This window comes from Cupressus sempervirens, chromosome 11 (genome assembly GCF_028749045.1).
Source record: "Cupressus sempervirens isolate cs-2001-9-10 chromosome 11, ASM2874904v1, whole genome shotgun sequence".
NCBI lineage: Eukaryota > Viridiplantae > Streptophyta > Pinopsida > Cupressales > Cupressaceae > Cupressus > Cupressus sempervirens.
In genome coordinates, this window is record NC_143128.1 from 318514576 (window position 1) to 318658754 (window position 144179).

General features: G+C 34.7%; 1 protein-coding gene across 8 annotated transcripts; it reads right to left on the bottom strand.

Moving 5' to 3' along the window:
* Positions 1-7137: 7137 nt before the first annotated feature.
* LOC149529402 (uncharacterized) lies at positions 7138-76940 on the bottom strand. Of its 8 annotated transcripts, XM_089809237.1 has the most exons (13): positions 76593-76940; positions 59040-59107; positions 58607-58696; positions 41577-41809; positions 41307-41459; positions 40779-41179; positions 40228-40617; positions 32592-32621; positions 9315-9731; positions 8827-8946; positions 8633-8711; positions 8489-8538; positions 7138-7462 (listed from the first exon to the last, which is right to left on the bottom strand). In XM_089809237.1, the coding sequence occupies exons 3-7, from the start codon at positions 58657-58659 to the stop codon at positions 40474-40476; spliced, it is 984 nt and encodes a 327-aa protein (XP_089665363.1). In that variant the 5' UTR covers positions 58660-58696; positions 59040-59107; positions 76593-76940; the 3' UTR covers positions 7138-7462; positions 8489-8538; positions 8633-8711; positions 8827-8946; positions 9315-9731; positions 32592-32621; positions 40228-40473. The 8 variants fall into 8 exon arrangements, with proteins under 8 accessions (XP_089665363.1, XP_089665360.1, XP_089665361.1 ...); XM_089809234.1 differs by lacking the exon at positions 8489-8538; XM_089809235.1 differs by having other exon boundaries at positions 7138-8532.
* Between the last annotated feature and the right edge of the window lie 67239 nt (positions 76941-144179).

The following is a 144179-nucleotide window of genomic DNA, read 5'->3' on the forward strand; positions in this document are numbered from 1 at the left end:
TCTAGCACACAAATTGGAACTAATTTATCCAATATGGATTCTTTTTTGCTAATTAAATAAACAAAAGTAGTCCTTTGTTGAACTATTTCATTTATTAGCGTAAAGTGCCACTGAAATCATATGTAAGATGATTTCCAAAAGATTACAAGCATGAAGTAGATCCCAACATTTGTAGAGCATCTTTTTTATGTTTAAAATAGTCTATTGACTATTTGAAATCATTAGCAAATTGTGATATTACTATCAAGATTTAATTGTGTCATTTTTCATTCAGACTCTTTGACCCATGTTTAATGAGTAGTGATTTGAAGAATCCATCTCTCATGAGAATAAATGGACCACTCAACACTCATTAGATCTAGGTGATGCTTATAGTAATATTACTTAATTGAAAATGCCACATATACAAATGTCGTTGAACATTAGTTTGTTGGACTAAATTTTTGTAAGCACTCAAAAAATGGTTCTTGAAGAAATCTCGCTTGAATAAATGTTGAAGAGCACACAATTATACTGAGTGGGCAAGGGGTGAATTAATATAATAACAAAATTGCCAATTTAAAACTTTTCCTAAAACAATTAACCTTAAATGTTGAAATGACCATTTATACACATGAACACAATAACACAACATTTACGTGGAAACCTAATGCAGAAAAAACCACGGCAAATAAATATTTTCTTATATAAATTGTTCTTTTATAATGATTTGTCAGCTCCAACCTACTAGAGGTTTCAAGCCCTATGTTTATGAGCACCGACTCACTAGAAGATCAAACTCCCACACTTTGTTGGCTCAAAGCACCAACCCCCACTGCTTGTTTCTGTAAGCACCAACCCATTGTGCACAAACTTCTCTTCCACCTTGATAATGTTGCCAACTCAACTAATGATGGACATTTTCTTGCACAATTGTTTTTTGCCAATTTTATATTTTATTTGGGCAGATACTTGTCTTCTATGTTTTTCTTCTAACAGATCTACAATTTTTCTTTTCTTTGTCTATGAACTTACTATCTTCAAACAACACTCTTCTCTTATATTTATATCAGATTTACTAAATCTGTATATACATTCAGTAATAGCTCCTCATATGATCCACACACTCAAATATTATTTCTTCTCTTACTCCATGTTATTACACACCACACATTTTATTTTCTAATTAGTACCCTCTACTTATATCTTTTGATTCTAACTGAACGGTCATATCTCTACGCCAAGAGAGACGTCACTAAAGTTATGTCATTTCATAATTATTATAATAATAATCTTATTTGATTTCATCGTTGATGCTTAGTGTTCAATATTGTTCACTTTATGATTATCGAGTGCCTCCCCTTTCTACAAGTATTAATCTATGGCTTTATACTTGGATCACACTTTTACAAACTTATTATTTGAAATCCACTTCATTGTCTTAGTTCTCACGGTATTAAATCTCTTTCATTTGGGTCTTCGTCTATTTTTCATCTATTTCTACATGGAACGGCTTAAAGATCACACACTAAGCTTAATTCCTAGACCAAAAGTGTTAAATAGTCTAAGTTGACTCTTTTGTCTAACTTAATTCTTCCCTCTGCATAAGCTCCTCTACTTGAAATTTTCATTGATAGTTATGTCATTTCTTGATTCTTTAACATGCATGGTTATATCTTTACATTTTGTCGCCACTGTGTCTATGAAATTTATGTTGTCGTAGGGTTTTCTAATCTCAACTTCAAGCCTGCCGTATAACTCCATTTTATGCTGACTTGTCTTCACACCACCGTATTTTGTGTCTACATCTTCATAGCTTCTAAAGACATACACCTGCCTTTGAATCGCTGATACCGTAATCTCCTTGGATTATTGATGTGTCTATATCGATTATCTATTCGATTGTGCAGCTCATAACCTGTGCACTTGTAAGGGTCGTGACTGGACTTTAATTGCCATCGCTCGTTCCTTGCCATTCATATCCATGTCTTCGTTCACATATCGTTTCATTTGTTTTTACCTAAGTTACCAGATTCTCTCTAGCAACTCTCATAGTCTGGTTCAATTCTGTCCAAAGTCTAGTCCTTGTCAAATTCTCTTAGCAAGCCACAAATTTGCCACAAATTCTGTCAGAGGAATCTGGACAGTATTTCGAGCAAATTTTGAAGAATTTGTTGTCTAGCAGCCAAACTCAAGCTGAATTTTGTCTCAAAATAAATTGTTTTTACCTTTTTAAAGTGTTTTTTTCTCTAATTTGGTTTATTCAATCCTCTCAACTCTAAAAGTGACTACTAAAAAGACCAAAAAAATATGGTTTATATGTCATTTATGCATTTGTGAGTGAACATGAAAACTTGCTTATAAAGTAACTCCAAATTGATCATTATAGATGAATTTCTGTAAGAAACTATGATATATTCTTTTTTATCCAAGACTCTAAATCTGAATCACAACTTTTGATCTAGCTTTGTTAGAAATCCTCTAACTAATATTTAAAAAAATCAGATAACTACACTTATCTTTTGATGATTCCTTTCATTATGATATTGCTAGCAGGATTTAACTGTGTGATTGTGAGTCAAACTCATTGACCCATGTTTCATTAGTAGTGATTCAACATGAATCCATCTCTCATGAGAATAAATGGAACACTTAGCACTCATTGGATCTAGGTGATGCTCACAGGGGTGAAGCATCGGGACTTCCCGAGAGGTCACCCATCCCAGTACTACTCCAGCCTGAGCCCGCTTAACTACGGAGTTTCCTCCATGGTTAAACCCAAAGCTTGCAACCCCATTTGCAAAACCTTCACCAAGTGTTGTGCCTTATGAACCATTCATTAGAAAGCCCCTTAAGCTCATCAATTGATAAGTAGGAGGACTCCTACTTATCAATTGATGAGCTTAAGGGGCTTTCTAATGAATGGTTCATAAGGCACAACACTTGGTGAAGGTTTTGCAAATGGGGTTGTCCTACTTATCAATCGATGAGCTTAAGGGGCTTTCTAATGAATGGTTCATAAGGCACAACACTTGGCGAAAGTTTTGCAAATGGGGTTGCAAGCTTTGGGTTTAACCATGGAGGAAACTCTGTAGTTAAGCGCGCTCAGGCTGGAGTAGTACTGGGATGGGTGACCTCCCGGGAAGTCCCGGTGCTTCACCCCTGTGAGCATCACCTAGATCCAATGAGTGTTAAGCGTTCCATTTATTCTCATGAGAGATGGATTCATGTTGAATCACTACTCATGAAACATGGGTCAATGAGTTTGACTCACAATCACAATTAAATCATGATGTGAGCATCACCTAGATCCAATGAGTGTTAAGCGTTCCATTTATTCTCATGAGAGATGGATTCATGTTGAATCACTACTCATGAAACATGGGTCAATGAGTTTGACTCACAATCACACAATTAAATCATGATAGCAATAATCATTCTCAAACTGTCCCTTGATATGAAAATATGTCCCATGCATGCCACCAAGCAAGTGTATGATGTTGTATGTATGGCTAAATGATGCAATTAATATCCTATTATATTGAAACATGGATATGGTGGTGTTTTTTCCTATGTTGCTTTACCCTTAGTAGAGTGGTGTATGTACTTATTTGTTGTTACACACACACATGGTGGTGTTTTTTCCTATGTTGCTTTACTATTAGCAGAGTGGTGTATATACTTATTTGTTGTTGCACACACACACAAAAAAATGTTTTAGTATGGATGAACTCTAAACAAATTTGAACCCAATCCAAAAAAACATTTGAACGAATTTTGAACCTAAATCTCGAACCCACATCCATACCAGAATCTGAACCGACAACTTAGGTTTTTACTCATATATTAGATTTTATATGATGAATTTGACACGTGCTCATAGAATCGACCATAAACTAAACTTTGTTCTCTGTCATCATATCCAACTTCTGTGCATGATATACATGATTTGACTTCCATTCATTATTTTTGGTGTTAAAAAGACTTCTGCCTTCCATCAATCTGTTTGTTCCTTATAACATGGAATAATTAATTTCCATACAAAAAGACTGCTCCTGTCGTAAAATACATGATGTCGCTAATACGTTCACGTCTTCATTAATTTCATGTTTGGATCGTTACATACTCAATTTAAAAAGATGTCTATAAATGAATCTTTACTGCTCTGTCAAACAATCACCATTCTAATGCTGTCAAGATCTTCGAATATAATGTGCTAATGATAATAGAGGCTCATTCCCACAAACGGTTCCTTGAATAACATTTTCACCATAAGTTTTTATTGATTTTGGTTGCAGCAAAATACATTGTTCATATGATTCTCTTTTGTCTTTGCTTACTAATGCTAATCTAGTTATCTCTTAATCTGGCATTTTTATCCTTGAAGTCTCTCTACTAATATGTTATTGTTTTGTTTCTTACACATGTCGCTGCATTATACTTATGCTTATCATTGTTCCCTATATTAATATTCTGTCTTTCATTGGGTTTGTACATTTAACATCTCACTACACAAAAGTTATTATTGCATATGTATTTGTATTGCTGTAAAAATGTCAGCGCTTATCATCACTTGGTGCACTGGCTACATTTGTATATATGATAAGACAATTGCTTCCTTGGTTAATTATTGTTGCTTACTGTATTGTTGTAATGAACTCAATCAATATTTACTTTAGTAAGCAGTCCCTTCATACACCAACAGTAACTGTTCAATTCTTTTCATCTTCATGTATTATATAGTTACTTATATTTGTTTCTCTTATTGTCATATCTATTAGAATTCTTTAGAATAACTGGGGGGTGGTGAATCAGTTATTCAAAGTCTAAATGTCCTAATAATACTTTTTCTCAAATTATAGTGAGCTCATAAACTTTTCATCCATCCAAACTTAAATCAATCATCTTAGCAAATTACAGTAAATCAATATGCAGAGATAAAACATGCAAGATCAACACATGACACAGTGATTTACGTGGAAACCCAATTAGGGAAAAACCACCAATAACATGCTACTTAATTCTCACTCTTCTAAAGTGATGCCCTGTTAAAAGCCTGTCCTGTTAAAGGCTTACAACACACTGTTAAATGTGACCTTGTTAGAGGATTTCACCATACTATTAGGAATGGGCCTGGTCAAAGGACTTTAGAACATTCACTTGGAATGTCACCCTGTTAAAGGATTTATAACATAGCTATTAAACCAACCAAAGTCTATAGGATTTAAACTAATTGTTACAATTGCTAGAGAGTAACAATAATGGCTTTTTGATCTGATACAACTTACAACATATTTTGCAAATTATCGGATCACACTTCAATTCAGTCCTTTTGCTTGGCTTTAATCACTTCAGCTCTGACAGCTTGTCATCTCAAACTTCGCCTCCTTGAGTCTTCTTACTCATCATACCAATGCAACCATATCTGTGGTCATCTGTTGAAGCAGAGTAACTGTGCTCTCTTACTCCTTAGCACTTCCTTCAGTACTTTATGCTTTCATGCTTGACCTCCTCTACTTTGCTTCATAGCCTTATGACTCCTTAAATAGAAATCTGGAGTCCCTTTCTGCTTGATTCTTCCTCTCCAATTTTAGGGTTTTTGGTAAATTAGGTAGGGTACAATGTATCTACCCCATATCTTGCTCTTATCTAGAATCTTCGTCTAGAGTCCAGTTGTATTCTCCAAAAACGTTCTACATGGTGTTTTGTGCCACCAGCTCATCACTCCTATCTTCTATTTGATTCACAGAATTCAAGATAACAACCTTGTCGGCTCAAATCTGGCGAATCTTCGATCTTTGAAATAATGCAGCAACTCGGCATTATTGATTTACTGATGCTCAGCACCTCTGTGTTACTCGGCACTTATATCCTACTCGGCACCTATATCTGCTCGGCACTTGTTTCTTGCTCGGTACTTGAAGATCACTTGGCACTTATTGAAGTTGAACTTGCTCAGCTTCAACTAGGAATCTGTTCGGCACTAACTAGCTTGCTCGGCTTTCTCTCTAATAAGCTTAGTTAGGCTTTACAAAATGACTTAGCTAAAACCTTACATCTTTGATGTGTTTTAGTGTGCCCATTCTCTGTGTCTTAAGAGTATGTCATCAATACACTATTCCATCAATGGCTTAGCTGATCCTTGTACTTCATTATAACATCATAACTTTAACCTTTCTCTAGGTGTTTTAGTTACATCTTATTGATTGCCTCCTCCTTGTTAATCAACCAATTGATAATATTTGGATCACTAAAGCAATTGTCATTCCTGCAAATAGCAAGTTTGACATCAATGACAAAACAATGATTGAGAACATTCTTTACCAGTTCCATTACTTTTTATGTATGATCTCTTCAATCATTTTCCAACAATCTCCCGCATGATCTTTTCAATCATTTCCAACAATATCAACCTATTCCTTCAATCATCCTTATATAGCATTGGACTCTAAACAATTCAATTATTATCTTTCATTTACTTTGACATTGATGATACTGCCATTTATAATTTTGTTCATGGTCATGAAATCCTTTGACATCAATGATAATTATTCCATCAAATGTTGCTTATATATGGATGTCCCTTAAAAAAATGAAGCTTGAAAAAATGTCACTTATATAAATGTCTCTTATACAAATGTCGTTTATAAAAATGTGGCATTTTGTAAGTCATATTTGTATAAGTAAACACATTTTCTGTTAAGTGACATTTAAGCGACATTTCATAAGTGACAATTAGATAAGTGACATGTTTATAAAGGACATTTATATAACAGTATCGATTATTAAAATGTTGCTTGATGGATGGGTGACCTCCCAAGACTTCTAGGTGATTCGCCTCTAAAATTTTAGCCGATATTAATTATGAGTTTCTATTTTTATTCTAGTAAACAAATATAAATTATTTAAACTTTTTTTCATAGTAACCCCATAGTGAAATTATATGTCCTTCCAAGATTGCGCAAAATAGCTAGGGCATATCAAAAATGCACTTAACTTGAAACTCTTGATGCAGAAGCAAGAATCTATACCTAATATATTGAAGCGAGTTGTAAGCTAATTCCCAATGCTACGACTCCACCAGCATGACATAACTAAACAATGGACATAGCTTATTTACCAATGAATTTTATATAGAAACCTGATGGGTTTGAAATATAACTCATAAATAAATAATGGACATAGCTTATTTACGAATGAATTTTATATACAAACCTGATCGGTTTAAAACATAGCTCTTTTTACTACATATTCAAGATTTTAATAATAAGGATAAATTACAAAACAAAAATATGCTCCGATACCTATTCTTCCTGTAACTCCCTGAAGCATTATATAGAGTTGGGCAGCTCTTACATCACCAAACAAGCTCCCACTGACCAATGCGTTATCAAATGCTGGTAGGAAATCGACTCGATGTGGGTAGTGCAAGACATCAGTATCTAAAATGGTCATGAACTCAAGGGAAACACAACGTCATAATCTGCAAATGAAAACCAACATATTTTCAGTGCGTGCAGCTATAATTAATTCATTATATATAGTACAGAAAAGGTTTACTATACCGGAGAATATATGCACAGAGAAAGGTTTCATTGTTGAAACCATGTTGACATTCATCTTTGAACAGTAAATGTGAGAACCAAAACTGAAAAATTGGAATGAACTGGGAATTGAAATGGCAAGTTTTTCTTACCCTGGACCAAAACTCAACCATAGAACTTCATAAGGGAAATTGCAACCCTTAACAATATATTTTAAATAGTGCAACTGATAGATTGAAATGAACAGTATATAGCCTTCTATGGATCCACTCCCAACTGATGGAAGACACCAGAACGAGTGGAAATGAAAGGAATGTATTGTGTCTGGATCTAGACAGAAGGTTGGTGTATTGAATGGATTGGCAATGAGAAATATAGTCCCATGAAGAAAATTTCTGGTGACTTGATAGTAGTAAATGCAGCTGCATGTAACATAGTACGGCGACCCCAGCAAGTATTAGCAATGGCGGTGGTGGATAGGGGAAGCACAAAACATACTTTGAAAATCTTAAACTTACGAATTGATATGAATTTCAAAAATAGTTAAAATGAAAGTGAACCCATAATTTCGAGGATACGAAATTCAGATAGTTCATCTGAACTAAAGTGAAGCAACATTCAATTTCAAATGAATTCGCAATGCTTTAACATTTTGAATTGAAACCGACAAATACATAACTTATTAAAACTTTGATCTATAACATTGAAATTTCAATCAAAACACTTTACACTAGATCTCAGAAACCAGAAAGCGAACTGATTTCTATGTTTCTAGAGAAAGTGAGTAAAAAGCATAAAGCATGCAATAATAATTAAAACACAACTCAATTATCCACAGAGTCAGAAGTTTGGAAACCGAGTAAAATACCATTTTTATGTTGAGAACTGATTTTTACGTTAGTAGGGAAAGTGAGTAAAAACCATAAAGCATACCGTAATACTAAAAACACAACTCAATTACTCACAGACGTAGAAGAGGAACCAGAGTCACTGCCTTGGATGGAAACATCTGCTACTTGATTGGATTGTACGGGATTTTTTGTGAGAATGACTTGAAATAAAAAGCATAAAGCATACAATAATAATAAAAACACAACTCAATTACTCACAGAGTCAGAAGAGGAACCAGAGTCACTGCCCTGGATGGGAACATCTTCTACTTGATTGGGTACAAAGGTTTCTTCAGAGCTGCTTGCAAGAATGACTTAAAATATAAAACATAAAGCATGCAATATAATAAGAACGCAACTCAACTTACAGTAAATATATGAGCATAATAATAAAAAGATTGGAGATGCATTACAAGGGAAACAGATGTCGGAATGCCCTCCTCACCAGTCGCTAGGACTCTTGAATCCCCAATCAACACCTCAACATCATTCCTGTCTTCAATAGTTGGTGCTTTTGGCGCTTCATATGTGGGCTTTCAACAAAAAATATTGTTAGAATGAAACAGAGAATGCGAGAAAGTAAAAAGCATAAAGCATACAATTAAAACAATACAACAGAAAGTTTAGTCTGATAAGAAAAATTTGCATAATCTAATATAATCATACCTCTTTGCATAGAACAAGAAAACATTGATTAAAAATAATTCTCTATGACAAACAGGATTCGAAGGAAATGAGGTCTTTCTATCAAACCAATTTGTTGAATAATCAAGGGATTAACAAGTTAATGTTATGACTACCCTCAAAATGAGTCACATTAGTATAGACAAATTATTTGATGAACAGTAAATTTAAATGTGCTTATAAAAGAAGAAACTGAAAACATAACAAGATTACATACCTCCTTGGGTTGTGCTTCCTCCTTGGTAAGATACTCAGCATGTCGGTCTTGAACTCTTTTCTTGAGTTCCTTGGAGACATCCACAAAAAATTTCTTGCCATCAAGCATGCGAGCTACCCCTTGCAAGCAATTATGGTACACATTATGTCGTTGAGCAACTTGGGAACTACACTTAGTTTTTCTGCAGCATTGGTTTGAGACCCTTGGATGGTGAGGCGGTTTTGGTCGAGGTCTTTGTAGAGGAGGTTCCGTTGCACCTTGCCCGTGTGGATGGTGAAGTCGGCATCCATGGAATCTATGTTTGTGTTTATTGAGTTTGTTCAAGGCTCATTGCTTCCCTTCTCTGCCATTACAGCCTTCAAAGTTGCATAAATAATACCGACATTCTCCACTCTTTATATAGTATTCATTTGAGAACTGAAAAAATAATTTTCACATTAAATAATAACATATTAGGAAAACAGTTAGAATATCAAAACTTGATAAAGCGCCTCTCTAACCCTAGTTAATTCACTTTGAATGGAATGGAAGAGAGCTAATCAGACCAGGGACACAAGCATCAAAGTTCCTGCCTCTAGTCAAATGAGGATTTGGTATGATTAAGAAATTTCAAAACTAAATAGTTGAGAATTTTAAAATATTTAATGGCAGATATGAAATTATGAAGCAATCAATGAGTGGGATCTTTTACTAGCTTGAAAAAAAGCCATTATATTTTTGTAAGGGTGATTCTATTTTCTGAAAATTTTGTGGCCAAGTTAAAATAAGAAGACCTATGTGATATTATCACAGAAAAAGAATTTGTAGTAAGAGGGATGTTGAAGATTTTGTACTTTTAGTAGTTGGTTAGGTTGGTTAGGTGGATTCGTTCACAATCTATGATTTCAACTCTAGTTTAGTTACTTCTGATTATTCAAATTATCATATTTTGATCCTTTATTTCCCATAAGAAACTCAATTTATGTTTACATAAAAGTATGTTCATGATATTCACATTCTTCACACATAGAAAAGGCAGAGAGTACGATTTTCGTAGCATCAAAATAAGCTTAAAGAATATGAAGATACAAGTAAAACTAATTGATAAAGAGGAAATGTTGCTGTAGAGAGGGTTCAACCTAAATGTCCATTCTATTATGTAATTCATATTCATTTAGAGATATTCATATTTAAATATCTAACACACTCGACCAGTGTCCTATAAGTCTGAAAATTTCATTGACAAAATGAGAAAACTAAACTTTGTCGTCAAGGAACTATTATTGACTTTGCATGCATTTCTTTTGAACATATTGGTGCAAATTAAAATAATGATTTTGTAAAATTAAATTCACTCAGACTGAGTCGAAATTGTGTCAGCGTTACAATATTTTCAATAGTAAATGTTTGTTTTTATGTTATTTGCTAGATGACTTCCAAACTTCATTAAACACAGAAAAAATTACATAACCAAGTATGGCAGACCTGAACGATGTTATAGCAAAGTAGTGATATCCTAAGTATGCTGAAGACTCTCAGCAGCACTATATCACCTCAAAGAAACTAATGCAAGGACTTAAGATTGCAGATTTCAGATTTAATATTCCAGGTGGTACAGGTAAGTGGAATGCGCAATGGAAGTCCTTCAAGTTGCAGTTGCAGACACTGTATATGTAAAGATAAGAATACGTACAACCCAGGGTTGAAATGTGCAAGCAGTACAAATATGCAGCTATAACAATATGAATTTGGTATGGCTAGTTGTTCCATATGAATGAAATAAGGAAGTTTGAATATTAATGTGAAACGATGGACTATGTAGCAACAGTTGGAGCGTTAGATAAATGTTAAAAAAGCATAAATTATTCCATATGAATGAAATAAGGAAGTTTGAATATTAATGTGAGACGATGGACTATGTAGCAGCAGTTGGAGCATTAGATAAATGTAAAAAAAGCATAAGACTTTATAAATGTCCTTTTCCAAAATACTGAAAGGAACTTTGAGCATCAGACACATTATATAGAAAAGCAGTATGTATTATAGTAAATGTCTAAAAGCATAAGACGTAACTGTATAACGTGTTCGTAGCATTCAAAAAATAGCATTGTATTGGGAAGTTTTGGAGTCTAGTTGCTAAGTAATATGTTCCAAATAACAAAGATAGAGCCTATGTAAATTGGTTCGTCAGCATTGAGTATATTGATTGTATTTGAGTAACAAAAAAGTTTATGTGAGTATTGAACAAAATGTAAACAAGTCTTTTGTTTGCTTGAAAATAACATTAAAAAATCAAATATTTTAATGATTCTTCCTGTTATTACTTCTGTGGGTGGACTCACCGTAATCTTTCTTCTTTTTCTTTTTTTCCCCTCCTCCCTCCCATAACACTGAACAAATTCATGTCACCTCCATACCCAAGAGTGCGCGAGAGATCCTTAGGCACTTTCTACTAAAAGTGTGTATGTTTTTATTCTGCTTTAGACATAAATTCATTGATAATCTATCAGAGGGAGTTGTACCTCTTAAAATTCAGAGTGAAATGGTTAAAGAAACATTTACCCAACTGTTGTGAGCTTCATTGGTTTCCCATCCTGGGTGTAGAGCAAATTATTTAACTTTAAAAAAGGGAAAACAATCTGTTCACCAACAAATTTTTGACAACTCTACTAGGAAGTCTTTGGAAAAAGGACTAAGCCCTTCGGATTGATAATGAATCATAATGGTTTGATGTTTTTCCTATTTTGCAACCATATTTAAGTTTTATTGATACACAAGAAGATATAATCTCAAACCTGAATTTTGTCACCTGAAAATACTGACAGAACAATCAACAATTCCAACAAGTCCTTAGGGTTTTAGAGAGGGAAGAACAACGTGTGGAAGCTTTAAGAGGTTTACCTGTAGTTCAAGAGGCAGCAATGGTGGATAGACTTGCCCAAGCCCCGGCAGGGCCTTAAACTGACTAAACATATTCAAGTCTGGCTAATAAAAGATACACTAGAGGGGAAAGAGACGAAGGAACTCTTGATGAAAACTTTGAACCTCTAAAAAATCTAAATTTTCTCCCTGATTTTAACAACCCTGTTAAAAGAAGAACTAAATCATGCAGCAAACCTAGCTCTCCCCCTAAGACTTCTCCTATCTCACCTCTTGTACAAGCCCTCATTCCCCCAAGAACTTTAATACCCTCTTACATTAATATCCAACCACTGAATTTCAGGTTTCCAAATATGGTCGTTAATCAACCTTGCAGACAAAATATAGAATCTCTGAATCTTGGGATGAATCTTGTTGCTTTGCCTAAGGGCGCAACTACGATGATGGCAAAGTTTCCACAGATGATCATCTGAGTGCTTTTCACACAGCATGTGGTATTAGCAGTGTACCTACTCAAGGGATAGCAGTGAGACTTTTTGTCCGGACGCTCAGTGATGCAGTGGCCGACTAGTTCAATCATTTGCCTCAAGCTTCCATAGCCAATTGGGATGATATGAAAACAACTTTTGAACCTAGGTTTAAAACTCTTAATAATGAATGCACTTTATTGCTCTAATTAAGTCAATTGAAAAAAGAAATTCATGAACCTATGAGGGAGTTTTTGGCCAAATTCAATAGGTTGTTGCAGAGAATTCCTATAGCTTCTTGGCCTAATGGTGAAAACTAAAAGATTTTTTTGTGAATGTTGTTCCGCCCGACATGAGTTTTCATTTGCTAAAGGACGAAGTAGCCAATCTAGCCACTACTTAGAGACAGGAAATTTAGTCAGAAGATGCTCTAGTTACAACAGGAAAATAGAAGAGAGAAGTGAAATCATCTAGGGGCTCCTATATGTCTACTCCTATTGATCCTTTCATTCAAAGGTTGATGAATGATATGGCCATGCTCAAAAAGCAACAAAATAAAGCCAGTACACTATACCAATCACCATACCAAGACATTAATCGAAGACAACACCATCTGACTCATGGAAAGACTCCTTTTCTGACCGCACCTCAACAAAAGCTACAAATTGAAGAAGTGTCTAAAGAAACAAATGTGTTCCTTTCAATTAACCATGAACCATGATGATCAGACATGTCCTGATTGGTTGAGATGCATTCAAATTAACACAACAAGAGATGTCATTACCAGAGAACACCTGGTGGAGAGTGAAGGAGCAAAAGCTGAAGGTTTTGGTTCTTATTTTCTTGGAGTATGAGTCTGATACATAGAGAAGGGGAGATATTTTAGTGACATTGCAAGACCCTGCGTGTGTTATTCTCACTCGGAATCAAAGAAGTTATAAATTTAACATAGGTGCTAATGCTGTCAGTGCAAGTTCTAAAGGGAAGGATCAGATGCATAATGATTCCCCTCCAAACACTAAAAGTTCAGACTTCTAGATTCTATCTAGAATAGAATCAACCACTAGTTCTTTTGCCTTGGATATTGTTGAATTTTGTAAATCTTCCACCATTTCTATTTCCTTGGCTGAATACAGCTTGAGGATGAATCCCAAAGAATTAGACAAATTGGTTTAGTATGTAAAAAGGGAGCCCCTTTCAAATGCCCGATCCATTGAATCCAATGCAGCTGAAGTTTCAATGGCCCCCAAGAAACCCACTTTTGTATTAGAAGGTGCACCACAAGAACCTAATGTTGGACCTTGTGTCCATGTCGTGGAAAGTGAAATAGAAGAAAAGAAGCCTAATCCTTTTTACATCTCCTTGTTCCTAAACGGGCAGAAGCTTAGTAACTGCCTCTGATAATATTATGCCTCCTCCTATTGCTAAAGCCCTTAGCCTCCCTCTTACAAAAACCTTTGGGTGATGTTACTTCATGGATGGAAAGCAGGTGTCACTCATGGGACAAGTTAAAGATGTGCAAGTTGTCCTTGTTGCATGTTCTGACAAGAGATTAAAATCGTCAATATTGGTGGTCGATATCCCTACCACCTATGGTATGCTGCTGAGCAGAACCTTTTGCAAAGATATGGGAGGAGAAATTAAAATGGATTGGTCTAAATCATTGATCTTAGTGGGAAAAAGGAAGATAAAATTAGAACCAAAACCGAAAAAACAAATATATGGTGGTACCTTCTGATAATCCCAAAGCTCAAATATTGTATGAGGAATGTCAATTTGGGAATTATGTGATTCTTGCCGACAGCCAACCTAAGTTAATTACTAATGATTTTGAGGCAAAGAAGCTATGGACAATGGAGTTCAATGGTAGTTGTTCCAACTCAGGATCTGGTGTTGGAGTAGTTCTATTCCTCCCTCAAGAGAGCCTATTCCTTTCTCATTCAAATTGGATTTCAAAAATACCAATAACACAGTGGAATATGAAGCCTTGTTGTTAAGACTACAAGAAGCCAAATCAAAGGGAATAAAGAATCTGATAGCGAATGGGGATGCCAAACTGATAATAAAGCAGGTAAGGAACCAATTTTTTGTCAAGAATGATAGGTTAAAATATTATAGAAATTTGGTTTGGGATGAACTAGAATCTTTTGATGCTTTGTCAATTGAGTTTTTCCCTCAATCTCAAAATTCTAGAGATCAATCTCGAACTCTTTGGCAGTTTCTGCTTCATTGCTCCTACCTCACCCTGATTTTAAAATTGATGCTTATAGAATAGAAATGATCTATAGATCACGTGTACTAGATAATGTTGATCATTGGTAAGTTTTTGACAATGATTCACAGTTGGACTTTATTGGATGTGTCCAAAACTTTGCTGACTTGTTTTTCAAAGGTTTGGAAACAGAGGGTAAAGATGTTACATCCCAATTTTTGACCCAATCTAAAATGTTCATATAGCCGTTAAGGTTTCATGTGAAGTCAGTTGACTGTTGAAATTTTTTATAATCATGTGAAATGGTAAGATGGTTAATCGTTATATTTCATATGAAGATGACACACTAGTTAAACATTATGATGATATTTTAAAGCTATTGTGGGTAGTTGGTTATTTATCATGAATTCATGGGAATTGAAAAGGCGGTTATCCATTATGATCATTTATGATTAATCACTTGTTATGGTAATATGATTTAACTATGGAGAATTTCCTTCTAGGGAGCATGTCAAAGGGGTGTAAGCATTGTCAAAAAAGAATTAGGCACAAGAGCATCGCCATCACTAGGCAAATGGGTATGAATCTTGAATCACCATGGTTGAGGACCTAGCAACTACATAACATGATACACACATTGGACACGCATGCACTAGTTGGACAATCAATAAAACATTAAACATTTTAACATAATCAAAATATGTATCTTTAATGGTTTATGTTGACATTCTCATCATTTCGGATAATACATATGTCTGTGCACATAAGTATAAAAGTATGGTGCCACCATAATATTAAATTATACAAGCTCATATCTATTAATAAAGGCATTAATTATCACAAGTAATAAAGGCATTTTATTGTAACTATAAACTTAGGTCAAAGGCGGCCAAGTATGTGATTTCACAAAGTACATTGTAAAAAAGGGGGATCAGTGGAACCTTCCTAAGGTGTGTGGATAGTGAGTAACAAGAGAAATTATTGAAACTATATCATTCTGATGTATGTGGTGGACTCTTCTCTTCTACAGTAATTGCTTTCAAGATCCTCAGGAATTATTTCAATTGACCAAGGATGTTCAAAGATGCGTACCTGTACGTCAAAATTTTGAAGTGTAAACATTTCAGTGGTCATCCTCAGCTTGCGGCATTACCTTTAAAGCCTATGGTGAAAGACAAGGGCCATTGAACCCACCATCCAATGTCGGTCATGTTTATATCCTGACACTAACTAATTACTCTACTAAATGGGTGGAGGTGATTCCTACAAAGAAAGAAAATTCTCAAGTAGTGTGCGACTTCCTGATGAATTTTATTTTTGTCAAATTTGGGATCCCTCATAAAATAGTTGCAGACAACGTCACATATTTCTCTTGTAAAGAAATTTCAATGTTCTACTATGAACATGGCATATCTCTGGCTCACTCTTCAAATTACTTTCCTCAAGCCAATGGACAGGTAGAATCCAACAACAAAAATATGGTAACGATAATGAAGAAGTTAGTGAGTGACACTGTTTGAAATTGGCACAAGAAATTGTATGAGGCGTTATGGGCTAACAAGATCACACCAAAAAGGGCTATTGGAATGGCACCTTTCAAACTGGTCTATGGACTAGGAGCACAAGTGTCCTTACCACTAAATTGTCAACTGCAAAGTTACAATTAGTGATCGAAGATCCATTTTTTCAGCACTCTTTGGAGAAAAGAGTAATGTACCTAACTAAACTTGAAGAAGAAAGAGGTAAGTTTGTAGATCAATCACTGAATATCAGATTAAAGTTAAACAAATTTTTTACATTAAGGCCAGGGCTTGAAATTTCATGAAAGGCGATGAAGTTTGTTGTGGGATAAGAGAAGAGAACTGAAGGGAGCGCATGGCAAATTTGATTCTTTAAGGAAAGGCCCTTTTGTTATCTCAGAGGTCATTGGTTCAAATGTGTTCCGCTTGAGTTATCCAGATGGCACTCATTTTCCCTTCACTTACAATGGGTAGAACCTAAAATTGCTCAAGTTGTAATTCCTTCTATGTGTCCTTCCCTCTTGTACATAACTTTTCTTTTCTTTTCTTTTTTTTGTTATGTTTGTTGTTTCTTTTTCTTTTTTTTATCCCTTTCAGTCAGTTTCTATTCCCAACAATCTAAGATCTTTGTGCACTCTACGCACGCAATCCCCAGTCAGAGCCCATGTTAGCCCTAGTTTTTGAGTCACCATAATTAATCCTCTGTTTTTCTCTTCACTTGTCGAAATCCTCCTTTTGAACTATGTGTTGTTTCCCCCCAAGATGGTGTTTTGACTTAGGTGCATAAAGTCAACCCTTGCTATGAAATGCTTGTGAATAAGTATCTTGAACCATTTTGAACCTCTTTGAACCTTGGTTCAAAGTAGTTCAAACCGGTTCAACCAAAGGTTTTTGGACTAACTTTTGCGTTGCAAGTGGGACCTACCAAATATGTTGTTGGCTTCCCTCTAAACCACTTTGAACCAACATTCAAAGTAGTTCAATGCAATTCTAACACTAAGAATCGACACCCAAGAATGTAATCGGTGTCTAACAAGAGTACTGTCCCAAAGGCATAGGAGATGATGTAAGCATCTCCTCGGAATTATAATCACTTGGTATGGGCAACAAGCTAGCAGCATAAGTGCAAAAGGCCAAATCTTTTATTTGAAGGCTAAATCGTGTTGTCAGAAGAATATTGATGATGGTTAGGACACTTTCCTCAACAAGCACTTAATGAAGAAACATCATGACTCCTTGAAACATGTGTACTGGCCCGGGATAATATCACCATTAAAACCTCATCATTTGGCGGTACTTTCCCCAATGTGCTAGCCTTTCTATAAAACCAAGTCTGAAGCTCTCTTTTTTTTCCTACTCCATGAGAAATCAAGAGCAGAACATTAGGAGAAGAAAGAGAAGTATTTTGGTTTTTCAGTGGCTTACAGGTGAGGGTTGAAAAATCTTTCCATTTTGCTTTTGTAATGACATTTTTCTTTCAAAGGAAAGATTTGGAAAGATTGTTTTTCTATTAAAAATGAGGTCTATTATGCACTTTTTTCGGAAATACCTCGTCTTGAGTGCCAGAGGCCTGTAATTTTTTACACTAATTTAATGGGAGTTGAAGTTGAGAAATTATAAGAAAGATTCTTAGAACAAGAGGAGGTTAAAGGATGTCTGGAAGTCCTAACAAGTGGTCTCCTCAGAGCAGTTATTTTCCCTTCTACATTGGTAAGCCCAAAATTACTCCAATATTGTGTAGACCATTATGACATTAAACCTAAGAGCATACTGAATAAAAATGAGGAATCCTTGTTGTCTATTACCAGGGAGACCATCTCATCTATCCTAAAACTACTAGAGTGTTCCTTTGCTAGTTTCAGCCCTACCAAGTCCTTAATTCAATTTCGAGAAGACCCTTCAAAATACCGTAACAAGATGGCTAAGAAGTGGATAGAAACCTTTTACAGGGAGGTCAAGACTGCCTAAAGTGCTCACTAAGGATTAGATGAAACCCCATATACACAACTTTATAGTTTTGTTGCACAAAGCTATAGGATCGATTGATGTTTTAGTTTTTGAAGAATGGATGTTTCATTATATAGACATTGTTTTAATTGGTAAACAATTTCTTGACTAGGCCGACTTGATAGCCATTCATTAAGGAACCAACGTAAGCAATCACAAGCCTCTAAACAAGAATTTTTTGTCTTCCTATCTAACTTACTATCTTGCATGTGTGAGTGATGTCATTGTTATCCCTCATGAACCTTGGAGTGAAGATATAACAATATATTAGTATTGTCCCTTGCTAAGGAAAGATGGAGTATTAGAGGATTTTAGGAGAGAACATGATGTTTTTCTAGGAAGTGCACGTCTTAGTGTTGCTAAAGCCCCCATGTAGAGGATGTCCCTAGAAGCTCAAAGATTAATTCAAACCTATGGAAGTTTCTACATTCAATTTCCTAGGTTCAACTAATTGAGAATAGGGGGTTTTGAGGAAGAACAAATTAAGTTACCAAGGTATGCTCTGGATTGCTTTGTCCTAGCCGAAATATGCAGACAAATGTTCTCTGTAGTTAAAGACAACCTTCCTAAAGGGAAATGGGAATTTGTATTCCCCATTAAAGTACTCAACTCCCTGGCTTATCAACAATCGGAAGTGACCTATTGAACTTCAATTTAGGGTTCTACCAAGACAGGAGGGCTTTTGATAATAAGAGATTTGCAAGACAAGTGTTTGGTATAGGAGACCAAGTTCAGCCAGTGCCTCACCTCGAAGATTTTTGGGAAGATTACAACAGCGATCAGGAGGTCACCAAATGAGACCACTCAAGGCTGTCATTTTCTCATATCACCTCACTGAAGTTGAAATTCAAACTAGAAGAGCTTATTGAAGATGGTTAAGAAGTCATTGAACTAGGTTATAAAGAAATGATTGAACAGGTTTAGCCTGAGGTTGACTAGAACAGAGATGAGAAGGATGACATAAACCTCAGGTCTATATCCATATTGGATTGCACAGATAATTGGTTATGAAGAAAAAGAACCAAGTCATCCAGTGTGATGCAAATTGAAAAACTTACAAAGGTTGTGTCTTTCTCTAAATCTTTGACTTCTAACATCCCCCTTTCATCCAATGATGCAAGTTATGTTTCTAAAGTTAAGAGGAAGAAAGGAGTCGTACCACGAAACTAACTAACAACTCCCAAAACTAGGTCCAAAACTAGGTCTATGGTGCCGATTCAGATGACAATTCAAGGGCCCAACCTTATTGAACAAGAGCAAGATAAAGTAGATGGTCTTGTACTATCAAATAATCAAGAGATGGATACATAATTGGTAGGTACTACGAATGTGATTCAATCAAGCTTCATGACTCCCCCTAGAACTAACGAAGAGGTGATAGTCGCTAGCACCATACCTCCCTAGCTATCTAATTTTGTAAACAAGAAATGTAGCTTCAAACTTGTTTCCATGCCCGTTAAAGGTATAGTCACCAAAGATGCCACTCGTACTCCCAAGAACAAGAAGGTAAAGAATGATGCCAACTTAACCAAAGATCCTATCACAGGGAAGGTAACAACAGAGGTGGCCACCTACAGGCAGAAAGAGGGTTCATGTGAAGTAGAAGCCAAAGATTTTAAGGTCGACACCATCGATTTGGTAGTCCTTACCAAGGACACTAGCAATCACATCTTTAAGTTCTCAGCTGACAACATGTTGAATCAATTAGAAAAAGATAGCAAGGAGAAGAGAGAGTTGAAACAACTGGTTGTTACTATGGCTGAATATATTGATTCCCTAATGAATGTTGGCACACTTCCCTTAATCTAGATTCCGCAATCTTTTGATCCCAACTCCTCCGAAAGTTAGCAATTGGTTAAATAGATGCAAAGAGGGAGACTATTTCTAGAGGCAATGAACGATTAGATCGGCTCTGTCATGAAGGAAGGAGGTAAATTCATCTTGGATTTTACCACTACATATACAGAGGGAGAGGTGCTAGTTGGAGAAATCCAAACTCTCATTCCTATGTGGGAAAGGGATCAAACTTGCTGTCGGGCAATTGTTTTCCAAGTGCATGAGGTAGAAAAATATGGTGTGATGAAATTCCTCTCTGACAATCCCGTGTAAACGGTGGATCCGTGCGTGATTTTCATATTGAAAAGTAATGAGTTGGAAAGACTCCCTATATAAAAGTTGCCTCAGAAGAGATGTGAGCGATTGAGAATGAGATCAAAGAAATGCTTAAAGGAATCCTAAAGGACATGCAGATAATCAACCCTACCAGTATTTTGCACTACGAGGATGGAAATGCAGATTTAGAAACCTTAATAAAGAGTTTCCAAGATGCCATGTTCAGGATCAGGGCCAGCGACACTCCCACTTCTCAGGATTTCAATATTGTGGCCAACGTGGAATCTATGTTGTATTTGAACAAGGAGCTCATGCCCAAACAGAGCAAAAGGATTAAGATGCTAAAGTGGCAAAAGGACGTGTGTAGGTCGAAACTGCTCAGCCTAAAGAATCTGCACTCTCATGCAGCCCAAGAGTTCACGAGTGGTTAAGCAGGCCACACCGAAGGACGATAAGCTTGGTGAAGAAACTTAGCTGTGTGGCAGTTGACCTTTTTGATTTCTCATTTTAAAAATGTTTTAACTAGTTATGTTTACTAATTGTTTGTAACCAAGATGGTTGGGCTTTGATGGAGGCCTATTTGATTTCAAGACGATATATGTTGGGGCATAAAACAGATTAAGGGTTAGCTTTTAGATAGAGAGAAGATAGTCTTAACAGTAGTATTACATTTTTCCTTTTGGATGGTAATCGGTGGAAAGTAAGGATGATAATGTGAATGTTGTTTTTAAGACTTTGAGCTTGGAAGTTCACATTTATATATCTATCAATATATATTGTAGTTCAAGACTTTGAGTTTGAACTTAGATGTGGTGGTTACTTTGTGAACCATTGTGTCGATTTTTGATGACATTGATTACTATTTTAAATTGTTGTTCTTGCACTCTTAGTTCTTACTTTGTTTTATGCATTTAGAATATCTCACTTTTTCCTGAAGTTTTGTTCAACGCTAAGAGAACTTTGTGTTTCTCAGTCACTTTATATATCTGAAAATTGTAAATTTCACCTCCGTACCCGAGTGCGCGAGAGATCCTTAGGCACTTTCTGGTGAAAGTGTGTGTATTTGTTTATTCTACTTTAGACATAAATTCATTGATAATCTATCAAAGGGAGTTGTACCTCTTAGAATTCAGAGGGAAACAGTTAAATAAATGTTTAACCAACTATTGTGAGCTTCATTGGTTTCCTATCCTAGTTGTAGAGCAAGTTATTTAACTTTCAAAAGGGGAAAACTATCTGTTCACCAACAGATAGATATTAAACAAATCCGCGTAATAAAGGGCATTGAAAACATTGTTTTTTTTTGAAGAGTAATATAGATGTCACCTCATGTGACAAAGTGTTTTCTGCACTGTTGTCCTGAATAGATGAGGTTTTATCATTATCCTGACCAAATGTTTTTGACTAAATGTTTAATAGAAAGCAGTGATTATGAATTTATGATATACAAAAATTATTTGATAAAAAGGAGCATCAATTAATCAAAGATTGGGTTTAAAACAAAATGGGTTAGTTGTCCCATAATTGACCATTGTAGAATCGTAAATTTTAGATTTTAGCAGAACTTTAAAGTCTTTTTCAAATGCCTTTGGTTTAAGATCAAAAGGTTATGACTATGAGGAGTAAGGTGAAAGTTGAAACCCTAGTGTGACTGTTCCTTATTTCTTACTGACTGTGACAGTAAAATAGGATTACTTTATTAATGACAGATGCAAATATGTGTTCCCAAGGATAAATGTTGGAGTAATGTTGCAACTTCCTTTCCTAATTGAATCTAGAGGCTTGTTTGTTTTCTTATCTCTGTTTAGAATGAATGATTATCAGACAGTCATTAAATGAGACAGTCACGGTCAAGTTCACTCTAAGAGTTTGGGATTATCTCTTTATCTTGCAAATACCTTAAAAATGCCTATGGTTGATTGGATTAAAAACATTGCTACTTTGTGTGAAGGATCTCCAAGGGTTTGGTAGAGCCACAAGTATCGTAAATCTCTCTTTCTATCTCTGAAATATGATAAAGTCAGTCATTACAGTGATCAAAATGTAGAGGATGTGTCTCTTGTTTTGATCAAAATGTAGAGGATGTGTCTCTTGTTTTGTTATGAAGTTTCTCATGCAAGAATATGTTGAAGTGTTGGGGAGATCTATTAGAATCCCTCTGATACAAGGTTTGGTGCAGTCAAGATGTACAAACTACATATTATGAATGTACCTTAGTGGGTTGCATGAATGTGTGTCAGTGTAACTATTAAACATGTTTGCATCCTGGAAGGATAGTGTATTGCTTCTCCATTTATTGTATCCTTTTTGGGTTTATTTGTGATGAAGCAAATAATACATTTGTTTCAACATGGGTGCCAGAAACATCATTTCTGATTATGGAGACTAATACAAACATAGTGACATCAGGGATGCTCTTGATACAGAGGCAGCAGATGAAGATGATGATGAGGGCTGAAGAGAGGGGCAGTATGAGTATGAGAAAGATGGCTTCATAGTTGATGATGTAGAAGAGGAAGCTAGAAAAAACAGTCATGAAGAAACAAAAGCAATGAAAAAGAGGGATGCCGAAAATTTTACGGACTTGATGAAGATGATTATGAGTTATTACAAGAGACCAATGTGACCAGTTTTCACCATCCAAAACCTAGTAGCAAGAAGCTTAAACGGCAAAAGAAAGTTGGAAAGAATGATCACATAGAGGAAAAGAGGGCTTCTCTGGTGAGAATTAGCTGGAAGAGAGTGGTTGGATTGGTGCCACTATAGAGGAAAAAAGAAAAGTAGTTTGTTTGTGGATGATGAAGGAGTGCCCTCAGAAGATGATGCATAAGACAAAAACCAGCTTGAAGAATGGAGGGCATGGGTGAAGAAGATTAAACGGCAGATTTTATAATTGATGAATCCCTCTGATCCAAGGATTGGTGCAGTCGTGATGATTTTTCTCTCTTATCACTGTACCATTCAGTCAGAATTCCAATTAACTAATAACTAATTGTTTTGATCCTTTGAAATTTTTAAAAAGCTAGAAATACAACGTACACCCATAACTACACTAAGAAAACTGCCACATCCAAACACCATTCCAGCATTTGCAAAGCACGACTCTTTGATATATAATACTCAATATTTTGCTAAATGATTACCAAAAGGCAGTGATCAAGAATTTATAATATGCAAAAATTATTTAATAAAATGGAGCATCAATTAAAGAAAAAGATTGGGCTTAAACAAAGCGGGCTAGTTGTCCCACGATGGCTTTCATGAATGACGATCAGACAGTCATTAATTAAGACAGTCAGAGTTAAGTTCACTCTCAGATTTGTGATTGACTCTTTGTCTAGAAAATACCTTAAAAAGCCTATTGATTATTGACAATGTTATTTTGTGTGAAGGATCTCCAAGGGTTTGGTAGAGTCGCAAGTATTGTGTCTCTCGTTCTATCTCTGAAATGTTATTTGGTCTAAGACTGTCACTACAGTGATCAAAATGTAGAGGATAGGTCTCTTGTTTTGTAATAAAATTCCTCACGCAAGAATATGTTGTGTTGGGAAGACCTATTGGAATTCCTATGGTCCAAGGATAGGTGTAGTGAAGATGATTTTGCCATTCCACTTGTCACTATACTACATAAACTAATTACATCGAGAGGCGTTCTATACAATGGCAACACAAACGTCTAGCACGGAAATATGTCAAGGAGTCACAAACTTCTAAATTAACTATTAAATTATTAAATCATAAAATAAAAAATATTCCTAAAATTATAGCGGACTGAAATAATAGGATGCCAAATGGAGGCCGAAATAATAGGCCTGAAAAAATAGGATTCGAAAAAGTAGGAGCCGAAAAAATAGAGCCCAAAAAATATGCCCCTAAAAATAGTGCCCAAAAAAATAAGAGCGAAACAATTTCAATATGATTTTTTTGTGGTTAAATATAATTTTGCATGCAAATTCATGCTTTTTTTTGTGGGGAGTGGGGGAATTTGAAATAAATCCGTGGAATGTGAAGAGACTTCTACTGGGGGAGATGAGGAGTCTCTTACAAGCTATAAAACAAAGGCTCCTCATTTCATTGTCATTTTATGTTTGTGCAGGAAGGAAGAGGTGGAGATTATTGGAAGATTAGATTGAAGTTTTTGAACAGGTGTAGATTGAAGTTTTGGAGTAATTTTCTTGTTGGTGAGATTTATATTTTTTATTTAGATTTAGATGTAGATGTAGATTCAAATTCAAAATTAGCTATAATATTCTACTTTGATTTAGATTTCAATTTCAATTAGTTCCATTTAGATTTAGAATTATATTTGAAATTGTTTACGCTTGTATTTAATAGTTTAGTCTTGCATGTTTGATTTGGATGTAAATTTGCATTCAAAATCTTTTGAGTTATATATTTTATAATACTTTTCATTTGCATATTTTAAAATTGTATATTTCAAATTAATTTTAGATTTGCATGTTTCATATTAGTTTTAGATTTGCATATTTCAAAGTAGTTTTAATTTGCATGTTTTAGATTTGAATGTTTTATAATAGTTTTACATTTGCATGTTTTAAAGTATTTATATTTTCATGTTTCAAAGTATGATTTTATCATTTATATGGATGACAATGTCACCATATCAATACAATTTATATTTTATTAAAGTTAATGATTTATTTAAAATACATGAATCATATATTTAGTATATATTTTATCATTATTAGATTATAAAATATAAAAAAAATCTCAAAATAATAGCTAGCCAAAATAATATGAAGCCAAATGGATGTTGAAATAATAGGGCCTGAAAAAAAGGGCCAAAAATAGGATCCAAAAAATAAGACCCAAAAAAATAAGGCCGAAAAAATAGAACCCAAAAAAATAGAGCTAAAAATTTTCATTAAATTTTAAAATATAAAATATTTTCTTTTTGTTAAATTTATTTTTTCGTGCACATTCATGCTTTTTTTTGTGGGGAGTGGGGGAATTTGAAACAAATTTGTAGAATGTCAAAAGACATCTATTTGGGGGAGTCTCTCATAGGTTATAAAACAAATGCTCCACATTTCATTTTCATTTTGTGTTTTTACATGGAGGAAAAGGTGGAGATTATTGGAGCAGATTAGAGGTTTTGAAGAAGAGTAGATTAAAGTTTTGGAGTAATTTTTTGCATGTGAGATTTCTATTTTAAATTTGGTTTCACATTTATATTTAGATTTAGTTATTTATTTAGATTTAAATGTAGATTTAATTTCAAAATTACTTATAATATTCTCCTTTGATTTAGATTTCAATTTCAATAAGTTTCATATAGTTTAACCTTGCATGTTTGATTTAGATTTAGAATTCAAATTGAATCAAAATTTATTTGATTTAAATATTTGATAATACATTTCATTTGCACATTTTTAATGTGCATGTTTCAATTTAGAATAATATTTGCATGTTTCATAGTAGTTTTAGATTTGCATATTTCAAAATGCTTTTGGTTTGTATGTTTTAGATATCTATGTTTCATAATAGTTTTATACTTGCATGTTTCAAAATATTCATATTTTTCATGTTCCATAATTAAATTTTATCATTAATGTGGATAGAAACGTCACCTTATCAATAAAATTTGTATTTTATTAAATTTAATGGTTAATTTAAAATAAACAAATCATATACTTAGTTTATAGTTTATCATTATTTAATTAGATGAATTATGTGTTTTATTTAAATATTTTTCATAGTATATATATTTTTTATTAATATTTATGTTTGTAATGTTTGAAAAGTGGAAGACAATGCCACCATATTTCAAGCATTACAATCTAAATATTTCATTTGAAATAGTTTTGATTTTTATTTATATTATTTTAAAAATTATTCATTTGAAAGAATTTGTGTTAATTATGAATACTTTTTTTGTTCTGATAATTTCTATATGTTGATGTTTGTTTATAAATTTGTAGGTTACCATTTGAGTTATGGATGCCTCGAATAGAGAACCAAACATTATTGGATACTAGCCTGACTACTTCAATGACCTCAAATGATTTCTTTGAGACTAAGTTTGACAAATGCCTACAAATAATTAAAGAGATGTGCACAACTACAATTAAAGTTGTGGAGAACGCAATATTTCCAATTGACTATATTGAGAAAATGGAAGTAATGCATATGAAAGATGCATAAAAATTCATGTGTGACATATCTACAAAAGTGGATGGGTTTCCCTCAATGATTAAAGAAAGTCTTTCATGATCATTGTTCAAACAAAGGTCACAAAAGAATCCTAATCATTGAAGAATGTGACATGTATTTACACCATTACAAAGATTTCTATTTTTTGTATAGGGTTCATTCTTTCTTCCAATTTCAGAATTTTACTTATAATTAGTTGTATTGACAATTTTGTTTCCCCATTGTTCTATGTAACTTTCATTTAGAAGAGAACAAAAAAAATATTATTATTATTGTACAAAATATTTCTTTAATGGATGTGGCTACTAAATATGTTAATTAAGAAAGAAAATCATAAATCTAAATAGATGTCCTCAATGATAAGTATATTTATTGATTACAATTCTTAATCATTGCAATAAAAATTGCATTAGCATTATTAAAAATTCAACAATCTATAATGTTCTCACATTATCATGGAGAGATAATTTCCATAAAATTGATTCTTATATGTTCTTTCACACTTTTTACATCATCTAAATAGTTGTGTTGGGACTTATAATTTCCCTTTCATGAATTAAAAGTTTTCCACTATTTGAGTCATTTGTATAACATATATCTCAAGTTTGACCATAGTTGTACTCCAAATACTCCAACACTACACCTAAATCTCATACTTCCCTTAACCATGTCCCTTATTTTAGTGTAACATTTAGCCACTTATTAACCCTAACCATAACATTGAGTGTCATATAAATGAAATTGTAAACCTTAGATCCTAACTCTAACTCTTACTCTGCATATGACTGTACTAAGCATTTAGTAAAGTGTATACCTTAACCTAACCGTATATGTACTAGAAACTAGAAATAATATTATATTTTTTATAAGTTGAACAAAAAAAATTTTATATATATATATATATAGAGAGAGAGAGAGAGAGAGAGAGTCATATGATGGTGTATCTAGAGAGAGAGAGAGAGAGAGATTAGGAGGTTTATCTAGAAAGCAAGGAGAGAAAGATTAGGAGGTGTATCTAAAGAGTAGAGAGAGACAGAGAGAGAGAGAGAGAGAGAGAGAGAGAGATTACGGGTGTATCTAGAGAGCATAGAGGGAGGGAGAGATTAGGTGTATCTAGAGAGCAAGATGAGAGAGATAAGGGGGTGTATCTAGAGATTAGAGGGTGTATTTAGACAGGGGGAGATATTACTAGGTGTAGTTAGAGAGTAGGGAGAGAGAGAGAGAGAGAGAGAGAGAGAGGATGGGAGGAGGAGGGATTACATTATTAAAAAGGTTAATAACTTGTATCACAATAGCACTAATCATGGGCACTGTAATAGAACTAACCCACATAAAAAATTACCCTGAAAATTACCCTAACACTAAGGTAAGCTGTAATAATAGCACTAACATTAGCTATAATATGATTAATAACCTAGAAATAACCTTAACCACAATGATAACACAAATCCTAACTTTAACTCTAATTCTAATTCTAACTCTAACTTTGACTCTAACCCTAACCCTAACCCTGACTCTAACTCTAACTCTAATTCTACCCCTAGCCCTAACCTTGACCCTTTATAACCCCAACTCTATACCTAATTCTAACCCTAACCCTAAGCCTTACTATAACCCTAATCCTAAATGTTATTCTAACTCTAACGCTAATTCTAACCCTAAACCTAATCCTAATTTTAACCCATATTCTAACTCTAACCCTAACTCTAACTCCAACTCTATCTCTAACACTAACCCTACCCCTAATTCTAACCCTCACACTAACTCTAACTCTAACCCTAACTATAACTATAACTCTAATTGTAACCCTAACCCTAACACCAACCCTAACCCCAACCCTAATCCTACCCCTCATCCTAACCCTAGCACTATATATAATGCTAATCCTAACCCTAACGCTATATGTAATTCTAACTCTAACCCTAACACTAATTCTAATCCTAATCCCAACCCTAATCCTAACCCTAAATATAACCCTAACTCTCACCTTAAATCTAACCCTAACTCCAACTCTATCTCCAATTTTCAGTGTAACTCTAACTTGATCCCTAACTCTAACTCTAATTCTAACCCTAACCCTAACTCTAACCCTAGCCTCAATTCTAGCCCTAATTCTAACACTAACACTAACCCTAACACTAACACTAACACTAATTATAATCCTAACCCTAATGCCAACCCTAACTCTAATTGTAACCCTTATGCTAACCCTAACACTAATTCTGACCCTAACTCTATCTCTAACCCTTCTTCTAACTCTAATTCTAACTCTAACTCTAACTCTAACTCTAGCTCTAGCTCAAACCCTAACTCTAAATCTAACCCTAAACCTAACCCTAATTCTAACCCTAACTTTATTTGTAACTTTAATTCTAGCCCTAACACTAATTCTTACCCTTACCCTAACGCTAACTCTAACTCAATCTCTAACCCTAATTATATTTGTAACCCTAATTCTAACCCCAACCTAATCCTAACTCTAACTCTAACTGTAGCTCTAATTCTACCCCTAACCCTAACTTATATATCCCTAACTCTAATCCTAATTCTAACCCTAATCCCAATTATAGCTCTAACCTTAACCTAATTTTAACCCTAAATATAACTCTAATCCTAAGTCTACCCATAACAATAACTCTAATTCTCACCCTAACCCTAACACTATTTCTAACCCTAACTCTAACTCTAACTCTAATGCTAATTCCATTCCTAACCCTAATTCTAACCCTAAATCTATCTCTATCTCTTACCCTAACTCTAACTCTAACTCTAACTTGATCTCTAATTCTAACCCTATCCCTAATTCTAACCCTAACTATACCTCTAACTCTAACTCTAACTCTAACCAATTGTACCCCTAACCCTAACATTAACGTTAACCCTAACTCTAACTCTAAACCTACCCCTAATCCTAACCTTAACACTATATATAACTCTACCTTGAACCCTAACTCTAACTCTAATTCTAACCCTAAACCTAACCCTAATCTTGTCCCTAATTCTAACCCTAACTCTAACTCTAACTCTAACTCTTATACTAACACTAACATTATCACTACCTCTAACTTTAACTCTAACTCTAATTGTAACCCTAACCCTAATGTTAACCCTAACGCTAACCATAACCCCAACACTAACCCTTACCCTAATTCTAACCCTAACCTTATTTCTAACCCTAAATATAACCCTGACCCTAACTCTAACTAACTCTAACTCTAACCCTAAGTATTTTTCTAACCCTAACCCTAACCCTAACTGTATTTGTAACCCTAATTCTAACCATCGCCCTAATTCTTACCCTTACCCTAACCCTAACTCTAAATCTAATCCTAACTATATTTGTAACCCTAATTCTAACCCTAACCCTAGTCCTAGCTCTAACTCTAATTCTAAACCTAACCCTAACCCTAAGTCTAGCCCTCACCCTGACTCTAGCTCTAATTGTAACCTTAACCCTAACAATAACCCTAAATCTAATCCTAACTCTAATTCAAACCCTATCCCTCACCCTAATTTTAATCCTAACTCCAACTCTAACCCTAACCCTGACCTTTACACTATCCCTAACCCTAATTCTAACCTTAACCCTAACCTTAACTCTAACCCTAACCCTAACCCTAACACTAACACTAACCCTAACCCTAACCCTAACCCTAACCTTAACCACAAACATAACTCTACCCCAACTCTAACCATAACCCTAACCCTAACTTTAATCCTATCTCAAACCTTAACCCTAACTGTAACTCTTACCTTAACCCTGACTCAAACCCTAACCCTAACCTTAACCCTATCCCCACTATAACCCTAACCATAACCATAACAATAATTCTAAGCCTAACCTTAACCATGAGCATTACTCTAACCCTAACCTTGATCATAAACATAACTCTACCCCTCACTCTAACCCTAATTCTAACTCTACCATAATTGGACTTTAACCCTAACCCTAACCCTAACTATAACTCTAACCCTAACCTTAACCATGAGTATAACTCTAACCCTAGATTTGACTCTACCATAATTGGACTCTTAACCCTAACCCTAACCTTAATTTTAATCTTGACTCGAACCCAAACCCTAACTCTCACCTTAACCTTGACTCAAATCCTAACCCTAACCCTAGCCTTATTATAACCCTAACCCTAACCCTAATCATAACCATAACCATAACTCTAACCCTAACCTTAACCATGACCATAACTCTAACCTTAACCTTACCCATGACCATAACTCTAACCCTAACCTTAACCATAACTCTAACAATAACCATAACCATAACTCTATCCCTAACCTTAACCATAGCTCAAACCCTAACCCTAAATCCAGCCCTAACCCTAATGCTAACCCTAACCCTAATTATATCTCTAAGGTTAACATTAACTGTAACAATAACTTTGTCCCTAACCATATATCTACGTATGACTAACATTTTACATTACAATATCCCAAAAATAAAATAAAAATTAATCTAAATTAAACTCCTTATATTAAATTTTTAAAAATGTTTGACTCAAACCCTAACCCTATCCCCAATATAACCCTAACCATAACCATAACGATAACTCTAACCCTAACCTTAACCATAAACATAACTCTACCCCTAACTCTAACCCTAATTCTAACTCTACATAATTGGACTCTAACCCTAACCCTAACTCTAACCCTAACTATAAGCAAAACTCTAACCCTAACCTTAACCATGAGCATAACTCTAACCCTAAATCTTACTCTACCATAATTAGACTCTAACCCTAACCCTAACCTTAATTTTAATCTTGACTTAAACCCTAACCCTAACTCTAATCTTAACCTTGACTCAAACCTTAACCCTAACCCTAGCCTTACTATAACCCTAACCCTAACCCTAATCCTAACCATAACCATAACTCTAACCCTAACCTTAACAAATGACCATAACTCCAACCCTAACCTTAACCATAAACATAACTCTAATCCGAACCTTAACCATAACTCTAACAATAACCATAACCATAACTCTATCCCTAACCCTAACCATAGCTCAAACCCTAACCCTAACTCCAACCCTAACCCTAATTCTATCCCTAAGGTTAACATTAACTATAATGGTAACTTTGTCCCTAACCATATATCTACGTATGACTATAACATTTTACATTACAATATCCCAAAAATAAAATATATTTTTTAATCTAAATTAAACTCCTTATATTAAATTTTTTTTAAATATAAGCTAGTAACTACTTGTTGCAATCCTTTGAAAGTTTTAAAATATAGAAATACAACATACACCCATATGTCAAGAAAATCATTTAATAACCCTACTAAGAAAACTACCACATCCTCACACCATTCCACCATTGGCAAAGCACAATTATTTGATATATCATACTCAATATTATTCAATAAATTATTTTATACACAAAATGTGATATAAGTGACATTTCCAAATATGACAGTAATCTTTAAATGGTTATCTCATTTACATAGTGCAAACTAAAGACAATACTAACTGTACTACATAAACTAATTACTACTTATTGCAATCCTTTGAAATTTTTTAAAATATAGAAACACAACATACATCCATATGTCAAGAAAATCAATTAATAACCCTACTAAGAAAACTACCACATCCTCACATCATTCCACCATTTGCAAAGCCCACTTATTTGATATATCATACTCAATGTTATTGAATAAATTATTATATATAGAGAATGTGATATAAGTGACATTTCCAAAGATGACGTTAATCTTTAAATGGTTATCGCATTTACATAGTGCAAACTACAGACAATACTATAAGTGCAATACTAATTTTTAGCCATAGTGCAAACTAAAGACAATACTATAAGCACAATACTAATTTTTAACCATAGTGCAAACTAAAGACAATACTATAAGGGAAAGAAAATAAATAAGTATAGAAAAGCATCACCACCTGAAGGGAGGTGCTTGTGGAAATATCTCCCTGCAGACAATTAGGACAATAGTCAAAATATCAAGTACTTGATAGATACAAAACAAATCCACATAAATAACTCGATTATGCACATAATTGAAATATAAGATTAAAGAAGAAAGTGGCCAAATATAAAGTTGAATCCAAGCACTAAAAGCATTAAAAAATCTTGAAGAGAAAAATAAACAAGTAGGAGATAAGTTGAAGTCCTAAACAGAAGAGTGTGCCAAATTGGAATTAGAAGTTGGAAAATTGAAAAAGGAATTGGAGGATAGCACTATCAAATTGAAGGATAACATTGAGTTTGGGAAAAGTCTAGAAATTTTAACTACTATTATAGACAACCAAAAGCCCTTTTCTAGCAAATCCAAAGATGGTTTTGAAAGAAATTCAAACAATAATAAGTGTTTCAAAGGATTCATCAAAGAAGGTGATGACATAGATGAAAATGAAATATCAAAAGAAGTAAACAAACTTAATGATGTGCACAAACTTATTATAAGTTCCATGGCTATTGTCATTCATGCAATCATTTTGGGCACAAAACAACAAAACATATGATTGATTGGAAGAGGTCATATCATAGACAATATTTCTCCTAAACCTTCAATGGATATTGTTACTCTTGCAACAAGTTTGATCTTAAAGCACTAAATTGTAGCAGCAAAAAAAACCACTTCAAACTTCAAGAATCAAAATTATTTTACTCCATTGGTTGATCTTGATATTCTATGTTCAAATTGTAATAACTTTGGACATGCGGCCTATCAATGTAGAGCAACTTTTCCTACAAATCCAACAAAGAAAGAAAATCATGTTAACAAGAAGGTTTGTAAAAGGAAAGAAAAAAACTCTTTGTTCAAATAGCCTTACATGCACAAAATAAGAAAAATAGATGGTATGTTGACAGTGGGTGTTCAAGACATATGACAAGGGACAAAAGAAAATTCATTTCATTTGAACCAATCAGCAATAGATCCAGAAAATTTGGTGATAACACAAAACGAAAAAACAAAAGGAAAAGGAACACTTAGTCTAGACCATGTAAAATCCAAAACAAAGGATGTCCTATATGTAAAGAGTTTAAAACAAGACTTGCTAAGTGTAAGTCAACTTTGTGATCAAGGTCATTATGTAATATTTCATTTTAAAGGTTGTGAATTAAGAAGGACAAAAAATTGATAGCTAATGTAAAAAGAACAGCAAATAATTTATACATTCTACAAGAGATGAAAAAAGAGACTTGTTTCTTGGCACAACAAGATGAAAATTGGTTTTGGCACAAAACATTGGGGCATTTAGACTTTGACAACTTTGTTATAATTAGTTGTAAAAGAGCTATACGAGACATATCAAAATTATAAAAACCTTCAAACACCATTTGCAAACAATGTCAACTAGGAAAGCAAACAAGAAGCACATTCTAGACGAGGAAGTACTCTACATCAAAGCCACTTAAATTTGGTGCATTTAGATTTATCTGGACCAACCAGGACAAAAAGTTTTCAAGGAGAAAGATATTTCATGTTATTTATTGATGCTTACTCTAGAATAACTTGGGTAGCCTTCCTAAACGAAAAATCAGAAGCACTTGACAAGTTCAAAGCCTTCAAAGAACTAGTTGAAAATGAAATGGATACAAAAATTTAATGTTTTAGAAGGGATAGAGGAGAGTTTACATCACATGAATTTGATATGTATTGTGAAAAGAATGGAATAAAAAGACAACTTTCAGCACCTAGAACTCCTCAACAAAAAAGTATTTGAAAGAAAGAACATAATGGTTCAAGAAATGTCAAGGGAAATGCTTAATGAATCTAATATGGTTGATACCTTTTGGAAAGAAGCACTACATACAGTAGTCTACATTTTGAATTGTGAAAAAATAAGAGTAAATCATGACAAGACACCTTTAAAATTATGGAAAGGAAGACCAACATCAGTCAAATATTTCATAATCTTTGGAAGTACATGCTAGATAAGAAGGGATGAAGATGACTTGGGTAAATTTGAAGCTAGAGCAGTTGAAGGAATCTTTCTTGGATATTCAACTTAAAGTAAAGCATATAGATGTTACACTAAAAGACTTCACAAAATTGTTGACTGCCTAGAACTCTGTAACAAACTGAGTCGCTGCCCAAAACTCAACTACAAGCATGGTACAAACCTTAATCAACTTGTACGACACCCTTAATGGAGTATTTCAGACTTATATGGAACTGTTGTAGCGATCCCTACCACAGACAACTCCTATGGCACTATGACCCTACAGCAGGTATGTATATAGCAAAGGAAGCCTTTAAATGTTTAAAGTCCTACTCCAACCTTGGATGGCTCTTACAAAACTCTCAACATTGCCCAGATTGGTATGGCCACCTCATAGACAATTTGTAATAGTTGTTAGCACTCAATAAACTCCCAACAGATAGACAATTATATATTACCCTGTGAGAGCAATGTTATGCATTTTTCAAGAGCCAACAAATAGACAATTATCTTTTGGGTCAGAGAAGAGATTGGTGTAGTTGAGCCACAATGAGCTTACAAAGAACTGTATCTGGCAAGTGAAGTTGTCATTGGGTAGTTGTTGATGCACACTTGTATTATTCGATGAGGATGATACTGAAGTTGTTTGGATAGTGGGTTCTTCTATCTTCCTTTCAACTCCTATCAAGGTTGGAATCTCCTAATAGAGATTCAAAGTCTCCTAATAGGGACTCATATGTACTTATTGTATTTCACTGACTCCTAACAGGGTTCATCCTTTCACAAGGAACATTTATATTAGTACATCCTCTTGTGGGCATCATTTCCTCTGATCAAGGGTTTCCTTAGTTAACAAATCTGGTGTTATTGTTTATCATTATCTTTCTATGGTCATAGCATCTATTGTTTACATGTCTCAAAATTAATAAAGATATTGAGAGTTGTTTCAATCAGATAATTGATTCACCCCCCACCTCTCTTAGTTATTTTGATGGACTTTACTTTCCAACACTTCTCTCTCTATCTTTGTTTGCCTTGTGACCTCTTTTGTATTACCTTTCTCTTCTACCTATTCTTTACTCTCTGCAGCTACCCATATGTTGTCCACTTGTCTCTTCTTTGTTCCACGTATCTCTCTTCTATTCTATCAATGCCAACTCCCTTTTCACAATGACCAAGTGTAATATACATTTCCTATATTGTGAGTGCCAAAAGCTATTTTGAAAATATTGCTCAAATGGTGGATTCAAAATTTGACTCACATATACCAATTGTTCACTAAATAATCATGACACCTATAAGCACGGTCTAGATTGGTAGGCCTATTAGTCTCCCTCTTAGTCTACATCTAGACTATGTACGTGTGTCCTTAAGTCACCTCATCTTGGATGATTGTCACATCACATTCTCTTATTGCCATTTTCATTCTATCACATTTTTGGTGACCCTTCATGCTTGTTCCTCAACATACTATGCGTTGTGTATGTTCTCTTGTCATGACTTACGATTAAGTCACTATATACAATGTAACCGGTGCACCCTTCTACCGGTGGTTGCAATCACTTGCAACATCTTTAGCTTTCTCCAACCGGTTACCAATCAATGACAATATTAAAAAGGCTTTGTGATGCAATGTGTTAGGCATCACAATTTGGCAATCATCATACCCAATGCACTTGCCAAGTCCTGCTAAGTCCAACAGTTTGTACTTTATTTACTTCTTCAATGATGTGATACTAGCTGTGAGGTGTAAACCACAAGTCTTATGTCATTTTTCCTTTTGCCCCCCTTTTAGATTTAGCTTTATTCATATACTGCCTCATATCCTTTGAGTACATTGATAGGGTGTAATCTATTTGTCATCCCACAATTAAGGTAGCCTCCCCAAAGAGGCTCATGTCATCAGCAAATTGCTAATGAGTAATGGTGCTGACATTTTTGGTGATTTGATTTGCCTTTGCACTTTGGTTCTTTGGGCTTTTCGAATGGCTATTTATATTTTTAACTGTTATTATGAAAAAAATTGTGAAATGGGGTCTCCTTATCAGTGATGTCTGGTTTTCTCAAAGTAATCAACAAGATTTCTTTAATTTGCCTCTACACTTTGGTTCTTTGTGCCACTTGAATGGCTACCTATGTTTTCAACTATTATTATAAAGGAAAAATGTGATATGGAGCCTCCTTGTCCCTAATGCCTAGTTGTCTAAAGTAATCAAAAAATAGCAATTCACAAGCCTCCAATAATCTAAGATTGAAATGCAACCAAACACCCACTTGATCTAATATTTGTTTAGACTTAAAAAATCCATTACTCTCATCTAAACATCCAATCCACCAGTCATAAGCTTTATTAACATCCAACTTCTAAATATTTACTTTCTTCTCTTGTGTATATGGAATGAAGAGTTTTATATATTACAACTATTTAACCTACAATTGCTAAAAAATCCACTTTGTTTTTCAAGGATTATATACAGTAGCTCTAATTTCAGCCTACAAACAATGATTGCATCTGATATAATAGAAAACTTGAATGTACCAGTTGGTAATGTGGGATAATGTTTGTTGGATTTTTGTAGTTTTATTATTTGATTATTTTGTAACTTCAAAGCCAAATCTTGAGTTAAACGACGCTAAACTTATGTAATTGTCATAACTTTATCTTCTAAAGTTGAACAATTATTTTATTTGTACTTCTGCACATTTTGTATCGAGTTCATTCTTTGGGAGGACCCCAATGCTTTAAAGAGACCAACTCTAGTAAGGCTTATTTAGTGAATTTATTGGAAAGTGTCAACAAAGGAGATTAAGTGGTCCATGGAGATTTTTCAAGTAATTATAATTTTTCTTTTTAGTCTTCTCTGATTGGCTACTCACATCTTTTGCCAGCCTTTTTTTTTTTGGTTTTGAAATTCAAAGGAAAATAACTATCCAAACAAAATCAAAAGAGGTAAAACCCTCAACTGTTTATTGCTATCGTGTAGATGGCAAGCATTATTACCACATCTACATTTTGACACGACATTCTGTAAACAAGTAGACAATGTATTTTGTGCTACAACAGTTTGCATGCATGTGTAAAGGGAGCAACCAGTAAACGATCTTTCTTTTGGGCCAAGCAACAATTATTCTTGATGTGTTGGTTCATGGATCCAAAGTGATAGATGTAGCAGCACTTTCCTTAGCACCTCGGGTTATCATGGGTGTTATGATTACATGCCAGCAGATCCCAAGGTAGGGATTTTGTCACAAGCTTTAATTCTAAACTGATTAACAGTTATTCTAACCCTAGTGTAGGCTCAAAAACATCTTATATTACCCACTTCAATAGTCCACCTACTCTTTCCAAATATTGGTGAGCATATTGTCTCATTAATGGTGACCCTGGCCCTACTATAGGCTCAAGGAGCTTCACTATTATCCACTTCAATATAGTACGTCTAGTCTTTCTAGGACAGTTACACAAGAGCCATAGGCCCTATAAGCTAGCTATTTCGTCAACTACTGCATTAAGACATTCTTCATGTCCTCGCACACAAATAGCATATTGCAATAAAATCATTTGCATACAAACAAGAACAATCTTTATAAAATGGGGTGACCTCCTCACTTTTCCACTATTTCAGCCACTCTCTTGAGATTTTTCAAAATAGTAGAATTGGCTTGGTCTCAACCTAGATTCAGCTTATTGATATTGCTTAACAAAAAATAAAGTTTGAATGAATGCAGGAGAAGGTTTGATGTCTTCAAAGGTATGCAAGTTAGGCTACCTTGGTGCAGTGATTAAGCCTACACTGCCAAACTTAACACTGCATTTTGTGTAATCTGTTTTGTGTTACCTCATTTTTCAACCATTTTTTCTTTTGTTCTTTAGAGGTGGGGATTTGCTTTTTTGGTTCAAATTGCATAATAGTTTAGCTCAAAGGAGCTTGTTTGTTTTCAGTTTCTTCTCCTTACTTCGATTATGATGGCACCAAACACAGATAGCATGAACGAATCTAGATCTATTCCACTTTTTGTTTTATGCTCTTCAAGTATAGCACCAGGGGAAGGTCATATGAAGATACTAATATAGAATACTGACTTATAGCATCTCTTGTCATTTACTAAAAATGCAAAAAACTAATATAGCATGATCAAGAAGAGAGGTTTTTTAGTAGTAGGAACAATTCCCAAATTAATATTTAGTGTCAGCACGTATTCCACTGTATATTTCTGTGAAGTTACAAATTTGTTACACATTCAGAAACATATCTACACATTTTTGTATTCGAATCTACATCTTAGAATGAAAATCAATTCAAATTCACTTTCCAAATACTATACAACACCTATACATAAATTATATAGAATTTTCTACCAACAGTGCATGCCAACAAACTCTACCAGTAGAAATAGTGAGTATTCAGTCATGTGCTTTTCCTATGTACCAAAGTAACGAGAATCAAAATCAGATCGAAATCGACAAGGCTGAATCGAATCGTGAATCGGCCATGAATCGCCCATGAATCAGCGATGAATCGGCAAATTTGAAAAATTCCTTTAATTTAGAGATTTTAACAATTTGAAACTTATTTCATGCACCTTTTATTTAATATAACTTAAACACACTATAACATCATGAAATAGAAGTTAAAACTTAACATACATAAACATGGAACATAAAATCCATCACATACGTAACTATGTTATGTAAAATGTAAATTGTAGGCTAGCTAAAGAAAATAGAAATCAAATTATCATAATAATTCAAATCATAGAATGTATGTAAGATGAAGATCCATAAGACACCAAATCATAAATGTATGTAAGAATCTAAGATGAAGATCCATGAAAGTTTGAAACATATGTCTATCAATGATTCAGTATCAATATCTATAAACAAAATTTAAAAAAGGCTCCAGCTCAAGCCTCATCATCATCCTCAAGCTCGATCGCAGCCTCAGCCTAAGCCTCTGAGTATCCAGGCTACCTACTAGAAAGGTGTCTAAGGTAGGTCCTAGAGGACTACCGAGCCATATCCCCTACATGTAAGATGGGCTAACGAACAACATCGCTAGCGCCTGTGTCTGTGTGAGCACGTGTGCGTCTACTAGTGCCTAAACATGCTCTAGTTGCCTCCTCTACCATGGCCATAGCCTTAGCCTCTATATCCACCTGGTCAACCCGCACATGATCTTCTTCAATGAAGACTAGATCCACAACCTCTGTGAGCCACTCTGATTCTGGATCAATCGCCTCCAGAATAATCGGAGAGGAGTCAGCACCCAAAATCTATCTGATCCTAAGACGAAGGTTGTAATGAGCAAAGACAAGATCATTCAACCTTTGCACAGTCAACCTATTTCTCCTCTTCGAGTGGATGTGCTCGAACATGGATCGACTGTGCTCACATCCGGAAGCGCTGCTTTGCTGACTCAGAATATGGATGGCAATTTTTTGAAGTTTTTAGGTTGTGGCCCCAAACATTTGCCACCATCTATCTGAAATAAGGGAAAACAAAAACAATTAGTCTCATTTACAACTCTAAACTTACATAATCAACGATTATAATTTAAAATGCACAACTTATAAGTCAGAAACTTTAAGTTTAGATTCATGAACATTGAATATATTATTTAATTTTTACCTGGTTGTATTGTTGCCTAAGCATCTATGGCCATCCTACCAGAGAAAAGTGGCCCTTCTTTATTATTGAACTTGTCGAGCTCAATGATTGTAGCTGTGCTATCCTCATCACTACTCAACCTCTAGATCACTGTATATAAGCCGGTGAAAACCTCCTCATCCGCCCTGAAGTTAGGACGGAAACAAAATGCCAGATTCAAAAAGTGGGTCACTGGAATTGACTCTACCATCTCCTATCAATGATATCCTAAATAGGGGCATACTTCTCCTGCACTCCTGCATACTGGGCTCTAATGGCCTCCTTGGCCGAATCTATGCCCTCATATATGTAGCCCATAGAGGGCTTCTCCCCATCAGCAGTTCGTAGGAGAGATACAAGGGGCTCAGTGACCTACATATAAAGTAAAACGAAAATTTTAGTCAAAACTTGAATATAAAATAATATAACTTAAAGTAAAACTAAATCATTAAACAATTAAATATTAAATATTAAATATTAAATACTAAATAGTAAACTGTAAAATACTAAATGTTAAATTGCAATAATTTTACCTTAAGGATTTCTCTAGCAAGTTTCCAAAAACCATCATCATCAAATATGCAATCCACCACATCTACCCTTGCAGTGGTCGCAGCATAGGAAGATGAAATCCACTCTCGCCCAACAAACATGCTCCTCAAATCATCCCTTGATGTCAACAAGAACTGCAATGTGATGAAATTTGTGACAAACCTCACGATGCTTGGACGAGCTAACTCCTTGCCTCCTGTGTACTTCCTCATTGTGTTGAGGACAAATGAATGATTACAAATAAACTTGCATATATTTTTTGCCCTTTCGACACATGACTTGACCCACTCAAACTTGTCAATTTCCTCCAACATGAGGTCAATGCAGTGTGCCACACAAGGGGACCAAAACATGGTGGGGTGCCTCTCCATCAAAAATTTCCCTACAACAATTTTAAGTGAATTAGAAATTCAAATTTCAAACATGTTAGAACTTAGGAAACTTAGAATTAGAAAAAGTTCAAAATTCAAATAAATTTATTTTCAAAACTTGAAAAGTTAAAAGTTTACCTGCAGCAACATAATTTGCTGCATTATCCGTCACCACCTGCACCACATGTTGTTCCCTCACCTCTACGATGACTTCCTCAATAACCTCACATAAGTATGTGGTGTTTTTTACATGAGTGGAAGCATCAATGGATTTGAAAAACATGGTATATCCTACAAAACAACAAATTATAATGGATCATCAACAAATTAGCAATCAACAAATCAAAATTTGAAATAGTTAATCACAATCCACAATTATGTATGCAGGAAAGTAGAATGATCAATCACCTCCACGGGATACAAGAAAATTGAGGAGTGTCTTATTCCTCCTATCTATCCAACCATCAGTCATGATGGTGCAACCTTTTTTGATCCACTCTTTTTGGTTATCCTCAAGCTCAATCCTCAGATCCTCTACCATATCATCTAAGAGGTATCCACTCAACTCAACATCAATTGGGACTTTAAACCTCAAACCACAAATAGCAACTGCATCTATCATGTTTTGCCAATAAGGAGCCCTGTCACAAATAGATAATGATTAGAAATTTAGATGTCAAAGACAAATCATTATGTAAGCTTGTAAAGTGAATCTATGATTAGTCAATGAATCATAAAACAAGTAGATATAATTAAAGTTTTACTTTTACTTTTAAGTTTAACCTTAAAGAAAACAAAGAAAAAAGAATTAATTACCTAGCTGCAACAAATGGAATGTTGCAAAAGTACCAAAATTTGCAAATCTCTTTTCTAGCAACATCATGAATCTTCTTGTTCAAACCCATGCCCTCAAGCATGGGTTGGGAGCCAAGAGTAGTGTAGGGCACAAAGTAACTATCCATTTTGTTTTTCTGCACTCTAGGCTGCAATAGGTTGGAGCTGGACTTGGTCTCAGTGTAAGACCGACTAGCACTACCACTTGCATGAGCACTAGCACTAGGACAAAAATAAGGCCTAGAAGAACCCTCTCCAACACAACCTACAAATGTGGAAGCTAATGCAAATGTAGATGCGACTACGGGAGCATGGGAGCCAATACCCCTTAACCCTTCAAGTTACATTTTCTTATTCAATTTGTCTTGTTCAATTTTTTCTAATGCCACTAAACAAGTGTGTTTTGCCTCAGCAATTTGTTTAGTGCAAATTGAAACATCATGTCCAAGTATAGCAACAATGTGGTATTTCAATCTATAAATAGCTCCAGAATTTATTTTTTCTTTACAAAATATACATTTTATTTGAAATTTGGTGCCTCTAGGAAGCTCTTCATTATATTTCCAACATTCATCTTTTTTACCAATTGCGGAAAATGAAAGCAAAGGGCTGCTGCAATTAAAAAATTCATGTAAAATATCAAAGTTTGAAACTAATAAACAAAAGCTACAAAACAACAAACCCTAGTTTGTAATTTAGTAAAACAATTAGAAGGCCCTTTAGGTTTAAAACAAAGAGGAAAGGCTAAAAAGAAAAGAATAAAAATATGTATTTTTTTAAAAACTCAATGCAACTTTATGGGCTGCCGTGGTCAATTCACGAGGCAGATTCAGGCAATTTTTGGCATGAACTGCCTGAATCGGTGAATCAGGCAATTTATGCCAAAAAATCGCTGATTATGATTCACGATTCAAAAAAACTCGGCTTGGTCGAATCAACTCACAAAATCGGCGATTCCAATGATTTTTGGGAAATTTTCGAAACTATGCTATTTATAGATGCTGCCAGAATTTCGTTAATAAGAAATGTCACATTGGCTTTGTTGAACTTTTACAAAGGAAAACCACAAGCTCAATTCAGTCAAGTATGCTAATATTCCCTCCTCCAATGCCTCAGGAACTTTTCCTACTCCAATGTATCAAGTGAGTTAAGGTATGCTAATAAGAAATAACTAACATCATATTTAATCATGAACTTTAGAGAATTTAAATCTTCTAAATGCTATTGTCAATTAAATCTACACACGTTTAAAAAAATCGTCCTCAATTTGGCGCATGGCAATCCATAAGGGTGTCTTTTGAAATGTACAATTTCTCAATTAATATTAAAAATAAGCTGCAAAAGAGAGTTCCTTTGAGCAAGTTATGTCAATAACCTTAAAAATTGTTTTAAAAAAACTCTAGAAGTACCTCACAAAAATATTTCAATACTCCACTAGACTCATTGTCAAATACAAACTTTATAGAGAGTATAGTGATAATACATATTTCTGAATAGTTTAAGCAATTGATCAAGTTGCTCATCTTTAATTTTTCAGCCATGATCAATAATTCCACGGTCAATATGATCTTGTATATCTTGATGAAGTAGAGGCTTCCAACTGCCTTGAAAAACCTATGACTCTTATGCTTTAAAAATATCTCTCATTGATTTTTCATGGTAACCTGGGTTACTTGCCAATGGCGAAAGCTAAAAATCGTTTATTGCTCTAGTATTCGTTTTCTAAAGAAAATGAATGCCTTTCATTTAGCATTCCAAAAGAATGGATGTTTTTGAATTTTGTTTATTTCCATCCTGAAATAAAAAAAATTAACATAATAAATTACTTAATAGATATCTATTCAAATAAGATTCTATAATAAATTTATTAAAAATTGCCTTACCTTCGAATAACAAACAAAAAGTTTATTTAGGAGGTTACATGCTTCCACAAGATGACGTATGGCCAAAATATCATACTCGCGCTTTTTTATGTTTTCTTCCCAATTAAGACCTAATTTTGCCAAAAGCATGCTCTTCCCCAGTCAAACAATAAAAAATCAATAATCTTAAACTGAAAACATTCATTTTAGTAGTTTATTGATTTTCCTTGTTTAATAGCTTCAATAATATAAACCTATAAGAGATATAATTTATATATATTCATTATATTTGAGACATAAGTTTATTGATATATATATATATATATATATATATATATATATATATATATATATATATATATATGATTAATATTAATTATTTGATTATTGAATAGACATGTCCCATGAAGGGACATGTCTATTCATGACCTTTGCTTAATATAAATATGAGAGGATGTTGTATTTGAAAAGTACATAACAAATAAATGGCAGTGCCATTACATTTGCAGCAATCCTCCAAAACCAACATGGTATCAAACCATGACGAAAACCTGGATGTATAATAGTAATTGATATGTGACAACCTACAATAGTCTTCCAATTTCTGATGTATTATATCTCAATGCTCCTCCTCTATTGTGGCGTAAGAACCCTTGACTTTTATCAGGTAAAGGATTAAGTTTGGTGAATCTGCAAATTTGTTGCTGCATAGGTAGTCTGGATATCGGGAGAGACGTGTTACCGAGCAACGACCTTGTCAGTAATGTAAGAGTTTGGACTTTCATCAAATGTTTTTTTTCTCTTAGGGAAAGCAAGCCAAACACCACAACCTGCTCAGTTGACAAATTCTTCGAAGACAAGTTGATCTTTATAGTAGGCACAAAAGAACACGATCAACTTTCTTTGTTAAGCATTATTGCTAAGGCATTTTTCATCTTAAAAGACCATTAGAAAATTCTATATGCACAAATGAAACCACCAAGTTGATGCTTAAAGTCTGGTCAACATCTATTACTCTACTCCAAGCTTGGTAATTTTTCATTTAATACATAAAAAACAACTCCAACACTCTATTGACATGTTACTCCAATATAAGACCAGATATGGGCGATAGAACCAAATTTAGTCTTATTCCAGGTTGTTACAGCCACTCTATTGTTTTGTGCGATTTCATTGCAAAAAATGGACATTTCGTCAAAAAGCATAGGTGTTATAATTGTCTTGGACACAACTAACATTTGGCAAAGTAGCCAAGAATGCTATTGAAATGGCAGCTGCAGATGTAAATAGAAATGCTAGTGTTCTAAATGGAATGCTCCTCAACATTGACATCTGAGAGTCCACAAACTATGCACTCATAAGCGCTTCTCACAGGTTTCTTCTCCACTCAACATGTAGACATAGGAGATTGAATTTTCATCCCAAGTTTTGTCATACATGTACAACACTAGGCATTGGAGATAGTAGCCTTGTGAATTGTATGCAAGGGATTACCAAGTAGTGCACAAGAGGTTGAAATTAAATCTTTGAGAATCTTAAGAAAGTGTAGTGATCATTCATATTTGGTCACTCGGTGATAAGAATACTAATGTCTTGATGTTTGGCGCGAGGCTTGGTGATTTAATTTATCGATTTAGAAACTATGCAATAATTTAATATGTTTGGAGCAAAGTAATGAGAATCTAAATTGGATCGGAGTCAACAAGGCCAAATCAAATTGTGAATCGAAATTGAAATTGAATCGGCTACGAATCGGCAAATTTTAAAAACCCTTGAAATTTAATGAGTAACTTATTTCATAAACCCTTTATCGTTGATTCGATTCACCAATTCACAAAAAATTGTTTGGCTTGAATCGAATCACGTGAATCATTGCAATTCTCGTTACTATGGTTTAGACTGAAGAATTAGTGAAAATGTTTTCTATAAACATTTCATATCATGGTTGTGCATAAACATTAAATTATTATACGCATATACCTTGGCATAAGAAACATGGAGGCTCCTTATGTTGATAAATTTGAATAAACGATTCTAGAGTTGATATGAATGGATGTATGCTTTAATAACAAAGATGCGTTCCTATTTTTTCCCGCTCAATGGCCCCCGCTCCTCCTGTTCAAAATTTTGGATCTCCTGCGCATAGTTCTCCCGCTCCTTCAAGAAATGTTGCGGTCTTTGCTCCCGCCTATCGTTTGGGTGGAGGTGCTGATAATGGTGGATGTGATGCGGGTGTGGGCAGTGTTCTGTCTGCCTCACGTTTGGCTGCATCTGCGGGTGGGGGTAGGGCTTCGTCTGCCCCTCGTTCGGCCCCTGTGTCTCCTGTGCCTCGTCCAAGGTCTCCTGGTTCTCGTTGTAGGTCTTTTGCAGACGTGGCTGCCTATGAAGCTAGTTTACATGGTGCTTCCATTTCATCTAGTCCCTCTCACATTTTGCCTGTAAGTGTTTTAAAGCCTATTAGGGTTTCATTAGATCCTCAATCAGTTGAAGACATTTTCCATACGGTAGAAGACCTTTCTTCTCTTGCTGCCATTTTTTGCTTTCACAGCTATTGGCCCTCTCTTGCTGATCTACATGGTTGGATCTCCAAGAACTAGATGCCACTTATAGATAATAAAGTCCACATCTTCCCGTGTGCTAAAGGCTTTTTTATAGTTAAGTTTCAAAGTACCAATGACAAAAAGATTATTTTGTGTCGCAATAATTTTTCTTGACTGGGCAGATTTCCTCTCATGGCCAAACCATGGCACATGGATTTCGATCCTCTCTCGGAATCCTTTAATAAGTTCCCTATTTGGGTCCGACTCCCTAATCTTCTATTACATCTTTGGCAAGATTCGGTTTTTGAAACTATTGGGAATGCTATTGGGGATTTCTTATATGTGGATTTTGACACTTTGGATATTCTCCACTCGACCTGTGCTCGCTTTCTTGTAGACTTGGATGTTTCTAAGGGCCTTCCTGAGGCAATTTGCTTGGATTCCCCAAGGGGTTCTTGGACACAATTGTTGGATTTTGAGGGTATCCCTTTTCGATGCAGGATACCACTCGACAGGTCATGTTGTTGCTCTTTGTGTTGCTGGGAATTCCAAATCTAGGCGACCACCTTCTTGGTGGTCAAAGGCCTGCGCTGAGCACTACACGGTGAAACATTCCTTGGTTGCTCCTGAGGATTCTCAGGCTGAGGCGAGCTCCGAGCCGATGGCTGACGAGGATGCTCTGGTGGAACTTTCCTTGGATGTTGCTGAGGATTCTGTGGCTGAGGTTTGCATTCTTTCCGAGCCGGTGGTGGAGGTGGATGCTCTGGTCTCTACTCCTGGTTCAGATGCCCCTCCTAGGGGTCAAACGTCATCTGATTCTCTCACGGAGGTTGTTGTGGCTTTTGCTTCCCCTGGGTTCCTCGGGTCTCTATCTTCTGAGGCTTGGGTTGTTGAGGCTGCAAAGATTGAGGATAGTTGGATTGCGGTTAAACGGAAGAAGTCTAATTCTTTTGCCCCCCCTTTAGATAGGGTCCTTCGGTCGAGTAAGGGAAAATTCATATCAAAAGGAAAATCTTTTGTTTCCCTATGATGTCTGGTTTTTTGTGATGGTGAATTGGTTGCATTACTGGTTTGTTGGAAACTGGTTTGGGAGGTTTTTCAGGTTGTTGTTTCAGTCTGTTGACTTTCCAGGTTCCAATATTGTTTTGGTTGTTTTTTCTGGTCTCATTTGTTGGTCTCAGGTTCTTTTATAACCTGGTTGTGCTTAATGGTTTATCTTTCTCTTAGATGTAAAGGGTTTCGGGGCCCCTTCAAAACCTGCTTTTACCTTAATCTAAAACAAAGATGTGATCCTCATTTCTCTTGGGTGTTCATGTTAGTAGGAGAAACCATGGGGAGTGAAAGCTGCTAGGAAGAATTGTAAAACATGCCATGTTTTCAAATGAAATGAACAATGAGGAAGAACATGGATAGTTTGCAGTTAGAAGTAGTTAAGAAGTTCCACAACTCTCTAGTCCCAACTATATGGTCTTAGTTGACATAAATGAAAACATAAAGCATTCAATCTTCAAAGCAAACCCTGGGAGGAGGATATCAACTTTGAAAACATAAAGTATAGACGCTCAGAAAAGTTTGTGACTGGTTTACAATGTTTAATGCCCTTGCGTGGGTGATATGGCTAGCTCGATGGCTCATAGGAAAGATGTGTGGGTAGTCTGATTGAATTGTGTAGCTAATCAGTGTCTGGCCAATGTGGGTTGAAGTTGGATTCACTAGTGCGATGACCACCTGGGAAAAGCACTATAAGTTCCAAAGAGGGCACATTTTGTGGCAAAGTATCTATGTGTTCCTACAATAGTTAATGTCTAAGAGCATTCATGTGGTAGTCACAAGTCTCCAAATCCAAGTCACAACATGAGTGAGGAGCATGGGCCATTTGAACAAGTAATTGCAGATACCAGATTATGAAAGCGCACGTGGAAGTATAAAATATCCCAATTGGAGCACCAACAAATAGCGTTGACATCATAATTGCAAAGAAGGGATGCAAGAGTTATAACTACTCCATCATAAAATGCCACATCGCCTCTACACTTATTACAGTAAAGGAATAAAATAGGATAGACGTTTGGTCTTGATTGCTATCTGACAAAGACTTTATGAATCAACCAAAACTATTGAAGAATGTGTGTCGACAGCCAAATACAAAAAAAATTAAGGAGACTTCGAACATTATTTGACCTACCCAATTTTATATGCAAGAAAGTATAAATTCAATATATAATATTAAAGAGCGAGGCCAACATACTATTGGCAATACTCATATGTGATTGGGCATGAAGAGGATATGAGATCGGAATATAAGAAATCAGTTAAAAAGGAAGCAGGTCCTATGAGCATAAGAAGCATCACGTCCCACACATGTATTAAAGGTGAAATGAACGAGATACACTATAAGAGGATAAAGTTAATAACACTTTCAAATGAGTCCATTACACAAGGGAAACTCTACAACCTAAAAATGGGAGCAATCAAACTAGGTGATATCCATACGGTTTGAAACTGCCTAATAAGTCTATACAAAGAAAATATTAAGTGTGACTTTACAATGGGTTTTTACTTAGAGAGATTGTCTAAGGCTTCAAGATCAAACTTGGAGATTATTCAACTAGTTTAACCAGAAATTCTCATTTCCAAAACAGTTCATGTTCACAATGGTAATTTTGAGGCATAGAGATGCTCTTTCCTACCATGTCTCGACTTGGACATAATATTTGTTGAGTTTCTACACAAATTCATTTGAGGATCAATTTCTCAACATCGCAAAAGGTTTAGGTTTGAGCAAGGAGTTCAAATATTTAATCTGATAACCTAGAGGTTGGAACATTATATATGGCATTTGGATAATTATATCCTTATTATTCATCTTGATCAATCCTCTACATATATTTGGAGGCTCATTAATTTGGAAGACCATTAATTTTTTAAATGGGAATTTTACATTGTGGAGGGAGTAATAATCAATGTCTTATTCCCATTGTTTGACAAATGCTTATATCGAGACATTTTCTTATTTGTTGCATATGGACCCTCATTAGAGCAACTCGTATCAAGGATGTGCAGATAAGTATTCATTATCTTTGAGTTTTACATTTATCTTATTTGTATTCCTATACTTACTATAAAGAGCTATTTTCCTTTATCTTTTCCTTTCTGTCTCGGGATGTTCTTGTACGAAAAGATACTTGAACATGCTACAAAATATTGTGCAGAACTAAATCTTATGACTTCAGTCAATCTTAAATATTGTGCAAAACTAAATCTTATGACTTCAGTCGATCTTACGCTTCAGGCAAACTTTTGATGAGCTAGATTGAATTGATCCAGATGGAGTCTAACACCACATTGGAGACAACCTTCTATGAGGAGGTCAAAAGATTGATATTAGTTTTGGAGGGAGTCTAACATTCTATTAGAAGCAACCTTGGATAGAAAAAGTCAACAAATTGAGAGGGAGAAGTTCGAGTGAAATCCCTTGTAATACATTCTTCTCTATGAGAGATAAGTTTGAGGTGAAAACCTTATTCTCTGATATGATCCATGGTGGATGTCATGACAACACCACATGACAGTATCCATTGTGACTTCATGTGAACTTTTAATGTCATGTGTATGGGCCTGCCCCCTATGTACATCATGAGGAAGTGACGACTTCCAAATGATTATCACTTGTATTTGGAGAAGTTATTGAAAGGTTACGACCTTACAATAACTTGTATCATGATATACATTGCGTAAATGTTGAAATAAATCATGAAAAGGCTTTATCTTATAAATCAACAAATGAGTATTAGATGTCACTCATTTGACTATCTACAAATTGTGTGTATAGATATATTTTAGGTACTTGGTGAATATCCTGCCTTGATATTCTAATAGGCCATTACCACATTGAGTACTTGGTGAATATCATTTAGTTGATGTTCTAATAGGCCAATACTCTAAGTACGAGGTGAATATCATTTGCTTGATGTTCTAATAGGCCAATACTCATGTTATCCAATATGATATCAAAAGTGTATTTGGTGAATGTCATGTGTTAACATTTTGATAGGCCAATACCCATATGATATCACATAATGGAAGTCTTTTGATCAAAGACTTCCTTGATGTGTGACTTCCTAATATCTATCTTGTGTTTATCCTCCCTAGCTAAGAGGAAGTGTTGATGTTTAGATAAACCTATATCTAATTAAATAAGAAATATGATTTATAAGTTTATTGTTATAGATAAGAGATATATATATATATATATATATATGACTAATATTATTTATCTAATGATCGAATAGACATGTCCCATGAAGGGACATGTCTATTCATGACCTTTGCTCAATATAAATATGAGAGGATGTTGTATTTGAAAAATACATACCGAATACATGGCAGTTCTATTACATTTGTAGCAATCCTCCAAAACCAACAGCTACCCATCCATATGTTGCACGACCTGTCATAAAATTATATTTTTAAATATATACCTTTCTTTTATTTATGAAACTATGTAGTGTTCAACAATTGTAACTTTATATATATATACACACACAATGACACCATGTTATTTGCTAACATCCATAAGTTGCACCTACGTGTATATATATGTATATGCATGCATGCATGGGCAATATAATGATTAAAAAAAAGAATTGTATGTGCTCTCAAGAAATACACATGCATATATATCAAGAAAAACAAAAGCATATATAATTCTTGATATATATGTGTGTGTATTTCTTGAGAGCACATATAATTTATTTTTTATCATTATATTGCTCGTGCATGCACCCATATACATATATATACATGTACATCTATAAGTGCACCTACGTGCATGCACAGGCAATATAATGAAAAAAATAAAAGAGTTACTTGTGCTCTCAAGTATACACGTGCATATATATATATACACACACGCGCGTACAACTATAGGTAGAATTCAATAGCATGATGACAATATATGTATTTGATATAAACCATGAGAAAGTATAATCTTTGTGTTTTAATTATGGCTTCATATCAATGAAAGTTTGTCACCTTCATATTGGCATCATTCCTTTAAATTATGAATAATTATGAGAAGTTTCTTGTAACCGATATTTGGTGGCCTTAATTGAGCTTCCTTTCTTGTAACCAAAGAAGCCACGAGAGGCATTATATTACTCTCCCCATGGCTAAGAATAGGTTGACGATAATTCATTTCCTTTTCACATGCAAATGCTCTGAGCTGAAGCTCTTCTTCTTTTTTCATAACTCCTTCCGAAGATGAGCAATATTTTTGGATCATATTACCATACCTCCACTGCAGTATCGGTCACACTTTTGAAAGTATATCCGCATGGAGCTATGTTATAAGATTGCATCCACAAATTCTAAGTTGCATTTCAGGTCATGAAATCATTTTCTCATGTCTTATTTCATATTTTATTTGTTATGCCTTTTGCGATGCATCCTTATTTTTATGTGAATTCCATTACGGAATGAAAGAACGATATGAAAAAGCGTAACCAAGATCTTGGTAAAGTATCATAGCCGTAACCAAGGCTCAAGAGTATTAAAAATTCTGATAAGCATCAGCACTCGTCTCCTTTATACACAATAGTTCTTTTATTCATGCATATCGAGTGCTAGTACAGACCCGTAGAGTTTGATCTGAAATGGTCCCATTATGATTGTTGAACAAATACTTGTATAATGCAAAATATTGAACGTTTTGCATAAGGATGGTTCCTTTATTTTTTCACAAAATATATACATGACTTGTACACTAGTATTAGCCATATACCAATTGAGATAAGAATCAGATTGGTTTACATAAATTCTGACTGATAAAGAGCATATAGTTACCTGCAATCTCCCAAGATGCACCCAAGACCAGCAAGGTCGAGTATAAATGGGCGAAAAGGAGAGGTATCCCTAAAAGAATAAACTCTGAATCAGTAACTAAAGTACATGAACATTAAAAAAGAACTACTTGGTCCAAATCAGCCCATGATTGTCTAAAGTATATTCAATTGTCAAGTTGAGCGGTGTTGATCAGGCTATTCATTTGCTCATTTAAATCCTCGGCCAAGGTAGATTAGAGGCATGCTTGCCACAATTGATCACTAAAGGTCAAAGTGCTAGCTGACAGAGGGGAAATTGTTTGAGGAGTTCCTCAGCCTTATCTACTACTTAGCTGACACTCTAACACCGGAATGCTCGGATGGTAAGACTATGGTGTCCCAAGCCTAAACCCGGGGTAGGGAGGGCCTTTCTCATAAGAGATTGTGTGGGGATATGTTAAGGTCCACATTTGGGAGGTTAAGCTTGTGTCAACGCTTCTCATCTTCACCAGATGTTGAAACTTGCACAACACATTGACAATCATTACGTTACATGTATGAATTCTTAATCTTTTGCTTGTACATACTTTATATGTTACTTTGAAGTGCATAATCGTAAATGTAGTTAAATTATTAGTCTCTTTCCAAATGTAATTGCAGAAGTTGGTTATGGAAGTTATATTAGTTGTCTTTCATGTGAAATGGATAGTCGCTGCTTTAATTCTGATTACTTATCTTTTTATAATGAATTCAGTTGATAGTTTTCTTTTCCATATGATGTAAAGGGATTTCAACTACCTTCATTCCATTATGATATTCAGTTATAATCTTTGAGTATGTTCTTTATTTTCAGCTTAGTAAAAATGGTATGTTACGATAACAGTTTGTGTAGAAGGATGCAGGATCTGATGGAAAAATCACAAAAGGGGAATAAAAAGTAAAGCCCACAAACCATCATTACTATTTCATTTTAAATGTAAGATTAAATGATAATATAAGATAAAATGTGACTGATAGTAGGCACTAAACTATTACTTGTAGCATGGTACTTGGGAATGAAAAGTTCTGTTTGAGCATATAAATCATATATGAAAACTTCATTATTCTAAAAAGGTAGAGTTTAGTAATACTATAAAATAAAAGTGAATATTAGAAAACTTTGAAACACTTTGTGGCATCAGTATAATCATACAGCTATTTAGATATCTAAAATGTTTATGACAGTTTGTGTAAAAGGACGCAGGAGCTGATGGAAAAATCACAAAAGAGGAATAAAAAGTAAAGCCCACAAACCATCATCACTATTTCATTTTATCTGACCCTTTACCAACCAAAAACAAATTGATGATAAAAGGCCGCACTCAACATATTTTACATATTATTGGCTAATATATATTATAATAGCCATCATGACGCAACTTGTATGGCATAAGATATTATAATATTATATTAATAATCATATTATTCTGATATCAAAATAAATGACTTGTTTTCTCTCTTGTGATATTATTTAATCCTGATTTGACAGAGCTTTTACCAAGCACATACCAATAATAAAACCAAAAGCATGAAATGAAATTTCCTTTCTACTTCCATGCAGATTTAAATTCAATCCAGGGATCTCACACTCGCCAAGAATAAACCCTTATAGGATTTTAATCCTATACAAGTGAAAAACTAAAGAGAACTACTGCGTTATCTCATAAAGATTTTGCAGTGAAATAAGCTCTGACAAAGGAGAGCCAAACCTCATGTGCCATCACCATTCATTTTCTTCCATTGTCAACAACAATGGTGTTGCATTGTTGGCACAAAGTGCAGTGCATGAGATAAGACCAGAAGGTAAAAATTCAATAAAAGTGAAAACCAGAATTGATTGTTTTACTCAAAGTAAATTTTCTTACCTTAAATATAAGATTAAAAAGACATTTTAAATGAGACTTGACAGTAGTAAATTTTCTTATCTTAAATTTAAGATTAGAAAGACATTTTAAATGAGTCTTGACACTGAAAAAGCAAAGCATCAATTAAACAAGTAGTTGAATCAAAACAAAACAGCCAAAGAAAAATGATAGAGTAGAAACAACAAAATGCATAGAGAATTATGAATTTTGCTGAGAGAGTTGTTTCAACATCTTCAATGAATAATTGAAATAGTTTGGGTGTTCTTCGTTGTGCTTCTTACCATCTGTAAGTTTCCTCTCAAGGACTGCAGGTTCTGGCTCAGGCATGGCTTTGACCTCAGCATTCCACTTACCTTTCTCTTGAAGATGATAACACTTATTCCACATCAGCCACAATTTCAGTGACATGTGTCCTCCATTGTTTTCACACCCACCACCAATTTTGGTTGCCAGCTGTTGTATAAGTTTTCATCTTAAAAAGACTTTCTTCAATTATGATCTGTCCTTACATGAAAACCATTTCCTTTGGCTAACATCTGTTGTGTTGCAAGCATATCTATCCTCTCTCCACGCAGCAATAATTTGTGGTTTATGATTTGCAAAGAAAAAATAAAGATTTAATTTTTGGTCTGTACCCTGATAGGTTATTTTTGGATGCAGGTATTTTTTGAAAAGAATCTGCAGGTGGACTCTATACCCTGCTACAATGATCTGGAAGCTGCCAGTGCATTTATTTCCTTCTTTAACAGGGTTCAGTTTAGGTTCTCATGTATAACCTGAAACTTTTGTTTAATGTAATATAGGTTCAGTGCTAAATTGTTTTAGTTCATTGTTAGTTGATAGGTTTCTCTTTAAGAAACAAAACCTATTTTGAGCACCATTGATGAAATTAGTATCGCATTGTAATAAATAATACTTTTCAATGTATCAAATATTTTCTTCATTACTACAGCAATACTCTTTAGTTGAATGTTACATGTCACAAATTCCTGTGTCTTTTTCTTAATGATATGGTTTATAAAACCTAATTTTTTGAAATTGGTTCTGCTCCATAAAATCCAACATCTACAGACTTGGATTTGATATGCTACAACTCCTATTTCATTTTATCTAACCTGACTTTGTTATTTTTCAGTTCTGCTCTTGCAGTCTGATCCAAATTACACCTCCCCTTATTTGATTTATCAGGGATCAGAAGCGTCGTGAAGAAAATTTCCAGAACTTCAAATAATCTTTGGTCAATCACCGCAGTAGACAACTGTCAGAGTGTCAATTTTGGTGTCAACATAGTTGATTTCAATAAGAAGTCATTTAATATTCTCTTCTGAAATAGAAGTTTACCCATAGCAGCCCAGGAAAGGGGGATGGAATAAGCAATGTCAGCTCCAGGGTCCCAAGCACAAGGCTTATCCCATACATCAGCAAAGGCTAGACTACATATAGAAAATTTCCAAAACTTCAAATAATCTTTGGTCAATCACTGCAGTAAACAACTCTCAGAGTGTCAATTTTGGTGTCAATATAGTTGATTTCAATAAAGTCATTTAATATTCTCTTCTGAAATAGAAGTTTCCCCCATAGCAGCCCAGGAAAGGGGGATGGAATAAGCAATGTCAGCTCCAGGGTCCCAAGCACAAGGCTTATCCCATACATCAGCAAAGGCTAGACTACATATAGAAGGGCTCTAATCATTATCATCTTTATCTTTTATCTTTTATCTTTATCTTTATCTTAAATTCAACATGGTCAATGAAATTATAAGAGTCGGGCATATTTATTCAAGTTGATCAACCTAGAATCCTCACCACAAGGCCACCAAGAAGTTACCCTCGTGGGTTGTAGAAGCCTATGTAGACTATGTCTAGCACAAAAAGGTTTTTTTACCTCCAAAACTTTTCAAGGCTTCACCTCATTTTGCTTTGGGCAACAATGGTTTTCCTCTTTGGGCATCTTTCTCTCATATAGTTCACGAGCCCTTGTGGTATTTCAAATCAAGGTTCATATGAAGGAAGCCACTTGTCTCTTTCACACAAATACTTCTAGGCCCAATTACACACTATCTCAACGAGTTGCAATATGGCACAATCATGGCCGCTTCATGTGCCACCATGGAGAAAGGTAAGCAATGCCCTCTCCAACTTTTCTGTTCTGCCACATTTCAAGACCGCACATCTTCTCCCAAGCTCAATGGCCTCAACATGCAACATAAAGTGCCGAAGTGTTGTGTAGCAACTTCACACAACTTCAGGGGAAAAAATGGAAAAAGTTTTGTTTTAATGTATGCCCAAGCCTGTAGAAGCCACGTGTCATGCAGGTGTGAATCTGTAGGAGTTTCAAAGCTCGTAAGGTATTAGGCATTGCACCATTGGTCCATGTTGTAGGTAGGCCCATTACAAGATTCAAATAGAGGTTGCCACGTTTTAGGACTGCGCAAATATCAACAATCGAGTAAATGTTCAGAGTTTTTCATCTGAAGGATAGTTGGCATCACTATAATCTAAAGAGGAATTGTTGTCATTATAACAAGTTCTTAGAAAAGTGTGAGAAATATTTTTTATTGCCAACTTCTCTTCCAGAGGAAAAAGGAATTTTCTGTACAGGACAAAAATGACCTCTGATTGATGTTTCGTCATCATTCTTTGTAATACATAAGAAGAATAAGTTTTGATTGGTAATTGTAGTACTCTCGAACTCAGCATTTTGGCTCAGAAATAGATAACAGACACATGATATTGTTCTAAATTCACCTTTTACAGATTATTATTTCTATTTCATTACTTAATTTTATGCTCTCTCTTTCTAGAAGCAATCATAATCATTAATTATTGTTGTTTGGCTTTCCTAGTTTCAATTACATCACAAAAATCTAGACTTTTGAATCATGTTAAATACTCTTTCAGATTCATGTAATAGCTTGGGACATTAAAATTGTATTAAGGAATGAAATGATTGCAATTGTTTAGCGTATGACCTTAGTTTAGCACATTTTGTATATTCAATTTCTTTCCTATTTCCATCTCCCTTAAAATGAGGAGCAAACTTCTCAAATCCTAGAGGTTGCTCTATAGAGTCCAATATAGTCCCCAATTCGCAGAACTTCCCAAGGTTGTGTCTTTTCAGCTTTTGCTTTAGAGATCAATAGTTCTTTTCTGGCACACCTGATGGGATGATGTTAATGATGAATAAATTCCTAAGCTCAGGTGGAGAGTTATTTTCTGTTGCCAACTTCTTTTCTAAAGGAAAAGGAGATATTCTGCAAAGACCAAAAATGGCCTCACATTAACGTTTCATCATCGTTCTTTGTGATAGAAACTTTGACTAAGTTTTGATTAGTGATTACAATACTCTCAACCTAAGCATTTTGGCTCAAAAATAGATAACAGACACACGGTATTGTTCTATATTCACCTTTTACAGTATATTATTCCTATTTCATTACCTAATTTTATACTCTCTTTCTAGAAGCAATTATAATCATTACTTATTCTTTTTTGGCTTTTCTAATTTCAATTTCAGCATGAAAATGTAGACTTTTGAATCATATTAAATCCTCTTTCAGATTCAAGTAATATATTGTGATATTGAAATTGTATTAAGGAATAAAATGATTACTATTGTTTAGCATATGACCTTAGAATATCACGTTTTGTATATTCAATTTCTTTCCTTTTTCTATCTCCCTTAAAGCGAAGAGCCAACATCTAAAATCCTAGAGGTTGTTCTACAGAGCAAAATATAGAACCCCCATTTCCAGAACTTCCCAAGGTTGTATCTTTTAGGTGTTAGCTTTAGAGATCAATAATTTGTTTCTAGCATGCCTCGTAGGTGACTTTAGTGATGAATAAATTCATAAGATCAGTTTGAGAGCTCTTCACCACAAGTTTAATGATATGTGGAAATGTAAGAATTTCCCACTGACTTAATTGGGAATGAAAAGAGAGATACTCATGGGCGAATTGAAAGAAATAGATTCGCTAAAAAAATCCACTGAGAAGGCCAATAATCAAAATTTTGAAACCTACTACTCAGTAACCTTTACACCAATAAAATCTTCATTCACTAATATATAAATAGTTACTCAAGCATATATTATTCAACAGAACATATAATTTACAGTGATAATCCTTGCAATATATAAATATATATACATATATACATATATATATATATATATATATATATATATATATATATATATAGTGGGATAAATAGACCTAAAGTGCTCACAATTGAATGATCAGACCGGGTTTCCATTCTCTTCATCCATTACAAACTGTTTTCTAAACAGCATGGGGCATATGCTAAACAATATTGCAACCCCTAAAATAAACTCTTAAACAAATCTTTAAGAAAACCAAGAATTTCTATTTTCAAAAAAGCAATGTGCAACTAAACATGTATTTTATGCACACCTTTAAGATTGAAAAAAAAAATCATTCAAACTACTCTTTAACAGGAAGGGTAGTTGTTTCTTACCACATCTTTCCAATTCCGTCCATTCTAGCCAAGGCATAAAAACCATTTTCCATCGAACTCTGTGAAACAACTTTGCATCATCTACTGCCACTGCCATTTTGAAGAAGAATAAAATAAATTAGTCATAGGTCAAGAATAAAAAGAAGAATGAACAGCTAAGGGCATTAGGGTCAGGGTTAGGAAATTTGGACCGAAATTTTAAAAATTTAAGCCTTACAGAAAAAAAAATATTATATCCACGAGTAACCATACACTTTAACAGTTAAGTTATTTGTTTTTAATCTAAAATGAAACAAATTACAGAGTTGCAAAAGAAAAAACTAAAGGTTTTATGAACGTAAAGAAGAAATCTAAGCTTTCACAGGGCGAAGATAGCATCAGCAATAGGTTTCTGTTGTGGTAGTTTAAAGTAATACAAATAAGTTATACTAACCATGCATCTGATCTTCCAAACTGGAAGCCTCTGACCAAGGGTTCCTCAGCCAATTTCTTCTAGAAGCCCTGAATATCCACAAAAGAGTGAAGGATTAAATGAAGAGGTTAGAGTTCAAAATATGTATAGATTAACATAAGAAAGAGGGATAATACTGTGATTACAATAATCAGTCTTACCATAATGCATATAATGGAATTATCACAATTCTCTCCTCCATAGATTAAAATTAAAACCCAATCCTATCCAAGCTCCAACCTCTAAATGTCCAATTATTGTGCATATAAACCCCCAGGCAAACAGAAAAATGCTTCAAAACTCGTTGAAGTTCTAATGGTCATTGGGTTCACTGTTTCAGTATAGATACAAGACACGGTGATTAAAATAACAGTTGAAATAGTGCTTTTACAGCTAAATGACTTGTAATAGTATTTTATTGATTAAGGGATATCATTTTATCTTGGAAAACAATGATAGAAATACAGTGCTAAAGACAAATGAAAGATAAACAGCATTCAGAGAACATCAGAAGCAAGAACATAGGAACCAAAAATGTAGCGTTCGAGAAATAATGCATTGCAGTGCACTCCTTCAAGAATTCATGTTGTCAGTTCATCAAAAGCATGGTAACAAAAACAAAGATATCTATTGATAAGTAGGAGATATTTTTCACAGCAAGTCAAATTGTGATATCGCTATCAAAATTTATCTATGTAGTTTTTGAGTCAACTCATTGACCCACGTATCATGAGCAGTGATTCACACATGAATCCGTCTCGCATTAGAACAAATGGAACACTTAGCACTCATTGGATCTAGGTGATGCTCACAAGGGTGATGCACTGGGACTCGAGCATGCTTAACTACAAAGTTTCCTCTATGGTTAAACTCACTTTGCTTGCAACCTCATTTGCAAAACCTTCACCAAGTGTTGTGCCTTACGAACCATTCATTAGAATGCCACTTAAGCTCATCAATTGATAAATAGGAGATATCTTCCATAGTAAGTCATATTGTGATATGGCTATCGGGATTTAATTGTCATTTTTGAGTCAAACTCATTGACCCAAGTATCATGAGTAGTGATTCACACATGAATCGATCTCTCATGAGAACAAATGGAACACTTGTCACTCATTGTATCTAGGTGATGCTCATAGAGGTGAAGCACCGAGACTTTCCGAGAGGTCACCCATCCCAGTACTACTCCAGCTCGAGCATGCTTAACTACAAAGTTTCCTCCATGGATAAACCCACTTTGCTTACAACCCCATTTGCAAAACCTCCACCAAGTGGTGTCCCTTATGAACCATTCATTAGAAAGCCCCTTAAGCTCATCAATTGATAACTAGGATATATTTTCTACAACAAATCAAATTGTGATATCACTCTCAGGATTTACCTATGCAATCTTTGAGTCAAACGCATTGACCCATGTATCATGAGTAGTGATTCACACATGAATCCATCTCTCATGAGAATAAATGGAACACTTAGCACTCATTGGATCTAGGTGATGCTCACAGAGGTGAAGCACCGGGACCTCTCAGGAGGTTACCCATCCCAGTACTACTCCAGCTCGAGCGTGCTTAACTACGGAGTTTCCTCCATGGTTAAACCCACACTGCTTGCAACCCCATTTGCAAAACCTTCATCAAGTGTTGTGCCTTATGAATCATTCATTACATCATTTATTACAAAGCCCATTAAGCTCACCAATTGATAAGTAGGAGATATTTTCCACAACAAGTCAAATTGTGATATCACTATCAAGATTTAACTATGTAGTTTTTGAGTCAAACTCATTGATCCATGTATCATGAGTAGTGATTCACACACAAATCCATCTCTCATGAGAATAAATGGAACACTTAGCACTCACTGGATCTAGGTGATGCTCACGGAGGTGAAACATCGGGATGGTCACACATCCTAGTACTACTCCAGCTCGAGTGCGCTTAACTACGGAGTTTCCTCCATGGTTAAACCCACTCTGCTTGCAACCCCATTTGCAAAACCGTTGCCAAGTGTTGTGCCCTATGAACCATTCATTACAAAGCCCCTTCTGCTCATCAATTGATAAGTAGGAGATATTTTCCACAATAATTCAAATTGTGGTATCGTTATTAGGATTTAATTATGTAGTTTTTGAGTCAAACTCATTGACCCATGTATCATGAGTAGTGATTCACACTCGAACCCATCTCTCATGAGAATAAATAGAACACTTGACACTTGTTGGATCTAGATGATGCATCGAGACTTGCAAGAGGTCTCCCATCCCAATACTACTCCAGCTCGAGTGCGCTTAACTATGGAGTTTCCTCTAGCAAGTCAAACTGTCAAATTGTGATATCGCTATCTAGATGATTGTGTAGTTTTTGAGTCAAACTCATTGACCCATGTATCATGAGTAATGATTCACACATGAATCCATCTCTCGTGAGAATAAATGGAACACTTAGCACTCATTGTATCTAGGTGATGCCCACAAAGGTGAAGCATCAAGACTTCCTGGGAGGTCACCCATCCCAGTACTACTTGAGCTCGAGTGTGCTTACAACATTACAGTTCTAGGAAGTATTCATGTCCATAAAACATATTATCTTCAAGATCAAAAACAAAGTGAAGAATGAAATAGAAGAGACGACATCAAGTTGATAAAGTAAATATAGAAAAAGTGGTAGTTTCATGATATGGGCGGCAATGTCTTGATGTTAAGAACAAAGAAAAGGCATGAAACTCAATGTTACAATGCTCTGCAACAACAACGTGACAAAAAATCAGAGATAAAGAGAAAACAATAAAGTTATTGATGTCAATGATTTTAACAATGATATCAAGAATGTAAACTAACTTATATATATTTATTTTTAAAAGATGCATAGCATACGTCAACAGATATCCTTCTCCAAGCACCTATTACACTTCACAGTGAGTATGAAAAAAATAGGCGCCTTGAGAAGGATATCTTTCAGCGCATATATATATATATATATATAAGTTAGTAGCCGTTGCAGCACAACATGAAAGATACTATTATTTTGAATTATAATAATTTATTGGTTTATTTTGTTATTTTAATTAAAATATATTTCAATGGTGCATTAAAACCATGAATCAGGAACATAGAACAGCAGTATGTTCAAAACAATATATAAGCTAGTAGCAGTTGCAACACAACATTAAAGATACTATTATTTTTAATTATAATAATTTATTGGTTTATTTTGTTATTTTAATTAAAATATATTTCAATGTGTTGATGTATTGCGTCTGTAGAAGTAATCTGTCATGAGCAAACCTGTATCATATCTGATAATCATTACTATAGTGCTCTCTCTCTCTCTCTCTCACACACACACACACATATATGTGAGTTGTTAATGATTACTTGAACTTGCGATTGATATCATTGCCAACAGATTAGATAATCAAAGACTGCCTTGTATTAACATTGTGATAGCATTACCAACTGATTGCATTAAGCAATATTAATTTACTATTAACTAATCTTTGATTATGCCTCCGTAGAGGCATGACCCTACGTGGTGGCCACGTAGAGTCATGACTCTATGGGTCATAACTGTTGCACATGTATAGATATCAAATGCAGATCAATGGGAAAAACGTCGATATACGACATCTTGGACCCAATGACCTACTTTACAGATAACCTTCAGTACTTTTCCTTTGTTATCTAAATCTGCAGGGTCATTGTCACATACAGTATACATCTCACATTATCAGCAATATTTAGAGAAGTAGATTCTGTATACAAATTTAGAGATCATCAGTATTTGAAGGGCAACTCTGCACTACTATGATACAAGTAAGAGTTTCTATTGTTCCCATATTTATTGTAACAGATTTATCTATTAGAGATCCATAAAATCTAACATGGTATCAAAGCCATTCTAATAAGAAAAGCTATTACTCAGAATTAAAATCTATATTCTCAGAATTTTAAAAAGGAATAAATTATATTATTAAAATGGTGAATCATGTGAGACTAGAAGATAGGCTTGAGGGTGCATCTAATTTCTCATCATGGAAAATTAGAGTAATGATAATATTAAGAGAAATAGAATTAGAGGAATATATTGAAACAAACATGTCCATGCCTAAAAATGGGCTAGAGAAAGTAACATGGAAAAGACATAATAACAAAGCAATGAAAATCATTATAGATTCTATAAAAGATCATATTCTCCCATCCATATCTAGTCTCAAGACTGCATTTGAGATGTTCTCCACAATTCGAGATACATTTGAAATCAACAATACTAGTGGATTATTAACTCTAAAACAAGATCTACTATATATAAAGATGAAAAATGGAGAATCTATTACCTCATACTTTTTAAGAATTTTTGAACTAAAAGATCAACTTGTAACAATGGAAAATCGAGTTGATGACAAAGAACTCAACATGATAGCACTAAGAGGTCTTCCTCTATCATGGGAAACATTCATTCGAGATTTAAGCTCTTGACCCAAACTCCCTAAATTCGATTTATTAAAGAATGAATGCACACAAAAAGACTCTAAATTAGTCTCAAGAGAACTAAGTACAAATCAAGAGGGAGAAATTCAAGCACTTCATGTGAAATCAAACAAAAAAAGAAAATTCAAATACAACAAAAAAAAATCTAACAAATCATACAAGCAACATGATTGGTCCAAAGTTAGATGTTTTAAATGTGATAAAATTGATCACTCCCATAATTTATGCCTTGAAAAGAAGAAAATTCAAGCAGCCTTGGCAGAAATCAAAGGAGAAGGTGTAGAGATAGAAGAAAGAGAAAACTATGCCTTTTACTTAGCCCTTTCAAGTGAATTAAGCTCTAATCACAACATTTGGATCATAGACAATGGAGCATCTTGGTACATCACCAATTTTAAAGACAAATTTGAAACCTTCTCTGAACAAGCCTCAGAAGAAGTTACCATTGGAGATAACTCTACTCATCCTATTAAAGGAATTGGTTCCTATTGAATTTACCAAAATTCGAGAATTACAGTACAACTCAAAAATATTTTATATGTACCAAGAATAAAGAGAAACCTAGTCTCTATTTCTGGTCTAGCTAATCAAGGATTCAAAATCACATTCTAAGAGGACAAAGTTCTATCTTGGCCCAAGAACTCTAATATCAAGAAAGCCATTTCCATTGGATTTAGAGATCGAAGTCTTTATAAACTTTGCAATAATCAAAACCTAGCTCTTAGTCATGAAACTTCAAATTCCACTAAAATTTGGCGTAGGAGGCTAGGTCACCTTCACTATCGTGCATTATCCATAGGAAAAATTGTAAAAGGTTTACCTAGTCTCAAAACTAATCATTTAAGTATTTGCGAAGGATGTGCTTTAGGCAAAAAAACAATTTAGTGAATCATTTCCTAAAGTGTTCACAAATCTAAATCCATTCTTGAACTAATCCATACTAATATTTGCGGTCCTATCTCTGTACATTCTCTTAATGGGTACTTCCTCTATATAATTTTTATTGATGATTACTCTAGAAGAACTTGGATCTATTTTTTCAAACAAAAAGAATCAGCTAAAGTTTTATCAAAATTCAAAGAGTTTAAAGCCTTAGTTGAAAATCAGTCAGGACAGAAAATAAAAACTCTAAGGTCAGACAATGGAGGTGAATATATCTCTAATATTTTTAAGAATTTATGTATTGCTGTTGGGATTAAGGAGGAGTTTTTTGTACCTTATAATCCTCAACAGAATGGAATTGTTGAACGTAAAAATAGATCAATTGTTAAATCTGCCAGAGCAATGATGCACGATCAAAACCTTCATACTTCTTTTTCGACTGAAGCATCTAACACTGTAGTCCACACTCAATATTAGAGAACACCACTCCAGAAGAAGTATTCATAGGCATTAAACCTGATCTAAGCCATCTAAGAATATTTGGATGTCCAGTTTATATCCACATTCCTAAAGAGAAAAGAACACAACTAGAACCTTCTAGGAAGAAGGGGATATTTATTGGATATAGTGAAACAACAAAAGGATACAGGATTTTCATTCCAGGTCAAAGAACAATTGAGATTAGCAGAGATGCGAAATTTGAAGAAGATATTGCCTTTAATATTTCTAGAAACGGTGATGAATCCTTTACTGAATCTATTCCCGACGTAGACGAAAATCAACAAGTAGAAATTGAGAAGAAGAATGATATTGAACCATCTTCTTCCACTATGTCAAATCATTAAGATTCTGAAAATGTCAATAATAAAAAGAGGCCACACTTTGGGATAGGAAAATGATAGAAGAAAATAAGGTTGAACCTAATGAAGTGATTCGAGAGAGCAAAAGAACAAGAAATCAATCATGTTATGTTGTGTTATTAACTGAACTTATAAAAACAAAACCTTCTAATGTTAAAGAAGCACTTTCAAATCACTCTTGGAAAGAAGTAATGATCGAAGAATATAACTCTATATTAAAAAATGATGTATGAGATGTTGTACCAAGACCTAAGAACAAATCAATTGTTTCTTCCAAATGGCTATTTAAAATTAAACATGCATCTGATGGTAGCATTGAAAAGTACAAAGCCAAGTTTGTAGCTCGGGGGTTCTTGCAGAAAGAAGGCATTGATTATGAAAAAACATTTGCTCCAGTTTCTAGATATACTTCAGTCAGAACCATCTTGGCTACTATAGCATCCAAGGAATGGAAGGTTCATCAAATGGATGTCAAAACAGCGTTCCTTAATGGCAAGATTGAAGAAGAAGTCTATATCGAGCAACCAGAAGGATTCAACACTCATGACAGCAAAACTCATGTTTATAAATTAAAAAAAGCACTTTATGGTCTCAAACAGGCTCCCAAAGCATGGTATGAAAGGATAGGTAACTATCTAATAAAGTTAGGATATTCCAAAAATGAAGCTAATCCCAACTTATACTTCAAAATAGATGGTGATGATATGATTATTCTTGTGTTATATGTTGATGATTTGTTGATAACAGGTGAGGAACATCTCATAAAGAAATGCAAACAAGAACTCACAGCAGAGTTTGAAATAAAAGACTTGGGTCTACTTCACTACTTTCTTGGACTAGAAGTCTAACAACAAGATAACTACATTCTTTTGAATCAAGGAAAATATACAATCGACATTCTAACAAAATTTGGAATGATGGAATGTAAACCAGTGGCTACTCCTATGGAAGTAAACCCACATAAGTTGAAGGATGGTATGATCAAATCAGAACCTTCAAATTCTACTTACTTCTACTTACTACAGGCAAATTATTGGATCATTAATGTATTTGGTGAATACTTGTCCTGACATATGCTATGCTACAAACACCTTGAGTCAATTTATGTGTGCATCGCAGAAGATACATCTACATGCAGCTAAATACATCTTGAGATATCTAAAGGGTATTGTTGAAATGGGAATCAAATATGATAAAGTTAATGTTGAACTTCATGGATATTCTGATTCTGATTGGGCAGGCCGTCCTACTAAACGTAAGAGTACTTCTAGATATTGCTTCAGTCTAGGATCTGGTATGGTTTCTTGGTCTAGCAGAAAACAAACTTCAGTTGCATTAAGTTCCACCGAAGTAGAATACATTGCATCTTCTTTGGGTGCTAGAGAAGCGGTATGGCTATGGAAGTTGTTAGCAGATTTGTTGAAAAAACCTTTGAAGCCCACTGTGATTCATTGCGATAATCAAAGTTGCATCAAGCTTTCAACCAATCCAATTTTTCACAATCGCTCCAAACATATTGAAATTCCTTACCATTACATTTGAGATATGGTGAATCGAAGAATCATTCAACTAGAGTACATCTATACTAATGAGCAAACAACTGATACCTTTACCAAGCCTCTTCCTAAAGTGAAGTTGAAATACTTCAGAGAAAAACTTGGTATGATTAATTTGTAATATTGAATATTGAATTAAAATTTTCAATTTATGTGAGTTTATGCTTCTATTGTTGTTTAGTCACATCAGATATGTAATGAAAGGTGACGGTCTTTCATGGACATATTTATTTAGAAGGTAATTATTTGTAAGGTGACGATCTTGCAAATGACAGGCATGTTATCATGGACATCTCTAGATATTGCTTCGGTGATGCAACAATGCACAATGGAAGTCTCAAACATCAAGTTTTTAGGCAACTAGGCAAGTTGACAAGGTTGGTTAGAATCCTTCAAATATCCGACAAAAAGGGTTTAGTGCTGAGACACTTATCACAAGCATCAATAATGAACATATAACAGATTATCACAACCCAAACAAGGCAAGGAACCTAATCAGTAGGTTTGCCTAAGTCCAAAAGCACCAAAACACAAGGATTCCTTAAAGGCCTAATACGGGTACATACCCTCAAACACCAAATAAGAGAGAACATTGACCATGGGATGAAGTATAAAGATCTTTCAGACCTACTGAGGTCTACTTACAGCATTTTCAATGATTGGTTGGGTTCCAAACAGCAAGGAAGCACGGTTACAGCAGTTTGTTCATACAAAGGCTAGTAGCCCTTCCAACAATAAACTGGACATAACTTAGAAAAACCCCACATGAAGGCACAGTTTAAGTAGAGATTTAGGCACCCTTTTACGAGATACAAATCATACCCAAGCCTCATAAACTGAAAGCAAATGCAAGTTTCTGCTGTAACCACGTTTCTATTATGCTAATAGGCCTAATTAGGCTGCCTTTACACTGTAGCTACCATTTCACACGTGCCAAATGGAAGGATGGCTGTTGGAATATGTAGGGGCATATAAAACAGGTCTGAAACCAGATTTACAGACCTTGAATCACGCTAGAATGAAAGTTATCAGGGCTGTTGTAAAGTGCTGATTGGTGTATGTATGGAGCCATACACCTAGGGTATGTGGCAAAATTCACTCCTTGCATGGCCATCCCTAAAACCTGCAAAATCATCAAGTATACTAATAGGGCTTGCATTCCACCACGGGGCATCAAATTCCCATTGTGGAAAGTGCCAAAACAACAAGGCCCTAGGTGAATCCTTGTTACATGCTGATTTTCAGGCACCCTTCAGTAAAAATTGAATAACTTGCAAACTATAGCAGATCAAGACGGAATTTTGCAGGAAAACAGGGTATTTTTATTGATTTTTTGCCAAAATAAGTACATTATACATATCACCCCCCTGTAAGGGCTATTATAGGTTGTCCCCAACGGTTACAAGGTTGGTTTGAACCAACTAGATGTTTGGGGAAGAGATTTAAATGTTATAACAACTTTTAAGAAGTTGCTCAAAAGTTGTCAAGCAACTTTACATTTTTTGTGCATTTTTGTGCTCCTAGTGACCAAACTTGGTCCAAGACTTTATTTTGTGATCCCTAATGGACCTAAACATGAAAAATAACCATGCTCGTACCTATTCCTTAGATATGGGATCATTTATGACCAATAGCTAGCCAAGGGCTTATAAATTGCCAATCCTAGAACTATGGTCTTACAATGTGATCCAATGACCAATCTAATATTCCTAAACATGGTTAGAGGTCCTAATGACCTTAGTGCAAACTCATTGATTGTTTGATGATGGTGGAGTGGGTGCTCCTACACCATTCGGGCAATTAGAGATCATAGATAATGAACCCATTTGTTACCATGGACATCTCTAGATATTGTTTCAGACAATTAGAGATCATGAGTAGCGAATTTTATGTTATTACTATGGACATCTCTAGATATTGCTTCGGGCAATTAGAGATCATAGATAACATTTTTTATTATAATTACTCTAGATATTGTTTCGAACAATTAGAGATCATGATGTATGTTATGATATTGTTCATAGCTTGGTGACTTTTTTATTATCTGACTAGTCACTGTTTCAGAGTGTTAAGATTAGATAAAGTAATCAGATATTCGATTCTTAAATCTTAAGTATATTATTTCTCCCTTGCTAAGAGGGAGTGTTGATGTATAGCGTCAATAGAAGTAATCTGTCATGAGCAAACCTGTATCATATCTGATAATCATTGTTGTAGTTCTCTCTCTCTCTCTCTCTCTCTCTCTCTCTCTCTCTCACACACACACACACATATGTGAGTTGTTAATGATTACTTGAACTTGTGATTGATATCACTGCCGGCAGATTAGATAATCGGAGACTGTCTTGTATTAACATTGTGATGGCATTACCGACTGATTGCATTAAGCAGTATTAATTTACTGTTAACTAATCTTTGATTATGCCTCCGTAAAGGCATGACCCTACGTGGCCAAAGGCCACGTAGAGTCATGACTCTACAGGTCATAACTGTTGGACATGTATATATATCAAATACAGATCGATGTGAAAGACATCAATATACAGCATCTTGGACCCAGCGATCTGCATTATAAATAACCTTCAGTATTTTTCCTTTGTGATCTAAATCTGCAAGGTCATTGTTACATACAGTATACATCTCACATTATCAGCAATATTCAGAGAAGTAGATTCTGCATACAAATTCAGAGATCATCAGAATTTGAAGAGCAACTCTGCACTACTGAGTTTCTATTGTTCCCATATTTATTGTAACAGTTTTATCTATCAGAGATCCATAAAATCTAACACAATGGTGCGTTAAAACCAAAGTAACAAGAATGGGAATCAGATCGAAATCGGCAAGGCCGAATCAAATCGTGAATCGGCCATGAATCGGAATCAAATCGGCCATGAATCGGCAAATTAAAAAAAACCCTTGAAATTTAGTGAGTAACTTATTTCATAAACCCTTTATCGCTAATTCGATTCACCAATTCACAAAAAATCGTTTGGCTTGAATCAAATCGCCGAATCGCGTGAATCGCATGAATCACTGTGATTCTCGGAATTATGGTCAAAACCATGAATCAGGGACATAGAACAGCAGTATGAAATAGAAGAGACGGCATCAAGTTGATAAAGTAAATATAGAAAAAGTGGTAGTTTCATGATATGGGCAGCAATGTCTGGTATGTAAGGAACAGAGAAAAGGCATGAAACTCAATGTTACAATGCTCTGCAACAACAATGTGACAAAAAAATCAGAGATAAAGAACACTGCTGTAGCATAAAGAATCAAGTTGCAGTATCACATAATGAGAATACAGTAAAGTCATTAATGTCAATGATTTCAACAATGATATCAGGAATGTAAACCAACTTATATATATCTATTTTAAAAAGATACATAGCATACATTGACAAATATCCTTCTCCAAGCGGCTATTACACTTCACAGTGAGTATGAAAAAAATAGGCGCCTCAAGAAGGATATCTTTTGGCGCATATATATATAAGCTAGTAGCAGTTGCAGCACAACATGAAAGATGCTATTATTTTTAATTATAATAATTTATTGGTTTATTTTGTTATTTTAATTAAAATATATTTCAATGGTGTGTTAAAACCATGAATCAGGGACATAGAACAGCAGTATGTTCGAAACAAATAATGATGAAAGGGAATCAATTTATCAAATCTTATAATAGTAATCCAAGCAAATGTTGATGTCATGACAAGGAGATGACGATCGGTGTTACATGGATAAAAGTGCATTTATAAGGAAAATAATCAAACCATTGTCATAAGGAGGAGGTATCCATGCATTTGAGACTGCCTTTGTTACAAAGTGACCATTGAAGACAGGAAGAAGCGCAGTGAGTTTCACTAACATTAAGATCTTTTCTCTGATGGTAATTAAGGACAGACTTCAAAAGGTCTTCCATGAAGATAATGGCAATGGAACTGTGATTTCTAAAGCTATGAGTGTATTGATTTTCAAGATCTAGGGACTATTTTATAATATTAAAAACAAACTGCTATCAAGGAACTAGAGAACCATAAAGATTTGCAATTAGCGGTCACAATAAAGACAATTGGGAAGCATTGAAAAGCACAATGCAATCATTGTAGAGAGAAAACAATACATACTATGCCTTTGGTAACCAGAGATCATCATTGTATGTAAAGCAGATAATGACTAAAGAGGGCGAGATCAAGCAAAAGGTCAATTTCTCATTGATCAATAAATGACAATAGTTGCACAGAGGAATATTTATAATAAGAAAATAGAGAAACCTTCAACATCTACACATCTAGCATACCCTATCTCATGACTATGTGCAAGGCGAGGATTCAAGCAAGGTTTGAAGAAATGAAGGACGCAGCTTGCATGTGAAACAAAGATCAATAGAAGAGAACAAGTCTCATGCCATATAAATTATGAAACCCTCGTGAGGCAAACAGGTCACTGTTAAAGTATACTAAGCTGACTGTCATTATGACTTGCCATGAAAAAATGCATAATGCAAATAAGAGAATCAAAGAAGATATCACGTTTCCACAATAGCCCAAAACAGATACATCAAAGGACTCAGTTATTATTCATTGAATGCATGTATTTCTGAATAGATTCACACTATGACCCTTAGTTTCTTTCTAGCAGAATCACTGTGATTTGTTTATTTGGTCATGATGGTTTCTGCTACACCCAATTTCATAAAAGTTGATGGAATAGTTGAGGTGTTTTAATTTCAGGATGTTCCGTCCTCAATGTCTTCCTTGGGTCATTGGCTTAAAATGCAACTGTAGTCTGGTTATAGGTGGAAAAAAGAAATAAAGGGAGAAGACAGATATAAATGATTAGAACAGAGGAATGAGAGCAAGGATTTCACAGTTCAAAAACACATTGTCTTAAAAAACCATCAAATAATAGTGCAAACCAATCAACATTTTGCATCATGATGCATCTCATCAGTATTGAGTAATGTAACATGTATAGTGCTCTTGAAAAAGACAGAGAATGAAGCCATAGAATCTCTAAAGAATGAATGAGAGGAGAGAGCTCAAACTTTAATACTTTCACAAGCTTACCTGGTATATTGAAATATGTGATAGACCAGTAGAAAGATCTTCAAGAAGACCCACACAGAACTTCGTGAAAACCCTCGAAAACCATCATAGGGGCAGAGTCTCAGCAGAGGCAAAGTGTAAAATGAAAAAGCCAAACAAATAGGCCACGGGTTTCATTAGGGTTTCACCGAGCGAAAGGAAGTCTTTTTATCTTGTATTTTTATATACTTTCGTTTAAGTTTTATTTCTTTTATTTTTGCATTCAAGACTAAAGTTTTTGCACCATCTGCATGGACACTTCTCTTGTGAATACATGCATCATGTTCACATGCTGTTCTTTTCTGCTTCTACTAGTGTGTCAGTCGTGTCTCAGGTGTCTGTCAGAAAAACTGGCAAAAACAAATTTGGGCCTCATAAACTTCTTCCCTGGCCTCCTCCAATCTTTTCTCTTAAAAAAGTACTAGCACTTGCACCCAATGGAGGTGCAAGGGATACGCTGATAGGTGTGTGATTTGAAGACATAGCTCAAGCTTTACATAATAAAAGTGTCAAACATATATTGTTGAAGAAAGTAGTTTTGTACATAGTAGAATTTTTTCTGGATGGATTAAAGTTACAGTAGTGTTCTGTTTTTTTGTGGTTCCTCAAAGTTACTCAAATGCATGCAAGAGCAATTACAAGTACCCAACTTCTTTCTAATAAAGACAAGCAAGCCAATAACAAAACCTGGGTCACTACACTATAATCTTCAGAGAATGGATTAAGGTATGACTCCCTCAATATGTCACCCTTAAATCGCAGTTCTCTTGGTGTAGCAGGTGTCCTTGATACTCATTTCCTCTGAAAAACTCCGTACTTGGGTGAGTCAGATTTGAATACTCAAATACACATGGATGATGCAAAGGACAGTAGTCTTATGCGTACATACACTTATTTGAATTCTTAGTTGATATGTTTCCCTCTGGACAATCTAGATCACATTGAGGTTCAAAATGGGCTGAAATTTATATGAATGTGATTTTCCAATGAGCAGTGTTTGGATTCACCCCTAGAATCACCATTGATATGGAGCTGAACAATATTCCTTGTGGTCAGATTCCTTGTTCTTTTTGCTTGTACCCTTAGGAAGAACATACAACTTCATGTCTGTACTTGACTTGAGGAACTTCACAACAGTTAATCAGGGAACTAAATTCAACAGTGCTAGATAATGGAACTTTTCTTACGATATTCATTGACTAAAATCAGTTATACATTACGATGACACTACTAGTAGATTTTATTTCAGATAGCTAAGTACTGTCTTTGATTTGAGTGACCTGGAAAGCATATTATGTAAGACGATTGTCTGCTCCATTCTGCACTTTATAGCCAAATCAACCCATATTTCCTCAGGACAGAATCTGGTTTATAAATCCAAAAATATAACATATGAGGTGAAGGGGAGTCATCTTCTACTAATCTTGAAAACAGGATCTTTGAAATTACCTACCATAAACTTCTTGGTTATCGCAATGTATGAGAAATACTTTAGTGAAACCAAGTTCTAAATAGCATACTCTAGAGAAGTAATGGAAGTAGACAAATGATCAGTGTATACTGTATACTACTGAATGCTAGATGGCATTTAATATTTATCTTGATGAATGATGAAGTATCATACCATTGAATGATTTAATTTTGTAAATTTCTTGCATTTTTTGTATGTTTATAAATTTATGATATATGTTTTTTATAATAAATATTTTTAAAAATACCCAAATTCACCAAAAACCCCCAAAAACATTCACAAACCTGCATACTGAGTTCTTGTACCCAAATCTGCACCCACATCCACACCCAAACCAATAATTTAGCTAAATGTCTGTTTAATCAGGCAGCAGCCTACAGGTCATTGGAGAAAAGTTATAATGCTCACGTTTTCTTAAGTGAATATTTAACTTCCACCCATCGAACCCACGATCCCTGACAATAACTAAAGTAAGGATAGAAACTTCAAAAAATCAAAGGAACACAATTATATCTCAATATACCCAAACAACTCTGGTAGGTCGGTGCTATTGAAATGCACATCTAGTTGCATTAGAGAGTGTAGGATACAAGAGTGAGAGGAACCCTAGGTACTGAGAGGTAACTGAACTTGAATATTCCAAGCATAACTAGAGAGCCCAAGCCTAAATAGGATAAAGTCTGAACCATCTGGTGGAAGTACAACAGTACAAACAACAATGCATGGGAAAGGATTCCTCAATGATATAAATTTATAAAAGAGATGATACAAATCACATACAAAGAGGCAAAGAAATATATGACAAGGAAAGGTCGAAAAAAGGTTAAAACCCTTATTTTGGGCAATATTATACAACATGATTGGTTGGAAGGGCCTTGTCTAGAATGGCAACAATATCCCACTAGCCAAAAAATTGTGTAAAAAATTACACCATGCAAACAATGAGCACCTGATGTTTGTGGATAGACGATTCAGTCTAGACAAATACTGGGTTATACCTGATACCTATGCAAGATCTCACAATTGAAGGATTAAAAGTTAAAACCAATCAATATTGCATGCCTCTTTGATAGGTCATCTCAAATTCACAAAAAGTCATCTCAAGATGACAAAAAAAGATTCCATTGGGAATTAATTAAAGCAGATGACAAAAAAATTGTTGTTGAATGCTTGGTATGTGGAATAAAGGAGTGACAGCAAGTTAACGAGTCTCCTAAAACCTATACCAGTTTCCCGTCAGTTTTGGGAGAGAGTTTTCATGATGTTTAAAACTTTGTATTAATCAAGAGTTACAAGTAAATTGTGGAAGTCATTAGAAGACTCAACGTATATGCACTTTTCTATGGTATGCCTAACCCATTCCCAGAAAGTACAGTGGCAAAGTCTTAAATATAGTGTCCAAATCTATATTGAAGAATGTGCACATTCTTTGCACAAGAAAACTTTGGACAGATATGTACAGTGCACACCTTTTCATATTATCCTGAATAGGACTGCAATTTAGGAGGCATTTGATAGAGGTTAGTTCAAGTCAATCGCCCAAATTGTAAGCATTTACATATTGGCTCAAGTATTGTTAAGGACGAAATCATTTTTGTGATTTTTACAGATCATGCACAGTTATTTCAAATTTGAACAATCACACTAGAAGAACACATTACAAACTCCTTTACATCTTTGTTGAAATCCAAAGGAGACCCCCTAGTCCAATAACATTGATTAGCAATGCACCTATTATTATAAAACTCGTTTTTTGTTCATGGTAGGGCTCCTAATTGTAAATAATCCTTAAAATTTTCATCATGTTGAAAAGGATCTGGATTGGCCTATTATTTGAATGACACATAAGTATATGATATTATGAAACTTGAGGTTTTGTATATAATATCGAAATGTATTGCTATGTTTAAAATCCTCCCTTTAATGTAGAAAAAATGTTTCCACAAAAAAAAAAAACTTAAAAATGCAACGAAATCGCACTGTCTTAAATGATTTTTAACGAGCAATAAAATACAAGGTAGGAATATTAATTGTTTGAAAATGCCGATTGAACATACCCGTGTTCAATTAGCACAAAAGTACATGAAGCGAGTGATATCAAAATTGGATGCCATAGCAATTTTCCAGAAAAGGAACCATTTAGAGAGTTCTTCTTTTGCAAGGAGTTCATTTTTCCTTTCATGTACATCACGTGAGTGATTACAACATTTGGGTTAATGATTACACTGATTATTTAAAAATTAAATACGCCAAACTAAAGACTTACCATTACTTGTATGATTATGAGAAAACATGAAACAATCTTTTAAACAAATAAACACACAGTTTCTACAGGCTATTTTAGCCTTAAGAAAGTTAAAAACTGATCTCCTTGACATAATTTGATAGGTCATACATATCATTTTGGTCCAAAGAATGTTAGACGGGGTCTCGGGCCATGTTGTGTGCACATTTTCAGGATCAATTCTTATATCCTGGACAGTAAGTAGATATGGGTGATGCAAAGGGCTCAAATTTATGTCAAATACTTATGAGCAATTCTCAGGTATATTATTTACCTAAGCTCAGCTACAGTGTAAGCGCCAAGAAGAACGGATCAAAATTACAAGAATGCATATGTGTACCATGTAAACATGTTACCGGTACAATCACACCTCATGTTCACTGTGGACTTTTCCCTAAGTGTACCTAAACTTGTACTTACCAGATCATGAAACTATGAAAAGAAAAAGTAATGGCGATGATGATACCATGCGTTCAAGCGCCACTATGTAAGCTCGAAATGGCTACAAAGTGACATGCGAATGCAATCCGCACCTGAATTTTTTATGTGGCTTGTAACAATAAAAGCGTTTCCTAGGTGACAATGCAATTGATTTAGCACATTCAGGTGATAATGACTAAAAATATGAGAGTTCTTCTACATATGGAAGACCTAAGCGAGTTCCTTCAGAAATTAAAATTTGACGATCAACATAGCATGTGAAGAAAACCTGTTTGGAACAATACCAATTCAAACTACATTTCTTACCTACAGTAGCCATTTTGCAGAGTACATATCAAAAGATCTCTGAGAACAAAATTGTCCATGATTACAAACTAAGCGCTAACACTGCCGTAAACTTTCATGGAAAACAGTAAAGTTGAAATGTGACTTAGAGAAAGAATGTATAGATCACGATACCTACGCTGTATGGAGAAGATGTGCATCGCAGACTGCTACTAATTTGAAACCCTTGTTGAGAAAAACACATTTATGTAGGTACAGTTTCTGGTCTTCTCTAACCTCTTTTGCAGTTTCTGGTTTCCGCGCAAGTGCACAGGGATTGTATGATATGATATGATATGATATAGCAGTCTTTAGTTCTCTAGGGGGAAATAATGATAATAGGGGATTTCACTGCTAGAACAACAAACAACCAAACTCTCAATCTTAAGGAAAGTTACAAGACTAGTTTGGCTTGAAGAAGAAGGGACACAAAAATGGGAAAGATCTTCACAGGATAGCATGGAAAAGATTAATCATTTTGGTGCTGAATTACTAGGCTTATGCTGCTTATATAATATGGTCATATGTAATGGTTTGGAAAAGTGGCCTAAATCAGGTGGAATCATATGCAAAAGATACAATGAACGAAGTGTTGTTGACTATGTAATATGCTCGCAAGAATATGTCACAAAGATAATTAACTTTGAGATAGAAGATTGCCCCATAGAGCTAAAATCTTATCATAACTTCATCTTGATAAGGGTGGCCACTCACTTTAAAGATCAACATATTGTCCCAAAACTTTTACAAAAAAGGAAGATGATTCTGATTGGCAAAGTTTTAATGACACAAGAAAACTATGCTACTTTCCAAAACTCTCTTTTGCAGCTGTCTAGGGTTCTAGGAAACCATCCCAAGTCTAATAAACAACATTTCATGGACAAGGATAATCTTGTTCTTACTATCATTAAAGCACTGGAGGAGTGTAAAAGATCTAGGGCCACAAGAGAAGCCAAGAACACTTTTTCGGCCAATTCGTGGTTTGATGAGGAATGCAAAACAACAAAAAGAAATTGGAAAAGGAACATAAATAGAGAAAGTAGAAATGAGTATGATCAGTTGATTAAAAAGAAGAAAGAAGAGTATGTAAACAAGAGAAGAATTGAGTTGATTAATCTTGGTAAAAACAACCACAGAAAGTTTTGGAAAGAGCTTCAGCAGAGAAAAACTTAGATAGAGAACAACATAACAGGAACCAAATCACTGGAATAACAATGCTTGGCCATACATAGTCTATCCTCAATTGGTGAAGAAGAAGCTCTCAGCATAGAGCAAGGAGTATAGGATCGTGAATGATGCATTCATCTTTGTAATCATTTGATTCATTAAGGAAGATTATGGGAAGAGGTTGTTTGATGAAGCTAAGGCACAGATCACAGCTCTCGGAGCCTACTTCATCCAATTCAAGACATTCACGTATCTTCAGGTGGGTGGCGCATCTATCAATCCTAAGAAGCTTCTGAGATACCCAAGTGACAAGCTAGTCCTATTGGAGATCTCCTAGTAGATTGAGTCAGCTTATGAGAGGATCAAAAGACAACGGAGACCCTGTTGGGAATGGTCATTGGTCATTGGGTCGTATCAGGTGAAGAAAAAATAGGACATTTCAACCTTCAAGTGGGAATGGGAGAATTATCATGTTGAAGAATACAACTCTCCTCGGCCATACTTTGACAATGTGGGTAAAGTGGAAAGTCTGGCAAGAAAGGACTTCTATCATAAGGATGTCATTAAAGATCATTGGATGAATGCTACAAATGACTAAAATGTCTGCATTAGGGACTATTATAGGATGACTTTGTATTTAGCAGAAAAGGCTCTCCATTTGAATATCCTTAATGAGATAAGGCTACAAGACTCCAAAGAATTACTAGATCCCTTTCTCAATATAGATAAGATCAGTGAAAGACCCATTCTAAATGCAAAGGTTGACAAAGAGGAAGGTGATGACATCAATCACCGAGCAAGACATGTCATTAGAATGATAAAGGATTGGATCAAGAAACCTTTTCCGCTTGATCCAATTCCTAATACTATGATCTTCCATGCACATGCTCACCCATAAAGGGGTAAAGAAAGGAAATTCATAGTTCCTATCTTTGCGCTCTAGTCTCCTATTAGGCCAGAGATAGTCTACCAGCTTGATTTCCCAGTGGAATATTATCACCCTCTTAAAAGAAAGGGAAAGAGGAAGAGAACCTCTCCTCAGAGGATTTAGATAGAACAAGTTGCAGAACATGTGTCTTCCCAGTAGCATGAACAGAGCTCACAAGAGTCCCAAGGTATTGGAGCCTCTCAAATCTAGGATTAACCTCAATTACCTCCTATTGTGCCAAGCCAACTAGAGGAGGGAGAGATTCTAGAAGCCTCCATTCCTCCTATACCAAAAGAACCCCCTTCTCCTCCCATCTCCAAGAAACATAAGAGGATCAAGATTAAGATGAAGAAAAGGCAAAGGATCAATAGAAGATTAGTACCTAATCCATCTATTCCTAAAACTATTCTAGAGGAAGAAGAAGATGAGGAAGAAATAGAATTAGAAGAGGAGGAGGAATAGGTACCCCTACAAAGAAGAACTCAATTAGCAAAAGATGCAGAGTTGGAAAGAAGAAAGAGTGCCACTAGTACCCTACCATCCAACCAAGTAGAACCATTAGAACTCTCTTCTTCAGAAGACAAAGTGCAATAGTGGGTCAATGAGCAAAGGGAGCAAGGTAAGGATGTTTTCTCTATAACAGATTTCTATTTCATGCCTATGGGTACAAGGTTGGTTGGAGATAAGATTAGAGACACCCCTACAGGTGAATTCCAACAGGAAGACTGGATGCAGATGCCACTAGAAACACAGGTTCCCGATCTCGCTCCTCCATCTCCAACATAGATTATGGTGGTAGATAAGGGTTCAATAACTCCTCCACCTCCAAGTATAGAAGAGGAACAAGTTCAAAAGGAACCATCACCACAAAAGCAACTAGAGTCGAGGGCTACTGATGAAGCATCAAAAGAGGGATAGATGGTAGAACATGCACAACAACCTTCCCAAGATGTTAAGGAGCAAGCTACAGGATCTACGGAGACTAAGACTACAGAAGGAGAGTCTTCACAATAGGAGACGACTCTAAGAAAGAGCAATAAAGGGAAGGAGGTAGTTGTACACACCCCTTCGTCATCAAGAGCTAGATCCACAAGAAAACATATCTCGAGATGGTTCTAAAAGGAGATAATGAGGAGTGCTAAGCCTCAGTTGTATGCTTCAGAGGATGATATTTGTGATATTGTAGAGATCTTGAACAAACTTGAGTCTCCATTACATGATGCAATGCCATTCGTGTTTGTTACTACCATATGGAACCAGGATTTATTTGCACAAGTGGCCCTCCCTCTTGAAGGTATAGATGCAGAAGTCATTAGCCTTAAGGATTATGAAGTAAAGGATGTTATTTTGGGAAAGCCTAAACAAGATTTAGCCCGACAGATGATGATTATGGGAGTCAAAGAGGTTCTCAGGCACATGAAGTAGGATGAAATTGAACTCCGAACTCTTCAAAGGCATGTTGAGATCTTAAAGGGATATCTAATTGAAGTTGTTGGTCCTCTTGATCCTAAGCACCCTGAGGAGACTATAAATACCATTCTTAGAGAAGAGGAATGTGTACGGCTCAATCCATTTTTGAGAGCTTGTCAGGAATGGAGAGAAAGCCTTGAGGATAGAGGTGTTACTACAATCATAGGAAATTTGAAGTTACTACATGCTACATAAGAGAACATTGATAAGATAGTGGCAATTTTGAGGCAAGACTTTAGTATCATGAATGAGGTATCGACATGGAGCAAGGATTTGCAAACTCTACAAGCCATAAAAGGGAAAAGGTACCGCATTTTGATTGATGTATATACTAGAGAAGAGCTAGACCTGATAGATGATTGGATAGAGAAGATAGTGGATGTCAATAAAGTGATGGAAACATTACAAGAGGAAATCCATCAACTCAAGGACCAAGCCCGAGGGCAAATTTTGGAAGCAAAAAAGTTGTACAGTGATGCATGCTTGAACATCTTTGAAGATGAAGAATGAGAGAAGCTATTGCCATTTGAGGTAGTAGTAGAGAATTTTAAGAAGACATTAGAGGAAGCATCCAATGATGAAGATATCAGACAAGCCTTCAGGATAGAGGAAGCATTGTTAGAGTTGGACACCAAACTCAGAGATTTTGCAAAGACTAAAATTGAGGTGGACAACTATAGACATAAGGTAAAGGATAAATATGAGGCTTTAGATCTTCTAGATGCAGCCAAAATTACTGAGATGATAAAGAGATTCAAGGGCAAACATCCAAACATAGCTTTGGGATGAAGAAGAACAAAACCCAGATGCCAGAATTTCAATTTTGACACAGTAAAATTTTGTGAATTTGACCCTATCAAGGTTCGTAGCTATGTAGCTCCGCAGGTCTGCAGCTCCACATTTTCATGCAGCTCTACGATTCAGAAGTGCGCCAAGAGTTAACTACTAGTTCCAAAAATAGCACCTTAAGTTAACTACCAGTTCCAAAAATAGCACCTTGCATGCATCGGGAGTGCATTCTGATGGCAGTTTAACTCTAACACACAGCTAGTGAAGGACCAGCTTCTATCTTTGGTGCCTCCATGCACTTCCACTTCGATTGATGGCTTCCTCCTACTTTCTCTCTCATGTTTTCTTTGTTTTTGACATGTAAAGGGCTCATGCATCCAATTAATGAATAAAACATGGATGGAGTCCCTCTAAGCACCAAATTAATTGTTCGTTTGTATATATTTAGTTTGATTTAATGTTTTAAAAGCATTTTATTGCATAAAGATATCTCTCACTCTCAACACAAATTGAGGAGATAATTTCTTATAAATACCCCATTGTAAAATGTAACAAGGGCCACCATTATTATGCAATAAAATTATGCTTTTGGTGCTCGTATTTGGAGTGTAGTCATTCTTGCCTAAATTTTTCATATTTTTGTGGATTTTATTCATGAGATTATGATTGAGCCAAAGGTTTATTGCATTGTTTCTAGTTGTGTGATCTTTTAGTTCTGGTGTTTGCTATAGATTTACAAATTCTGCTAATGTAATGAGCTTGAGGAGAGATCACAAATTGTGCCTGCATAATTCTTTGTCTCGCATGAGTGCACTTTCCATGGCCTTGCGATTTGATAAAGAGTGAAACATCATTCGATTATTAAAATTTCCCATTGACAATTGCATCAAGGGACTCTAAGAAGCACTGCTCCTATTTTCATTGATTTCCTACCAATTTCTTTGAAAGTTTAACTCGCAACATGTTGTTTTCTATAGCTTATGTTTGTTTAGGATTTCAATTTCAAGTTATTTCAATTTCATATTATTTCTTTTAGTTTCATTGTTTCCTTTGCTACCCCCTTGTTAGAATAGGAACTCATTTTAGTTGCACTATTAGATTGCATTCATTGAAAAACCAAAAAATCCTAAAATATTGTTCTTTTCTGTGTTATTTTGAGATAGAAAATAGATTTACTTCATTTCGAGTCTAAATCAGAACCAGCAAAGGCCTCCTCATGAACAATCACATTTATCTTCAACTGAGCGAATTTTGGTACGTCGCAAGACAAATATTGAACCTTGGAGTTGATCCCAAAAGATTAGCTTTTCAAGAGAGGAATTGCGCAATAGATTCCTGCCATTGACCTCGTGTAAAATGACTTCCCAATAGAAGTGGCACTAGAAGGAGGGCCCCTTTTGACTCCCAGAAAGGAAGAAAATTTGTTAAAGTTTCAGAATTCTGCACTTCTACAATAATCTATGGTTCACAAAAGTTCAGAGAATTTTCTTGATTTTTTTGACAAATTCAAGTCCACAGCTCCGCAAGTCCATAGCTACGCAGGTCCATAGCTTCACAGGTGTGCATGTGTGCAAAACTCTGTGGTGTGCAAAATTCAAAACAGTGAGAAAGTATACTTCTGCAGAGGTGCACTTTTCTCCAAAATTTGATGCAAGCTAGAGGATATTGATCCAAAATCCCCATTTCAATGAGCATTAAAGTCTATGCCATGTGCACACAAGTTTCTCGAGCTTACCCACTTCCATAAGCCACATAGTGACAAGGGAACATCCCAAGTTCAACCACTTCCATTCGAACTTTCATCATCTTCTTCAACTCTACCTCCACTCCAACCACCTAGTGAACCACCACATACTCCAATAGCTACCCCTCAACAACCACCGTTAGGTCCACCAAACCCTTCAATGGCCTTTTTCACAAACATTGTAGACTCGCCAATAAACTTGAGAGGTGCACTCCATGACCTCCAAAAGAATCTCGAGAAGTTTTCTCCAAGATTCATCTGTGACGAAACACAAACTGCCGAAGATCATGTCAAGGTTTTCAAAACAATTTGCAACTGAAAGCAAGTGGCTAATGAGGCCGTGGTTCTTTGTTTATTCCCCTATTCATTGTGGGAAATTTCCTTCAATTGGTACATCAATTTGCCACTCGGATGCATTAGGGATTGGGATACATTTGAAAATTTGTTTTTCGAACAATTCAAAACATTCATCAATCTAGCTATGATACATCAAAAATTCATATCAATCAAAAGGGACCCAGCTGAGACAGTTTCATGCTTCAACCATCTCTTTCATATGGCCTACCGCAAGTTGGGAATGCCATACACCATACTGGTTGAAGTCGCTATTCAGATTTATTTGAATGCTATGGACCCTCTTACTAAAATCTTTCTGAGAAGACTTCCTGCAAAAAATATTGATGCATTGGACAAAGTCTTTGCAGAAGCAGTCATGTTCATGAAGCAAGCCAATCCTAATGGAGGAGGAATGATGCTTCCAACACAAGCAGTCCCTACAATACCAACATACCCCGTGGGAGCACCCATTATGCCTAGCCAGTTCATACCTATGAACCCAATTCCATTACAGTAGGCACCTACTCCACAAATTCAAGTGAAAACATATCCAGGGTATAAGCCCCCAAAAATAGCTTTCTTTGAACAGAAAGCAATAGTTCCTATGGAAGTAGATAACAATCTTCTTTCAGAAGTTGGTCAAATGAAGAAGACCATGTCACAAATGAACAATGAGCTGACACATCTTAGGTTGTCACAAGGATAAAATAACAACTTCCAAAGAAATAATGCTAGCCCCTACAACAATAATTTTGGTCAAAATTACAACAGGAACTTCAACAATAACAGTAACAACAACAATGCAGGAAACAATGGTAGAGGAAACAACTTCAATCCTCCTGATCACAACAATGGCTTCCAAAGGAAAAACTGACAATGGAACAGTCGACCAAATAATGGAAGCATTCCTACTGATAACAACAACAACGACGTTCAATATGCTGATATCAATTAGTATGATGATAGCCAAAATGTGCCTAACAAGGATGGTTCGTACTATAATGGTAATCAGGAGGTGAATCAAAACTCACAAGTAAATGACAATCCTCCTCCTCTTCAATTAAATGTTATGCTATTGGAATCTTATGATTCTACAAAAAATACATAAGTGGAACAACAAGAAAATGAGGAATTCTCATTCTCATTTAGCCAAGAACTAGACCTTTAGCATGATGAGATGTTTGCCTTTCAAGATGACAATCGGAATACATACAATCTAAAAAATAGAAAGGATCCCTTGATGGATGGGATTCCTCCAAGTTTGCAACCAACTCCACCTGATCCAAGAGAAAATAACAATCCACCACTAGTAAGACCAATCCAGGGAGGAAAATAGTATCAGAATCAAGTGAACATACCAACAATACTGAAGAATCTTGCTTGGTCCACTTAAAAGTACAACGTAATAGAAGATTTGAAGAAAACTAAAGCCAATATGTCCATGTTTTAGATGTTATAGAATTGTCCACAACAAAGAGAAGCACTCATGAAGACATTGGATAATACAAAGGTTTCCCACAATATGAATGTTGTCCCTCAAAAGACAGTTCCACAACAAGTAAATATTGCAGAAGCGATGCCCACTATGTTCAAAGAACAAGTTGAGGTACCCCCAATTTTGCTGAGCATAAGGATATATGGGAAGAATCTTCATAATTGCCTCATTTATTTAGGAGTTTCATGTAACATAATGCCATTATCAATAACCCAAAGGCTAGGAGTTAGTCTTCAACCCTCTAAACAAGTGGTGATACAGTTGGATAAAACAGAGGTAAAAGTCATTGGTGTATTGGAAGATGTGTGGATATAGTTAATAGTTGACCCTCAGATGCAAGATGTTATTGACATACATGTGGTAGATATCCTAGAGACATATGGATTACTTCTAAGTAGAGAATGGATAAAATGTCCAAGAGGATGGTTTTCTATAGACTTCACCCAGTTGTGGTTTCCATGGAAAGGATTGAACAATCAAATCAAGATAGATGCTAAGCCCAAACTAAAAACAATGATCATGGATTACAATGCCCAGAATGAGATAGCATTCCTACAATCAGATTTGGGTTCATACAAAGTGATGGTATTGGATATGGTTCCAAACAATACACCTCAAGATCAGAATGCAGAACCTAAGGTGTCGGTACCCAAAAGTGAAACTGTGACATAGTTCATAGACAATATGGTGACTAATTTACAATGTTTAGGAGAAGAAGTTGACCCTAACATCCTCCTCCTAGGATTTTGTCAATTACACAAAGTTAGTCACTCTGAATTCAAATGTTCATCATGTCAAGAAGCAGTTACGAAGGTATTGACCCACATGATGGAAAACAAGGATACAAAGATCTCAATAGATGAAGTCACAGAATGTCAAAATTGTGTGAACTCATCCCACCTTGTTGAAAAGATTGAAGAAGAAAGTGAAGATTTAAACGTGTCATACAGTGATACCTCTTGATCCAGGTGGATCCAAAAGGCCAAAAATTCAACAGTCTCATAATCTCTCAAATTTTGTATCTCTACAAAGAGCTCAGAGAATAGAACCTGATGCAACTTGAACGGGTTAAAAAAGAGCTCATATGTAAAAGTTATGCTCGGTCAAAGTTCAGGTCAACGAGTAGACTAGAGAGCTAGATAAGGGGCAAAATTAGACCATCTCGAAAGTGGTCAAAAATGGATTTCAAAATGAAGAGCCCAATGAGAGCTTTCCAATGGTCTTTGTTTCATCAAAACCAGAGTACATATGTGAAAGTTATCATCATTCAAAGTTTGGAAAAAAATATATATATTGATGATGTCATCATTATGTCATTAGAAATTTTGGAGGAATTTTAAATTATATTAGGAAAAGAAGTCCAAATATAATTTAGAATTTTCACAGGAAGTTGTTTTATACAAACTTCCTCTTAAAATATTTTGTCATTATGTTCCCTAAAATTATGGAGGTGTTAGCCTTATTATCGTTTTTTTTGTAAGGCTTATCATTATAAAAGCCAAAAATGAAGTTACTTGTTATTTTAAAATGGGGATATGGTTGTAAATTTTGTTATTTGGTTTTAGACCAAATAAGGGAAATTTTATGTATAAAAGGAAGGGAATTTAGAAGAGATGGACAATTAGCTTGGAAGGAAAATAATTGCTCTTGGGAGAATTTGGGGAAGTTTTGTAATTCTTGAGAGAGTTTTTAAGTGAGAGATTATTGTAAGCACAAAGTTATTATCTTCAAGTGTGAAAGAGAGAGACTGTAAAGGTTGAAGCTTGGATGTTGTAAGAAGGCGTGTTTTGCCTAGCGACATTAATAAAGCGGTCATTGAATTGAGAAGTGGACCCGGACACGTAGTCCTACCCGGACGAACTTCGTATCAAATTGTTTGTGTCTCTTCCATCTCTTTCTTACTTCTCTCATTTAATTTTTAGTTATGTTCTTTATTTTACGTTATTTAACACATTGTTAATTTTAAGTGTTTAATGCATAAATCTCCTTGTAATTTCAATGGTTTAAGATATATAACCATGCATTTACTACCTGGATTGGGAATCAAATCTGTAATTTGGATTAAGGTAGAAAATTGTAAATCCTAGTTTATAGATCACCTCTTCAGATGGTGGAGGTTTGTCTTCTCCTCCTCCAAGGATGATCAAAGTCCAAAGAAGAAGACGATATGTGAAAGGTAAAGGATGGACTTCAGTAGTCATTCATCCTGAACCTAAAGTTGAGGAAATCAAAGAGCTGATAGGGGAAATTCAAGATAAACAATAAAAATACACAATTCCTCTATCTATAGGTTATGAAGGGGAATCATCAAGCCCTACGCAAGGAAAGTTACAATGGGTTCCTAAGAAATATTCATTCAAGGCTCAAGTGAAAGAAAAGTTAAGGACAAATAAACATAAAGTAAGAAAACCCAAGGAAAATGCAATTTGGACACTCCACTTCGATGGTTCTAGGTGCAAGATGGAAGCTGGTGTAGGTATCGAATTAATCAACCCAAAAGGTAGGTCTTTCTATGCTACTTATTGATTGCAATTTAGATGTACTAACAATGGTGTAGAATATGAGGTGTTAATCCAAGGACTCCTCTTTGCACTAGAGAAAGGAGTCACAGCTCTTAAAATCGAAGGGGATTCCCAATTGGTCATATGACAAGGAAAATCCATATACTCTTGCAATGAAAAAAGATTACTTTCTTATAGGAAAAGGGTATGGGACGTATTGGATGAATTTGAGGCCTTAAACATCAAGTCCATTCCAAGAAGAAAGAACATGGTAATGGATGCTCTTGCCATCTTAGCTAGTGCATTGCAACCAGTTGAAAGAACCAAGTTGAAAAGATTTTTAGTAGAATTGGTCAATGTTCCATCCATCCCTGATAATATCACAAACTTTTAGGTCTTTCAAGATGATCAACATATACTTGATTTTATCATGTGTAGTCATCATTTTGAGGGACAAGAAATTAATGATACAACAGATGATAGGCCTGAAGATGATGGACTTGAAGATGAAGATGGGCTTCTAAATTTAAAAACTAACACTATTTTGAAAGGAATGGTTGAACTTGAATGCATATTTGATCATGATGAATCGACACTTAATAGAAGGGAAACTCAAGAAAAGGGAATTGAAGAATGTGATTCGTACAATTTGGGTACTGATGAAGAACCAAGAATGGTACAGATAGGAAAAGCATGAAACTCACAGGAAAGGGATGACATGCTCAAATTACTCACCAAGTATAAGGATGTCATTGCTTAGAGCTATGAAGAGCTAAAGACTTATGATCCTAAGATTATCACACATGACATCCCACTGAAACTCAATGCCAAGCCATTTCGACAAAGACAAAGACTGGTAAATCCTCTCATTGAATCATTAATCATGAAAGAAGTAAAGAAGTTGCTGGATGCTAAGATTATATTTCCTATCTGCCATTCCACATGGGTGGCCAATTTGGTTCCCGTGTGGAAGAAGACAGGAGAGATTCATCTTTGTGTTGACTTTCGTAACTTGAATCTAGCATCTCAAAAGGATAACTATCCTCTACCCTCACTGGATGAAGTATTGCAAATTGTTAATGGTTCAAAAATGATGTCATTCTTGGATGGTTACTCAAGATATAATCAAGTGATGGTTGACAAAGAAGATAGGCTAAAGACGGCTTTCACAACAAAGTGGGGAACTTTTTCCTACAAAAGGATGCCCTTTGGACTAATTAACACAGGAGCTACATTTCAATGTGCAATGGATGAAGCTTTCAAAGGATTGATTAATAGGTGTATAGTTATCTACATGGATGACTTGACTATCTTTTCAAAAGATCAAAGTACCCATATTGCTGATCTAAGGAAGGTATTCAATAGATGTCGTAAATAGGGCATATCTCTCAATCCCAAGAAATGTTCATTTGGTGTTACTAAAGGAAAGCTCCTGGGACATGTTATTTCTGAGGCTAGAATTTTCATTGATCCAGATAGAGTTGAGTCTATTTTGAAATTAGCACCACCACATAGTCGAAAGGAATTGAAGTTTTTCTTCGGAAAGATAAACTTTGTGCGAAATTTCATAAGTGGATTTGCAGAGATAGTTTGTCCCTTTAATAACTTACTCAAGAAAGGGGCTAAGACGAAATGGGTGCCTGAGATAAAGAAGTCATTTGAAGATATCAAGGTTGCCATTTCAACGACCTCAGTTTTGGTGAGTCCAAATTATGAGTTACCTTTCAAGATTTATTCCTTTGCTTTCGAACACTCTTGCATAGGGATCTTAACACAAAAAAGAGAGAAGGAAGATGAGAGACCAATTGCTTTTATGAGTTGTCCTTTGAAGAATGCAGAGTTGAAATATTCAAAACTCGATAAACAATCCTTTGGTTGATCAAGGCAATAAAGAAGTTATGTTACTACATACTCAGAAGTAAGGTGTGTACAATTATACCTGATCTAGCAGTAAAGACACTTTTGATGCAGAATGAACTTGGTGAAAGGAGAGGAAAGTGGATGGCCATACTTCAAGAATTCGATCTTCAAATTCAATCTATGAGATTAGTCAGAGGTCAAGGGTTGTCAAAAATGATAGTTGATAACTAAGATGGAAATGAAAAGGAATTCAAGTTTGACGATGAGATAGATGAAGATGATCAAAAGAAGATGGTTGTATCACAAGTTGATATTAACCAAGGAGTGGTGATAGATGTGTGGTACCAATACATTGTTTATTATCTCTTACAAGACCAATTCCCCAAATGGATTAATAGTTCACAACATAGGGGACTTAAGATGAAATGTGAGTCTTACATGTTACTCAATAACAAGTTGTATAAAAGGAACTACAAAGGGATCTATCTGAAATGCTTTGGACGTGAAGAAGCCAAGAATTACTTGAAACATTTCCATGAAAAATATGGTATAGGACATGGTTCAAAAAAAGAAATAGCTCACATGATTTTAAGATCAAGTTATTTTTGGCCCTCGATATTCAAGGATATTTTTGAGCATGTGCGTTCTTGCCATATATGTCAAACTAGTGCTAACAAAGAGAGGCACCTAGCAATGGCACTACAACTGGTGTACGAAGTGCACCCTTTTGCAAAGTGGGGACTGGATTTCATAGGTCCAATCAATCCATCATCATCAACTGGACATGCATTCATCCTTATAGCTACGGATTATTGTACATGATGGACAGAGGAAGAGACATTCAAAAATTGCACTGCTAAGGTGGTGACTGACTTTCTGGAAGAACACATTGTTACCAGATCTAGAATGCATTTTTCCCTTGTCTGTGATAATGGGTTTGCATTTGCATTCACATTCTTGACCCAATGGGCATTCAAAAACAAAGTCATTATCAAGTTCTCTTCAAATTACTACCCGTAAGGAAATGGGGTAGCAAAATCTACAAACAAGAACTTGATCACAGTAATAAAATGATTGTTGAAGGAGAATCCTAGGGATTGGCATACACAATTGAAATATGCCCTATGGACAGATCAAGTGAGAGTCAATAATGCCTTGGGGACTTCTCCATATTTTTTTGTTTATAGGCAAGAACCAGTGTTCCCACTCAAATTTAGAATTCTCGTTTTAAAATTCATGAGTAGGCATGCTGAAGATGCTGAAAAAGTACAAATTAGATTGATGAATCTATTAGAGATGGATGAAAAACAAATAGCTACATTGGAGCATATGGCTAAACATCAAGCTATTGTGAAAAGATGGTTCGACAAGAGAGCCATGATCAAATCATTCAGGATTTTTGACCTTGTTCTACTCTGGGATAAGGTGAAAGAAAAACTAGGTAGTCATACCAAGTTTCAACGCTTGCGGATAGGCCCTTATTAAATCACGTAAATTTTGGGAGAAAACACTTTTAGGCTCAATTCCTTATAGGGGGAATTTCTTCCCTTGCTCGTAAATGGGTAGTTTCTGAAGCATTATTTTGAAGCCTAAAAGACAGAAATTTTTTTAAAAATTAGTTAGATTTTATTTCCACATTTAGCTTAGATTTTCATTCTTGCAAGTGTGTTTATTTCTGCAAGTGTGTTTGTTTTCATGTTGTGTGTTTTCTTTTAGTCGTGTGTCTCCTTTCAAAGTTGCATCAGTCCTAGGGGGTAAGGTGTACTTGAGATTTTCTCTTAAGGTTTCACTAACCACTCTTTGGTTTTGATTTTAGGAAGATTTCTTTCTTTGTCAAAACATTTGAATGATTGTGTGTCTTATACCAACCAAGCAACGAATATTTCTTGTGGAAATAGGAGATTTTTAGTCTAGAAATCAGAGGCCTAGACCAACAAGTTCTCAATACTTTGCAAATATAAAGATTTGAATGCTTTAGGTGTTGTCAATTTGAAGTCAAAGGTGACGAGAGATGATCCAAACTCTAACTGGTTCAAATAGGAGGGGTCTCCTCGAAAGGTTGCTAAGATCATCATTTGGCGTGAGAGTTTTCAAAAAGTTCTAACAGAGGAGCGCAAGGGATGTTCACAAGAGATCAAATCTGAGAAATGACACCGATGTTCTGACTACACAGTCTAAGTGTAGTCAGGATACAGAAAAAAAAAAAAAAAAAAGAGAAAAGAGAAAAAGAGATAAATACGGTGTTAAGTCTCAAGGATTCTAAAGATCTAAAATGGCAAAATATATGTTCTCAAAACCAAGTATCTTGTATCCAAAGTATTGTTCCATCAAAAGTAACATTTTGAACAATGTGGAGTGATTATTCAAAAGCCAAAAATTTAAAAGAACATGGCATCCCACCAAGAGCCCTCGAACTGATTCTCTCATCTGGTCAAGTAATTGATTGATAAAAAGCCTTCAGGGAGATTTTGAATGAATGAGCTTGGAGGAGTGGATGATTGTCTCTAGTTGTTAGAAAACTTTGATTGACTACATCCTAGCACATCAAAGGGAATGAATACACAACATACACACACTAATTTTGAAAGTTTCAAATTCTGAGATTTTGATTGGAGAGTCATTTGAAAGACGCTTGAGATGTTCAAAGTCTGGTTGGTGTTTGGCACACGTTGGAGGAATGTTTGCTGATAAAGAAATGCCTTGGTCATTTCTTCCTTTTTTTAGGGCCATTTGTTGTGGTATCAACAAAACACACCCCATTCTTCACTAAGAATGGGGACCCCCTACTTTTTTCGACTCCCAAACTCACAGTTCAAGAGTCAGGAGAAGAAAATTCAGTTAAAAGTTTGAATTTTAGAGTCAAAAATTCAAAAAACACAAAAAATTGAAAATTGAAAAAAATACAAAAAATTAGAAAATTCAAAAAACACAAAAACATTAGAAAATAGGGAAAAATGAAATGCAAATTTCAAAAAAATAAAATCCCCACTCACTCTCGCGCACAGTGCGGCGCGCATTGTGTTTTGCACGCGAGGAGGGAGGTGTTATAAAATCTTCCCCCCCCCCCCCCCCCCCGCTCTCTATCCTTCATTTTTTCCAAGCAATTCATTGAGGGAGCAAGGTGAGCCTTCCCCCCCCCCCCGCACACAGTGCCCCTGTTGAGCACGTGCATGTAGCTTCCACATAGCGCGTCTGTATAGGAGCACCTGTGCGCAGTGCCCATATAGCGTGTCCGTGCGGTAGCACTAGCACACAGTGCCCTCTTGGGTGCACGGTACCCTCCATAACGCGCCCGCATGGTGGCCTTCATGGTGTGCCAATGTGGAGCCTGCGCGATGCCCTCCGAGGCGTGCTCGCACGTCGGCACCCGCGCCCACGCCTAAGTTCATTTTTTTTCAATTTTTTTTTGCAAAAGGGTTTTTGAATATATATATATATATAATGATTTAAAAAAAATTAAAAATTTAATAAATAAAAGGGAAATAAAATTTTCAAATTAGAAATAAAAAATAATAAATCTCCAAAGGGGGACATTTTTTTTTATGTTTTGTTGGTACGTTATCTAGTGACTAATGACATTTCTTTTCTCATGATGTGTAGGCAATGTGATCAGACGGTGTCCATGTCCAGAGCAACACCCAAACTCATCCTATTTAAGTTCCAAGGCATACCTTCAAAATCAAGATTCCATGACGACTATGTTGAGATCAGAGATACCAACCTTGAACACACGGATCTAGGAGATTTCCTAAGAATTTACAATAAGCTAATGAAGAGGTCAGCCTTGGTGTCTGCATTGAACTGTTTCGCGTTAGTGATTGCAGTGTCACATCCTGTGTTGGTGCAATCAACTGAACTAATCATGGCCCTATCACAACACTTTGTTACTAATGAGAGGGTGATCAAGAGTGTCATAGGGGAAGTGGTACTAGATTTGTGACCTGATAACATTGAGAAGGTTTTCCAATTACCAAGAGCAGACCAATTCATCTGACTTTCCTATGAAGCGACTAAGAGATGGTACAGGGAGCATCAGTAAGAGGCCATTGACATTATACAATCCTCTTACCTAATTGAGAAGCATCCTCAGGGAAGGATAACCAGCAATGTGGATATGACTCGAGGATACATGAAGGATGACATCAGATACTCTATCATTCTCCTAAGCTGAGTCATGGGCTTACCTGCAACAAGTCATCTCACTACATTCATGGTGAACTTCATTGAGACTATCAGACATGCAAGGATACCACTAGATTGGGCCACCACACTAAGTGAAAACTTGTGTGATCAACTGAGGATGATGAAGGACAAGAAGAGGTTTTATATGACCTCTTATATGGTGTACTTACTTGTAGCTAAGGCAATAAACTATCCTAGTTTGTACAAGAAAGGCAGTATGCAGGACCCCAATTCTTGGCCATACATAGTCTATCCTCAGTTGGTGAAGAAGAAGCTCTCAGCACAGAGCAAGGAGTATAGAATCATGAATGATGCATTCATCGTTGTGATCATTTGATTCATTGAGGGAGATTATGGGAAGAGGTTTTTCGATGAAGCTAAGGCACAAATCACAGCTCTCGGAGCCTACTTCATCTAGTTCAAGACATTCACATATCTTTGGGTGGGTGGCGCATCTATCAATCCTAAGAAGCTTCTGAGATACCCAAGTGACAAGCTAGTCCTATTGGAGATTTCTCGGCAGATTGAGTCAGCTTATGAGAGGATCAAAAGACAACGGAGACCCTACTGGGAATGGCCATTGGTCATTGGGTTGTATCAAGTGAAGCAGAAACATGACATTCTGACCTTCAACTGGGAATGGGAGAATTATCCTCTTGAATAATATAACTCTCCTCAGCCATAATTTGACAATGTGGGTAAAATGGAAAGCCTAGCAGGAAAGGACTTCCATCATGAGGATACCATTGAAGATCATTGGATGAATGCCACAAATGACTACAATGTCCACATTAGGGACTATTGTAGGATGACTTTGTATTTAGTAGAAAAGGCTCTCCATTTGAATATCCTTGATGAGATAAAGCTACAAGACTCCAAAGAATTACTAGATCCCTTGTTCAATGCAGATAAGGTTGGTGAAAGACCCATTCTAAATGTAGAGGTTGACAGAGAGCAAGGAGATGACATCAATCATCGAGTGAGACATGTCATTAGAATGACAAAGGATTGGATCAAGAAACCTTTTCCACTCGATCCAATTTCTAATACTATAATCTTCCATGCACATGCTCACCCATAAAGGGGTAAAGGAAGGAAATTCATAGTTCCTATCTTTGCGCTCCAGTCTCCTATTAGGCCAAAGATAGTATACCAACTTGATCACCTAGTGGGATATTATCACCCTCCTAAAAGGAAGGGAAAGAGGAAGAGAACTTCTCCTTAGGGGATTTAGATAGAATAGGTTGTAGAACATGTTTCTTCTCAGTAGCATGAATAGAGCTCACAATAGTCCCAAGGTATTGGAGCCTCTCAAATCCAAGATGAACCTCAGTTGCCTCCTGTTGTGCCAATCCAACCAGAGGAGGGAGAGATTCCAGAAGCCGCCATTCCTCCTGTACAAGAAGAACCCCCTTCTCCTTCTGTCTCCAAGAAAAATAAGAGGATCAAGATTAAGATGAAGAAAAGGCAAAGGATCAGTAGAAGATTAGTGCCTAATCCATCTATTCCTGAAACTATTCTTGAGGAAGAAGAAGATGAGGAGAAAACATAATCAAAAGAGGAGGAGGAATAGGTACCCCTACAAAGAAGAACTTGGTTAGCAAAAGTTGCAGAGTTGGAAAGAAGAAAGAGTGCCACCAGTACCCCGCCATCCACCCAAGTAGAACCATTAGAACTCTCTTCTTAAAAAGACAAAGTGCAACAGTGGGTGAATGAGCAAAGGGAGCAAGGTGAGGATGTTTTCTCTATGATAGATTTTGATTTAATGCCTGTGGGTACAGAGTTGGTTGGAGATAAGATTAGAGACACCCCTATAGGTGAATTCCAATAGGAAGATTGGACACCGATGCCACCAGAAACACAGGTTCCCAATCTCACTCCTCCATCTCCACCACAGATTACAGTGGTAGAAAAGGGTTCAATAACTCCCTCACCTTCAAGTTTAGAAGAGGAACAAGTTCAAAAGGAACCATCACCACAAGAGCAACCAGAGCTGAGGGCTACTGATGAAGTATCAAAAGAGGGATAGATGGTAGAATATGCACAACAACCTTCCCAAGATGCCAAGGAGCAAGCTATAGGATCTACGAAGACTGAGGCTACAAAAGGAGAGTCTTCACAATAGGAGACGACTCCAAGCAAGAGCGATCAAGGGAAGGAGGTAGTTGAAAACACCCTTTTGTCATCAAGAGCCAAATCCACAGGAAAACATATCCGGAGATGGTTTTGAAAGGAGATGATGAGGAGTGCTAAGCCTCAGTTCCATGCTTTAGAGGATGATATTTGTGATATTGTAGAGATCTTGAACAAACCTAAGTCTCCATTACATGATGCAATGCCATTCACATTTGTTACTACCATACAAAACCAGGATTTATTTGCACAAGTAGCCCTCCCTCCTAAAGGTATAGATGCAGAAGCCATTAGGCTTGAGGATTATGAAGTAAAGAATGTTATGTTGGGAAAGCCTACATAGGATTCAGCCTAATAGATGATGACTATGGGAGTCAAAGAGGTTCTTAGGCACATGGAGCAGGATGAAATTCAACTCTGAACTCTTCGAAGGCAAGTTGAGATTCTAAAGGGATATCTAGCTGAAGTTGTTGGTCCTCTTGATGCCGAGTGCCCCGTGGAGACTCTAAATACCATTCTTAGAGAAGGGGAAGGTGTATGGCTCAATCCATTTTTGAGAGCTTGTTAGGAATGGTGAGAAAGCCTTAAGGATAGAGGTGTTACCACAATCACAGGGAATTTGAAGTTACTCCATGCTATGTAGGAGAACGTTGATAAGATAGTGGTAGTTTTGAGGCAAGACTTCAGTATCATGGATGAGGTATAAGCATGGAGCAAGGATTTGCAGACTCTACAAGCCATAAAAGGGCAAAGGCACCGCATTCTAATTAATGTATATACTAGAGAAGAGCTAGAAATGATAGATGATTGGATAGAGAAGATAACAGATGGCAATAAAGGGATGGAAATATTACACGAGGAAATCCATCAGCTCAAGGACCAAGCCTGAGGGTGAATTTTGGAAGCAGAAAAGTTGTATAGTGATGCATGCTTGGACATCTTTGAAGACAAAGAATGAGAGAAGCTATTGCCAGTTGAGGTAGTAGTAGAGAATTTCAAGAAGACATTAGAGGAAGCATCCAGTGATGAAGATATCAGGCAAGCCTTCAGGACAGAGGAAGCACTGTTAGAGTTGGACACCAAACTTGAAGATTTTGTAGAGACTTGAATTGAGGTGGACAACTACAGACAGAAGGTGAAGGATAAATATGATGCTTTAGATCTTCTAAATGTGGCCAAAATTAGTAAGATGATAGAGAAATTCAAGGGCAAACATCCAAACATAGCTTTGCGATGAAGAAGAACAAAACCCTGATGCCAAAACCCAATTGTAAGAGTTTTCATTGTTCCTTACCTTTGTTTGCATGTTTGATGACCACATGAGTTTGGATCTGCATTCAAAAGCTCTATGTCCATACTTTTGATAGTTGTAGCAATAACCTTCAAATCTTTGTGTGTTCATGGTCTTGGTTTTGCATTCATGTGCTTGATGATCTTGCTTGTTTCACTTATAGTAGTGAACCATGCTCTTAGGCTTAGCATTTTGATTTGTAGTTTTGCTCTTGTACACATTAGCATTATGTCCTTCCTTACCACAATTATGACAAGTAGGTTTGGAGTTCTTACATTTGATGTTCATTTCTTCTACAACTTTGGATGATTCTCCTTCTTCAATGCTTGTGTAGCCCAGTCTAGATGTATCATTTTTGGATCTAGGGGATCTCAATAATTGCTCAAAGTATTTGATGCCTTCATTTGGTTTGTTGGAACTTTCAGCAAATTCCTTTTCTCTCTTTAGGTCACTCTCCAATTGTTCGTTCTACAACTTCAATATAGTTATCTCAATATCTTTGACATTTAGTTCCTAGTTGGCATTCATCATTTGACTTAGAGTATCCAATTACATGTTGAAAATCTTGGTTAGCTTTGTTGACTTTTCTTCTTGTCTATTGGCTAGAATTCTTTTGTCTTCTTCAATCATGGCTTTGTCTTCCATAGCTCTCTTCTTTTGTTTAGTCACCTCATATAGCAGTATAGCTTGAGATTCTTGTTCTATCTTGAAATTTTTTATTTCCTTAGCTTGGACTCTATTCTTTTTCATTAGATCTACAACTATTGCATCAAATTCATTAGAGTCACCATCTACAAATAGCTTGGTAGTGTTTATCTCTTTGTATAGTGTGTCATTCTCTACAATAGCAATCTATTTCCTTCTCTTCAAGGATTGCTTTAGTTCCTCTCTTGCTTCATTTAGTTGATGTAGTATAAGATGTATTTCAATCTCTTGGTTCTCAATAGTCATTCCAAACTTGTAGACTTTCATTTCAAGATCTTTCCTCAAAGTTGCAAATCTTCTCTTTCAGAGAACAAGGCTCTAGTACCAATTTTTGGAGTGATAGTAGGAAAGGTAAACTTTTGGGGGGGGGGGGGGCGGCGAATCAACAGTTAAAGATTGAACCCATAAAAATTTCACCACACATCCATCTCATGCATTCACTAGATAAATTGGAATAACACACGACATACATCTAAATCATGTAAGCAATCACACACACAACACTAAATGTGATTACCCAGAAACCCTCCAAGTGAGAAGGTAAAATTGGGGTGGGGATGACACCCATAGATCTTCACTACTAAAGTTGTAAAGTGTATCTAATTAAGGTTACAATGTTTTGACCATGAATCATGATCTACCCTATGAAAGGTCCGCCCTATTAAAGGCTTACAAAAACTATTAGGTCTCACCTTGTTAGAGGATTTCAACACCCTGTTAGAAGTGTGCCTTGCTAGAGGACTTCAACTTACAACTAAGTAAGCACCCTATTAAAGGATTTCATACAACCTGCTAGGACTACTTTTTAAAGAGATTTAACTAAATTCACCTATTAGAATGTCTCAGCATAGATCCTATGGTTGGAACTTGCTTACTTGATAACAAATCACCTCTAAACATTTATCTTCTAGATCCTTCTTGATCAAATGTCTCAATGTTGTAGCCTTTTCTCTATCCTTTGTTCTTATATAATTAATTCTGCAATTCACTCTTACTTCATAACTTCTAAATCTCCATGAATGCTCTGCAAACTATCCTCTTCGTTCCTTCAATTCCTTACACACTCATTGATTTTAAGGTTTCATCCTCCTTAAGAAGACTAGGAGACTTAGGGTTAAGCATGAATCTACGGTTCTGATTCATCCATTTTTCTACTTAAAGCTTTCCATTTTCTAATTGGCTACATGTAATTGCATAGGGAATCCAAATAGAGATTCATCCTTATCTTCAAAATATTAAAATCTATCTTTAAGTCAGCTAAAAAATGGTTTACATAGTTGTTTGTACCATTACAAACAAATATGTCAAAACTATGTTACTCAACATATGAAGTCCCTAATGCTCGACATGCACTAATCCTTATACTATGACTCAACAACTGCATTACTCCGCATCCACTGTTTACTCGGCTGCTGAATCACTCAGCATGGTCTATCTGTTCGGCACTTGAGTGACTTGGCACATGAGTGACTCAACATTCATTACAACTCGGCATGGTCTAATATCTAAATGTTGTGCTTAGCATGTATTACTAGTTCGGCATGAACTGAGTAAATGACTTAAGTGTTTTGACACTCACTTTTCAAAACCAATTTGAGATCAATACTATCTTCGACCAATCTATATCAAATATCGCATAACTCTAACCAATATTCTTCTTTTAGTTCACACACTTAACTACTTTATTAGTACATGTTGTAATACATGTTCATAATCCTGCATATCCTCAAGTGTCAAATACGAAACATATGGTCTTGATCTATGCCTATCAATCTTGCAGTCTATACAAAAAAAATGCTATGTCAACATCAATGACAAACACAATCATGAATGAAACATGTTAATCTCTCCAAGTACTCCAACAATGCTTAAGATACTGCCCCAAAAGAATACCATTAGTATTCATGCTAATAGTAAGATAATTGATTCACTCCCCCCCCACCCCCGCAAGTTATGTAACACTAGCATCTTCCATGTATAATCTTGATTAAGCCAACTTTTTATGGTTTCAACAACTTGCTTATGAAGGCTTGTCTAAGTTTAGTATTGTTAAACTATACAGATATTCTATTTTCATATTTTTTAAATGTTGAAAATTTAGAGAGCTTTTGTTTAGGAGCTCAAAACAATTCAAGAGAATCTAGAACTAAATAAATATTAAAATTTTCAATATTTTTTTAAAAAGTAATATTTTATCATGAAAATAAGTGATTTTTCTACAAACAATTTTGAACTACTCCCATATGAAATAGAAGCATGGAAACAAACAAATATTGTTCGAGCTTTAATAAATTGAATATGTGTCAATGCAATAGATCATGCAAAACAACTTTCATAATACTACAAAAGTAACTTAGTAAAACGGACATTGAATGATTTAAGTTGAGAAGGAATGATTTGTCTTTGAGATGCCAATTTTCACCACTTCTAAATTTGTATAACATAAATTTCAAATTTTAGATCCAAGATATATTTATTCATATCTTTAATAGTGCTTATAAATAATTAGTATAAAGGATAAATGCCAGCTTCATGTTACCTTAGATTATCCATTCATCAATTCTCTAATTACTATATCGTCTTCAACTTATCCCTCTTACCATACTTATTAGTATTTTCCCATAGCCATATGTTATTGTATTTAGTTTGGTTTAACTAGTTATTAAACAAACTCATTTTAACCAATTAGAATGAACTATTTTAATTTTTTTTAAAGTTCTAAAATTATTTTCTAAAGTAATGTGTACACTATTTAAATTACAAAATGAAAACAATATTTTTTCTTCACTCTCATTGGTTAATAATTTGACATCTTATGGACAGATTTTACGAAAGCTAACTGTTTTTAAGCCAATTTGTTTGCATCCACTTTTCATTAAAAAAAATACTGAAATTATTTTATTTTCTACTACTACATAAATATATTTTTTATAAAAATTACTTCTAAATTCATAATATTAACACAAAGTTAATTATTACTTTTTACTATTTATGCACAGATTTATATATTAAGTAAATGTTATTCTATATGTTTGTATTATATTTTGACATTGTCATTGCTTTCATTTATGTACTATAATTGTATAATCAATTCTATTTCTACACTATATTTTTATAATTAATTTTTAAATATTAAATATTATAACTATAATCAGCAAATACTAGCCACTATGTGGCACTTGTTTAAAATTAGTACTACTATATCAATACGTAGTTACATTCTTGTCCATCTCACATTATATATCTTTATACATATGAATTTATATTTCTTATTATTTTAGAGGACCTTGTAATTTCTCTTTTAATAAATTTCTTACTACTTATTTCTTATTACTAGGCGTCCTCTTTTTCATAATAGCTCTCATTTATTTTTCAAAAAGTATCTTTAATTCATAGATTTCATTTCCTTAATCATCACCATTTTGATTTTAATATATAATATTTCTGCTATTTTTCTTTTTTTCCTTCATTACTATCATATATTTATTATTAATTACCTCATTCTTATCCACATTTGTCCTATGATAACAAAGTTGTCTTAGCAATCTAAAAAAATTCACTGGTATTTAAAATTTGCAATCTTCCCAATTTTTTGCAATCTTATTATAATAATGAATCACAAAATGAGATCCAGTACATGGACATCTTCACATTCTCAACTAGAAAAATTTGCAAATCTTAAATATGGACTATGAAAATAACTACTCATAATACATGTTACATAATGAGTTTTACTATATATAAAAAAATAAAAAAAGAACTGACAAAATAAAAGTTTAGTCAAGGGCAAGAACCTTAAATATTTGGATAAGTTGTCATTTAATAATAATATTACTATGATTGTGTGCATATTCAGTGCTATTTTGTAAGTTGAATTCCTATTAAAGCTAGCCAAAATGTAATTCTAGTATTTTCATTTACCATATTTTTAGAGTTTGCATGATTTGAGTGGTTTTGCATTATGACTTTTTGTTCAAGTTATATGAAATGAATTTTTAGTTTAGGTAATTTTTTGTTCAAGTTATATGTAATTTCAAAATGAGGGCCATCAGAACTCATAGAGTCATCATACTTAAATGAAGATCAACATCATTTTGAAATAGGGTTAGAGGAAAATCACCTTCAGGTTTCTCGGTCTCTCCAACTCCACCACCCACTTCATCTAGTACAAAATTGTTTGGAGGCAGAATTCCAGAACTTGCTACCAAAATATGGTCTTCACTGACCAAAATGTAAAAACTATCCCATATCATTCCTTCGTTGGTAGTAGAGTATTACAAGTTGAGTGAACAGATGTAAAAAATTCATGACGAAGCCTCTGAACATGGTAAACTCTCATGCATATTATATTTAACTTTTTGAAGGCTATGAAAGTCAAATAAATCTTGACATATCATGTGGATTTACTATCTATATCTATTAAATATGTCAGTTAAAGGACATTTTCAAATCACTTGATTTTCCTTCAAAGAAACAAAAATTCTCAAAGTTCATTTTAGATTGGTTGTTGGTATGTTTAATGTCTATTTTCTCCAACCTACAAAGAAAGAAAAATATCAAATATACCACAAAAGGATAGAACTCAATGAAAATGATATGTCCTAATACTAACCACTAGAAAGAGGGATTTAATTCCTAACCCAAAAACCCAAGCCATGCAAAAAATGATATAAGGGAACAAGTTTTCAATGGTAGTAGAAAATAAACCAATTATCTATACTTCTTGAAATGCTCAAACTATTTCCTAGCAACCCTAAAAATAAATAAATACATAAAATGAAAAAACCTATTTTGGTTTAGATAACAAGTAATTCTCATCTTGAATAAACTCACCCAATGAGAGTTATTTGAATCGCCTAAGATAGTAGGATTAAGCTCACCTTGGACTATTCTTTTTAAAATATAAGTCTACCATGGTTGTTTCCATCCAATTATTGTTAGTATTAGTAATTCTAACCATACATTGACCCTTTGTTTGGTCTGTAATTTGTGAATGATCTCATCAATTTCTTACTGCACAGATCAAGGGATGATTTCCCTGACTGTTGTTAAGCTTTAGTTTCTAACTATTGGAATTACAAGTTGAAAGAGTAAACTTCTAAGGAGGGGGGGGGTGGGGGTGAATCAGTAGTTTAAACTTGGACCCATAAAACTTTCACCATTCATTCATCACTTGCATCAACAAGTAAGTTGAAATAACATGTAAAGCATATGCATCTAAAACATATAACCATGTAAGAATTCACACACATAACACCAAATATGATTACCCAGAAACTCTCCAAGAGAGAGGGTAAAACTAGGGTGGGGATGACACCCACAAATCTTCACTACTGCAATAATAAAGTGTATCCAGTGAAGGTTACAATGTTTTGACCATGAAACATGATCTACCTTGTAAAAGGTTTTCCCTATTAAAGGCTTACAAACACTGTTAGGTCTCACCTTGTTAGAGGATTTCAACACCCTGTTAGAAGTGTTCCTTGTTAGAGGACTTCAATGTACAACTAAGTAATCACCCTGTTAAAGGATTTCATACAGCCTATTAGGACTACTCTATTAAGAGATTTAACTAAAATCACCTGTTAAAATGTCTCAGCATAGATCCTGTGGTTGGCACTTGCTTCCTTGATAATAGATCACCTCTACACAATAATCTTATTGATCCTTCATGATTAGAAGTCTCAATGTTGTATCCTCTACTTGATCCTTTGTTCTTCTCTAACTAATTATGCAATTCATTCACTCTCTTCTATCATAAAGAGTTTAGGGCTTCATCCTCCTTAAGAAGACTTTGGTGGCTTAGGGTTAGGTATGAATCTATGACTGAGATTCATCCATTTTGCTACTTAATCCTTCTTATTTTCTGATTAGTTGCATGTAATTGCATAGGGAATCCAAATAGAGATTTGTCCTTATCTCCAAAATATCAAAATATAATCTTTAAGTCTATTAAAAAATGGTTTACATAGTTGTTTGTGCCATTACAAAAAAAAATGTCAAAACTGTATCACTGAGCATATTAAGTCTATGATGCTTGGCATGCACTGTTCTCTATATTATGACTCAACACCTAAATTACTCGATATCCACTATTTTCTCAGCTCCTGAATCACTCGGCATGGTCTACCTACTTGGCATCTGAGTGACTCGGCACGAGTGACTCAACACTCATTGTAACTTGCCATGGTCTAATATTTACATGTTGTGCTCGGCATGTATAACTAGTTTATTATGAACTAAGTAAATGGCTTAAGTGTGTTGACACTCACTTGTCCAAACCAATTTGAGATAAAAAATCTCCCCCTTTGACACGAGTGACAAAAATACTTAAATATAAAATATTATTCTTGATTTCTTAAGCATAAAATATCCATGACTCAACATATATACAAAACTTCAAAATTTCAAAATTTTGCACTAAATTTTATACCTCAAAAATTATTATGCCCCCCGAGTTAATGTGTCTAATTTGTATCCAAAATCTATGCTCCCTTTGACTTAAATGCACTAAATCTAATACTCTTTCATCTGATATACTCTCTCTTAGCTGATATATATCCTTGTTTGCTTGATTTCTCTCAAAAATGTATATCACCTCAATATATATCTCTACTACTATGCTCCCCCTTTCTTATTTGTTTCTCTTTTGTTCATACTCCCCCACATCATATCTCCCCATTTTATATCTCCCCCTTTTCTGACACTTATGTCAAATGAGCTATACACCTATGGTGTGTTTGTCCAAAAAGGATTTGTGAACATCCATTATTATCCTTAGAGTTGCATCCTAGTTATCACATGAAACATCCAATGATTTAATTTGGATTGCAAGCTTGGCAGTAAGGTGTACTAGACCATCTAAAGTAGAAAGCTTGGGGTCTTTCTTCAGTAAAGTCTCAGCATAGCCTAGTTCCTTGTGTATTACCTCCATATGTGGGGTGAGGGTAGCCTAAATACTTGTCATTTTGGCTCTAATATTAGCCTCATCTATTGTTAAGACAACTAACTAACTCTGTGTCTGAAGCAATGTTCTAAAATGCTTCTCACTCTAAGTTAGATTTGATTTTAGGCTTGCACTTGATGCAAATATTTTGCTCTCCTGACTCAGAATGTGACTTTTGGTCTCTTGGGTGAAGAGTGTAGGATTACATAGTTTTGTGTATAGTGAGAATATTTTCTCAAGTACCTTCTTCACATCCTCAATCTTTGTTGCCAATGCAACTTATTGTAGTGCTATCTCACTGGATATTTTATCATTTACCTTGCCTTGAAACTTCTTTTCAGACCATTCTAAGAGTTTTTCATTTGTATCAAGATCTTTATTAGTGGCCTTTTCCACTATATCAGTTAGTTGTTCTATGAGTGGCTTGGTCTCTTTAGGGGTTGGCATACTAAATGCATTTAAAAAGATGTCCTTTATATCTTGAAGTGCTTGCTTTTTCCTTTGTTCTCTCCTAAGCATTTCTTGATGCTTTTTTCTTTCCAAGGCTTGTTGTAAAATGTCTATATGCTCTAATGTCATTGTATCATAGTCATACTTTGGAATAACAATTTTGTCATCAAGGCTTATGTCTCCATAATGAATTACCTTTTCTACCTTTGATGAGTTGGAGCTTGGAACTAAGATTTGCAAGGGAATGGCTTATATGCTTAGCCTTTGAAGAGTTTGAGTAGGAGTGGCAGACGTTGGTAAGGCTACCAGTGCTTGGATGGCCACTTGTTCCTTCACCTTTGGTGTTTGCTCACTCTCTCCAGGCTTGCCTTGGTCTATCACTATGACTTGGTTAGCACCTTGTTCTTGTGTTATAGGTATAAATAAATTTATCTATCATGTTTCCTATTGTTGACCTGTAGTAGTGTCTTCCTCTTTTTCTTTCTTTTCAATTGTATCAATTTTAACACTTGTATCAACCTTGGTGGATGTGTCTAATTTTTTTTGAACCAATGGTTGTACATGAGTAACTGAAGGGATGATGGAAGGTGGTTCTTGTAGATTCACCTTCTCCCTTGTGACTTCAGTCACTGCCTTTTGTAATTCTTTTACACTAACCAAAACTGGATTGCCACATAATTTGGCTTGAAGTGTGGACTAATCCAACATCTTCTTTAGATCTTCTGTAGTAAGTGGATTGATGTTCCTAAGCTAATGGATCAGAGACATCCTTAATAGTTATAGTTTCAATGGTTTTGGTTGTGTCATGGGGAGGGCTGACACTCGACACTTGTGTGTCCACTCTGTTCATCTTGTTGTTGCTCAGTTGTTGCCTTATCATCACTTTGTTTTTCTATCTCTTACCTAACTATATTATCTTTGTCATCATCTTTCTTATCATCTTCTTTTTCATCATCTTTATCATCATCATTACTATCATCTTTACCCTCTGAATGGTCAACTTCTCCTTGCTTAATAGTGGTCAACCCATAAATGAGTTTTTATATTTGTGTTGACTTTTTCACAACATCCTCAATGTTATTTTGGAGAATGCTAAAGGATCTATATTTAGGTGTGAACCTAACTGCATAACTCTTGATAGCCTTAGCAATTTGCCCCTTTGTCAATTCTGGCATTGCTTGGGCTAATGTTGTTTCCCTGATCTGTCTTTCCAAATTTAGATAATAATGTCATTTTTTCTCAGTAATATCATATAAACCTTTTGGTACTGAGTTGGAAAATTCTAGTGGAGTATTCTTAAACTTTGATATCATGGCATATAATGCCTCTTCCACTTGGTGTTCTCTTCTTTTCCCAGTTTATCAAAGTGAATATGTCTAAAACCAGATAAATTTGCATTGCTCTTAACATTGTTCTCAAGATAAGATACAAGATTGTGACTTACCACTTTGAATTGGCTATTTTCATCTGATTCTATCCTCTATTCATTAGAATTTGGTTGTGCGACATATTTTCTTCTTTGTCTTTTTTGTTCCTATCCTCCTTGCTCTATTTGCTTTGAATTTTCCTTAGCCTTTCGAGTATTTGCACGTGTGCTAACTCTGGTGGTAGGTGTAGTAGGCTTGGCTTGGCTAGGTTTTACAACTTTCTTTGTCTTTGTCATTGGTTGTGCCTTTTCCTTTCTCTTCTTTGACTCAGCAGTGGTAGGTGCTTCCTTGGCTTCTTCTCCCTTGGCACCTTTAGTCTCCTCTTCTTCCTTATCTTCTCCCATGCCTTGAGTCAGAGCTAGAGGTTCTTGAGTTTGTGCTTGTTCTTCCTCTTCATCCTCTTCTTCTTCTTCCTCTTCCTCTTCTACACCTTCTCCAAAATTTTCTTTTAGCTTCTTAACCAGCTTATCCTTCTTCTTGATAGTGGAGGTAGTTTTCAATTCTATGGCAATCTTTGATTTCACCATCTCATAGTTTCCAAAGACTTTAGTAGTCTTATCTACTTCCTCTGTAAGTAGGGTTGTTATGGCTATTGAGGCTTCATCTACATTTACCTCATAACCTAAGGGTCTTAACCATCTTACCCTTGGTGTGGCAGCTTGCACAAATGTGTAGTCAGCATTAACAAGAAAACATACATCATTATAATGTTTCTCCACCAAGGAAGCTGGAATATTGAGTTTCTACTTCATTGACTTCTTATAGCTCCAAGGTTCTCCATAAGTTGTTGTAGCTGAAGTTTTGCTAGATCATATGTATGATCTTTCTTGACAATTTTATAACCAACATCCATAGCTATGCAGGGTACACTATTCAATCTACTGGATTCATAGAAATTATGTGAGATTACCCTTACTACAAAATTTAGCAACGGATTAGTGATGGTATCTATAGTCATACCTCTCTTGTTCTAGACTGCTCCAATATTCTTCTCAATTACTTCCTTTGAATCACTTCTGAGTTTCTTTGGCCGATCTAGGGTTGGGTAGCCAATAACCCTATGAATTATTCTGTTGGTTATTTTGATTGGTCCTCCTTCTAGCCACAAGGAACCATCATAAATTTGGCTTAGCACAATTCTTATCCACTCAGTCTTGAATACATTTGGAAAATCTAAGGCTCGTGTCAAACCCTTTTTCTCAACGATTTTGAATTCCTCTTTCAAAACACTATTTTCACACAATCTATTATATGCAACTCTTATCTCCATGCCACCAATGCTTCCTATATTGCAATTGTAGAATTTCCTCACATCTTGCACCATTATTACATTTGGTGGGATCATGGACAATGCGCTAGATGGATCCTGTTTATAGGAAATGTTAGGAATAGCCTTAAATATAGGTTGCTTAACTTCATTACTAGCTAGCTAAAAATTTAAAACTTCTTTCCCTTCAACATTTTTTGAACTTGATGTCATTGTGACAAGCTAGGGCTTAAGAAAATGTAAATTACATAGCTCAACTTCTGATAAATACCTTTGAAAATTTGTCAAACTGGCTAATGAATCTCTACACAAATCTTCTATAATCACTTCTGGCAAATTTGAGGTGACTACTGGCTCTTCTTGCTCTTTCTTGATTTCAAAATGATGAAAAATGAGTTCAAATCGATCATATACCCTTCAAAAACCTTACATTTAATGCTAAGTGCTTACATAGTTGTAAGCTTGACAATAACCAATTTCAGGTTCATTTGACATCCATTGATATTTCCACCACTCGACAGCTACTACAAGCTTGACATCCTCTAACTAGTCTGATAGCTCAGCATCAACTAACATTCCACTCGACACATATAGCAAACATTTCATACTTGGAAACAATATGAAAAATTTAAAGATTTGTCTTGAATTTCTAACAACATCTTACATCTTTATTCATGCTAATTAAGTATTTTTAGCACTATCTCCTTTTGGAACGAATACATGATATAACCTTTAAATATCAACCCCACATACCTCTTGTTTGCCTAGTTTGATGAGGTGTGATCACCTGACCCATTGGGTGAAGTGATCCCTTCTCCATTTGATGTGATGCAAACATCTTTCTTCTTTCATGTCTTGTTCATCTCATCTCTGATGTGTTCTACATTTGCCTTGCCTTTACCTTTATCAAATTCACAACTTGGTGCCTTTGACCTAGTTGGGCAATATTTACTTATGTGATTAGTCTTCAAATAGCTAAAACATGTAGTTTGACTCAACCATCTTTTGTAGTCACCATTGAAGTGTGTCCTAATACAATTCTTAGGAACATGTCCATATTCTTGACAATAATGACAGATATATCTTATGTTATAATCCCAATTATAAAGTCCCCATTGTTTCTTACCTTTGTTGGCTTGTTTGATGACCACATGGATTTGGATCCACATTAAAAAGCTCTATGTCCATACTTCTGACAATTGTAGCAATATCCTTCAAATCTTTGTTTATGCATGATCCTGGTTTTGCATTCATGTGCCTGATGGCCTTACTTGCTGCACTTATGACAATGAGTCCTGTTCTTAGGCTTAGCATTCTGATTCGTAATTTTTCTCATGCACATATTAGCAGTATGTCCTTTCTTACCACAATTATGACAAGTAGGTTTGGAGTTCTTACCTTTGATGTTCCTTTCTTTTGCAACTTTGGATGATTCTCCTTCTTCAGTGCTTGTGTGGAATAATCCTGATGTATCATTGTTGGATCTAGGGGATCTTAGTAATTACTCAAAGTATTTGATGGCTTGATTTGGCTTGTTGAAACTTTCAAAAAAATTCTTTTCTCTCTTTAGGTCACTTTACAATTGTTCATTCTACAACTTCAATGTAGTTACCTCAACACCCTTAACATTCAATTCATAGTTGGCATTCATCATTTGACTTAGAGTATTTGATTGCATGTTGGACATCTTGGTTAGTTCTGTTGACTTCTCTTCCAATCTATTGGTTGGAATTTTTTGTCTTCTTCAATCATGTCTTTATCTTCTATAGCTTTCTTCTTTTGCTCAATCACTTCACATAGCAGTATAGCTTGTGATTCTTGGTCTAGCTTGAGATTTCTAATTTCCTCAGCTTGGATTCTATTCTTTTCCTTTAGATCTGCAACTGCTACATCAAATTCATTGAAGTCACCATTTGCAAATAGCTTGGTAGTGTCTATCTCTTTGTGTAGTGTGTCATTCTCTACAATGGCAATCTCTTTTCTTCTCTTCAACAATTTCTTTAGTTCCTCTCTTGCCTCATTTAGTTGATGTAGTATGAGATGTATTTCAATCTCCTAGTTTTGAATAGTTTTTCCCAACTTGTAGACTTCCATTTCAAGATTTTTCCTCAAAGCTGCAAAGCTTCTCTTTTAGAGAACAAGGCTCTAATACCAATTGTTAGAATAACAAGTGGAAAGAGTAAACTTCTGAAAGGGGGGGGGGGGGGGGGGGGGTGGTAAATCAGTAGTTGAACCTTGGACCCATAAAACTTTCACCATTCGTTCATCACATGCATCAACCAGTAAGTTGAAATAACATGTAAAGCATATGCATCTAAAACATATAACCATGTAAGCATTCACACACATAACACCAAATATGATTATCCAAAAACCCTCCAAGTGAGAAGGTAAAACTGGGGCGGGGAGGACACCCACAAATCTTGACTACTATAGTAATAAAGTAAATCCAATGAAGGTTACAATGTTTTGACCATAAAACATGATCTACCCTATGAAAGGTCTACCCTATTAAAGGCTTACAAAGAATGTTAGGTCTCACCTTGTTAGAGGATTTCAACACCCTATTAGAAGTGTGCCTTGTTAGAGGACTTCAAATTACAACTAAGTAAGCACCCTATTAAAGGATTTCATACAGCCTATTAGGACTAATCTGTTAAGAGATTTAACTTGTTAAAATGTCTCAGCATAGATCCTATAGTTGGCACTTTCTTTCCTAATAACAGATCACCTCTACACAATAATCTTATTGATCCTTCATGATCAGAAGTCTCAATTTTGTATCCTCTACTTTATCCTCTATTCTTCTCTAACTGATTCTATAATTCATTCTCACTTCTAAGACACCTTGAATGCTCTGCAAACTATCTTTTTTGCTCCTTCAATTCCTTCCACATTCACTCTCCTCCATCATAAAGAGTTTAGGGCTTCATCCTCCTTAAGAAGACTTCAGTGGCCTAGGGTTAGGTATGAATCTACAGTTGAGATTCATCCATTTTTCCACTTAATCCTTCTCATTTTCTGATTGGTTGCATGTAATTGCTAGGGAATCCAAATAGAGATTCATCCTTATCTCCAAAATATCTTAATATAATCTTTAAGTCGGCTCAAAAATGGTTTAGATAGTTGTTTGTTCCATTACAAACAAATATTTCAAAACTATGTCACTCAACATATGAAGTCTTTGATGCTCAACATGCACTGTTCTATATACTGTGACTCAGTACCTACATTACTTGGCATCCATTGTTTACTTGGCTCCTGAATCACTTAGCATGGTCTATTTGCTTAGAATCTAAGTGACTTGACACTCATTGTAACTCGGCATGGTCTAATTTACATGTTGTGCTCGGCATGTATTACTAGTTCGACGTGAACTGAGTAAATGACTTAAGTGTGTTGACACTCACTTGTCAAAACCAATCTGAGATCAATACTAACTACTTTATCTCATCGTAATCATTGTTTCAATGACGGTTTCAAATTTTATTATTCATGCATTTCTTTATTATATAAACAATGCACCAGTTTCATATTGTAGGTAATATTTTATGATGGGATTAGTTGCATTTTAATTTTGTTATATTTTTTAGTCTTTATATATGTGTGTTCATCATATATGAGATATAAGTTTATTGTGTGATATATATATATATATATATATATATATATATATATATATATATATATATATATATATATATATATATATATATATATATATATATATATATATATATATATATATATATATATATATATTACTATGATTAAATGTTATATTATATTAATTATCTAATTAATGAATAGACATGTCTCTCCATCGATTATTCTCTCTCTCTTTATATATATATATATATATATATATATATATATATATATATATATATATATATATATATATATATATGTATGTATGTATGTATAAGAGGTTGCTGCCACTTGGAAAACACATACCCAATACATAGCAATGTTATTACATTTTGTAGTAATCCTCCAAAATCTAACATGGTATCAGAGCTAGGTTAAACAAAAGATTGTATAGCAAATTCTTTGAAACAATCATACATAGAGGAGGCACAAAAATGAACAATCACATTCTCTCTCATTCGATTGGAATAAAATATAAGCAATATAGATATATTGACTAACAACAGTCATGATAAGGAAATTATTATGAGTAGTGGCAGCATGTTTATCAGGAAAATATAAACAAACAAAAAAATACTAAATAGAGAAAGTTAAATAAAAATAAGGGATAAATCATAGTTATCGCCACATGGAGATTGTCATGTTGTAAACCAAACATGTCAAAAGGGAGAACCGATGATAGATTGCAACAACCCACAATAAGGACTTATGTGAAAGGGATCTCTAATATATTGTGGGATCTCAACATCAAAAATTATGGAAACTATTTAATTGTCTTTGAAACAAATGTGAAATGGGTTTGTTCATAGTCATGCATAGAGGATGAGCAGTGACAATTGAACACCTGCATGAGATTAATAAGGAATAGAAATAATTCTACGATGGAATGGTATATAGTAGTCAAGGATTACACTCGAAGAATATTAAGTATTGTGTGTTGATGGTATTGAGAGGCACGACAACTATTAGTTCACCAACGATTATCATAATAAGTTAATAGAGATCACATGGTATCATCAAAACTTGTGATATTGAACTAGCGACTATGCAATTGAAGATTTTGGAAAATGCAGGCCTCCTACAGCATTAGATCAAACAAACTCTTGCAAAGGATCCTCGAATCCTTTGTGTCTTTGTAGGTAAGATATTGAATCAATACACAGTATCCTATAGTTTTGGGCAGCGATTATTATTGGCATGAAACTTATGAAATATCAAATTTATGGGATTCGATATATTGCCATATGGAACAACACAAAGAAAAATTAATCAAGATTCAATAATTCTTTTCCCAAAATCATTAGATGGCACACCAAGTGGTATTTAGACAACACATTCATATTCAAAATGTTTCCTTTAAACTGACGTAGATCTTCAATTATCAGTATATCATGCACCTACTTTTAATTTGACATGGACTATGCTAATATATGTCCAAGGATGTCAATTGATAAAGGTTAAGGGATACAAACAAGTATATTTATGTTAATGAATGATATAGTTGATGTACCCAATGGAAGGCGTAACTGAATAGGATCTATATATTGTGTGTTCATTCTATTAAGATGTGTGTATATGGTAGATATAAAAGATTTATATCACTAGAAATGAAAATATCAGAACGTGTATAAAAAAAAAGAAGACACTCTTGTTGGTGAAAAAAGAATAGAGATTTTGTATAAAATGTTTTCTTGAATCATTTGATACTTATACAAAAGGGTGAATGTATAGATTGAAGTGATGAAGGAAGAAAAATAATCATCACTAGAAGTGATAATGGGAAAACATTAGATTGTTACTAGTTCTTGTAGTTAGGATTGTCAATATAATTTGTATAGTGCTTAACAATAGAGGTTGTAAAGAATATTCTTCATATTATAGTCATTAGATAGAGAAGTAATAATTTGAATTTCAAATTATTTAGTGATCACTTGTTTGTATAAGAAAGTTGCAAAGATACATCTGCTTCTAAATTGTTACAAAACTGGGCTTCACTAGTTGTGGGGGAGAGAATGTTCTCTACACGGATTATTTATATATAGATAAGATTTGAATATTCTAGTATGAAATGTAATATGAGGAAGGTGTAGATTCTAGTCAGCTAACTTTAGAGGTTTCTACTATTATCACCTATTACAAGACCAAGATATTAGTCTCATATAAGATAGATAAGAAACTCCTAGTCATAAGACACATCTACATATTCAAAATTTACTGACTATGACATGATGAATCTAGGTGCAAAAAAACTAATGAAATCAATGGAAAAATAGAGAAAATAATTCACATGAGTTTGAGATTTAATATAAGAAATAACGGGTTCTTATACCGTGGGCTAAAAGAACTCACCACATGGGCAATGTATTAAATGAGCAAATATAAGGCTAGAGAAAAATATATTTTTAAACAAAACATTAGCCTCCAAGCATAGGATGCAATATATTAAAAGATGAATATTATGCGTGAGGAGTGAAATATAGTAGGAAAAAACACAAAGAAGTAAATGCATAAGAAATGATGAGTACAACCTGCTAGCAACCACCCACTACAATTGGCAGCCCCCGAGGTCAGCAGGCTAGGTAAGGAATAAGGTACATGAGGTTCATGCATGTACTAGTGAATTTCAATCAAAGGATGTTGAAATTAATTAATTTGGGACTAGTTACATCATAATAAAATTTTTTAGTATTATTATGAAATAAATTTGTAGTATTATAAAATTGAATGGAATAATATTAATAATAAATAAGAATACCATTTCAAATATCATGTTATTTGGAGGATACAGAAAATATTATTTATTATTATAAAAAAATGTTGATTATTAGTATTCTTGAATATTACATTAATCTCTCTCATATTTTTCATTTCAATATAAGAGTTATTTTTCTTGATATTTTTTTCTGAGTATGTTATTATAGGAAGAGGGAGATTAAGACTCAGAAGGAGCCTAACATTTCAATAGAGGAAACCTTGAAAGAGAGGGAGCAAATAGAGGATATGGTTCAGTCAACCATCTGTGTTTTTCATCATATTGATTGAGAAGGAGTAAATCATGTTGTGATGGATTCTCCAGTGATCAATAAATTATAGCAGTCAAGAGGACCGTGCCTCATGAATATACCTTGTGACCATGTATTTTTTTAATGAACATGCCCCCTATGTACATCATGAGGAAGTGACAATTTCTAAAAGATTATCACTTGTATTTGTAGAAGTTATTAAAAGGTGATGACCTTACAATAACTTGTATCATGATATATATTTTGTGCAAGTGTTGAAATAAATCATGAAAGGCTTTATCTTATAAATCAAAAAACTAAGTGTTGGATGTCATTAACTTGACTATCTACAAGATATTTGTTATATATATATATATATATATATATATATATATATATATATATATATATATATATATATATATATATATATATATATATATATATATATATAAGATGCTTGGTGAATATCATTTAGTTAATGTTTTGATAGGCCAATACTTTGAGTACTTAGTGAATATCATTTAGTTGATGTTTTTATAGGCCAATACTCTAAGTACTTGGTGAATATCATTTGATTTATATTTAGATATGCCAATACTCATGATATCTAATATGATATCCAAAGTGTATTTGGTTGAATGTCATGTGTTAACATTCTAATAGGCCAATACCCATGCAGGATCATATAATAGAAGTCTCGAAGACTTCCTTGATGTGTGACTTCGTAATATTACCAATGGTGTAATATCCATCTTGTGTTTGTCCTTCCTAACTAAGATGTGTTGATGTGTGGCATCCTTAGTTGGCTAAATTCTATGTTATACAATATTAACCAAGCAAGTAGAGAACAATGTCAACTGAGTTGATAGTATCCATCAAGCTCTAGTACAAACTGAGTCAGTAAAGCATTCTAGTTTTAGAATGATAACCAAGAAGGCAATGTAGTGTGAACCAAGCTATCTATGTTTTTTGAGTGATTAGTATGAATTGAGCATCCAATATCAACTGAGTGCCAAAGTTAGCCAAGGTGATAGTGTTTTATGACTATCTACAGTATCACATGAGTATGCTATTGGACATGAGTTACAACATAGAGCTAACCTAGTAATCTTTTTTGGAAATATTGAAGTTGTAGTTGACCTATTGATGTAATTATTTGGATGGATATAGATATAAGGTACTCTGATTATCCAAATGATGTACTATGAGTTGAACATTGCATACAAGTGAATATGAAAGAGTGGAGTATTTGGAAGGCTACAAGTAACATAAAGGAAAGGAAGAGACTCATCTACCATAGTTAACTGATCAATTTACTTCAAAGGATCTTTATCAACAAAAAAAGTTGCATATCAAAGATCAATCCACCGATTCATCCTAATAGGTGCATCAGTCCCAAATCCTTTAACAGGGTGAACCTAACAATCTTTTGCAGAAACTCTTAATAGAGTATATACTTAATTCTATTATATAAATCCTTTCACAAAGTGGACCTAATAGTCTCTCTTACTCTTAACTGAGTAGATCACCAAAAGTGATGAATTCTAAGTCTTAACAAGGAAACTTTATTACTATAGTAGTGAAGCATTGTGGGTGTCATCCCCACCTACTACTTGGAGGGTTTCAGGGTTATCTATTATTGTGTTATAGTTTTGTTACTTTATTACTTTATGTTTCATAAGTAGATTAGATTGGATAATTAAGTGTATTAAGATCAAGAAGTTTTAAGTGGTTCTTGATTCACCCCCCCCATCCCCCCAAGTCACCTAGCTTGCATTACATTTCCAACAATTAGTATCAGAGCAAGGTTCTCTTATCAAAAGTTTAGCAACTTGAGAGAAAATATCAGAGACAATGGACATATACAAGCTAGAGAAAGCCAATGATGAAAAGTTGGATCTACATGTAGCCATGGAACAATTCAAGAAACTGAAGAATCAACTCTCTCAATCCTTGAAAAGAAGAAAAGAAAGAAGAAAAGAATTGGCAGTACAAATGAATGATAATCTATACTTAGAAGAAATAATTGAAGATATTTGCAAAGAAAGAAGTTTAAAAGAAGTAAATGTAGCTATAGAAGATCTACTTGGAAGGAACCTCATTCTACAAGAAGAAGTCAAAAGATTGAAAGGAGAATAAGAGATTCATTCAGTCGGGATATATGAAGTCATGGAACAAAAGAATAAAGCTGAAAATGATAAATATATGGTAGAAGAATACAAGAGATTACTCAACACTAGACTAGAAGAAAATGACAATGAAATTAACCAACTTTCACTACATTAGGGAGATATGATAAATCAGTTGAAAAGTGCAAATCAAGAAGTCATTAATCTACAGATAGAAAATAAAAACTCCTAAATTACCTAAGAGCAGAAAAGGAAACCAATGAAAGAATAATGAGATTACAAGAGCGTGGATCAATTAGCTCAGCTATGTTAGAAAAGACATAAAGGTAAATCATGTTTGGGCTATACTAAATATGGAGAATCATCTTAGTAAGTAACTCAAAACAAAAAAAGACCTACATGTAATCATTGTGGAAAGTTAGGACATAAATCAAACAAATGTTGGATCAATGGAAAGTCAAGATTTAATGGTAAATGTTACAGTTGCAAAAAACATGGACATAGAGCAAGTGAATGCACAGAGAAAACCAAGTTTGAAGGAAAATGTTTCACATGTAACAAACAAGGTCATAAATATTTAGAGTGTAGAACTAAGAAATCCTATTAAACATCTTGTTAAAGCAATCTTTGGCTAGGATTACAACACCTAGTACAAATGTTATCTATGTGGAGAATATGGACACATTGGAGCTTACCACATGAAGACTCACTTAAGAAAAAGAAATCCTACCAAAATATGCTATGTATGCAAAGAGCGTGGTTCTCTAGAAAAGAATTGTACAAATCAAGCTATAGTTGAAGATGAAAAGAAAAATAAAGCTGACAATATTAGGACTCAAATGAAATAGAAATGTGCGAAGAACTTGTCAGAGAATTCAAGTCAAAACAATGAGGTTATTGACACCTAAGGCAATGAGTTGGGTGATTCATCATCTCTACATAAGCATGCATGGAAACCACTGGAGCTATGAATAAAATGAAATTCTACATCAGTTCCAATTATCCAAGCAAAAAAGTCCAAATAGGCATGATAGATGCACAAGGACAAATGGAAGTCTCAGTTATAACTGAGTTACTCTTTAGGCCTAACCAAGAAAGGCCAAACTCAACCGAGTGTGGATAGGTAGGCTTAACCAAGCTTCAAGGTGTCATGAAGGTTAAAAGACCCAACCAAGCCTCCTTCACCTACCTTAGTAAAAAACATTAATGAGGCCCAAAAATTGAAAATCAGATAAAAAAGGAAATCGAAGATTAATTTCTTCACCACGAATTTAGAGATTTTATAGAGCATTGCATTGTTTGAGCCCCCAAGCAATTCAAAGAGAATTTGTGTTGAAGGAAAGTTATAGGCAAAGTTACAGGCAAAGTTACCATCTACAAATCCTTCATCAACCAAGCATTATGGTATCATCTTTAAGTGCAAAGGTTAAAATAGGTTTTGAAATGTTGGTAAAAAGTTTAGACTACATTTTGCCCAAGTTCAAGCTTTATCCCACGATTGTTGAGGAGAAGGATCCACAAGGGGCACACTCATCTATTCTTCCCAAGGTACTTCTCATTCATGATGTAAGGTCATTCTATCATTTTTCTATTCAAGAATTGGGCAATTTCAAGTTGGATCAGGTAAATGGTGCATTATGTGAAAATGATGTGTTGAAGCTAGAACATAAGCATCTGGAAGTCAAGGGTTTGACCCAAATAATTCATATGCCAATGAATTTTTGAATTAAGTGGATTAATTTTATATTGAGTTGAGTCCATGACATGACATTCTAGCTCAAGTGATCTTTTCCCATCACAAAGAAGATGATTCATAGAATAACTAGGTATCCAATGTTGGAGAAGTCAAAGACTACCAAAACCCTAGGATGCGTAGAACTAGCAAAGTTAACCCTAGCTGAATGGGACAATAGAGGCATGAAATTGAACAACATGACTAACATGGAAATCAAGTTTGGGATCCATGTCATAGCTCCCAAATTTATAGTTCAAGCCGACCAAACAACGTGCCTTGTGAAGTAGTTGAGCTGGCATATAAGGGTGTAAAGAAGAGTTTGTCTTTTTTCCTTGCCAAGCTTCAGCGCATCCAGTTGAGCAAGAAAATGGAGAGCATTTGGGCCTCCAAGAATAATTCATTTAAGTTTGGTTCACTCTTGCTTTGTTTGTTCTTTTATGTGCAAAAATCTTACCATCAAAAGGAATTGTTGTATGGAAGAAAGACACCCTAGTGCTATATCAGATTAATGAGTTCATAGATGAAATGGATGAAAATTTTGAAGGTATCATGGATGCATATTTTGAAAAATTTAAGGAGAGGATGCAAAGAAAGTTTAGGATCCCTAAACAATTAGTGGATGATTATGATCAGGACATATGCTTCCTAGTTGACTGTGATAAAGTGCATAATCAAGCAGTCAAACTTGGGATTGCATGGGTTAAACCTCTGACATATGAGGTAAACATTGATGAAACGAGAGACATAATTAAGGCTTTCTTAAATGAGATTATAGACTCTAAACATAAATAATTTGGAACATATGAGGAAGCCAAGATCAGAATCTCACTTGAGATTCAAATTCCTCAAATCTTAAAGAGATGAAAGAAAAGATTGGAAAACATTGAGAAAAAGCTTGCCAAAATAGATTCACCTCTCATGCTTACTAAAAGGAAAGTTGATGATATAGAAATGGAAGATGAAGAGGAAGTTTATAAAGAATAAGAAGAGGAAGAGGAACATTCTAAGAAGGTAAAGATTCCATCAACCCCTATAATCACTACTACCAAGCCTAGGAGGCTAAGAAAGAAATTGAAGCTTGAAGAAGAGAATGATGATTTAGATGAAGAAAACACTCCTATAATCTCCCTAAAGAAGCCCTCACCTACCTTTAAATGAAGACTAAAAGAATTAAGGGAATGAAGTGGGATGGTAGATTTCAAATATTTGAAATATTAAACCAGAAGCAAAGATGAGTAGAGGCAAATTGAAGATGCGATGGTGTAGAAGATGGAAAAGTAGAAATGTGACCCTTCTAAACTAAAAGAGCAAGATACTAAAGCCCTACTAAATTTTTTCTCTCACCATTGGGCTAATTCAGTAAAAATAGAGAAGGATATTAGAGAGAAAACTTTTAGAGTAGGGTTTTCGTTGCACCAAAAGACTGATATGTCAATGCCCGATACAACCACTCAACTTATAGTACATAGGAGGTGTTTAATCCCTTATCATGAATCCCAAAAGGAGCACTAACCAAATTTTCAACAATCTCCCCCTCAACATCATCTGATGGTCTAAGATTCGAACTTGTGACCAAGCTCTGATACCACTTGTTAGAGTGGGGTTGTTGTTGTACCTAAAGATCAACCTATCAATGTCTGATACAACCACTCAACTTATAGTACGCAAGAGGTGGTTAAGCCCTTGTCATGAATCTCAAGGGGAGAGGTGAGAAAGTTTCCAACACAAACTCTAATAAAGCTCATGCCAAACCTCTTTGAAAAGGAAATCAAGGAGGCCATGTCCAAGTATGAAAACAAGCACACTCCTAGATTTAAAGCCTTTCAATTTTTTTCAAAAAGAATAGAGGATGTTGTGCAGTCCACAAAAAATATGTGGAAAATAATTTTTGATATTAAAGAAGAGGGAGCCCTATCGCAGGTTTAGACGATTGAAGATTTTGATCCTAAGAAGATTGTTGCAAAGGTCATGCCATCTCTCCCTACCACTCCTCCTAAAGCAACACCCAAGAAATAGTCCACTGAGTTGAACCAAGTTCAATTGAGAAGTGAAGTGAAGATTACAACACCTTCACCAAGTTTCACTCCTTCAGTAACTGAGCAACGGGCTCCCATAGTATCAACTAAGCAACAACTAAAGAAGGGTCCAGTTGACAAAGGTAAAGAGATCATTCCCTCATTAACTATCAAGGGCAAAGGAAAATGAAATATTGCTGATGAAATTGATTTTTATGAAGAGATTGTAATCCCAAATTATGACCAATCTAATATGTCTGCTAAGAAAATGGACATTATGGGAGAATTATGGAAGAAAAGGGCCAAGTAGCAGATGCTAAGGGCAGAAAGAGATAGAAGAAAAGTTTTGGAGGACATCAAAGAAATATTTTAGATGCTCTATCTATTGAGGTAAATGAAAAATCCCCTATCATTGAACAACTAATTGAAATTGTACATAAGTTAAATGAAGACATTGATGGGCAAGACAAACTCCTTGAGAAATTCGATAGGAATTTTGAGAATAAAGTGTTAGAGAATGTAGCACAGGAGATAACAATAGATCAGGTAGAATTATCTACTTTAATTTCTACTTTATAAAATGTTGTCAATAATGTTGTATCTCTATTTGTGAAGTTCAGTGATACAACTAATTTTACCAAGGAAATAAAAGATAAAATGGCTAAGATTGATATGGACTTAAAGGATGGTGCCAATCAGTTGGCACTTAATCCAAGTTCCAGTTCAAATCATTTTCCAAAAGTCATATTTTTCACAGATCTTCAAGTAGAGCTATTGAGAGAAGAAGCTAGAATAAACCCTGGTAGATATACAGAGTATGATGCTTCCCCACATGGGCATTATATAGAAGAGAATAGATCATGTAAAGACACTAGTTAAAGATACAAACCTATCAGTTGTAGATCACATGTTAGAATTATTAGCAGAGCTTTAGATTGAAAATGCCCTTATCATTGAACAACTAATTGAAATTGTACATAAGTTCAATGAAGACACTAATGGGCAGGACAAACTCCTTGAGAAAGTTGAAAGAAATTTTGAGAATAAAGTGCTAGAGAATGTAGCACAAAAGATAACAATAGATCAAGTAGAATTATCTACTTTAATTTCTACTTTATAAAATGTTGTCAATAATGTTGTATCTCTATTTGTGAAGTTGAGTGATACAACCAATTTTACCAAGGAAATAAAAGATAAAATGGCTAAGATTGATATGGACTTGAAGGATGGTGCCAATCAGTTGGCACTTAATCCAAGTTCTAGTTCAAATCATTTTGCAAAAGTCATATTTTTGATAGATCTTTAGGTAAAGCTATTTAGAGAAGAAGCCAGAATAAGGGCAACCCTGGTAGGTATACAGAGTATGATACTTCCCCACATGGGCATTATATAGAAGAGAATAGATCATGCAAAGACACTAGTTAAAGATACAAACCCATCAGTTGCAAATCACATGTTAGAATTATTAGTAGAGCTTTAGATTGATCTACAAGTTCTAAAGGTGCTTCAAGATAACTAAGATAAGACTATGTCTTTGGTTTTGAAGCTACATCATGCGTTTCTTTCTCATTTTGGCATAACCTTGTAAATTTTTGGTATTTGTAACAAAAACAAGAGGGAAAGTATACAGGGGAAAGTACACACACACAGAGATACACATATATATGCATATAAAGAGAGATATGTATAAGAACAAGAAAATATGTACAAAAAAAATACATGAAATATGTACGGTAGAATCATATGAACAAAAATAGTTTTGAAAAATCAAAAATAGAGTTTTTAGTTCAAACTGAGTTGCAGAGTTTTTCAATGCAAACCAAGATACATAACATAGCATACTTAAAGGGGGAGTTTGACTAAAGAATTTTGATTCTAGATTTGTGCATGATAATTGTTTTTGCCACTAATGCCGAAGGGGGAGATTGTATACCTTATAGCATTGCATATTTTCAATGAGTGCCAAAACACTTAGTCATTATGGAAAATTAGTAGTAACTAAGATACCAGAATGAAGTGTTAACCGAGCTCATAAAGGATCCAAGTTAACAATGTTAACCAAGAAAGTAGAGAACAGTGTCAACCAAGTTTCAGTGTCAACCGAGTTGACAGTATCCATTGAGCTCCAGTGTAAACCAATTCTATAAAGCATTCTAGTTTCAGAATGATAACCAAGAAAGCAATGTAGTGTGAACCAAGCTAGCTATGTTTTTTGAGTGATCGGTATGAACCAAGCATCTAGTATCAACCAAGTGGAAAAGTTAGCTAAGGTGAAAGTGTTACCCGAGTCTCTACAATATCACCCAAGTTGCAACACAAAGTTGACCTAGTAATTGTTTTTGGAACTATTAAATTTGCAGCCAACCTATTGATGTAATTATTTGGATGGATATAAATATAAGGTACTTTGATTATCCAAATGGTTTACTATGAGTTGAAGAACATTGCATATTAGTGAATATGAAAGAGTGGAGTATTTAGAAGGCTACGAGCAACATAAAGGAAAGGAAGAAACTCATCTATCAAAGTTAGGTGATCAATTTACTTCAAAGGAACTTCATCAGCAAAAAAAGTTGCATATTAGAGATCAATCCACCAATTCATCCTAATAGGTGAAACAATCTCAAATCCTTTAACAGGGTGGACCTAGTAGTCCTTTGTAGAAACTCTTAACAAAGTACATACTTAATTGTATTGTATAAATCCTTTCATAAGGTGGACTTAATAGTCCCTCTTACTCTTAACTGAGTAGATAACTAGAAGTGATCAATTGCAAGCCTTAATAGGCCAACTTTATTATTGTAGTAGTGAAGCATTGTGGGTATCATCCCCACCTAAGTTTTACCCTCTACTTGGAGGGTTTTTGGGATACCAATTATTGTGTTATGGTGTTGTTACTTTACTGCTTTATGTTTCATGCATGCAAGTAGATTAGATATGATGATAACGTGGATTATGATCAAGAAGTTTTAAGTGGTTCCTAATTCAACCCCCCCCCCGCCCACCCCCCCCCTCAGTCACCTAGATTGCATTACATTTCCAACAAATTGACACTTGCATTTTTAATCAACAATTTATTCTTGCATGGTTGAGTAGTGTTGTTAGGGTCAAAATCATGTGTTAATTGTATCCATGAATGATAGATATTTTGCCTTAGTTTACCATCTATATTGTGTTTGAGAGAGCTATGCAAACTATTGTCTACTATATCTTTGATTTGATTGACAATTTTTTTGCCTTTGATTATCATCTATTCATTGTTTGAGTAGTTTCATTGGGGGAACTCATGCAGATTTATCTCGATCTTCATCATGGTTTTAGAGGAGGCGATTCATTCAAAACCTTGATGGTTATGATCTAACAGATGTCTACAATTTTTTATGTCACAAGATTTTCTCTCTATAGCTTTTTGATGGGGGTATTCCAACTGGATTTTCCCTCTTTCCTCCTTTCCTCCTTATTTTCCATTCTTTTTAGTTAGAATTAAGAGGGAGTGTTAGTGTTAGTAATTCTTACCATACATTGACCCTTTTTTTGGTCTATAATTTACAGATGATTTCATTAGTTCGTTACTACACTAATTAAGGGATGATTGCCTTGATTATTGTTAACTTCATTTTTTGACTGCTTCATCTCCCCATAATCACTACTTTATTAGTGGTTTCAACTTTTATTATTCATGCATTTCTTTATATTAATAATACACCCATTTCATATTGTAAGTAATATTTTATGATGGAATGAGATGAATTTTAATTTCTCTATTTTTCTTGAAATTATGGTTTCAATTCCTAGTTAGATCTATGATGGAAATTTAAAAATCTATCAAAATGAGGTTCTATATCTCTTGCTTATTTTGTCAATAAATTTAGGATAGTTGATTTCCCTATTCTGAAGAATGTATAGTAGCATCTTCATTACAATATTGAGATTCATGTCACCTATTACCAGGTTCATGAAAATAATGTATATGTGTTCATAATGGTTGAATATAGGGACCTAGTTTAATTTTGGGTCTGTGCTTTTTATTTTATGAAATTGTTTTTGTGCATCTAAGAATGAATATGGAAACCTAATTAGTTTAAGAGTTCTCATGTTTTATAATAAAATATTATTTTTATTCCTTCTAACAAATTTGGAACTCTAATTAATTTTATATTTCAATCATTTTATTATAGAACCTACACCTATTGAATGAGGAGATATTGGTCAAAATTGGGACATAAGCCAACACCTATGACTATTGAGCAAACCAAATAGTAAAATATTGAAGGAAAGTTTGGGAAAATACTAATTGTAACATATTCTTTTATGTTTGTTATTTAAACATTGCCTAAGCCAAGTACATGATTCCCTATCTTAGCTTTTGCTTATTGTAAATAGTTGGCACATTGTGGCAAACATGCCAACTTTAATTTTGGGTACATGGAAAATCTTGAAATAGGCTAAGGGCAATTAAGCTACAATTCACACAATATTAAATATGAGAATCCCTTCAAATGATTGTTCTATGAGGTGACCAATATTAAGATTAGTACTTTAAGATTTTTTCAATTTACTTTGTTGAGATGCATGATTTTGGTATGATGTTACGATGTTGAGTGATTGGATGTTGTCACTTAATCAACTGAGCCATTAATATAATCTTGTGCCATATACCATAATAAAGTTCCTCATTCAAGCACGATTGGACTTTAACAAGATATAAAACCTTTATTATATTTTCATGAAATAGTAATAAACATTCTTATAATTGAAATTTAAAATAGTAATAGATGTTATATGGAAACTATTCTCCATCTTTGAGTAGATATTTAAAACATAAAAGATCTTTTAAGATATTATTCCATATACAATTGTTAATCATAAAGTAAAATAATATCTTATAGTTGGTGGAAGTTTATTGGGGAAGCAAGTTACTAGGGGGGGGAGGGGGTGAATTAGGATCAATAAAACTTGTGTCCTTTGAAACAATTATTAAATTGATATCTATCACCACTAACCCTTATCTCAATAATATCATTAATCATATAAACATGCACTACAATGATATATCATATCTAATCTATCGATCACAATTATAAGCATGAAAGTAAATGATCAACACATAACACAAATATTTGGTAATGCAAAAACCCTCCAAGGTGAAGGTAAAACTGGGGTGGGGATGACACCCAAAAATCTTCGCTACTATAGAAATAGAGTCTACCTATTAGGACTACAAGTTTGATCACTTTTGATGATCTACCTTGTGAGGGGTCTACCCTATTAAGAGCTTATATACTTATTTAGTCTACCTTGATTAAAGGATTTAAATTTACAATGAAGTAAGCATTTTGTTAGGAGATTTACAAAGGCCTATTAAGACCACTTTGTTAAGAGATTTACCCTAATTCAGTTTCCAAAATACATCAGTACTTGATCCTTTAGTTTGCAATTCAAATGTTGATAATGGATCTCCTCTTTCCAATTTTTATCATAAGCCAAAACCTATAACTATCAAGCAAACCAAACAATAAAATATTGAAGGAAACTTTGGGAAAATATTAATTGTAACATATGCTTTTATGTTTTTTTGTATAAATATTGCCTAAGCCAAGTACGTCATTCCCTATTTTAGCTTTTTCTTACTATAAATAGTCAACACATTGTGGTGAACATGCCAACTTTAATTTTTGGACCATGGAAAATGTCAACACCAGCTAAGGGAACTTAAGCTAAAATCCACACAATATTAAATATGAGAAGCTCTTCAGATGATTGTTCTGTGAGATGACTAGTATTAAGATGCATACTTTATGATTTGTTTTGATTGTTTTAATTTACTTGGTTGAGATGCATGATTTTGGTATGTTGTTAGGATTTGGAGTAATTAGAAGTTGGCACTTAATCAATTGAGCGAGTAATATAATCTTGTACCATATACCATAGTAAAGATCCTCATTAAGCGCAATTGGACTTTATCAAAATATAAAATCTATATTATTTTTTTATGAAATAGTAATCAGTATACTTATAATTGTAATTTATAATAGTAATGGACATTATATGGAAACTAGTCTCCATCTTTGAGCAAAGCTTTAAAACATAAAAGAGCTTTAAAGATATTATTCCACATACAATTGTGATGTAAGGACAAGTCTTGCTCCCTAACCCTACCTCCTCTTAGGGTCTTCTTGAGGTCACCTCTCTAGCCTATCAGGTTCTTTTGCTAACCCTATCTCAAAAGGATCTTATTTCAAATCCTTCCCTTCTTCAACTTATCCATACCAATAAAGAAATCAACTCAACCCAATCAATGCTCCTTAGATGCCTTGTTGGATCATCCACATCAAAAAACTCACACATGGTCAAAACTACCCAACAATGGGGAGAGAGGTTTATTTCTAGGGAATTGGAGCCATTCTAATGCTCATCAACCAAAAATCCATAGAAATCTATATCAATTTCAAGAAATTGCTCCAAACTAGGCCTAATAGGGCTACATGGAATTAGGCCTCCAAACACACCTTTTGGCCCATAACTTGGAAAGTTTCTTAACAAGGTGGTAGAAAAATATCATATCCTGACACCGTTTTGGAAGACATTTAAAATTCACCTAGTCTCACTTCCCCAACCTATTTGTACAGTGGGTTATTATAATTAAGCCTGAAATTAAGAGTTTCACTAATGCATTGACATCATTCAAAAGGGTTTGTTCAAATCCCTATCAAAACATGTCATTGGGACTTCCCTTTGGGCATAAGGATTCTTCACCCTCATATCCTCCTCTTCACCCACTTGGATTGAAGCAACTAATGCACTCAATCCCATCAAATGTTATTTCAACCATTGTGATCCCTAACCATGCTCCTTTGGCTTGCCTAGGGCATCACTACGAAATGGCCAAAATTTCTTTCCATGGCCAAACTTCTTGCACACTAATAATACAAGGATTCATATCACACATTCCAAGGAAATGTACAAATGCCATGATGGAAAGATGAGTTATGACTCCATCACCAAAAACTGCTTGGTTCAAACCAACGACAGTATGGAAAAAAATATTTTATAAAATGCAATGTAATAAAACAAATGACCTATCTAATCACACATATAATCTATTATTTACATCTACTAACTCATACAAAGGTTATAGTGTAGAGACCAATCCATTAAGTGACCCAACAAAAAAAAAAAAACTCTGACTATGGTAAAATTGTTCAACAAGTTGCTTGTTCATTAATCAACTTTTTGTAAAAATTCCATCCAACCCCTGTCATAGGTCAAGGAAGGTATTATATAGGTTCAACACACATGTACCAACTAATTTTAAGTGTTTATTCCACCAATTGCTTGAAGATGCACACTTTGCAATATATGTTGTCATGACAACTTTTGTAATTTTGCAAAATTGTCATGCAACTTGACAACATTTTGCATAATTAGACGAACCTTGGCCAAAGCCTCATGAAACTCTACCAAATGCTCAAATATGATCCTTAGGACATGAAAAAATCATCCCATCCTTTCTTTGTCTAATCTAGCCTTCTAAATGCACAAATATCACATTTGACAACAATGACAATAATTACACAATACCTAGAAACTTTGGACAAATAAACAACATTGACTACTTTCAAAGACCTAATTAGACCTCCTAATGACTAATTCACACTCTAGGAATCACTAGCTTTCTTGTTGCACTAGTAGCTTGGCTAAGGGCACTACAAGCCAAAAGTTGACTAGGAACCCGAGGTTACCATGTAGCCTTACCTAGGTGCTCCTGCACCATGCTCCCCACAATCATGTCACTCTCGTGGGAAATATTTCATTAGAAATTCCTAACTTCTTGAATTATGTACCTACAATACATGTTGCCTATGACTCTAGCTTAGCTTTCCATTTTATGAGATGTTCCATGTACAGATTGTGTTTAGTAGTCTTCTTGACCCTTGAGTCAAGTACTTTCTTTGTCTCTTGAATTATGTACCTACAATACATGTTGCCTATGACTCTAGCTTAGCTTTCCATTTTATGAGATGTTCCATGTACAGATTGTGTTTAGTAGTCTTCTTGACCCTTGAGTCAAGTACTTTCTTTATCTCTAGTTGCATCTTAGGAGGTAAGATATCAGATGCCACATCCTTTCCAACCTCCTATTTGTCACATCCATTTCAGTTAAAGGTCCTTTAAACTTGATCAAGTTTGCCACATTGAGACAAGTGAGATGTTTGAATCACTAGGTAGATCCACCTTATATGCATTAGCCCCATATTTAGCCAGGATCTTACAGGTCCAACTCTCTTCATCTATAGTTTAGTAGGAACTCCCCTCTATACTCTAGACTTATTCAAATGTACCATGACATACTGTCCTATTTCAAACTAAACATCCCTTCTCCTCTCATCTACTTTCGCCTTTGACTTTAGTGTAGTCTCTTTTATGGTCCTTTTCACCTTTTGTTGAATCTCCTTCATTGTTCGAGTGAAGTCTTCATCATGACTACTCCTATTATACATAGCTCCAAGGTCTCTAAGTTCACACACACCCCTTGGATACATCCCATAAACAACCTCAAATGGGATTTTACTTATTGTCCTATTCACACTATCATTATATGCATACTCTTCTTGAGGAATAATCACATTCCATGTCTAACCATATTCTTTAGTTAGGCATCTTAACAACTTACCCAACATTATATTAACTACTTTAGTTTGGCCATCAATTTGAAGGTGGTAAGGTAAACTAAAAGATAGGTTAGTTCCTAGCCTACTCCACAATGTTTTCCAAAATGACTCATAAATTTGATGTCCCTATCTGAAACAATGCTTAGGGGTAGTTCATGGATCCTCACAATCTCCTTAAAGAATAAATGTGCAATATGGTTAGAAGTGACCCATCTTGCTAAACCTGCCCACCAAAACATAAATACCATCACACCCCTATTTACTTTTTGGTAACCCTACCATGAATTCCATGCTAACACACTCCTATGGTCTATTAGGGACTGGTAAAGGTTGGTGCAAACCTACATTATTAGCTTCTTATTTTGCCTTCATGCACACTACACACTATTCCACATATCTTGTTACATATATTGACAACTTTGGCCAATAATACAACCTTTGAACTAGCTCTAGGATCTTGATGTTACCAAAATGACCACTTAGGATTCCATTATGTTTTTCTTAGATAAGGTTCTCCCCATGGAACCCTTAGGAACACATAACTGGTTTCCTTTGAACAATAGCCCACTTTGCAAGGTATAATCAACAAAAGAATTATGAAAATGATTCTAAATTTTAGAGCATACCTTATAGGCTTCAGCAAAGTCTTCATCATCCTTCTAGAGGTCCTTAAAACTCTCTATGCCAATGTTATGTAGTTAAACTTCTTGAATTTTCAACATCCTTCTACTTGGTGCATATGCAACATTATTCAACTGCCCCTTCTTGTGCTCGGTGGTGAATGCAAATGTTTGAAGATACTCCATCCACTTCAAATGTATGTTGCTCAACTTTTTTTGTGTATTGATGTAGCTAAGGGCTTGGTTGTCAATGAACACTACAAAATCCTTGGGTAAGAGGTAATGTCTAGACTTCATAAGAGACTAAACCAAAGCATATAATTCCAAGTCATAAGAAGAGTATCTCTTCTTGGCTTAATTCAATTTCTCACTGAAGAAGTCGATTGGCCTACCGTATTGGCTTAACACACCTTTTACTGCTATCCCACTTGCATCACACTCTAAGGTGAACAATTTGTCAAAACTAGGTAGTCTAAGGATAGGTTGTGTTGCCACTTGTTCTTTCAACTTTTCAAATGCATTTCTTGCTTCATAAGTCTGCCTAAACTTGGTCTTCATCCCACCCTTAATGGTGTCTAGAAATGGTGCACAAATACCACTAAAGTTCCTAATGAATTTTCTATAAAATTGAGCTAACCCATGGAAATTTCTTACCTCTATTGTTGTGGTGGGTGGTGGCCAGTTTAAGATAGTTACAACTTTTTCTTTATCCATCTTCAAAGATCCCTTGGATACCACAAATCCCAAGTATGCAAGTTCTTGCTTCAAAAACTCACATTTTTCCAAATTGATTTCCAACTTCTCTTGATGAAATTTCTTTAGCACCATCTCCACACATTTGAGATGTTCCTCTCTTGTCTTAGTGAATATGAGTATATCATATAGATATACCAACACAAAGATTCTTGTGTAATCCTTCAACGCTTCATTCATGAGTCTCCTGAATGTACTAAGAGCACTTGAGATCCCAAAAGGCACCATAAGCCACTTATATAACTCATCTTTAGTTTTGAAGGTTGTCTTCCACTCATGACCTTCCTTTGTCCTTATTTGATGATAACCACTTTTGAGATCCAACTTTGTGAAATATTGAGCCCCTCCAAGACAATCCATTAAGTCCTCAATTCTAGGTATGGGAAACCTATACCTAATAGTTATCCTATTGGTGGCCCTTGAATCTATAAAAATCCTCCATTTCACCCCCTTCTTGGATGCCAAAACTACTATCATTTCACAAGGATTGATGCTCCTCTTTATTAGACCCTAATCTAGGAGTTCTTGCACTTGCCTAGCTATCTCTCTATTCTACTCTAGAGTAATCTTATAGGGTATTTTATTTGGCAATGATGCACCAAGTACAAAGTCAATCTGATGACTTATCACTCTTTTAGAAGATAAGGTTGTAGGAGTTCCATCACTATCTATATCCTTATACTTCACAAGCATCCCTTGGATTTTAGTTGGTAAAGGTTCTTATTTAGGTTTCTCTTCTTCCTTAGGATTAAGAAGAATGATATACCCTTCATTTTCTTCATGCTTAAGGGCATTGATGAACTCCTTCCCACTACTCAACAATATACCAAGAGTCGTGGACTGTGACTCATCTTCCTCCAATAAGGACTGAATGTTGAGAGTTTTTCTATATTTCTTGAAAGAAATGGAACTCTCATTTCCACCATAGACAACATCCTTGTCATATTTCCAAGGCCTTCCCAATAGAATATTGCATGCATCCATAGGTAAGACATCACAAAGTAGTTTATCCTTATAGCCTACAATTGAAAACTAAACCCAAGTCTACTCATTCACCAACACAGTCTGCTCTTTGTTCAACCATGTCACCTTGTATGGGTTAACATGGGGTATTTTTTCCAGCTTGATTTTGTCCACTGCCTCTTTTGATATGATGTTATCTATGGAGCTTGAATCCATAATAACTTTACACACCTTGCCCAAAATCTTAAACCTAATTATGAACAAGGCCCTTTTGTGCTTGGGTTCATCCTTGGTTGGTTGTTTAATCAGCACCCTCTTGAATATTAAGTTCTCTCCTCTCTTGGACTCAATATGATCCGCCTCAGATACCTTATAACTCATTGTGTCTTCATGAGCATATGCAACCATTTTATCACTATTTGAAGAAGTAGGTTTGTTAGGACATCTATAAGTAGGGTGGCCCAACTGACCACAAGTATAATATTTCATTCTTGTAAAGTATGAGTTACTCCTACCTACACCTCTTCCTCTATTGGATCCTCCTTGAGTACTTATTCCTCTTGAAGTAGTTTCACTACCTTGCTTAGCAAGTTTAGACTCACCTTGGCTTCTTTGATCATTAACTATGCCTTGGTATCCACCTCTATGCCCTCTTTGGTCTCTTCCTCTACCTCTACCTCTGTAATTAGAGCCTCCCTTCTTCTTATACTTTTCTTCCACCTTAAGAGACGATGACATTTTTGAATAGTGGTAGGGGTCCATAGGCTTAGCTCTTCTTGGATGTTCCACTTTAGTCCATCCAAGTATCTTGCTACCTTGAGAGGTTCCTTTTCTTGAATCTTAGACCTTAGGCATAGTTTTTGAAATTCCTCTGTACAAGAAGCCCCATCTAACTCATTTTTCTTTAGACCTTGCCTCTTTCTATGTAATTTCACCTCATAGTCTTCTAGCAAATAATTTTCCTTCACTTTAGTCACCATGACATTCCAGTTAGCTATAGGCTTTTTACCCATTCTTACTCTTTCATCTTGCATGTATTTCTACCATGTCAATGCTTAACCTCTTGATCTTGCTTTTACAACCTTTACTTTTTGTGCCTCTGTGACACCTTCACACTCAAAATGAATTTCCATCCCCTTAATCCATTCCATCTCTGTATCAGTGTCCATCTTTCCACTAAACAATGGAATTCCTACTAGGGATTTTCCTCCTAGTGTTTTGATGGCTTTAAAGAATGGTTCCTCATCCAATGGAGAGTCTAGTTCAGGAATGATGTCTTCCTCATCAATATTTTCCTTACTTTTATCATAATTTTCACCTTCTTTGTCTTTATTCTTAGTTGCCTCAACAACTTCTTCTAGCTTTGTCTTCATTTCCTCTAGTAATTCTTCAAGGATTGTATTTCTCTCATTTTTCTCACCCATTTCTTTGGCTAACTTTGTATTAGTCACCATTATTTTTTCACCTACTGATTCTTTAGTCTAATACATCTAACCACAAGCCCAAATCTTTTGGTGCTTTGATACCACTCTGATGTAAGGACAAGTCTTGCTCCCTAACCCTACCTCCTCTTAAGGTCTTGTCTAAGACACTTCTCTGGCCTATTAGGGTTCTTCTACTAACCCTAGATTAGAATGATCCTATTCCCAATCCTTCCCTTCTTCAACTTGTCCACACCAATGAAGAAATCAACTTAGCCCAATCAATGCTCCTTAGATGCCTTGTTGGATCATCCACACCAAATACTCACACATGGTCAAAACTCCCCAAAAATGGAGAGAGAGGTTTTTTTCTAGGGCATTGGAGGTATTCCAATGCTAATCAACCAAAAATGCATAGAAATCTCTATCGATTTCAAGAAATTGCTCCAAACTAGACCTAATAAGGCTACAAGGAATTAGGCCTACAAACACACCTTTTGGCCCATAACCTAGAAAGTATCTTAACAAGGTGGGAAAAAAACTTCATATCTTGACACCCTTTTGGAAGACATTTCATATTAAGTCCGTCTCACTTCCCCAAACTATCTATACAATGGTTGGTATATTTAAGCCTAAAATTAAGGATTTCACCAATGTGTTGACATCATTCATAAGGGTTTATTTAAATCCATATCAAAACATGTCACCAGGACTTCCCTTTGGGCATAGGGCTTCTTCATCCTCATATCCTCCTCTCCATCCACTTGGATTGAAGCAACCAATGCACTCAATCCCATCAAATGCTAGTTTAACCATAGTGATGCCTAACCATGCTCCTTTGGCTTGCCTAGGGCATCACTGCAAAAAGGAAAAACTTTCTTTCCATGGCCCAAGTTCTTGTACACTTATAGTATAAGGAGTCATCTCACACATTCTAAGTAACTATACAAATTCCATGGTGGAAAGGTGAGTTATGACTCCATAACCAAAAATTGCCTGGTTCAAACCAACGTTAATGTTAAAACAAAAGATTTTACAAAATGTAATGTAACAAAACCAAATGACCTATCCAATCAAAAACATAATCTAGTATTTACATCTACTAACTCATACATGGGTTATAGTGAAGAGATCAATCCATTAAGTGACCCAATGGAACAAAAATACTCTGACTGTGGTAAAATTGTTCAGCAAGTTGCTTGTTCATTAATCAAATTTTCATCAAAATGTCATACAACCCCTATCATAGTTGAGGGAGTTCTGATATAGGTCCAACACACATGTCCCAACCTCTTTTAAGTGGTTAGTCAACCCATTTCTCAAAGATGCACTTTGGTGCAAGAAAAGTTGTCATGCAACTTGACAAAATTTTGCATAGTTAGACCAACATTGGCCAAAGCCTCGTGAAACTCTACTAAATTCTTGAATATTATCCTTAGGACATGAAACCATCATCCCATCCTTTCTTTGTCCAATCTAGTCCTCTAAATGCACAAATGTCACATTTGACAATGATGACAACAATTACACAATACCTAGCAACTTTGGACAAACAAACAACGTCAAATACTTTCAAAGACCTAATTAGACCTCCTAATGACTAAGTCACACTCTGGGACTCGCTAGCCCCTCTATTGAACTAGTGGCTTGGCTAAGGCCACTATAAGCCAAAACTTGACTAGGAACCCTAAGTTACTATGTAGCCTTACCTAGGTGCTCCTACACCAAATTGTTAAACATAAAGTAAAATAATATCTTATAGTTGTCGGAAGTCTATTGGGAAAGCAAGATAGTAGGAGAGGGGGGGTGGGGGGGGGGGGGAAGGGGGGGAGTGAATTGGGATATATAAAACTTTTGTCCTTTGAAACAATTCTTAAACCGATATGTATCACCATTAACCCTTATCTCAATAATATCATAAATCACATAATAATGTGCTATAATGATATATCATATCTAATCTACTGATCACAATTATAAGCATGAAAGAAAATGATTAACACATAACACACAGATTTGGTAGCCTAGAAACCCTCCAAGGTGAAGGCAAAATTGGGGTGGGGATAACACCCACAAATCTTCACTATTGTTGAAATAAAGTTTGCCTATTAGGGCTACAAGTTTGATCACTTCTGATGGTCTATCTTGTAAGGGTTCTACCCTGTTAAGAGCTTATAGACTTATTCAGTCTACCTTGATTAAATAATTTAAACTTACAATGAATCAAGCACTCTATTAGGATATTTACAAAGACCTGTTAAGAACACTCTGTAAAAATATTTACCTTGATTCACTTTGCAAAATAGATTAGTACCTAACCTTTGGTTTGCACTTCAAATTTTGAAAATAGATCTCCTCTTTCCAATTGTAATCTGATCTCAAATATGATATAACTATGTTCTACCCTTCATTACTCTTCTCAATCTCTCTATCTAATTCTTTTTCAAAACTTCACTTCAAGCATCCAAAATTCACTTTTTATGCATACACTCTTACCATACTAACAATAGGGTTTGGATCCTCTTTTATAGCCAACTAGGGAAGGATCAAGATCAACGATCTAGATTTATCCCTTTTGTCACTTAAACCTTCCATTTTTTAGATTGGTTAAACACCTTACATAGGGAATAATGATCCATGTCAAAATGTATAATCATCTTCTTAAATCACTCATTGATATTAAAACATGCATTAAGTCGACCAAAAATGTTTTACCTTAATGTTTGTGCAATTCCAAACAAATATGTCAACACTAACTTACTCGACACATGAATACTTTGACACTCAATCATGACTAATATTCATGTTGTCCCTCAGCTTCTAAATGTTCGACACTCATTGTATAACTCGACATGAACTAATACTATATAGCTCAATGTCTTTTGCCCTCTATCTCACTTGGCATAAATAGGCTTATGTTTCACTCAACGTACATAGGAGTACTCGATGATCATAGACTTGCTTAGCTCAAACTAAAATATGAAGAAGTCTAAATATATTGTTAAGCCTTTGTTGGATGGCTCGGTTGTGGTGATGACCAACCAACTCTGCCAAATAAATTACTAAGTGTTTGACACTAATAGACAATGAACTATCAGGATCAACAATACTTTATGATTTTTTATTCTTTATTATATTGTTTTCTATATAGTTTACTTTAAGTGTATATAGTTTTTTTTTTGGTATCTTTTGTCCACATTATTGTATTTTGTTTAGTTTATTTTTGTTAAATATTTTTTCAAATTTGGCAAAGTGAGACATACTTAATTTCTAAGTTTAGAAAGTACTCATATTGTATGATTTTCATGTTGGATTAAAATAATGGTTTACCTCTATTATTGTTTCAAGTTACATGTGTATGCAACTTTCTTAAATATTAATTACATGTGTCAAATCAAAATTATCACTTTTTGATGCTTGAGTGCATGATGAATTTCATTGCATTCATTGAAACTATCTAGAAGAAGAAAGAACAAGCACTTAAGTTCATCCCCTCTAATGAAAATTATTACTAAAGCTAATAGACAATTTCTATGACGTCATAAATACCATCAAACTCACAAAATCAAATAATCTTCAATTGAAACATTTTGAGTTTCAAGGGTACAATATCAAGAAATTAAACTTGATCATGTTGAAATAATTAGAAATGCAACCAAAATAATCTAAAATTCAAGAATTTTAATTTCAAAAGAGTAAAATAAAGAGAATAAGATCGACCATATTGAGTAATTAGAGAAACACCCTATATTTTTAAGGGTAATAACACTCAATCCATGACATTTCATTGTTAACTATTTTTAGAAGTTCATTTAGCATGAAGCCATCCAATTATACCCCATAATCCATTCCTAGAAGATGCGAAAAACAAATGGAATTAAAATTAAGAAATTAATATATAATATGTTCAACTACAAGTCCCTTTGTTTGCCAAACATTTAATTTCAAACTTTATTTCAAAAATAAATTTTCCATCTCAATTGACAAAGTCTTAGGGAGAATAAATGATAGCCCATATTGATATTTTGATTTATTCACACAAGTTTTGATAGTTTTCATTAATTTGTGGATATGAAAAATGAATACATTGACTAAGTAAAAGCCTATTTATTTATTTAGTTAATCATTTTGTAAAACTTAAGACAATGAGTGCCACTTTCTAATTTATATTTAATTTTTTATTTAAGATGTTATGTATCTATTTTCCTATTGTTTAACGTTGGAAGAGCATATATAATATTATTACATAAAATTTATTATAGTCACGTGCTTCTCTTCTTTATAAACTATGAAGTATATCAACAATCTAAATCTTAAATTTCAACTATGTTAATGTTTTGTTATTGCTTGAATGACATAGAATATTATTATAATTGTTATAAATTAGACATATGATCATATCTAATAAGGTCTTTGATTGAAAGTGAAATTTTCTTGAAAGGGGAAAACTAACATAAATTAGTGCTTTCAATATTATGGTACATCCAAGTTTATGATTTGTTCACATTATGTTTTTATTAATTTTGCATGAATATCAATGTGTGTATGAAATGTCATTTTAAAAATTTATATAATCAATTTAATTTTATACTTAAGTATATTAATTTTCTTTTCTTTTGGTATTGTTGTAATATGGAGCCTAATCAAACTCAGAGGTTTATTCGGCGTGGTTTCTCCCTCGAATATTTCTACGAGGGTTTGGGGGTAGCACCCCCAAGATGAGGTCAAGGGGCAATGCCCCAGGTGCACTCCCTATTGTAGTATAGGGTGGGGTCGAGGGAAAACTCCCCCGTAGAAGTTTTTGAGGGCAACGCCCCCAAAGCCAAAATTGACCTACTATTGTAAGGGCATCAACTGCTATTTTTCCATTGGACAATTTATTCTAGCCCTAATTTTGTATGCAACAAATGCTTGTATAAAACTTAAGGTTGGAGATTTCATAATGTATGGTGATATTGTAGCTTCTTGTGGCGGTATTGAGCTGTAAGGGATTACAGATTGTAATCACTGGATAATAATAATATTGGACTTATTGTTGGTGGACGTAGCCTAGGAATTCGATGAACCATGTTAAATATTTGTGTCTGGTGTTCTCTTCTGTGCTATCTGTTATTTTATGAAATTGGTTATATTTGCAAGTAACTATTATTTATGTCTAAGGTTAATCCTAATAGGTATATGGCGACAAAAAAAAAATCTTTATAAATGTTCAAGCATTAACTAATCTTGCTTAACGATTAGGTATATGAACTTCCCCATTCAATTACTATATACTTTACTATAGTTAAAAGAAAATATTTATTCAAATATTTTTTAACTTTTCTATTATAAAAATCTTCATTTATGCTTTCCCATCAAAAAGCTACCAGTGTATCATGTGCACCTCTATCCTCTTTTATAGTTTTCAGTTTCCATGCAAGTATTGAGGATTGTATGGAGTCACAGTGTTGGATGGTGGTCAGAGTGTACTCTAGCACACAAAAAAGCTCACAAGAAAACTCTAAATAAATGTCAAGATATTATAAATGTTAATCTGTGTGACTGTACATAGAAAAGGCTCATAGGAAAAGCTTGCGTATTGTATAAGGTGGGTTGGGGGCACTTAAAAATAGAGTAGTATGTGGAGGGTACTTACAAATATAAGTTTAAGATACATTATATATATATTTTAGGATGTCTTAAACTTATATTTTTCTATCCTCAATGGATGTCAATATTTTGTAATAGTAATAATAATTAGTTGATAGGCTTTCCTTCTAGAGTTGCCTCAAGTCATAAATTGACTAATGCCACATAACCATTGTTGATGAATGGTTTTCAATTGCTAGTAAACATATTTACATATTGTTTCATCAACATACACAACCTTAGTCTAGCGCAATTAGTGAACTAGTTTTCCACTAAGCCTATGCTCATCATATCATGCCCACTGAGCATGCAAACCTATTCAGCTTGCACTCAACCCACTTAGTGCACTCCACCATATGAAGCTTGTGATTTCCTATTCTTTTCTCAATTCAAAATTCAACTACAAAATTAAGTAAGAAATTTAGGCTTTTAATGGCAAAAAAAATCACCACTGAGATTATTGACAAATATATCTAGCATGAGTAGATGATGAATTTGGGAAGTTGATTTGGGTAGAAGGCCCTAACATTTATTGTTCGATGAGGACATTCTTATATTTCCCTATGTCTTCTAGGATTTTGTCATCCAAGACATTTCTTGATAGATCTACAGAAGAAAGCCCATGAGAATGAAACATGGTTAGAAGCAAGGGAATTCTTAGGTTGTTACCTAAAAGAATGAGAGCACCCATATTGATCAGTCCTAGAAGCCATAATGGAATTCACCCAATCAACTTATTATTGGTTAGATTAATAAATTAGATTAATTTGAGCTGGTAACAAACTAGGCATTCCCCCTCAAATCTACATCCACTCAACGAAAGATAAGAAAGTCAAAATTTAGGTTTTGTGATAATAGAGTTCCATATCAAATTATTTTTTCCCCACATCCAATGAGCTTAAGGACCATATGTCTTTGACCCATTAGGGAATCAAGCCTTGCAAAGAAACTCCCTCAATTTTAACTTGTGCAATGCATTTAATCTTGGCATGGATTCAAGAATGATGTCACTCAATACATTGTCTAAAATTGTAAAATTCTTCAATTTCTTGAGCCTTCCAATAATCATCAAGATTTCATACACTTCAAATCCTTTAGATCTGTCGTTGCCATTGGAATGAGATCTCTAATTTTTTCTTGACCCAAAAAGATCATTCTTAGTCTACTTATACTACCAATAGATAGGGGAATTCTTCTCAAGAATTCATTCTCATTCATCTTGAGAACTTCAAAATAGGTCATACCAATAACTTGGGAAGGAATCTCACCTTTGAGAGAATCACTTCTTTATATCCAAGTAATAGAGCTTGTTGAAATGGTATGTGGGAAAGAGGCAAAATGTAAGTTGAAATGACATTGTTAGTGGAAGGCATGGGAAATGGAACACCATTACCAAAGTCCAAGGAAATAACATACAAAGATTTTTCACAAGAAACTCCTTCCCAGTTGCAATAATTTAATCTTCTCTAGGATTGGAAAATTTACATGGTAGCTCCAATTATTGTTGAGAATTCAGTAAGTGCCTCTCTCTATTTTGTTGGACAATACAAGTCATATGGAATTGTCGAGAATATCATGTACAATAGAAACATGCAATGCAGATACATTGTTGGGAGGCAATAAAAATATATGTAAACAAGGTGACCATTCAGGTTAGTGATCACAGTTACAACGAAATCTCTCATTGATTTTTGTTTTCCAAATGCTTCCAAGTCAAGAAACATGATTATATTCAAGACAAGAACTTGATTTGCAAATTCACTAGTGGGATATAAGTTTTTAGGCATGAAGTAAAATGTAGGTGGGTGAACTAGAAATGTAGCTAAGAGGTTTTCTCATCTATGTGAGAGAAAATTCAAGAGTTCATTTTTTCCTTAGGAAATTTGTATATAGAAATTTTAGATTACTTTTTAGTATTTGTAGTTTGCTTAAAACTAAGGTTTTACATTAGTATCATTCAATATGATGCTATAATAGCATGCTTTTTGTCAATCTGTCCAAAATAATTCTAAAAAAGTGAGACAAGTGGTAGTGTAAAATGAAGACCTATGTTTGTGCAATTGATGTGGCATCACAAAATTGGCTACTTCTTAGAATAGAGGGATATTTATTATTAGTAATAACAACTTTAAAGGCACAATTTTTGGTTTGATGTGTAAAAAGTATTGGACATAAAATCCACAAAGTATAGGTATTGAGTCAATGACTAGTACACCTACCATTACAACATACACAGGTACTTGTCCTTTTGCATAATTTTGGTAGTAGTTTAGGACAATGTGTATGAAGAAATAATTCATTAGGGTAGAGGGTTTAGTAATTGAAAATACTAACTTTTCTCTTCTCAAAATCTTACATGGAAATTTCAAATCACTCAAATTATTTACAATAACTTACTTGAAATCTAGGAGCTTTCACTTCTGATGCAAGGTAGGTATGAGGATAGGGCCAAAGGCACACCTAAAGATCAAACCACCTTGCAGAGTCAACACAACGGAAGCAAAAAATGCAAAGAACAACACCAAGGAAAGAAGGAACCACATATTCTTTATTGATTCATCTAATTATCATCATACATGCCTGGCTATGAGGATTTTTGGGTTATGGCCAATCAAATAGAACTTAAATATCTTCAAATTCAACTCTTAAGTCTTTGTTCTTCTTGACCTTCCTTGCTACTCCCTCTAGACTAGACTTCTCCTCCTCCTTAACCTAAGTCTAAACACCCTATTTATACTTGCCAAAATGGCTCACAAAAGATTCTAGATCATTACATAATAGAAGGACGATCTCATAATGGTTTACACACATCCCAAGACAAGATTCTATCATTAAATTCATGATCTAAATCAAATACAAAAGTATGCTCAAAATAGACATTAATCACAAAAAAACTCAGTCAAAGAAGGAACCCTGTATCAACAAACATTTGGTTCACTTGACACATGAAGGAACTCAAAAACAACATAACTCGATCATCACATGAACTTGATTGACACTGAGAACTCGGCTGAAATTAGACCACCTGGCAACAACTATGACTCAGTTAGTACTAGAGCTTGACAACAACTATAAGCTAACATTCATATGCAAAATGAAAAAAAATATGAGCATGATAACAAGGCAACCCAATATGCTCATGCATCAGACAACTGGGGTTGAAATAAATGAATATCCTGAATCATTGACATGTCACAACCCGAGCCGAATCTAACTCAGACTGAGAAATTCATGTAGCATCTTCCACTTCACCAAATACTCATAATAATCTTTTCCCCTTATACTCTTACCAACTCTCTGATTCGATACCTATTTAACCTCTTTGATTTGCCTCTTTGGATAATAATTAGGTACAACAACTTCATCATTTGACTCATGATACTCATGTAGATTAGCAACATTGAATATAGGAGATATATCCATGTCATCAGGTAACTTAACTTCGTGTGGATTACCACTGTCAAACTTCTTCAAGATCTTACAGGTCCAAACTTCTTCATCTTCATCTTATAGTATGTTCCAACAAAAAATCTACCTCTCTTCAAATTAACCATCACCTCATAACCAACCTCAAAAACATGTTGTCTCCTAGACTTATCAACATTCTCCTTATACTTCTAATTACTTTGTTCCAACTTCAATTCCACTTCCTTATGCAAATAATTCATAAAATCAACAAATAATTCTCCTTCAACACTTCTTTTCTCCTCACCAACGATATCCTTCAAATCTGATACTCCTCTAGGCTTCATTCTAGTAATAATATCAAAAGGTGTTTTTTTAGTACTCGTATTCATAGAATTAGTATATGCAAACTTAGCTTGTGCCAATACCATATCCCAGTTACTCGACTTATCTCCAACCAAACATCTCAATAAATTACCTAAGCTTCTATTCACAACGTATGTCTTTCCATCTGTCTATGGATAGAATGTAGAACAACACTTCAATTCAAAACCCATATTTTTCCATTAAGTCCTCTAGAAATAACCAAAAAATTTATTGTCTCTATTAGAAACAATACTTCTTGGCAACCCATGCAACCTAACAATCTCTTTCAAGAAAATGTTAGCAACTTGCACATCATCTAATGTCTTCTTACAACGTATGAAATGTGACATCTTAGAAAATATATCTACAACAACAGATATGGAATCATACCCTCTTATTGTCTTAGGTAACCCAAGAACAAAATCCATACTTGTTGTTTGACAAATTCCACAACTCCTTACAAACTTATGAACATCCTTATACATTTGTATCCAATAATACTTATCTTTAAGCAAATTCAATGTCTTACCAATTCCAAAATGTCTAGCCAAACAACCACATTGCTTTTCCTTGATCAAAATCATCCTCTTAGGACTTCTCAATATACACAATTGAACTCCCTTAAGCAACATACCTTCTTGAATGAAATACACATCAAACTTAATTGATTGGTCTATCAGTTCTAGTGCTTTGCACTCTCCCCATCCCTTAGAAAAGCTATGATCGATATCATACAACTCCTTCATCTAATCAAAACCAAGAACTTCAATCTTTATCTTAGTCAACAAAGAAAATCTTTTGCTCAATGCATCTACAACTAGGTTACTAACTCCACTTTTATATTTTATAACAAATGTGAAACTCTGAAAATGTTCAACCCACTTCATATGTCTATGATTCAACTTATGTTGACTCCCCAAATTCTATAAAGCTTTATGATTATTATACAACACAAACTCCTTAGGAATCCAATAATGTCTCCAATTCTTCAAGGCTTGCACAATAGCATACAACTATTGATCATACACATAATACTTCCTCTTAGCATCATTCAACTTCTCATTAAAGAAAGCAACAGGTTTAACTTCTTGACTCAGCACACCTCCTATTGCACTTTCACTTGCATCGCACTCCACTTGAAATACCTTATTGAAATTAGATAAAGAAAACATAGGTAACTTAACAACTTTTTGTTTCAAATGTTCAAAACTCTTATCAGCTCCATGTGTCCACTTAAAATCCTTTTTATCAAATCTCGTAGTCTTATTCACAATGTTACCAACAACACTAAAATTCTTAACAAAATTTCTATAAAAACTAGCCAAACCATGAAATGATCTTACCTCATCCACATTCTCAAGTGTAGGTCACTCCAAAATAGCTTCAACCTTCTTAGGATTCATCTTCAAACCATTTGCTGAAATAACAAATCCCAAATACACAATATCTATTTGCATGAATGAACACTTCTTCAAATTGATCAGTAGCTTCTCCACCTTCAATCTTTGCAATACTTGTCTAAAGTACTCTAGATGTTCTTCCTTAGTCTTATTGAATATCGAGATGTCATCCAAATAAATAATCACAAAATTACTAATCAATCTTTGCAATACTTATCTAATATGCTCTAGATGTTCTTCCTTAGTCTTGTTGAATATTGAGATGTCATCCAAATAGACAAGCACAAACTTACTCAAGAATCTCTTAAGAGCCTCATGAAATTATTGGGAGTATTAGTCAAACCAAAAGGCATAAGCGACCACTCATAAAAACCATATTTCATCTTGAAAGCAATCTTCCATCCATCACCTTCTATAATTCTGATCTGATGATACCCACTCTTTAAATCAATTTTGGTAAAATACTTTGCTTCACTTGAACAATCCATTATGTGCTCCATCCTTGGCATAAGAAACCTATATTTCATTGTTATCTTGTTGATAGCTTTGGAATCAGTACACATCATCCATTCTTCATAGGTGCTAATACAATAGGTATAATACATGGACTCAAAATTTCTTTGATCAAACCTTTTTGCAAAAATTCTTGCACTTGTCAGTTAAGTTCCTCATTCTCGGTCGATGTCAATCTATATGGTGTTTTATTCAAATAACTAGCTCTAGGAATCATATCCATATAATGACTTATACTTCTTACTAGTGGTAAATCATTAGGGATATCCTCTGCAACAATATTCTTGTACTCATTAAGCAATCTTTCAATTTCTACTAGAACTCAATTAACAATGTTAGCTTTTATTGTCACTCAATTACTACTAACCTCTAACACTTGGTCATTACTGTCTGACACTCAATCATCACTAATTTATGTCACTTGATTACTACTAGCACAACTCGATCTTCTAGGAATTATGGCAAAATAGACTTGATTCTTCTTCATTTCCTTTTCAAATTGCTTTCCACTAACCATGCAAATTCTCATAGTAGTACAATTCATCTCATCATGAGACTCAATCAAAGGCATCAATGTAACCATAACACTATTTGTCCAAGAAGTGTATTGATTCAATCTTCCATTATAAATGAAATATCTATCATATTACCTAGGTCTACCCAATAGAATATGACAATAATCCATAAGCATAATATCACACAAAACTTTATCAGAGTAATAACCAATCTTTAATTTCACAACACACTGCACACTT

Excerpts from the sequence above, each read along its gene's own strand:
- LOC149529402 (XM_089809234.1), bottom strand. The coding sequence starts at position 58,659 with ATGGAAAATGGTTTTTATGCCTTGGCTAGAATGGACGGAATTGGAAAG. Across the intron at positions 41,460-41,576 it reads TTTTCTTGTATCCCGTGGAG|GATATACCATGTTTTTCAAA; the intron begins GTGATTGATCAT and ends GTTGTTTTGTAG. Across the intron at positions 41,180-41,306 it reads AGCAAATTATGTTGCTGCAG|GGAAATTTTTGATGGAGAGG; the intron begins GTAAACTTTTAA and ends AAATTGTTGTAG.